The 124,471-nt window shown below is 49.7% G+C and overlaps 3 protein-coding genes across 12 annotated transcripts; all 3 read right to left on the reverse strand.

The window, feature by feature from the left end:
* Window positions 1-2,643: 2,643 nt before the first annotated feature.
* On the reverse strand, window positions 2,644-16,141 carry ANKRD23 (ankyrin repeat domain 23). The gene is made up of 9 exons (XM_053401546.1): window positions 16,018-16,141; window positions 12,642-12,797; window positions 10,842-10,973; window positions 9,722-9,829; window positions 5,642-5,740; window positions 5,036-5,134; window positions 4,826-4,924; window positions 3,995-4,093; window positions 2,644-3,253 (listed from the first exon to the last, which is right to left on the reverse strand). The coding sequence occupies exons 1-9, from the start codon at window positions 16,042-16,044 to the stop codon at window positions 3,149-3,151; spliced, it is 924 nt and encodes a 307-aa protein (XP_053257521.1). The 5' UTR covers window positions 16,045-16,141; the 3' UTR covers window positions 2,644-3,148.
* A 9,683-nt stretch (window positions 16,142-25,824) lies between these two features.
* Window positions 25,825-33,229, reverse strand: ANKRD39 (ankyrin repeat domain 39). 9 transcript variants are annotated; one of them, XM_053401553.1, is made up of 5 exons: window positions 33,146-33,229; window positions 29,223-29,370; window positions 28,412-28,515; window positions 27,440-27,643; window positions 25,825-26,725 (listed from the first exon to the last, which is right to left on the reverse strand). In XM_053401553.1, the coding sequence occupies exons 2-5, from the start codon at window positions 29,323-29,325 to the stop codon at window positions 26,582-26,584; spliced, it is 555 nt and encodes a 184-aa protein (XP_053257528.1). In that variant the 5' UTR covers window positions 29,326-29,370; window positions 33,146-33,229; the 3' UTR covers window positions 25,825-26,581. The 9 variants fall into 9 exon arrangements, with proteins under 9 accessions (XP_053257528.1, XP_053257531.1, XP_053257529.1 ...); XM_053401556.1 differs by having other exon boundaries at window positions 29,223-29,373; window positions 33,146-33,166; XM_053401554.1 differs by lacking the exon at window positions 33,146-33,229 and adding an exon at window positions 31,542-31,632.
* Window positions 33,230-49,447: 16,218 nt separating this feature from the next.
* On the reverse strand, window positions 49,448-109,724 carry SEMA4C (semaphorin 4C). Of its 2 annotated transcripts, none has more exons than XM_053401542.1 (15): window positions 109,620-109,724; window positions 87,874-88,079; window positions 62,606-62,754; window positions 61,912-61,974; window positions 59,578-59,676; window positions 59,357-59,453; window positions 58,944-59,060; window positions 58,201-58,352; window positions 57,511-57,686; window positions 56,087-56,231; window positions 55,582-55,777; window positions 54,639-54,754; window positions 53,839-53,996; window positions 53,295-53,365; window positions 49,448-51,796 (listed from the first exon to the last, which is right to left on the reverse strand). In XM_053401542.1, exons 2-15 carry the CDS (start codon window positions 87,989-87,991, stop codon window positions 50,955-50,957), a joined length of 2,499 nt encoding a protein of 832 aa, XP_053257517.1. In that variant the 5' UTR covers window positions 87,992-88,079; window positions 109,620-109,724; the 3' UTR covers window positions 49,448-50,954. The 2 variants fall into 2 exon arrangements, with proteins under 2 accessions (XP_053257517.1, XP_053257518.1); XM_053401543.1 differs by lacking the exon at window positions 109,620-109,724 and adding an exon at window positions 109,102-109,174.
* Window positions 109,725-124,471: the final 14,747 nt, after the last annotated feature.

A 124,471-nucleotide genomic window follows, 5' to 3' on the forward strand; every position in this document is an offset into this window, starting at 1 on the left:
GGCTGGGGGCCCACATTCCACAGGCTACACCAGAGCAGCCCTTTTCTCTGTCCTCAAGAGATGGTGCTGGGCTCAAATGTGTCCTTGATCTGTGAAAATGGTCTCTGGGAGGAGTTGTAGAAAACTATGCATTGGTGAGTGGCTGGCACGTATGACCAGTCGCCCTTGATCCTCCTCCCCACAGGTATGTGGCTCCCCAGAAGATTCCCCACCCCCGATTGAGGCCATGGGCTGTAGGGTTACCAACAGTGGTTGAGAGGGGGCCCTTTCTTGTTTCAACCTTTGAGGAGAAAGAGTTGATGCCAGCGCATTGGAGAGAGAGAGGATTTCAGGAGCAGCCCTTTCCTAAAACACAAAACTGCGCACAAAGCCAGGGCTTCCAATGATTTATTCTTGTTCAAAGAGGAATCGCATCAGTTTCATATTCCAAAAAAACAAACACAAGCCTTTTGGGTGACTGGGGTTTAGCCGTCCATAGTCAGCCCCACGCAGTCCCTTAAGTAGGGCGTCGTTTGACATGCCAACTGTGGGGGAGACTGTCTTTTCGCAGATTGAAGCGCCAGAAATGTCAAGGTCAACAGCCTTTGAGAAAGTTCCACCACCTGATTGGCAAAGAGAGCCCATCCTCCAGATGGCCACGTGCTGCTGCCCAGAGCTGCTTGAATTTGTCAGAATTTCCCCCCCAAAAAAGTAGAGGCTAGAACATTGTTTTCGACACATTTAGATTCAAGATCAACTTGAGAAGAATTGAGACCTCACATTGGTTTGCAAAGATCCATTCAAGTAATTTCCTCCAATCCCCTCTGCACATTTCTCTGCAGAATGGAAGGGGCATAAAGGTACCCCTGACCGTTAGGTCCAGTTGCGGACGACTCGGGGGTTGCACGATCATCTTGCTCTATAGGCCAAGGGAGCTGGCGTTTCTCCGCAGGCTGTTTAGCTTCCCGCTGGAGCGGTACCTATTTATCTACTTGCACTTGACGTGCTTTCGAACTGCTAGGTTGGCAGGAGCAGGGACCAGCAACGGGAGCTCACCCCATCGTGGGGATTCGAACTGCCGACCTTTCGATCAGCAAGCCCTAGCTCTGTGGTTCAGACCACAGTGCCACCCGCGTCCCACAGAAGGGGCACAGACATGTATTTAAAAGTTCATTCTCCAGAGTCCAGTGTGACCCATGTACCAGACAGCAAGGTCAACAAGCTAGACCATTGTGGTAACCAGACACTGAAGGGCAATGCCCATCCTGGCTCTGGGGCTCTTTCACTGATTACCTTGGAAAAAATCCATCAACAGGTATGTATGTCAGGTATACAGAACGTGAAACCCAGTTCCACGGTGAAGGTCAGTTAGCAGAAAGTCAGGGAGCTGCTCTGCACACTCCAGAAACAACAAAAACAGTAAGGGGATGATGCCAAGAAGAGCTGTGCCAGCAGTGTGCAAACTGTGGAACCTGCAGCACTTGAGATCCATTTTGCATCAGAGAATAAATCCTTTGAGGATCATGTTTTGGTTGGGGGGTCATGGCCTGAACCAGCAGTGCCAAGATCCTGCTTCTCCAACAGACAAGGAATGAGAGGGCCGTGCCTGGAGGCATGTGGCTCCACAGTAGTGGCTGGGAATGGCAAGGAGGAGGCAGCCGCTGGCACCTTTTAAGGGCTGGGAGCAAAGAAGTTCTGCCCGTTGTGGCATGTGCAAAGCCCCACCCTGGGGCGTCTCCCAAGGGAACAGGCACAGGGATGCTTGACAGGAAAGAGCTGGGGTGCTTCCCTCATGCCTCAAAGGGGAAATTAAGGCAGCTGAGAGGATCCTTGTTTCTGCTTTTGGAGGCCAGCAGAGGTTTCGCTCATAACCAGCCGTGGCCCAAGTGTCTCAGGCATGGCTCCCCAGTCTACAAGGAAGTTGCTTCCAGTCCTCACCATTGAACCAGGGAGGGCTGCAACTAAGCTCCAGAGGTGGCCTCCAGGATCTGTGAAAGGCAGAAGCTGTCTGCCTTTTCCTCCAAGGCCTCCTTGGACTCTCAGCCCCAACAGAACTGTTAAGAAGTGAAAGGCACTTGGGAAGGGCAGCCATCACAAGTTCTCTGTCCCCCTATCATGCGGCAGAGTGAGGAGGCCGTCTAGGCAGTAGATGGGGAGGGGGCGCAGTACAAGAGGGGCAGCTCCTGCCCTCCCCAGACGTTCCTTCTGAGCTCCCGGTGGTGATGCTTTCCGGCTGGTGGGGTGGCTGGCTGGCTACTTTGGCTCTTCCCAATGCCTCAGCACACCCTCACCTGCGAGCGCCCTGGCTGGCTGCTCCAGCAGGTGAGTTCAATGCGCTGCGCTGCTTACCCATTGCTGCAGCTAATGCCCTGCAACAGGCCCAGGCAGAGCAGTGGAGCATTGGGAGAAAAGCTGTGTGCTCCATGGCCTGCCCTGCACCCTCTAAGCTTGTGTGCCGCCCATCACCAGCACTGAAGTGAGAGTTGGCTGCCATTAACAACCAGCTTCTGGGAGCAGAATCAGGCTAGTGTGCCATCCTGTCCTTTGCCTAATGTCTGGCAGGGTGGGGGAGAATAGCCCTGCAGCCCCCCTCCTGGGTGTTCCTGTGCAGCATTCCCCTCACCTCCTGCTTGCCCTGCCTGATAGAGCTGCTTTGGGAGTTCCCACCTCCCTGTAATAAAAGCCTGCCTTTTCCTCCACCCTTCTCACTGGCCAGAGAGGACAGCGGGCTTCCCTGTTTCCAAAGAAAGACCATCATTCCACACATGCCCCAGATCACAGCCACAAGGATTCCAAGTGCCATCTCTTGTGCCTTAGTTTCTCCTCGGGTGACAGCCTCCACAGAGAGCCACAAGAGGGAGGGAGTTTGTCGCTCCACCAGGAAGAGCAAGTGGAGACAGGCCCAGCATGGCTGGCTCCCAGCTCACTCCGAGGAGCAGAAAACTGACCCTCAAAGCCTGTTGAGACAAAAGAGGGAGGCCTCGGGAATGACCTCTAAGCCTGAGGGTACCAAATAAGTACCTGGTGCCCCGCTGGCACCAGAGTCATGACGGGGTGGGGGCATATCTGCTGAAGGGCAAGGGGAGTGAGTTGGTCCCCAGCTGGTAGAGGGGTCGGGTGGAATGTCAGCTCACAGAGCCAGCACCCCACCACCCAAGGTCCCCCACTCTCAGCAGCTCCTGAGGGGGCCTCGCTGCCGGTTGGCACAGGCCTGCAGTGTCTCTCGGATGCCCATCTGCCAGTCTTTCACCAGGTCCACTGGAGTCACCGCCTCCTGCCAGAACAAAAAATGGCATCAGTCAGCTCTGCCTGCCTCTCTGCTTCCTGCCTCAAGCTGGAAGGCCAGGAAGAGGCAGAAAGAAGCCTTCCAATCTCTCTGTTGGGGTGGGGGACTGAGACATGCCAGGTGTTGTGGCAGGACTGACCACAGGGCAGCAGGCTGCACCCTGGACAGCTGCAGCTCCCCTGCTCCCCACACTACAGGCTCAGCCTGTTTGGGCTTCTTGACAGATGGGATGGCAGGCTATGGCACAGGCCCACCGCTGGCTGCAGAAGGCAGGCAACGGGGGCTTTTCTCGCCCAAGCAGCCCCCTCCACCCGTCCTCATTGGGCATCAGCTTAGTTCGCCCTCTGCCAGTAAATTTGCCTGGGCTTCCGAGTGCAGGTATGGACACTCATTAAAAAAGCCCTCTATACTGGGAAGTTACATGGTGCTGAGAAGGGTTATAGACTGACCTTTGCCCTGAACTGCTACCTTTCTATGTGAAGGGCCCTTTTATGCAGGAGCATTTAGCATCTGAAGCTATCACCTGCTATGATACAGCCCAGACACAAGTTTACAGACTCAGTGAGCCTACAGTAGACTAGGCCTCAGAGTGGTGTAGAAAGCAAATGGTACATTTGCACCAAGGAACAGTGCCACCAGATCCGCCCAAGCTCTGGGGGCCCAAGGCTCTTCCCTGCTTACTGCCCATTCTGAAAGGGTGGTAAAACCTCTCCGCTGTCCATGCCTCACCTCATTCTGGATGGCCAGGTTTGCCCCGTACATCAGCAGCGTCTTCACAGCCTTGAAGCGTCCCAGCCTGACTGCGTCGTGAAGGGGCGTGTCTCCTTCCTGGGCATGGGGAGGCAGAGTAAGTGCGCCTGGCCTCCTCCACACCAGGGCCAGTTAAGGGCAGATTCTTAGCTTGGCAGAAGAGCTGCTGCTTTGCATGCAAAAGGATCTCTGGGTCAATCTCCAGCTAAAAGGATCCCAGGCTAGGAAAAAGCCCCGCCGGAAGTCTCAAGGACCCACGGAAAATGGCAATGAACAAACTGACCTGGGCTAGAAGGATGAATGCTCCAAGTCAGTAAAAGGAGGGCTGTGTGCAGAGTGTGTCAGATAAAAAATAATCTGTGTCTTGCATATATTATGCAAACAAGCGCAATTGCTTTTATTTTGCATAATTCCTTCTGCGAAAGCAAAGAGCTCACTGTGAGGCAAGGGCCATTTCTGAAAGTGCTTGAGGATTCACCCCAAAGTGCCTGGAAGGAAAGACCATCAGAAGAGTCCTGCAGCTGGATCAGGCCAAAGGCTCCTCTGGTCCAGCATCCCATCCTCAATGGCCATCCAGACACCAAAGAAACCTGAGCAGCCCCTCACTCCTCGCAGGGGCTTCCCAGTATTCAGAGGCGTAGCTCCTCTGGCGGCAGGGAGAGAACTCAGCTGCTGAACTCGGGAGGGTGACTGCTGCCAGCTCGCCTCCCAAAAGCAGCGCAGACTTTCGGGCAGAGCCAGAATGAGGGCTTGGCCACCCCCGCTGCTCCCCACAGCCCAGAGGCAGAGGCCACCCCCTCCATCTTGTACCTTGTCTTGCGCATTGATGTTTGCCCCGCAGGCAATGAGGTGCTCTGCGCAGTCGCTGTGCCCCGTCCGGACGGCCACGTGCAGGGGGGTGCTCCACAGCTGCCAGAGAAAGAGAATCCCTCAGAGCCCACCCCGTTGTCCTGGTGGGGACTCCGTCACGGAGGCAGCGCCCCCCGGATGGGGCAGGCAGCATTGGCTGAGGTGGCTCACCTTGTCCCGTGTGGAGATCTTGGCTCCCCTGCCCATCAAGCGCTTGAGGATCTCCAGGTGCCCCCCACGACAGGCCCAGAGCACAGGGGTCGCGTCCAGCTGCGTCAAAGCAGAGCCCACTCATTACAGGGAGAAGGTTATTTGGGGCACAAGAAAGTCTGGCTGCACAGGAGCGGGGAGGTGGGGAAGGGCAGTCTGGCATAAAGCAGCCTTCGCCAATAGGCGCCTGCCACATTTCGGACTACAAATCCCAGCATCTTCATCATCATGCAGCCGTGCTGGCTGGGGCTCTTGGGAGCTGTGCTCTAAAGCATCTGGAGGGCACCAGGTTGGCAAAGAGAATGGTGGGGTGGGTGTACCCTTCCTACTTTTTGGAAAGGGTCCCAGCCTCTCCCTCCCTGCCTCTCTTTCCCTCTTCAACCACTAGAGCTTCAACAAGGCAGGAGAGCGCATGCCTGTCCTCTGGGCTGGAATCCTGGCCCCGACGACAGCCAACCTGGCTTGCTCCTGCTTTTTAGCGTTTTTAAGCCAGTGAGTGAAGTTAAAGTAGCGATTGATGGGTATGTTTTCTCCAGCAGCAAGTGTCAGGAATCCCTGGGAGCTCACCATGTCTCTTGGCTCCAGCTTGGCCCCAGCTTCCAGCAGCTTGTCCACGATCTCTGCATGGCCCCGCAAGCAGGCCCGGTGCAGGGCTGTACATCTGAACTGCAGGAGGACACACAAAGGAGCACCTTAGTTTGAAGGCTCGGCACCCTGCAGCCTGCCCACCCCTTTCACATCCACCCCTGAGGGTCTTCTGTGATGGATACTTGGCACAGCCCATCAAGCCAAAACAGCATCTCCTGGGGCAAGGGATCTCCTTCCTAGTGCAGAACTGCACATTACTCTAGGATAGCCTTTGCCAGCCTAGTGCCCTCCAGACGGTTTCAGTTACAACTCCCATCAGCCACAGCCAGCACTGGAGAGCACCAGGTTGACAAGGGCTGCTCTAGCAAATGCAGACCTTTGTCAAAGTCATGCGACTTGAGGGACAGGGCAATGGGATGTTTGCAGGGGAGAACGGCTGGGAAGAAGGGCGCTTAAGCTTTCCCCTTCCACTGATTCCCCCTCTCCATGGGTATCTCCACCCTCACTGCCAGGCTTATAGCCCAGCAGAGGAAGCACTTCAGGGTAGGCGGACCTGGAATAAGGATGTGGCAGGGAGGGAATTCTCCTTTGCAGGGGATTTTACCCCTGCAGTGAAACACATTTGCCTACAGAGAAACTGGTGATCAGAGCCACATAGCAGCTTTGACAAGCATTTGTTACTTTGGGGTTGGGGGAAGATAGCTTCATTCACCATAAACCATGACATTTTGAATCCCCTCCAAACCAATGGCAAAGTTTTGTAGTTGTTTTGTAGGTTTTTGATACATCAAACAGAGGTTCATAGTTGATACTGTATATCAATTACTCAGTTTGGGGGGCTACAAAACGTGGGGTTCATGCTACAAAAACCCATGAAACGACTACAAAAGTTCAGCACCTGTATGGAGGGGACCCAAAATCTTGGGGTTCGTAGTGAATGAAGCTGGGGAATACCAAAGGGGAAGTTTTATTTCCACCAGGGGGTTGTCTGCTTCTGGTGCAATGCAGCTTAAAAAGTTGCTGAGCAACTATCTCCATGTGAACATATTGTGCAGGCATAGTCTGCCTCTGACTGCCAGATACCGAGAATCAAAAGTGGGGAAGAGAGGGCTCTTGTGCTCAGATCCTGCTTGCGGGTTTCCCACAGACATCTGGCTGGCCCCTGTGAGAACAGGATGCTGGACTAGAGGGGCCACTGGCCTGATCCTGCAGCAGGCTCTTCACCAAGACGTTAAACGATGGAATCTGTCCCACACAATGTAGTGATGCCACCAACTTGGATGGCTTTACAAGAGGACAGGACAAATTCATGGAGGAAGACAAGGCTCTCCTTGGCTGCTGGCCACAAGGGCTAGCATGACTCTGAATGGCGACTGCTGGCCATCGCACGCAGAGAGACATCTGGCTTGGCCACTAAGAGAACAGGATGCTGGTGGGCCTTTGGCCTGATCCTGCAGCCACGCTCCACTTGCACTCTTGTGGATGTATATTTTTGATACAAGCACCTATCAAAACTGCAGATAGCAAAGGGCCATCTTAGCAACCATTCATCGCGTGAGAGAGAAGCAAGAACCACACTTCTGAGGTGATGCCTGGCACAAAACACCTGGAATTTTAAAACCATCCTTTGGGAATGATGGTTTTCCATTGATGCAGATTTAGACAGATGTAATCAATCAACTCAAACTCATGCATTGAATCAACTAAGATGGCTTTAGTGAGGCAGCTGGTGCTGCCTTTAGGGATGGCTTTAGTGAGGCAATGGTGCATCTGCGGCTGGATCTTGGGGTTGTTGGCACATGGGGGGGGGCAATCAAATGACCATCCCAGAAAGTGGCAGCTGATAGAAGAAGTGACCAAAAGGCCCGACGTTGGTCCCTGAGCTGGCAGGGGTACCCCAGGCCCCTCCAGAACTGGCGCTCATCACCGCAGCAACATCCTTCCTTTCAACTTATTTTTTATAGTTGGGGTGGAAGCCTGAGCTCATGTTGTTATTTTTACTGTAAAATATATTATCCTCTTCTACCAAAATGAGGCTATTCCAAAGTAAATGTGCTTTTGCATCAGGGCAGGAGGAAAAGCAAACTCAATTTTATTCCGGGAGTTTAAGTGAGTTTGGAATGCAAATGCTGAGTCTTTTTGTTTTTCATCATCAGAGCTGGCAAACTGCTTTTTGCTGCTCTTTGGTCTAAAGCATCAGGAATGTGGAAGTGCTTATAATGCAGGCAGGGGGCGAAGGAGGGAAATGCTAATTGTGTGTTTCATAACTGCGCGTCTAAAGGGGGTTCCCCATAAGACCATTCAATCCAACCAAAGAAAACCAAGGCAGCTGCCTCCAGCGGAGAGAATCCTGGGGAGCAATTTGGGGGGGGCCCTGATTCCAGCGAACTTAAGTGGACTTAAGTGAAATGATCTAAAACAACCACACTCCCCAGAGATCTCCTGCAGAGTGAGCGAGAGTTGCGCAATATCAGGTTGGTTCCTTTCAGTGGGGCTTGTGCAAGAGAACGTCCCAGGGGATTGTGCCCTTTAAGGCTGAATAAAAGGGGAGGTGCTTTTTGGCTCTTGACACCAATATATCTTGGGCAAATTTGCCTCTCTCTCCCTGGTTGATGATCTCTGGCGGGCTAGGGTCAAAAGTGAGAGTTGTTTCCTAGTTCTGCTGGATCTCTCAGCGGCCTTTGACACCATCGACCATAACATCCTTCTGGACCGTCTAGAGGGGCTGGGAGCTGGGGGCACTGTTATACGGTGGTTCTGCTCCTTCTTCCTGGGTTGTGTCCAGAAAGTGGTGTTGGGGGATGAGTGTTCAAGATGCCTGGGCTCTCACTTGTGGGGTGCCTCAGGGTTCCGTCCTCTCCCCCATACTTTTTAATATCTATATGAAGCCGCTGGGAGAGATCATCAGGGGGTTGGGGCTGGGTATTCATCAATATGCAGATGATACCCAGCTCTACCTCTCTTTCAAATCAGAACCAGTGAAGGCAGTGAAGGTCCTGTGTGAGTGTCTGGAGGCGGTTGGAGGGTGGATGGCAGCTAACGGATTGAGGTTGAATCCTGACAAGACAGAAGAACTCTTTTTGGGGGATAGAAGGCGGGCGGGTGTGGAGGAGTCCCTGGTCCTGAATGGGGTAACTGTGCCCCTGAAGGACCAGGTGCACAGCCTGGGAGTCATTTTGGACTCACAGCTGTCCATGGAGGCGCAGGTCAATTCTGTGTCCAGGGCAGCTGTCTACCAGCTCCACCTGGTACGCAGGCTGAGACCCTATCTGCCTGCAGACTGTCTCGCCAGAGTGGTGCATGCTCTGTTATCTCCCGCTTGGACTACTGCAATGCGCTCTACGTGGGGCTACTTTTGAAGGTGACCCGGAAACTGCAATTAATCCAGAATGCGGCAGCTAGACTGGTGACTGGGGGCAGCCTCCAAGACCATATAACACCGGTCTTGAAAGACCTACATTTGCTCCCAGTATGTTTCCAAGCACAATTCAAAGTGTTGGTGCTGACCTTGAAAGCCCTGTATACCTGTCCTGTATACCTGAAGGAGCGTCTCCACCCCCATTGTTCAGCCCGGACACTGAGATCCAGTGCCAAGGGCCTTCTGGTGGTTCCCTCATTGCGAGAAGTGAGGTTACAAGGAACCAGACAGAGGGCCTTCTCAGTAGTGGCGCCCACCTTGTGGAACACCCTCCCTTCAGATGTGAAGGAAATAAGCAGCTATCCTATCTTTAAAAGACATCTGAAGGCAGCCCTGTTGAGGGAAGTTTTTAATATTTAACGCTGTGCTGTTTTTAACACTTGATTGGCAGCCGCCCCAAGTGGCTGGGGAAACTCAGCCAGATGGGTGGGGTATAAATAATAAATTATTATTATTATTATTATTATTATTATTATTATTATTATTATTATTTTATTCCTTCGCTAATATCCTCCACCCCAGCTGCCATCCTTGCCTTTGCCGTAGGCTCCCTGGACTGACCCCACCCCCCTTCCCTGTTTCATCATTAGGCAAATTCCGGATGGAAGCAGGAGGCTTGCATTTCTTAGCACCCCCTTTACCTTGTCATGAGCATTGGGGTCCCCTCCATCTGCCAGGTATTTCTCAATGACAGGAATCCGGTTCTCCAGTGCCGCTTGAAGAAACTGCACTGGACCCACAGGCTCTGTCTATAGAGGAGAGGGACAGGAGTCAAACTCTGCTTTTCCACAAGGTGCCTGTCCCCCTTTGAAGAGAGGGGGCACTCAGTCTGCCTTGTCCACCTTCACCCCACCCCAAAACTAAGCAGTACTACTGCTACCTACTACTACTACTAATAATAATAATAGGGTTTTTTCACTGAACAATGTACAAATTCTGTTTAAATAATTAATAATTTTACTACTAATAATTCTACTAATAATTTTACTTATAAAAAGAAAGGTTTAGTTGGTGCCTCAGAGATAACAATATGGCTGTTCCATTGCAAAGTCTGCCGCCAACTTGCTTAGCCCTGAAGGTGGATGGGCAGGGACAGCCCTACCATTAGGCAGAGGGAGGCATCTGCTTCAGGTGCCAATGCTGGTGGGCAGAGCATCCATCTCCCACCATTCCCCTGGGGACCCTGAAGCCAGCCTCTGCTCCCAGGGATGCAGCAGAAGACACTGTCCTGCTGGTGGTGTGGAAGGTGAAACTTGAATTCCGGGTGTGGAATGTGATGGCACCATCTTGCCCTTTGCTTCAGGTAGCAAAATGTCTTGTCCCAGCCCTATAAAGGGGACCTGGGTATATTGAATGAGTTCCTATGAGAGATGCACCAGCCCCCAATTAATTTAGGGCTTGCAAGGGGGCAGCACTTTGAATTGCACCCAAAAATAAATTGGAAGCTGTCTTACGATGGGACCCAGTTGGTAACCTGGGCACCATAGTAGCTCGCAAGTGCTGATCACAGGCAGTCCCACAGGCAGTCTATCTGGGATGCTACCCAAGCATGGATACCTGTGACAAGACCAGGTTTTTCTGAGAAGAGATGCAATTGGTGGTGCACCAACGCAAGAACCTTTGGGGGATGAATGCCTGCCCAGCTAGGTCCAAGCCACAGACTTCCTCTTGCAGGGGAAGCGCAGCCCCCTCCCTCCAAAGCAGTGTGTCAAGGCTACCCCTGTGCTGCAGCACACAGTCTTCTGGCAAAGCCAGACTCACCATCACTTCTGGCTCCCGTTCTTTGGGGCGGACCACTTTCTTCAACCTCTTCTTATTCTTGCGAAGCTTGACAATCGCCTCCAAGTCCTGCAGGCTGTCTAGCTTCAGCCTGGAATTGCTGAGTGTCTCAAGCTGGAAAGGAGACGGGGGAAAGGAGACGTGTGGGCAACCGGCTTCCCCCACAGCACCTGCCGCAGTGGGGGAGGGGAGGCCTGGGACACCCAGTGGGAGAGCTTTGCCGCACCCCCTTGGAAAGCTTCCATTCATTTCAGTGGGGTTTGTGCAGGGCTGCTTTGCAGCAGGGAGGTGTTTGCTTGTCTGCCACAGTTCAAATTATCCTGCCACTCTTCCTGGTGCTCACTGTATTCAGGAGACTGCCCCACATTGCTTCACAGTAAACTGGGGTGGAGAGTGGGATCCAGCCACTGGCCAGGATGCTGACAGCCCTCAACCCGCATGGGCCACTTGGGGTGCAGCCACCCACCTGGCATCCTCTTGACAGGGAACAGCTGCAACTGCTTTTGGGCAGGACCCGGCTCCATGCAGGGGCTCCGACTGAGAGCTCCCGAGTAGAACCAGACCCAGATAGAGACCTGCATTCCGTGCCAAATGTAAAAGGCACCGAACACAAGCCAAGGAGTCATCAGGAGTGCCCTTTCAGGCTCCCAATTGTCTGTTGCTTTCTTGAAAAAAATGTTTTGTTATGAATGTGTTTGCTGCCCTGAACTCCTTTAGGAGGAAAGACAGGATATAAATTCAATCCATCAATAAGTGACGAGACCAGAGATTCACTGAAGACTGGATTAAATTCACAGATTATATGAAAACTATATGTGATGACCAGATAACGTTTGTAAGCTTTCAGGAAGCTCTGTGAGAATGTATGGTAGAAATATTGTTTAAAAAATAAGGTAAATTAGGATATTATTGTAGTGTAATATTAAATTAAGAAATGCGTAGGAAGTGATTAAGACGGAGAATTATCTGACATGTTGGTGGAAGTAAAAAAAAAGATGTTGGTGATAAATTGGATGGTTTGTTTTGTATAGTTTTATATTGGAAAACTAATAAAAAATATATATTAAAAAAAAGAGAGAAACACTGGTGTAGACGAGCCATTGCATTGCTATTCCAGATCTGTATTCATATAGATTGCTCAACCATCCTCTAGAATGTGCTCTAGCCACTTCCTTTTCTGTGGCCTACCTCTCTTTTGTAGGAATCAGCTTTATCACTTTCACTCTCTCCTCCCCAAATATCATTGCCTTTACACTGGTTTACACACATACTCCAAACTGCTATAGGAGGCAGGGCGTGTGTGGTGATCACATTCAGAGAATACAGTGCAGGGAGTATTTAGATCTTTCCCCACATATAGTAGTCCCATAGCATTTCCCCCTCCCCACATTGGAGTCTGGGGGGAAGTGGGGTGGACCTGCCCAGTTGACTACATTGAGTTAGAAATCTGGAAGCAGAGCTGCTCTTCCAATTCCAGCTTCAAGCAGAACTGCCTAGATTTGCTGCTGCTAAATCATCCATGTCTGGAAGCACCTTTGATCTTTCAAGTGCCATGTGATGCCTTGGGAACGCAGGTCAGCCTCTGGCTCAGCTGCGTGAAGAGATCCCAGGTGCACACCTTTGCGTTGTCTGTTTAGCCCATTGACTGCTGGGGGACTAAGAAACAGCTGGCCAGCTGGCTTGCCAGACAAGAGCCTTCTTGTCCACTAGTGCCCCCTTGTGGCTGCGGGGGAGACAGGCCCCTGCCCACCCCCCACGAGCAAGGTGGAACTTCTCACCCACCTTTTTCTTCTTCGCATCTTCTGCCTTCTGCCTTTCCTTGCTGACTGCTTCCCACACGCCTGCCGGGCCTGACCGCCATCTCTCTGGCTCCCTGGCCGCGCTTCCTGCCAGCACTTCAAAACCTCTCCCTTTCTCGTCATGTCGTTCGCCACTTACCTGGCGGGAGAAGGAAAAAGGCAGGAGCATGAGGACTGCCTTGGGCCCCTCCCTCTCTTCCAGCAAAGTGTCTACATCCCTCCTTCTGGCCGCAAATTCTGGTGGTGGGTGTCAACAGCTCAGCTGTGGAGCATCTCTTTGCATGCAGAAGGTGCAGGTTCAATCCCCACCATCACCAGGTAGGGCTGGGAATGTCTCCTGCCTGAAACTCTGGAGACCTGCTGCCTGAAAGCACTGACATCACTGAGCTCACTCACTATAAGGCAGTTTCTTGTGCTGCTGGGATTGTAGCCTCTGTGGTACAGAGGGTTAGAGGGTTGCACTAGGACCTGGGAGACCACACTCAGCTGTGAAACTCACTGGGTCCCCCACCTTGATCTCCTTGTTGGAAGGAGGTGATATAAAGACAGTAATGACAGCAATGAATTCATAAAATGGACCAGGGCAGGAGGGCGGGAAACAGGGTGGGAGGGAGAGGGAGGGCCCCAGGTTTTGCAGGTGTACAAAATAACTTAAGGAGGTCATCTCACAAATGCACCAAAGGTGCACAATCTACCTCAGTTGCATCAGAATCCACAGCAGCCTACCTGGCCCCAGAGCGCCCATTGAAGTTCTTGAGCTGCTCTTAAGCTCCCACCCTGCCTACAGCCAGTTGCTCCCTCAGCCCAGTTTATATGTTTCTGCAAGTGCTGATCCACCTTGCTCTCCCGCCAAGTGGAAAGGGTGCCTGGTGCCAGGGACAAACTTGCAACATTCCCCCCCTCCCTGCCGCCTGCTCCTCCTGGCCCTGATGAAGCAACTTCTATTTATATGGAGATGTATATAAGCAGCAGCCCCTGGCTCAGGAACACACATCATGTGCGGCGAATGCTCCCTCCTCCCGCAAGGGCAAAGTCAGCACTGTCCACCACAGGGCCGACGAGAGACATTTGGGCGCCTGAGGCAGGACATCTCCAGGCTGGAAAATCCCCAGGCACTAGCAGGTGACTGGGAACAGCCGCTGGGCAAACTTCATTCCGATGACCCCCAGGCTCTCATGCCCGTCCCAGTCATTGCAAGAGGGCGATCATTTCCTGACTGCTTGTAGCGCAGCGTGGTCTGCCCACACCCAGCCTCACGCTCTCCCTGGCCAAAGGAAAACGTGCTGCTTGAGATGTCCATACAGAGACAACAGGAGACATGTTGGCAGCGAGGCAGAAAACCCAAACACCTAAGAGCCCTTCAAGTCCAGCATCCTGTTGGAGAACATGCCTTTAGGAAGCCCAAAGGGAAACCAGCAAGAAGCACTGGGGGTCCTGGACTCTGGGAAGCAGAAGAGAGCCAGTGGGGTGGGGTGGAACTGGGCTCAGTCCTGGGAACTCGGGGCTTACATTCAGTCACGAAGCTTACTGGGTGACCCCGGGACCAGACACGGCCTCTCAGCCTCACCTACTTCACAGGGTTGTTGTATTAAACAAGGAGCAGGGAGAACCATGTGTGTCACCTTCAGCTCGGAGGGTGGGGTGGAGTTGGGCTATAAACGTAGCAGATTAATTGTTGAATAAACTCTCCTGGCTTGCAATGGCTTATGCCATCACTAGTACCCACTGATAGCCTCATCCTCCAGGAATTAGTCCATTCCTCTTTTAAAGCCTCCATTATGCTTCCTTTCCAATATATATATTGCAAATACATTTGGTTGCCTGGGATGGAATCCAAAGGGTGTCCCCTCCCCTCCCCCCACCTTCTTCTGGGGTTGGCACTAAAAAGTCTTGCTGCACCTTCCAGGCTCTGCTCCTGCCCTTTCTTGATTCTCCCCTCCCCCACTTTCAGAGGACCCCCCTGAAGCTTGGCAGGGATGACCCCAGAAATAATGAAGGCAGCCTACAGGTTAGAAAACACACCCACACCCTTAAATAGTGTTTCAACATGTGCCACTGAGGCAGCCCCCCCCCCCCGGCTGCGCAGCACCTGAGCATAACATTGCCAGAGTAATGTGATAGCTTCTAGGCCTTGCTGCTGCCACAGGCCAAGCATGAACGGAATGGCTCTTTTCTCCCCAGTTTCAGTCACTCCAGCGCGGTCAGCGGCTCCCTTCCTTCTTAGGTCTCCAGGGAAGAGGGCACCCAGAGGTCTTGGGTGACCTCCATGAGGCAGCAAGCAGAGCTTCAGCTGGACACAGCAGCCAAAATAAGACACCAGCTGCAGCGCCAGGCCTAGCAGGCCTGTTTGTGACATCCTTCCCATCTGCACATATAAGGCAGTTGAAGGAGTTCGTTCACTGTCTCAGCTCATTCAGCAAAGGAACATAGGAGTCTGCCTTCGACCGATCCATCTAGCTCACCATTGCCTGCACTGACTGACAGCAGCATTCGGGGGGGGGTGTCAAGCAGGTTCTCGCCCAGCCCCACACCTGGAGATTCCGTTGGGGACTGAACTAGGGACCTTCCGCATGCAAGGCAGATACTCCACCTCTGAGCCACGACCCGTCCCTTGACAGCAAATTTAATTGTTGTTGTTTCATACAAGAGACTTCCTCAGCCCCACCTGGAGATATGGGGCATTGACCCTAGAGCCTTCAGGTGGGCCACCGTGGAGCTACAGCAGGCACACCCCCATCACCTGCAGGTCGGCAGTATTGTACGGCATTCCTATTGAAATGAGCGCCATTCTAAATTCGCATCTATACAACTAAATGACCATATGGAAATGTTAGGCAAACTGCTGGCCCTTTTGTCTTCTTTGGGGGGCAATGCATAGCTGGCCACCCCAACCCACACCGCCTGACACTTGGAGTGTGACTCCCCCGCCCTGCCCCCGCAGTCTGGAGCAGTCCTGGATCAGAGAACCTTCCCACCCAAATAAGGTCTATGGCAGGTGTGGAAATAAAGCACATTGGAGCCTTTGAGTAGATTTCTAGGTGATGTGCAGTATGCCTGCAAGGGGTTCTAACTAATTGCCTCAACAATTGCAACACTCCAGCTCAGTCCTGGTTCTGGTCACAAATTCCTGGGCTGAGCAGACACTCACAGAGACATCCTGTTCCTTAATTCTCAACGCACACATGCCTGGCACCAGACTGTTTTGCACCAAACTGTGGCTGGTGTACCTCAAGGCTCTCATTAAAAAAACAAGAGTCACAGCCTGCCGTTTGCCCATCTCTGAGCTGAGCGCCCATCCCACTACTCCCAGTTTGCTCTGGATTGCCCTCAGCCCCCCACCCCACCCCTCCATCGCTTACCAACTGCTGAATGCTGAAGATCTCCATGGTCCCCCCTACCTCAGAGCCACAACGCTCACTCCTTGGCCGCCAGGCACAGCAGCTGTTTTTATTCCACCCGGGGGGGGGGGAGGCTGCCTTTGGGCTTTGCTCCAAAGCTCTCCCTCCCCTCCAGCAAACTGGATAATTCAGGTGCCATGTCACGCGGGCTAAAATAACTTCATAGTTTAAAGGTTTCCAGAGCTTGCAATGGGATTCCCAGGTCCAGAGTGGGAAACGTGTGCAATTGTTTGGAATGAGAAGAGCTCCAGATAAATCAGAGCCGTTGGGAGTCCCATGACATTGGGCACAGGCTCTCTACCGCCATGCTACTTGCTCCCAAGGGTGCTGCACTGGCTGCCAATAAGCTACCGGCCCCGCTTCAACGTTGTTGGCCTTGACACACAAAGCCTGGACCAGCTGGAGGCCAAAGTGCCATAGGAAGCTGCCTTAGACCAAGTCAGCCCATTAGCCTATCAAGCTCAGTGTTGCCTACACAGACTGGCAGAGTTTCAGGCAGGGGGCATTCCCAGATCTGCCTGCAGATGCCGAGGGTTGGACCAGAGCAGATGCTCTGCTGCTGTGCTGTGGCCCCTGCCCAGTTGCCGGCAGGGACGCCTTCCCCAGAACTTGCACTCTGGATTCAGGGTTGGTTAAAGAAGCGGGGAGCAGGTGCCCATGTGTACAGGCAGGTGGAGTGAAGCCTGGATCCAAAAAGCTACAGCCCAGACGGCAGCCTCTGCCTCCTGTGGATTTGCAGATAGTTGAGCAGAAGAGATCCTCCCAGAGCAGTTTAACAACCAATCCCTTTTCACAGGGGACTCTGGGAATTGTAGCTCTGCCAGGGGAACAGGGGGTCTCTAACAACTCTCAACACCCTTAACAAAGCACAGCTCCCGGGACTTCCGGGTTAGCGCCATCGACTAATGGCGGATTCCCTCTGAGCTCCGGAGGGAATCGGCTCCGCAGGATTGGGTCTGGCCGCTGCGGCGACGCAGGGACCCTCAAAAATCACAGGCGGTGAAGCCTGTGAACCTGGTGACTCGGCGGGCACCATTTGCGCCCCCCCGACCTGCGAAGGAGCCTTTTTAAAGGCTTCGGAACGGGGGACGGGGTGAGTGGCGCGGTGCTGAGAGTCGACTGCTTCTCCTGCAGAGTGAAGCCGCATTGCCATGGTCGGAGAGCGCTGACTTCTTCTTGTGAACAATTGGATTCTAAAAGTAACAACCCGTGAGTATTACGGAAATTGGAACTGTAAAGAAATTTTTTTTTAAGAATTAGGCACGATCGGGGAAGGTGTAAAAAGGAAGTCTGCCTCCCCGTCTTGTAAACAAGTTAAAGCAAGGACCTGCTAACTAAGGTCGAGAGAACCTCTTTCTTCCTTCTTTGGTAAAAGGCTTTAATTTCATGGTTTGGCAGTATAAGAAATCTTGCTGGAGGATAAAGAGCTAATTTTGGGAGCTGAAGTGCCACCCTCCCAGACCCGGGAGTGTTCCGCGAGAGAGCCTGTTGATGAGGTACTAAAGAGTTTGACAGCTGTCAAATTAGCTGTCAAGACGGAAAAAGAGAACTTTGTTTCTGTTGCTTCTGCTGGTTATATCTGTTACAATTTTGTTACAATTTGCTGAAAACAAGGAAGAACTGATACAAACTAACTGGATTTTTGGATTTGAACTGGAATGAATATTAAGAAACCAAAATCCCTCTAGAGGGGGTTTTGGGACATTACAAGAATGGCTGGAAGGGGGAGAATTCAGGCTGAATTGGACAGAGTCTTTGTTCTCTTAGGAAAGTTACAAGGCCAAATTGATGTTTTGGCTATAAATGTTACAACTCTGGACTCAACTGTAAACAATATCATTGAATCTGATAAGGATTTGAATCAGGAAGTTTATTCAACTGAACAGAAAGAGAAACTTGACAACTTTGAGAATTTGGAGGAGACATATGTTGTCCCTGAAGAAAAGGAAGGAGGAGCTGTAATTCTGCAGATGATGAAGGAGGACTTGAGGTCTGACATGATGGTAATGAAGGAAAATAAGAACTTGATGTGGAAAATCTGGCCTGAATTGGAGATTGAAAAAAGGAGAGATCTCCTTATGTGGAGATCTGAAGACTCCTTATGTGGAGATCTGAAGGATTACAAATTTGCTTAAGGTGGAGGTTGGAGCCTCGGGGACATTTGGACTTGAAAGGAGTAAGAAACAAGATTTGGGCTCCACTTTTAAGTATGGAGGACTGGTTGGAAGAAACATGGATCCTGAAGGGCCAGAGCTTCTCCGAGATTTGGTGTTTAATTTTAAGGACAATCAAAAAAACCGGCGGAGAGGAATTGAGAGAGAATTAAGAGCCTCGGATGTGAGATCTCCAGGCAAATACTAGATTAAGACTGATGGACATTTGTTGGGGACTGAAACCGGGAAAGGGGGGGTTGGAGTTTGGGAATCCAAAGGGTACATAATTATAATGTATTTTGTTTTTATTTTGTTTTTCTAATGTGTATGAAAATTGGGAAATTCGTGGAAGGGAATTTGGGTCGACTTTAGAAAGAATGTTTTAAGAATGTGTATTGATGTATAAGTATTGATGTTTAAGTTTGGATAAGGTAAAATTGGTTTTTTAAAATGAACTAAATTAAATGAAAATAAGGTTAGCAAAAATAAATTGAGGAAATGGATGAAAGAGAAAAAGTAAAATAATAATATGTTAAATTAAGTATAGAAATAGGTTAAAAATTATGGATAAGGATTTACTGAATTAACAATTTGAACTGGAATACAAGAAAGGGAGGTATGAGGAGGTCAGGGAAATATGTTATTGAAAAATAGGTATTGTGAACTTTATGTGTTTTTAATCTTTTTTGCTTTTTCCTTTTTGATTCTTTTTTATTGTATTAAATTTGAAAATCTTAATAAATATATTTTAAAAAAAACAAAAACAAAGCACAGCTCCCATTATTCTTTGAAGGGAAGCAACACCTGTTCACATGTAAGGTGTGGATGTGGTCTATGTCTACAATGTTTGATCATGCGTCATTGTTTTACCATTAAACCTGAGGATTTGGGGTTTTTTTATCGTGTTTGTAAGTTACCTAGGAAGCAGTTTTATATCAGACAAAAAAAAACTGAATGAATTAATAAGCTGGTTCAACAAGAGGGGAAATTTCAGAAGTAAATTACTCTCATGGACTGAATATAAATTACAAAAACACACGAGATCAATAACACTTAAGAGGATTACTGAAGAAATGAAGTAAGACCTTTGAGCAGCTGAAACCAGGCAGGGAAACTTGTGGCTGGTCAGATGCTGCCAGCCCAGCACCACCCAAAGCATCCAGGGAGCACCACGTTGGCGAAGGGTGTCCAAAACTGCCGCTCATTTGTTACTGTGGGCTGCACGGCTTCTCTTTCTACCACCATATTGCTGGGTGGAGAAGCGACGTGGCTGAAAACCTCTGGGGCAGAAGCCATCCTCTGGCTCAATGCACTGGAGCCCCATTCGCCTCTGCCAGCCTCCTTCTGCTGCTGCCAAAGGCTCACAGATAAACTACTGAGGTCTGGTAGAAGGTAGGGAAGGGAAGAGGTTACAGGAATTTGAAAGCCAAGATTCTCTGTGGCTGAAGAGTTCATGTTACAGGTACAGGAGGAGAAGGATGGAAATAGCTGCCAGATAGGATGATATTTAATCTCGTTGAGACGCTATTCCCACTGCCCAAGCGCTCAAGGTTACATAAACACTCCAGGATTCTGCTTCAGGAAGTGCAGCCATTGGGCGTTTTGGGGAGGGGGAGAAGAAAGCTGCTTTTTAATTTGTCAAAAGTTGATGCAAAAGCTAGTTGAGGAAATGCATGAAATCAGAGAGTTGGTTCAATTTTGTGATGGGTGACAGGAGAGAGGATATTTCAAATATAAAAGGCTTCCATTGCTTACATATCTAAAAATATTGATAGGGATGTTGACAAAGATATTTTCCATACGGTAAGATTAATAGGATACCGTGGTAACTGCATTGATTATTGATCAGATGTGTGTGTGTGTGTGTGTGTGTGTGTGTGTGTGTGTGTATCTATAAATCTCTATCTATATAGACACACTCTTGGTAGTGTGATGTGTGAACAGTGTTATTATTTAGTGTTTGGTCACAAGAAATATTTCTTTAAAAGGAAACACTAAGTTGATTCAAAAGTTCAAGTGGGGAGACAGGTGAGCTCATTTCCCTTTGCTGATCTCAGTGGCCAAGGGCACAGCGAGATCCCTCTGCTCGATAAACAGTATCCCGTTACAGGACAGCGCTGGATCAGCCAAGCCAGCAAGAGTTCATTCACCTGCTGCAACCCCCTGATGGGATAAGATGCCATCGCTGGCCAGTCCTGCCCTCTCCCAGCTTCCGTAAGGAGATCCAGTTGGACCTCTTTGTAAAATAATGAATGAGCAATGAAGCTGAAAGCATAAAAGAGAACAGTCCAGCCTCCTTGGCCATTTCATGTTCTGATCTTGCCCTATTTGAAGAGCCAGATTAGATGCAACACAAGAGATAAATGAAACAGCTCCTTCTCCAGCCTGGTGCTCTCCAGATGTCTGGGACTAGAACTCCCATCAGCCACAGCCAGCACACGCTGATGCAGCAGAGCTCCTTTTGCAAACTGATGAGCTGGTACAGTCCAAAAGGGCAAACTTCGCCATTTTGAGTCTGCAGGCTGTAACTCATCTGGAAGGGTGGGGATGTGGTTATAGAATCATAGAATCATAGAGTTGGAAGAGACCACAAGGGCCATCGAGTCCAACCCCCTGCCAAGCAGGAAACACCATCAGAGCACTCCTGACATATGGTTGTCAAGCCTCTGCTTAAAGACCTCCAAAGGAGGAGACTCCACCACACTCCTTGGCAGCAAATTCCACTGTCGAACAGCTCTTACTGTCAGGAAGTTCTTCCTAATGTTTAGGTGGAATCTTCTTTCTTGTAGTTTGGATCCATTGCTCCGTGTCCGCTTCTCTGGAGCAGCAGAAAACAACCTTTCTCCCTCCTCTATGTGACATCCTTTTATACATTTGAACATGGCTATCATATCACCCCTTAACCTCCTCTTCTCCAGGCTAAACATGCCCAGCTCCCTTAGCCGTTCCTCATAAGGCATCGTTTCCAGGCCTTTGACCATTTTGGTTGCCCTCCTCTGGACACGTTCCAGTTTGTCAGTGTCCTTCTTGAACTGTGGTGCCCAGAACTGGACACAGTACTCCAGGTGAGGTCTGACCAGAGCAGAATACAGTGGCACTATTACTTCCCTTGATCTAGATGCTATACTCCTATTGATGCAGCCCAGAATTGCATTGGCTTTTTTAGCTGCCGCGTCACACTGTTGGCTCATGTCTAGTTTGTGGTCAACCAAGACTCCTAGATCCTTTTCACATGTAGTGCTCTCAAGCCAGGTGTCACCCATCTTGTATTTGTGCCTCTCATTTTTTTTGCCCAAGTGCAATACTTTACATTTCTCCCTGTTAAAATTCATCTTGTTTGTTTTGGCCCAGTTCTCTAATCTGTCAAGGTCGTTTTGAAGTGTGATCCTGTCCTCTGGGGTGTTAGCCATGCCTCCCAGTTTGGTGTCATCTGCAAATTTGATCGGGATGCCCTTGAGTCCATCATCCAAGTCGTTGATAAAGATGTTGAATAAGACCGGGCCCTAGACAGAACCCTGTGGCACCCCACTAGTCACTCTTCTCCAGGATGAAGAGGAACCATTGATGAGCACCCTTTGGGTTCGGTCAGTCAGCCAGTTACAAATCCACTGAGTGGCAGCATAGTCAAGATCGCATTTTACCAGCTTCTTTACAAGAATATCATGGGGCACCTTGTCAAATGCCTTGCTGAAATCAAGGTAGGCTACATCCACTGCGTTCCCTTCATCTACCAGGCTTGTAATTCTGTCAAAAAACGAGATCAGGTTAGTCTGACATTACTTATTTTTCAGAAATCCATGCTACTGGTGATCACAGCATTCCTTTCTAGGTGCTCACAGACTGTTTGCTTAATGATCTGCTCCAGAATCTTCCCTGGTATTGATGTCAGACTGACTGGGCGGTAATTATTTGGGTCCTCTCTTTTCCCCTTTTTGAAAATAGGGACAACATTTGCCCTCCTCCAGTCTGCCGGGACTTCGCCTGTTCTCCAGGAATTCTCAAAGATGACTGCCAGTGGTTCTGAAATCACATCTGCCAGTTCTTTTAATACTCTTGGATGCAGTTCATCTGGCCCTGGAGACTTGAATACATCTAGACTAGCCAAGTATTCTTGTACTATCTCCTTATTTATTCTGGGCTGTGTTTCCTCTGCTGAATCATTTGCTCCAAATTCTTCAGGTCGGGCATTGTTTTCTTTATTGGAGAAGACTGAGGCAAAGAAGGCATTGAGGAGTTCAGCCCTTTCTGTGTCCCGTTTGCATTTCACCATCTTCTCCTCTGAGTGACCCCACTGTTTCTTTGTTCTTCCTTTTGCTACGAACATACCCATAAAAGCCTTTTTTGTTGCTTTTAACCTCTCTAGCAAGCCTGAGTTCATTCTGTGCTTTAGCTTTTCTGACTTTGTGTCTACACGTGCTGGCTATTTGTTTGAATTCCTCTTTGGTGGTTTCCCCCCTTTTCCATTTTTTGTACACATCCTTTTTTAATCTTAACTCCGTTAAAAGTTCTTTAGATAGCCACCCTGGCTTCTTTAGGCACCTTCCATGTTTCCGTCTCATTGGTATTGCCTGAAGTTGTGCTTTTACTATCTCCCTCTTAACAAACTCCCAGCCATCATAAACTCCCTTTCCTTTTAGTATTACTGTCCATGGGATCTCACTCAGCACTTCCCTAAGTTTTATGAAGTCGGCTTTCTTAAAGTCGAGAAATTGAGTCCTAGTATGATTGGCTGCTCCTTTTCGCTGTATAGTAAATTTCAGAAGAGCATGATCACTCGCGCCTAATGATCCTTCTACTTCTACCCCACTAACCAGGTCATCAACATTGGTTAGGACCAGATCTAAAATGGCTGTTCCTCTTGTTGCTTCTCCCACTTTCTGGACAATGAAGTTGTCTGCAAGGCCAGTGAGGAATCTGTTTGACCTTATGCTCTTGGCTGAGTTTGACATCCAGCAAATATCTGGGTAATTGAAGTCCCCCATTACTACTATCTCCCTTCCTTTTGGATGCTTGGCCATCTGTTCCAGGAAGGCATCATCTATGTCCTCCGTTTGGCTTGGGGATCTATAGTAAATTCCCACAATGAGGTCACTGTTACTCTTCTCTCCCTTAATTTTGACCCATGCTCTCACTTTGGCTTTGAGGTTCTAAATCTTGGATCTCTTCACAGGTATACACATCCCTGACATATAACGCCACTCCTCCTCCTTTCTTGTCTGGTCTGTTTCTCTGAAATAGATTGTATCCCTCCATTATTACATTCCAATCGTGGGACTTATCCCACCAGGTTTCAGTGATGCCTATTACGTCATATTTAGTTTGCTGTACCAAGAGCTCAAGCTCATCTTGTTTATTTCCCATGCTTTGCGAATTAGTGTACAGACATTGAAGTCCATTAATCATTCCCCCGTGTCTCTTATTTAAGGATTTTTTCCTCCCACCACTAGGTCTGCGTGCTGTTTGCTCCATTCGGTCTATGACATTTGGATGATCATCTTCATCAATTGATAGACTCCTACCTTCAGGAGCACTGTCTCCCTCCCCCACATTAGTCAGTTTAAAGCCCTCCTGATGAGGTTTCTGAGATTTTTGGCAAAAACATTCCTCCCAACCGTTGTGAGGTGCAGCCCATCGCTTGCCAGAAGTCCATCTTCAAGAAACTGCAGTCCGTGATCTAAGAATCCAAACCGTTCCTGTTTACACCATTTGCGAAGCCAGTTGTTCACTTCCACTATTTTTCCCTCTCTCCCTGGGCCACGTCGTTCAACTGGGAGGACAGATGAGATGACAATTTGTGCATTTAATTGCTTCAATTTCCTGTCCAGAGCCTCGTAATCTCTTTTGATCTTCTGGAGGCTATTGCTTGCAGTGTCATTGGTTCCCACATGAACCAAGAGGAAGGGGTATTTGTCAGTGGGTTTTATGATTCCTTGCACTCGTTCAGTTACATCTTGGATCTTAGCCCCGGGGAGACAGCACACTTCCCGAGACATCTTGTCAGGCCCACAGATCACTGCTTCTGTTCCCCTCAGTAGGGAATCCCCTATCACCACTACACGCCTCCTCTTAGGTCTGGTCGGGGTTATTCCGTGAGCTGTCCGTTCCAAGGTCGCCTGCACGTTCCCTGAGGACTGCCTTTGCTGCTCATCTTCATATACCTGATCGACTGTAATGAGGGAGAGATCCTCAAATGGAGTCTGCTCTTCGTCTTCCATGCTAGGGGAAAGGACCTCAAAGCGATTGCGTATTTCTAAACAATCAGAGCGAACCCTGGGCCTCCTACTTCTTTGAGTCACGTTTCTCCATATATCTGGCTCCTGTGTTGGTGAACTAGCCTCCTTCTCAGGGGAGTCCCCTGTCTCCTCCTTGGTGGAGACGGTGTGCTCTGTTGCTTCCAAGAAGAGCTCCAGCTCTCTAATTCTTTGGAGCGTAGCTACACGTTCCTCCAGTTGCTGGACTTTGTCTTTTAAGAGGGCAATCAACATGCAATTGCTGCAGGTAAAGCTGCCTGCAACCTTTGGCAAGATGGCAAACATTGCGCAGGAACCACAGGCGACTGCAGCTGTTCCCTCACCCTCCATCTTGAGAACGTGTCGTTGGGGGTGACTACAGCGGTCTTCCATCATAAAAAGCATGAAGACAGGACAAATAAATCCCCCCAAAAAAACCCTAGGTCTCCCCCAACAAACGTTTGAGACTAGCTCCCCTAAATCTAAAGATGGAGCCCTACAAGCTCTGATAAGCTCCTCCCACAGCTAATCACCTGCCTCAACAGAAACCCCGCCCCCTCTTACCTTTGCACAGGGAGAGCAGCTAATCAGCCACAAGAAACTCACACAAGAAAACCTTTTCTTCCTTCTTCAGCCGCTGCCCTACAAGCTCTGATAAGCTCCTCCCACAGCTAATCACCTACCTCAACAGAAGCCCTGCCCCCTCTGAGCTTTGCACAGGGAGAGCAGCTAATCAGCCACAAGCAACTCACACAAGAAAACCCTTTTTTTTCCTTCTTCAGCCGCTGCCCTACAAGCTCAAGGTTGTTTGTTAAGAGCTGGAATTCATGTTTTGGATAGCCTATGCTTTTCTTTAGGTGTGTACTGTTATTGGGTGTCTCTGATGGAGCTGAATAAGGAATTACATGTGAATAAGCTTCTGGTGAGAAGAAAGTTCTAAAGGGGAAATAAAATGCATACTATTGATCCAGGCTTAGTCATCCTTACTTCCTCCCATTATAAATCAATGGGTTTAAGTGAGCCCTGTTATTTTCTATGAGTCTTCTCTAAGCAGGACTACACTAGCGGCCAAAATTGTGGAAACTTTTTGGAGAAAGTGTATTTCCAAGGTTGGATGGCTCACAACACCACTTTTTTTTGGAGCAATACCATAGAATTATACATCAATGGAAAGACAATTTAGTGAAGAATGTAATGCAACTATGTTTGTTCAATTATCAAAAGTTATAGCCAAATAACCAGAAAAAGAAGTGTTTAGAGAGCCAATCGGGTGCCATCTTGTTTTGCCAATGATGGCTCACAACACCACTTTTTTGGGAGTAATACCATAAAATGATATATCAATGGAAAGAAAGATAATTTAATGAAGAATGTAGTGCAATAACTTTTATGAAGGATTATTTATTACAACATAAATAAGGAGGACATTTGTCAGTATGTTATGTGATTGCTATCAGGTTAGTTGGGTTTTTTTTCTCTTTCATTTAGTGAGCTTGTAAAACATAATAAAATTAAAGAAATGGTGTAAAGAGTTGACTAGTCACCCAGAAGGTGATGTAGAATAGTACTATTAAGTGAAGAAGGGTACAGTTATGAAGAAATTAGAAGAAAAATTGGTGGAAACTTAACCAAAGGTCGAAACAAAATAAAAAATCCCTTCCAGTAGCACCTTAGAGACCAACTAAGTTTGTTATTGGTATGAGCTTTCGTGTGCATGCACCCTTCTTCAGATATTTTCCCAGAGCCCCAAATCCAGGGATAGATGCCGTAAGCCGATTGAAGGAGCTTGATTGAGGAAGCCCACCTGCCTAACACCTGAGCAATGGCCATTCCCAAGATCCAGCTGCTTTTAGGGGTGGGAGTAGCCCTCCCATACCCCACAAACTCTCTTTCAGCAACCACAGGGACCCCAGCATAATCCCAGAGTCACAGCCACAGCCCCCTCTTACTTTGGTGGCTCCAAAATCTAGGCCAGGCCTTGAAGAGGAGCAATTAGAACTGCGAGACTGCTTATACCTCCTACACAGATACAGCTCAAAAGTAGACTTGGTTCACACATGCCTTTGTAATACCAGAGGACATTAGCAGGACGGTGGAAATGCTTGCTTAAGAGAACACCTCGTCTCCTCAACAATCAGCTCCCTACTCCAGAAGCTTCCTCAAGTCCTCGTTCTTGTCAGGAACCAAATCGCAGGCGCGACGCAGGTTCTTGTCCTGCAGGCGTCTCAGGTCAGAGTTGCGCTCCAGGAAGAGGAGGCAGAGGTTTCCGTGTCCATTCTCGGCTGCCTGCAGGGAGGGAGGGAGGGAGGGGTCCTCAGGCAAGCTGAGAGCAAAGGGTTGTCCCTTGTTTATTGCATTTATAGCCCTACCTTCTTTCTTCTAAGGAGCTCAAGGTGGAGTACACAGTTCCCCCGCCTGCACAGTTAATCCCCACAACAACCCCGTGAGGGAGGTCAGGCCGAGAGACAGCGACTGACTCCAAGATCATCCGGTGAGCACCATGGCCAAGTGGGGATTTCAACCCTGATCTCCCAGGTCCTAGTCCAACATGCTCTAAAAACTGTACTACTCTATACCACCTTGGCCTCCCACGGACCAGCCAGACTCACAGGACGGTCCTCACGGGAGGGAGGGGCCAATGAGAGCAAGGGAAGGACATTGCATCCCCTCCCCGCCCCCCCCAAATAAGGAAAGCCCACAGCCCATTAGGAACTGGAGGGGCAGGGACTCTGCCTTCCTCAGGGCTTGTCTGGAATCAGCCCTGGGACTGTGACCCTCCTTGCAGAAGGCTTGCCTGAACAGAGAGACGTGTGGGCGACTTTTGCATGGCCAGAAGGCAGCTGACTGGAGAAAGGGAAGAGTCCCTTGTGTTGCTCTACCCACTCTGGCCCCACCCATACAACCGTGTGACCCTCCTCCAGGCAAAGGTGTCTTGGTGCATCACTACACATTTGCCTACGAATGAATGAAACGGCCAAGGAGCCACTCGGTACGCCACACCTTGTGCAAGCAGGTCTTCCCGTCGTCGTCGGTGGCTGCTGGATCAGCCCCGTAGGTCAGCAGGAGCTCAGCCACCTCCGTGTGCCCACAGTAAGAGGCTCGGTGGAGAGGGGTGGCCCCGCCATGGGTCTGAGCGCTGCAGGCAGCTCCGCTCTCCAGGAGGAATCGGCAGACGTCATAATGGCCATTGCGGCTGGCGTAGTGCTGCAAGGCAGAAAACGAGGCATCTTGGGGTGGTCTGGGCCATTTCAGGCAAGCCACCTTCCCTTGCCCCACACTTGATGTAAGATGTGGGGCAGCCGAAGATGCAGCTGGATTGAAAGGGCCTTGGCAGCCACCTGCAATCATGGGGCTTGCAACATGCCATGCACAAGTGCCTGCAGAGCCCCACTTCTGCCATCCCTGCCCCACACCTCCACGGCCTCCGTGTTGGGCAGGTGTGTGTGGCTTGGCTGAAACAGTCTGGTGGGTCAAATGGGGAGGGACCTGCACAGCACGATGTCTGGGGCTTTGCAAACAGAAAACAGGGGAAGCTGTCTCAACCCCCCTTGCTCAGTACTGCCTGTGCTGACTGGCAGCAGCTTTCCAGGATTCCAGATGGAGGTTTCTCCCAGTCCTACCTGCAGGGGCCAGGGACTGAGCCTGGGGCCTTCTGCATGGAAGGCAGGCGATCTGGCCCTGAGCGACGGCCCTCCCCCCTCAGCTGATCCTCAGCACTTGCAAATAACTGTGCCTTTGCGTGCATGGCTCTGCAGGCAAAAAGAGGTCACCTGACATCACTGTGATGTCACACCAGCATGAATGGAGCCCACATGACAGCAGATGCATCCTCCTTCTCATAAAAGACAGAAGGTGCAGGCACTATGCATTGTTGGGACACCTGGCAGGGGACACTAGTAGCCAACTCTCTTGTATGGTTGCATTCTCATGTATTTTTGAAATCTGACCCCCACAGTAACCTTGGACGCTTACCAAAGCTGTGTATCCAAAAGGATCTGGCTCGCTGGGATTACTGCGGTTTAGGATCTGTTTTTTGACCTTCTCAAGGTCTCCATTCAGAGCAGCACACCAAATCCCTACACATAAATAAATTTCAATTTATCTTTATATTGGCACTAGTCTGTCATTGAGCAGCCCTGTGCCTCATCACCACTCTGCCTTTACCTAACGTAATTTACCTGACTGTGGGTACAACACAAAAAGCTAACACAACAAACTATTTCTCAACTCGTGTCTCTCTGCCCTCAAGTCTTGTTTTAAACCACCACATTTTCCCTCTCTGTCCTTCCCTGTTTGCTCCACTCAAAGCTTTGCCATTGTTTAGAACCACCAGTTTCCCCTCTCAATGTCTTATCATTGCTGTTTTACTCAAACCTCTGCCATTGTTTGAAACTATCACTATTTTCTTCTCAGTGCCCCTCTCTATCTTCCAACCAGCAAGCAAGAGGCATTATCAGGGTTCAAAAATGCATTGCAGCCAAACAAGGGCGTGCAATGCAGGGCCAGTGAAGTATAGCTTGGGGAGACAGGGGGTGGTTGGGAAAGGGGAGGGGCACAGGAAGAGTCTATTTTGCAGGCCAGACAGAGAGGCTCAGACAGCTGCATTTGGCTCCTAGGGCAGAGGCCTTCCCGCCCCTGCTTTGGACCATAATAACTTTTCTTTTTTTCTCTCCTCCAGACAGGATAAGGAGGCAAAGAGAGTTTTAGTTAAAGCTCATCTCCTTATCCCCTTCTCACCCCTCCAAAGACCCACAACAGACTCAATGCCCCAGAGCTTCTGTACCTCTCTCAAAATCCATCTCCTCCAGAGTCTGGTGAACACTTGGCACGGCCACATGGTGGGAGCAACAGGAGCCATCCTTGGAGTGTCCAGGTGACAATGCCATTGTTAGCCCCTTTCAGGTTATTATTTTGGGAAGCAGCTGTAGGTCCTGCTAGAGGAAGAGGAAGGCTGTGACACAAAGCAGAAGAGAAGGCTCCTCTCTCGAGCACAATGTCCAGAAAGAACAATTCAACAATAATGAATGCTGGAACAAGCACAGGCAAAGCTTGGGGAATTGACATTTTCTAACATATAATGCCCAGCAGGTGACGGAGCACAACCTATGCTGGATCTGTCTGAACCATCTCTTAACTTAGCATCCAATTTCTACTGAAAGGAAGCAGGATGAAAGCAATTTTGTTCTGCATCTGCACTGTGTTTTTATTCTGGTCAATTGACCATCTATCCAGGAATGACCAAGGTGAGGTTTAGAGCAGGGATGCCCTCCAGATGTGGTTGGACTCAAACTCCCATCATCACCAACCACTGCTCATGCCAGCAACAGCAGGATATTAAGGCACATCCCAGATGTAGTAAATTCACCACAGCCAAGAGCAAAATGCGCCCTGAAGCTTCTCACAGGGCAAAGCCTTCAGCCATTCTATTTATCAGAGCAGGTTCAGGTTCACCCTGGTATAAGACAGCTTCGCAAAAACTCTTCCCAGAGGGGTTACTGTGTTAGTCTGCCAGAGCAAAACCAGCAAAAAGCCTCATGGCATCTGAACATTTTTTGGCATCTCTGTCTTGAGAGACAATGGGGTGCACCTCCAGGGGTGACGTCAAATCCCTGCATTAGCAGCACTGAAGTGACTTCCCTGGGGTGCCAGCCTGGGCAGTGTGTCTGCAGGTCCTGGGCTGCCCAGACAACAAGACCAACCTCGCTGGTGTGGACCAAAGGAAAGCAGAGCAATATGTTTGGCACCAGCTTGGCTGCAGGAGTTGCCAGGAGGCGGCATAAAAGGCACCATCGAGACTCCAGATTTGTGTAGCATTTACTCCTTAGCCTTTTCATCTCTCGAAGATGTCCCTTAACAGATACACCTTAAGAGATGTTCAGTATAAGGAATGTGTGACTGAGATCAGCACAAATGCCACAAACTTAGTCTGTTTTCACAGTGAATTATAAGCACCTTTGAGCTTCTTTCACATGGTATGTGCCAGAAACTGGGTTAGACAGACCAACAATCTGCTTTGATATAAACTGTTTCGTATGCATCTGGAGGGCCAGAGGTTCCACATCCCTGAATGAAAGGGATCCGACAGTGTGTGGTGGGAGAAAGGTTTCTTTCGCTGAGACTCTAGAGAGCTACTCTCAGTCAGAATTGAGCAGAAATGGGCAGAAGGTAGATCCAGGATCTACTTGTAGGCCTTTGGATGTTGGCAGAAGATTCTCTGTAACTTGAGAATCAGAAACACTGGGTTAACGGTAGCAACAAACAGCCACCCTCCCAATCGAGTCCCCTGTCCAGATGAAGAAGACTTAGGATGAAAGGAAGAGTACGTAGCTTCTTATATGACAGGACTGTCAATGGAAACAAATTCCTGGACCAAGGACATGCTCAGAGGCCCCCCATCCCTAATTCTATGTTGCCCCAACTGAATTATTCTGCATGCAGTTCCTGTTGGGGGTCCCCAGCATCTTAGTTGAAAAAACAACACAGACCCAACCAGCCTTAAGTCTGCACACCCCTTATACTTGTCCATGCAATTAACTTATTTATACAAAATATAATATCGGTTAAAAATGGTAACTGTTAACAATTGCTATAGGCCTTTTTTCTCTTTACACTTCTGGTTTTATTTTTAAGAACTTCTTATGTGTTGCATTTAAATTTCAATAAATAATAATAATAATAATAATGTCTGTGCACCCACGAAGCAGACCAGCCTTTCCCAACCAGGTGTGCTCCAGATATTGGGACTATGCCTCTCCTCAGTCCCAGCAGCAGAGCTGTCTGACGGGAGGAAGATGCCAGAGCCCCGCCGGGCCAGACCCAAGTCCGGCATCGTGTCCTGGGGGCGGCCAGCCAGGGCTCGGACCTTCCTTCCAGCCCCCGGAGCCTCGAGGGATGCTGGGGGCCAGGCGGGGGGGACCCTGCGGCCCCCAGAGGCGGCTCCCCTCCAGCGGGCCTGGCGCGGGGAGTTGTGGCTGGGAGTTGTGGTTCAGGGGCAGCCCCGGGCCGGCGGGTCCTGCCGGGGGACCAGGGCCTCTCCCCCCCCCGGTCACGTGGGCGCCGGCTGCTCTTTAGAAAAGGCATCGGCCGCCATCTTAGCTCTTACCTGCCACGGCCGCCCGTTCCGCCCAATCGGAGAGGAGCTGGGCGGGGAAAGGCAGCCAATGCGGGCGCACGAAGGGAAGAAGACCGGAAGCAGCCCGGGGGCGGGGCGAGGGTTTCCCTGCGCGCAGTAGCGGCGAGCGACCGCTAGAGGGAGCCGGCGACTCGGGAATGGTTGGCGCGCGCGCGGGATGCCGGCGGAGCACCTTGGCAAAGAATGGGAATTACGCTGGGGGTTAATGCGGTGCTTTTTCTGGGGGGATGCGTGCACACAAACATTTGAGAATCTTTGTACTTTTGTCCATTTACTGTATTTATTTTTCCCGATTTGAACTATAAAATGGTGATTTTCTTGAGTCAAAATGAGAGTACCCCTAAACATTTTTTGGAAGAAAAAAAGAAAAAAACACTGGCTTAATGTAAGCCAGGATGGAGCCCTCCTCCAGCCCTTCACTGGCATTGGTCTGCTCCCCGTGTGCTTTCCAGGTTGTTTCTGCATGTGCTTTTTGAGCATGTGCAGAGTGTCTCCTCCACTAAGCCCCCAGAGACCCACAGCCGAGGCTGGACGCCTCCGAAGACTTTTAGTCACGGCAGGAAGATCAGCCAGTCCATTTAGAAACGACACCATTTCACTTGACACTTGCTCTTGCCTTGGTCTCTTGAGGTGGGCTGGCATATGAGGATACAGTGATACCTCGGTCTAAGAACAGTCCTGTTTATGAACAATTCAGTTTACAAACTCCACAAAACCGGAAGTAGTGTCCCGGTTTGCGAACTTTACCTCGGTCTAAGAACGGAATCCAAACGGTGGAAGGGCACTGGCAGCGGGAGGCCTCATTAGGGAAAGCGCTCCTCAGTTTAAGAATGGATTCAGTATAAGAACGGACTTCAGGAACGGATTAAGTTCGTAAACCAAGATACCACTGTACTCTCCCAGAGACAGTTGCTGTTTGCTCAAACCTGGCAATTCACTCTCCCGTCTTCTGTTCCTTTTCTTAAAATGCTTAAATGCTTTCTTCTGTGTTTCCATCACTCCCTGGGTCACTACAGTGTACATAAATGCACATCCATGGAAACATTGAATGCCTGCATCATTCACCATGCGCGGTGAAAGGCGTTTGTTATAAACAGTCTGACTGGTCTTCTAGGGCAGCATCTACCAACCTGGTGCCCTCCAGATGTTCTGGAGGACAAATCCCATCGGTCCAGCCAGCAAGGCTGTTGGCAAAGGCCACTTTGAGACACCTTAAACAAAATAACGCTCCCTTGGTTATTGAGTCACAGGAGGCCAGCTCAGCAGAGAAAAGGGACATAACAGCAAACAGCAGATGTTGCAAAACCCTTCAGCTCTGCATTCTTGAAGAAGGCCTGGGTGGATACAAACGTCTCTCTCTTTTCCTCTGTAAAAACATTTGAAAGGAAGTTGCTGGCTGGCTGTGCCCCAATCAGTCCCGGTACCATGTAGCCTGGGGTTAACGGGGACATGCAATCCAAAACTCCTGGAGGGCAACAGGTTATGGGGAAAGCTGGCCTAGGCCAGTGCTTTGGAAAGTTCTTCGCTTCAGGGAAACTTTTCCACATCTATTTGTCTGCCAAGGTTCTTCTTACCATGAGCCACGGACTGGCAGCACACAGAAGAGGATTATGAGTGAAGTTCTAGGGAGCAGGCCGTCCTTTCATGTGGGATGTCAGCTGGTTATATGGGCAGGTGTTATGTACTGAGTTGAATAGGATCCAAAATGCAGCAGTATGATTGGTCTGCAGGAGCCACCCAACCCAGCTCCAGGTAGAAGTGAATCCACAACCTGATTGGCCTACAGGAGAATTCCGGAATTAGCCAATCACATGCAGCCCATTGTGTAAATAATGTATATAAAGCAGATACTTTGGGGGGACTTTCATTCATTCCTCCTCACCACTATGAGCTGAATAAAGAGCATGAAATCCACTCTTTCAGCAGGGCTGGCCCAATATGTTTGGCACCTGAGGTCAGGGCCGGCCCACCCACAGGGCAAGGTCAGGCAACCACCTCAGGCGGCTTCGCAGACGCAGCAGGTCCCAATGTAGATACTCACTGCCCCCTTGTTCCTGATGTAGATCTTCACTCACCCCTTCTTCCCTGGCAGGGAGGCGAGCACTATTTTGTGGTCTGCCTCAGATGCCAAAATACCTTGGGCCAGCCCTGCCTGAGGCAGCCACAAAATGGCACCACCATCCCACCAAAGAAGGAGGGGTGAGTGAAGATCTACATCAGGAACAAACAAGGAGTGAAGATCTACACTGGGAAGAGGGTCGGGGAATCAAATCCACCTTGTTGTTGTTTTAGTCATTTAGTCGTGTCCGCCTCTTCGTGACCCCCTGGACCAGAGCACGCCAGGCACTCCTGTCTTCCACTGCCTCCCGCAGTTTGGTCAAACTCATGCTGGTAGCTTTGAGAACACTGTCCAACCATCTTGTCCTCTGTCGTCCCCTTCTCCTTGTGCCCTCCATCTTTCCCAACATCAGGGTCTTTTCCAGGGAGTCTTCTCTTCTCATGAGGTGGCCAAAGTACTGGAGCCTCAGCTTCGCGATCTGTTCTTCCAGTGAGCACTCAGGGCTGATTTCCTGAAGAATGGATAAGTTGGATCTTCTGCAGTCTCAAGAGTCTCCTCCAGCACCAGAATTCAAAAGCATCCATTATTTGGTGATCAGCCTTCTTGATGGTCCAGCTCTCACTTCCATACATCACTACTGGATTTAAATGGGAATCAAAGGCCAGCATGCAGGTTGGGGGAAGGGCCCCACTCTGAATTTCACCAGGCGAGAGCAGAGCCAAGGAGACCCCAGAGGGAAGCCCCTGCCGCTTTGTCCCTACAGGTGGGAGGTCAGCAGTGTCTCCTATTCGCTAAGCGGCTGCTGAGGAGCGGAGGGGCCAGATGCAGCCGCCAAGGAGCACACCGCAGCCGTCTCTGTCACCAGGGCAGCAGCCGTGGGCGATGCAGTCCTGGGAGGCTGGATCTGCTGCCCCTGTGGATCCTGCTGCCCAAGGCGGTCGCCTCACCTTGCCTTATGGGTGGGTCAGCGCGGCATATGGGGCTAAGGAATAGCCCCCTGCAGACTGAGAGTGTAAACGGGAGCCATCGTTAAGGTCAAACACAATCTTTCTGCTGGCTTTGCAATGTGAATTGTACCCATGCAGTAGACTAGAAGACGGCTAGCACCCAGCCACCAGCTTCTGAGCTCAGCCTTATTTCGGCAGGAGACCCACCCTTGACCTCAAAGTAGCAGGCGGTGCTGACCAGACGCAGCCTGAAGACCTCTAATTTCAGAGAGTTTGTTTAATTAAAGCTCCAGCGTCTGGTGGTGGAGAGACGCAGGGTGCGCTTCTGCTGCGATCTGGCTCCCTGCTCTGCTAGCAGGTCATGCTCCTCCCCCAGAAAGCCAGAAACCTCTGATTGCAGCTTAGGGCAGAGGTGGTTCGAGGGTCAGGAGACCGGCTGCCTCAAGCACTGCTCAGAGTGCAACAGGAGGCTTATTCCTTCTCCCACGAGGAGGGCAGGTGAGGTAGGTGGCTGGGCACTGTGCCACCTGGCAGCCATCCAGATGCTGATCAAAGCGGGAGGCTACAGGTGCCAGGACAGCTCGGATGTTGTTGGTCCCCTCCCCCCCCAGGATGCCTTGCCCCTGGCACCCAGCCATGGTACCCACACAGAGCCAGATTACTGTGCAAAGCATTGAGGGTATTTGGCTTGCAGCTAGGACTTGTATACAAACAACAGAGGGGATGTGTGGGGTGGATTCTCGACTGCGGTGTTTATGGTGGCTGCCTCACATCTGGGGAAACCTTTTCCTCCAGAGATCTGTCTGAGTCTAAGCCCAAAAATACTTTCTGAAAAGCCTTCCTCTTTGGGCAGTCATCCAAACAGCCAGGATTAAGGTGTGAGGTGGTGACTTTAATTTAAACTCTTATTAAGTGCACTGGCTTGTGCCTTTAGGAACAGGTGAGATAAAAATGGAACTAGCTCAGTCACTAAATAAATGAGGGGAAAGCCAGTATCAGAGACTCAGAAGGCCAGAAAATTCCAGCTTCATCCAGATTTCTCCAATAACGGTGCTCCACAGCTTTGGACCAGGAACAGAGTCAAGCCCTTAGTCCCTCTAGCTCAATATTGTTCACACTGACTAGCAGAGGCTCTCTGATTTCAGAGGGGACACAATCAGGGGGTGCCATGTGGGGCTGAACCTGATGCTCATCCATTTGCCCCTTTTGCTTGGGCTCTGTGTGCTTGTGACTCACAGCTCTGCTGCCACCGTTTCTCTCGTTGGCCCCTAGAGAAACCTCCCTGCAAGTGAATCTCTAGATCCCTTACCATAGCCTATTAAACATTTGAAGGGTCTTATCCTCTCTTCCCTTAATCTTCTTTCCTCTAAGCTGAATTTACCCAATTCCTTCAAATGCTCCTCAGATGTTTTCTTAATTTTAAATCCTCTCTCAACTCTGATGCTCTCCTCAGAACTCACCCCAATTTCTCCATGCCATGGAGTCTTTGACTTTCTGGTGCCATATAACACTCTGAAATTTCATTTGCCCAGATTCTTTCTGCTTCTGCTTCTTTTAATCCACCCACTTGCCTAATTTTATGGTCACTGAGGTTGTGAGCTTCTAAAAGAAGGTTTCCCCACCCACTCCAGTCTCTGTGTTTTAGCATTTAATCAATCATCTGCTGATTATAATAATACTGCAGCATCTGAGCACAAAGTGAGATGATGAAGAGGAGTATTGCGGTCAATTGCTCCTCTTGACTAAATTGCAAAAGACACAAAACATATATTGTTTGGGGAAGCATAATGAATGCATTGTCCAAAGACTGAAAAGAAAACACCACTTTGCGTGCATGGTAGCCAGCTTTGGATTTCAAAACTACTGGAATCAGCTTCCGGGAAGAAAGTGAGCATTCCCAGTGAGGACAGTCTCTGGTGTGTTAAGGCTGGAGCCTGGAAGTATCAGGAACAGAAACATGGAGAAACTGTGAGACTCCAGATTGCTAGCCTGAAACTCCCATTTCCCCTGGAAATGAGTGTCTAACTACATCTGGAGGGACACAGATTCCCTGTTGCTAACCAAGGATAAAGGTGGAATCAGGGCAGAAGCTGATAGGTGGAGCCCAAAGGAATCTAAATGCCACTCTTCCAACCTAAACCAGCCTTTGCTGTAACTTTGTAGAGTTTGGACCACAACCCCCATCATTCCCAGCCAGCAGGGCTGTGCTTCCATCAACCCCAGCACCATACAGCTGTGCTGGCCGGGGCTTATAGGAGTTGTATTCCAAAACATCTGGAGGGCACCAAGTTGGGGAAGGCTGTTTTTGAAAATCAAACTGCGTGGCCCATTATTCTTCCGCCCACTGCAACTGTTCTCAAGTTCTTAAAAGCCTATTAAACATCCTGTTCTAAACCCACAATTTAGTGAATTAATCAATCCATCATATTGATAAATTGACCAAGGCTTTCAGACCTAATTATAAAGCTCTTTTTTAATTCTAGCTTCTTTCCTTCAAAGTGTTTGCTGGCTTTGGGCCATCTGCAGATTGGATAACTACACGCTCCACTTCTTTGCTCAATCCGTGGTTTAAAAAATTTGAACAGCACTTGAGCCAAGATAAAATCCCGAGGAGTATAATTTCATGAACTGAGGGCTTGTCTGCACCAGAGCAAAATGTGGATTTGCAACTGCCTGTCTCCCCAGTAATATAGGGGTGTCCACATGGCATTCTCCTCATTCCTATGTTGTCCTTTATCCCTTTAAATGTGGGTTTTTCCTGATCTTGGTCATTTTGGACTTCCCACATTTAAAGGGGATAAGGCCCAGGACAACACTGGACTGGGGAAGACATAATGTGGACATCCCTACAGTGATGGGGGACAGGGAGCTGCAAACCCACATTTTGTTCCAGTGTGGACAAGCCCTAAAGATTCCACTGAGGCTTCCTCCCAAGTAAGTGCCATCCTATACATGTATACTTAGAAGCATAGGTGCCATTTCTGAGGGGGCCGGGGGCCTAGGCACCCACAAAATTTCCACTGTGGCTGCTTGGTTGGGCGACCCAATGTGTTGCATGTGTGATGTCACATGTGTGATGCCCTGTGATGTCACACATGCAACACATTGGGTCGCCATCTGCATGGGGCCATGGGCAGAGGCCTCCTCCCGAACATGTGTGCTCCCCCGCCCCACCCACGTCACACATAGCCGTCAACCGTCCCTTATTTGGCGGGAAACTCCCTTATCCCAGCGCCGTGTCCCGCTGCTGTCCCGGATTGATGATGTCCCTTAAATTTCCCGGATTTCAAAGGAAGCAGCTCCTCTCCCTCCCTCCCTGCCAGCCAGGGAGGAGGGAGGCTCCAACTGTGTTGCTTGGCTGCCCGCCCCGCCCCCCCTCCGGCCTCCTCTCACCAGCCTCGGCCCCCAGGAGCCCCTCTCTGCCAGGACTGGCGGGAGCCTCGGGCCCTTCCGTTGCCATCCTCCTCGTGGCCGCCGAACTGAGCGTCTCTGCCTGGGGCCTCTCCTCTGCCCACCACCGCTCCCGCTATGCCGTACTGGGCAGCCTGGCATGGCCTATGAATTGCTGAGGAGCCTTGAGAGGAGAGCGAGGGCAACCATAGAGAAAGCAGTTCAGAGAGAGGAAGCAGAGGTGGAGGCGCGGGCAGGTGTTCCAAGGGCTAAGCACAGAGGGGGAAAGCGGAGGAAGGACCGCAAGCACTTTTCCCATAGATTGTAGTGGTAGACTAGCATAGATGGTCTGATCTGCGGGCTTACTTCAGACGCTATTTCCCCACCCCCCTTCCTCCCGCCCCACCTGATGGAACTGAGAGCTGCAGATGGAGCACGAGAGAAAAGATACTGAACTGCAGCAGCATCTTCGTAGCTTGGACTTCGTTTTGCGCGAAAAGGGGTTGCTGCTTGTAGTTATTTAATTGCAGTGTTTCATCAGCTGGTGTCTTGAGCAGCAACCTCTGGAAACTAAGGGCTAAAAACCGGCGCTGCTCTCCCAAATTATCTGGTTCCTTTTAACTTCATATTTCAGCAGCTGGTTGACTAAAATCCCTTATTTTGGCTGCTGATTGATCCCTTATTTTCAAGGCTGCTGGTCCCTTATTTTCAAATCTGTAAGTTGATAGCTATGACGTCACCACTGTGGCGACCAACGCGAGGCCTCCACCAAGGCCCACCGTGGCTGCAGATGCACCCCGGAAGCTGGGCCACACTTCCGGAAGCACGTCCACAGCCACAGTGGGCCCCAACAGAGGCCCCACAGGAGAGGCCGAGGCCCCAGTCGGGTCTCCGCACCAGAGAGGCACAGCTATGGTCGGCGGTGGCAGTGGGCAGAGGCTGAGCAGAGCACACGCGACATCATGACGTCACGTTGAGTGTGCATCGCTGGGCACCCACAACCTGGTGCCCAAGTCACCTGGTGTCAAGCGAAATCTACTTTGTTCACGCTCTGTGATAATATTGTTCTATCAGTTCTGTTTTGAGAAGGTTGTCAGTCATAACTGCCGCCTCTCCAACCACTGCACAGCACTGTCATAGTTCCCCTGCCCCTCTGCCCACTTTGGAGTCCTTCACCCCTACATTTCTGGGGCCGCACCTGGAATTCTGTCACTTAAATCCTAGGCCTAAAAGCAGCCGTTTGCCAACCTGGGTATTTTGGACTAGAACACCCATCAGTCCCCTCCAGATGTTTTCTCCAAGAGGCTCAAGCTGGTGCACATGGTTCCCCCTCCCTCCTCACAACAACCCTGTGAGGTAGGTTAGGCAGACTCTGGGCAGCTGGGGGGGGCAGATCTGGCCTCCTTGAACTCCCAGGCTGTCTCCAGTTGCATCAGGCAGTGTCCTTTGTGGAGGAGGATGGTGGGGGGCTGCGGAGGAGGCGGCGGCGGGAGAACGCTTTCCATTTCACCTCAAGCGGCAAAACGTCCTGGGATGTCCTGCTTCCCACAAACATCAGGGAAATCAAGCCCGGTGTCAGGATGGGGAGAGTTTGTTTCCTTCAAGCTCACATTTCTCTTGCTTGTATAGAAGAGGGTAGCATGGAACTCCTGTCAAGATTGCTTAGTGACGGCTTAATGGGATAGAAAAACTTGAAGGGTGCTCTGCAGCGGCAACGAAGAGGCCACTTTGCGTCCCACGCGCACACCATGGTGTGCCCAGGCGCCCAGCGACACCGATTGTGCAGAGCCTGGAAAGGACCAGCAGCAGGCAGTCTTTGACGACACAACGCAAAAGGAGACGCGCTGGAGTCTGCAGGCCTCTTGAGGAGCGGGAAAAGGCCAGCCTCCTGGCGCATTATCTCTGGCGCCGAAACCCTTGGCAGCCCCTCCAGGGCAACTTCTTAGAAGTTGTCTGTTGTGTGCACAGAGAGAAAGGGAGGGAGAGAAGCACAGGCGTTCCAGGCCAAGCCAACATTTTCTCATTATTACAACATCCTTTCTAGGGCCACATTGCCACCAAACGTTTAAAGCACTATGATACCACTTTAAACAGTCCAGTTATTAAAGAGAGGGAGAGAAAGTTAATCATTTTATAAACCTTTACCACCCCCACCACACACAATTACTACATCCACCCACGCAGAGAGGGAGCTTTTCAACCAATACACTTTAGCCTTTCCTTACAGTTTGCACTGGACTTGAACCCAGTGCCCTCAGCAGCTAATCCTCAGCAACTTTCCTGGCAATTCTAACATTGCTTAATAATCCAGCATGAACTCACTGCCCCAACCCAGCCTGCTTTTTCTCAGGCTGGAGGCTGGAGCCATCCTGGCTGGAGGGGAAAGCCTTGGCTGGGAGGCTAAATCCCCTACGATAATGGGTGCCCCTTGAGGACCTGTGAGGTTGTTCGCCAAACTTTCAACGAGACCAGGGAAAATCAGCCCATGTGGAGATCTGTGCCATAGGGGTCAGGATTCTGAGCAGCAATGCTTCACAGGGACTGCCCAAGACAGAGTGTCTGTGGTTCACAGGAAAAGGCATAAAATGTGCTGTGATTTCTTCCTACATGCCAGGGCATACCCTTCAACATTTCTCCGATGGAAATAGATGTCCTATTTCTTCTTCTTCTTCTTCTTCTTCTTCTTCTTCTTCTTCTTCTTCTTCTTCTTCTTCTTCTTCGTCCTTTTATTATTTATGCCCCACCCATCTGACAGGGTTGCCCCAGCCACTTTGGGTGGCTTCTAACATATATAAAAACATAACAAAACAATAAACATTAACAAAACTTCCCTATGCAGGGCTGTCTTCAGGTGTCTTCTAGCAGTTGTATAGTGCCTTATCTCCTTGGCTCGGGGGTCGCATAACTCCATACCCTCCAACTTACCCTCCGATGAAAATAGAGACATCCTAAGGAAAAGCGAGACATTCCAGGATCAAATGAGAAACAGGGACGCCTTCTGTAAATCCGGGACTGTTCCTGGAGAATGGCGGCACTTGGAGGGTCTGCAAATGGTGCCAGGAAGGTGGGCAGGGACGGCCTGCTTAAATATTTCCATTTATTCTTAAACCTTAAAATGTTCTCCCCCTCCCCACAAACCACTGTCCTACCACACTACCATGGTAGGGGAACTGGCAAAGTGTGATTGATGCACTGCCAGAGAGAGGGCCATGAGTGCTGCCCTCTTGCACACTTACTCTTGTCCTGCCTTCCCCTGGGAGAAAAGATGGAGACTGAACAATTTTCTGCGGTGGCTGCTCTGAGCTTCCTGGCTGTGCTGCCACCATCCCTATCATACTTGCCCTGGAAGGGAGAGGGGTAATGTTCACCCGGCCACCTCCCCCTGCTTCACCCCACAGCTTTGGCCCCCTTTGCTGTTTAGTCATTTAGTTGTGTCCGACTCTTCGTGACCCCATGGACCAGAGCAGGCCAGGCACTCCTGTCTTCCACTGCCTCCCGCAGTTTGGTGGTAGCTTTGAGAACACTGTCCCACCATCTCGTCCTCTGTCGTCCCCTTCTCCTTGTGCCCTCCATCTTTCCCAACACCAGGGTCTTTTCCAGGGAGTCTTCTCTTCTCATGAGGTGGCCAAAGTATTGGAGCCTCAGCTTCAGGATCTGTCCTTCCAGTGAGCACTCAGGGCTGATTTCCTTCAGAATGGAGAGGTTGGATCTTTTTGCAGTCCATGGGACTCTCAAGAGTCTTCTCCAGCACCAGAATTCAAAAGCATCAATTCTTCGGCGATCAGTCTTCTTTATGGTCCAGGTCTTACTTCCATACCACCACTGGGAAAACCATAGCTTTTACTATACAGACCTTTGTCAGCAAGGTGATGTCTCTTGATGCTTAAAAATATGGCCCCCTACCAGCCCTGAAATTCAAAGTGCTGTTTTTATACCTCAAAGCTCTAAGCCTGGAATGGAGAACCTCTTTTCAGCCCAAGGGATGCATCTGCTTCTGGTCAGCCCCCAGTGGGGGTGGGACCAGGAGCAAAAGTGGGTGGGGCAGCAAATGTAAATGTTACCTGTGTACAGCAGCCTGTCGTTTCCATGCACAATCCTCTCCACTTTCCACGCAGGCAAGCAGGAGGCAAGTTCAAGGACACTTTCCAGCCAGAGAAAAATGCTTGTGGAGAGGGGGTGGTGGCCTGGGGAGAGTTTTGTGGGCTTGACAGAGAGGCCCGGGGGACATCATGTGGCCACTCTGGCCCTACATAATTTTGGGCCAGGTAAATGGAAGGACCACCTGTGCCTGGAGGCCCGGCTTGTTCACTCACCTTTAAGGTGCGTCCAGTGGGCAGGCTCTCCGGCCAGGGCCTTCTCTAGGGAACGGCCTCCCAAGTGATGGAAGCCTGGTCGTTTCTGTTCTCAAAGAGACTTTTAAAAGCAGCCTGCTTCATGCGGTTTTTAACCAATCTGGGGCTTGTTTACTGCTGTCTGAACAGTATTATAATGTGTTGCTGTTTTCAGGTGTGGGGTCGAGTTGTTTTGATTTTCATTTTGAAATTTTAATATATCACATTACTGTGGTTTTATGTTTTATGTTATACTTCACCTTTGTCCAGAAGAGCAATTTATAAATATTAAAATAGATTTATTTTTTTAAAAAAATATTTTAAAAGATTAAAATAAAACAATTATTTCCAATTGTTATTACTAGCCAACCTAAGAATGGACATTTTTGGTTTTGTGCTAAAGTCGCAAAGATTGAAACCACTGCTGCCATTATGTCTCCTGCAACTGATCCCTTCCTCCATGGATTTGGACAGCTAGCTTTTGCACATTTCCTTTCTCTCTTCCTCCCTTTACATTTTCATTTTAGCTGTTGTGCACCACCACCACTACTACTACTAGTAGTAACAACAACAACAACATGAATATGCAAATATTCAACTTTAGGGGGGAGGGCCCTCGAGTGAAATGGCTGGTGTAATACGGCAGCACCCACTTTAGCTGTGGGGACAGTTGTGTTGTGGGATTGTAACAGGGATTAGAGCTCTATGGGACCTTCCAGTCTGCGTGGGAGGAGGCTCACACACTAGAAAATTACGGCTGCACAATTAAAGCTGTTCTGGAGCTCTTTCACAATAAACCCATTTCCCAAAATATCTGACTTTTTGCAATAAGGAAAGTGATGGGAAAACACATGCCTGACGCAATGCAGTATCATCTCCCTGCAAACAAATCAGAATACACAAGCAGAGCTGATATCATCTAGCTTCACCTCAAACTTTGTGCAAACAGATCAGGGTGGATGCTTAATAAACATGCATTCTAAAAGAAACACAAATTAACTGCCACATGGAGTCACAGAGTCACCTGCTTCCAGCTAGTTGTAAAAAAAGGGAAAATAAAACAAAAGTCTCAGTATCACTAAACTAGAGGGCCCTAATGTGGAAGAGACTGAAGAGCAGAGAAAGAAGGTGGTGTGTGAACATACTATTTTGGTTTCTAGGGTTCGGGAGTCTGTCACCCCCATTTTCTCAAAGCACAGCAGCCCTTATTTGAAAATACCTCGCTATCCCTCCTGCATTAGACCTACGATCTGCCAATTCTCCACATTTCTTAAGCCTGAAATTCTCATGCTGGGGCTGGACAGTTTGGTGTGGTGGCGTGGATTCTTTCTCCCCCTGTTCCCTCACGGCCATTCAATTAAGATTAATCATCTGGAGGGTGGCCAAGTTAAACTCTGGAGAGGACGGGGCCAGAGCGATCTCTCAGCCATCACTCCAAGGGGCCCACCAGCACAAGTCTGTTCCTGCAGCTTGTGGGAAAGGCTAGGAAGGAGGCCAAATCTGCTTGTGGTACAGTGCTTTTCCCAGCCCCTCTCGCCTTTGTTTGCATCTACAGGGCTGTGTCGGGGCTATTTCTGACGCAGGCTGCTTCATCTGCAGGCCGCCTCCGTCCTCCGCCCAGAGCAAATCTTCACGGCCCCCTGCTGCGCAGCGACACGGCTCATTCTGCAAGGCAGAGGTGAAGGCCGGTAAAGGGGTCATTTCCTGGCTGCACAGAATTGACTTCCCAGGCTTGGGCAGCCTGGTGCCCTCCAGATGTTTTGGACTACCACTCCAGCTGGCTGGGGCTGATGGGAGTTGTAGTCCAGAACATCTGGGGGGCACCAGGCTGCCCAAGGCTGCTGTAAACAGTCAGAATAGGCTGGTTCATCAATACAAGCCACTGGTCATATTTGGAACAAAATCAAAGCTCAAAGGCTTTTTAAACAGTCTGCATATTCCTTCTCCATACGGCCATTTGCTTTGTGCACTGTGAAAGCGAGGGGATCCTAACTCCGCTGCTGTTATCAGGAAGACCAGCTCTGAGGAGCCATTCCTTTGCCTCAGCTTCTCACTCCCGCCTGGCACTAAGGAATGGGCGCCTGCAGCTGAGGGGCCTAAAAACAAGGCTCTAGCAGAGTCTGTGTTGCTGCTCATGCCAGGGCTGGGGAGAAGCAGACATTGAGCCAAAAAGTAGAAAATTGTCCCTGCAATTTGAGGAGAAATGCCTTTGTGAAATGGCCCCTTCCAAAAACGCATTTCTCTGAATGATACAGCTGATTCTTCAGCACATTTAGTTGGGAGTAAACTACTGAGCTCAATGGGGTTTGTTTCTGATTTTTGCATAGGATGCACTGGCAATCTCTGGTTCTGCCCCTTCCCTCTCCCCAAAATGTTTGTATCTGCTTTTGAACAAATTGTATTTGTTTGTTTGTATGTTTGGTTTTTTTGCAAGACAGTCTTATTCAGCATAAGGAAAAAAGAAACCCACATGTAAAAAAATGTTTTTTTCTTGCAGTTCAAGTTTAAAAATAGGATTTTATGAAACAGCACACTGTGACTTTATATTTTTAATAAGCTTGCTTCAGTCATTGTCCTTTTGGAGGAGTATTTAACTGTAGTGCAGCTCTTGAATAAAATGAGTTGCTGGGGGAACGATCTGCCCACTGTGTAAAAGCAAGTGTAAGTTTCTCTCAATGTTCTGCTGCTGCTGACTAAGTGGCAGCCATTTTTTTTCATGGTGCCAGCCATTTTGAATTCCCCCCAATCGAAAAAGCTCCTCGGGACAGGCGTTTTTGTGGGAAGCAAAATGGTGGGTGGAAACGATGATTCCCACCTGACGAAATTCCACCTCCCTCTCAAAATATAGATGAAACAAATCAACTAGTTTCAATGTGTGTGAAGCAGCTGCGAAATGCTCTGTATCAGTTCAGTCCCTCTCTAGTTCACCCTGGGAAGACATCTGACATATTACAATTAAAAACGGGGGGGGGGGGCACAGACAGAATACGTAGATAATCTCATCCTGGTCTGCTGCCCATAGCTTTGACACATGCAGAGACATCTCCCATCACACCCATAAAAAGAGGAGCATGTAGGGCAAAACAGTTTTAGCCCAGTCTTTACTGGTGGGATGTATTTAGAACATGGCAAGGGAGTTGTGTGTCAGCACAAAAGCGAGGGCAGGCAAGGGGAAGCCATCTGTGCTCAAATCCTAATGGGGGAATGTGTGTGTGTGCTTGGGAGCCAGAATGCCTGCGTTCTTTTTCTTGCTCAACTGAAGACAGTGATGAGAAGATGCGGTCTCTCTTTCCTCCGGCAGTTGTTGTTGTTGCTTTCCTTTCGGGGTGGGGTGGGGGTGGGATTGGTTGCTGGGATGGGCCTCAGGCCTACCACATCCCCTGCCAATAATAGTCACTAGCCCTCCCCAACACCACTGGCACCCATGAGTGATGTGCCCCCAAACCTCTGGAGGGGACCAGTTTGGTGTTCAGTTCTCGAAAGAGGGAGCTGGGCCTCACCGGCCATGTGACCCCGAAGTGCACTGCTCTCTTTCCAGATTTGCTTCATGCTCCTGCCTGAAATCCAGCTGTTTCTTTTTAAGTGGACAGGATGGGCATAACACAGGAACTATCAAGGCAACCTAAGGCCATGGGAAAAGACTCTCTGCCAAAGTGCAGACTGGGAAGAGTCAACTGAGCATCACCCATTTCCCATCCTTTGCCTGCAGACATATATAGATGGATGGGGCCTCTTTTATGCATCTGTTTCAAGAGCTCAAACCCTATAAAAAAACACACATCTCCAAACCCATTCCAATGTCACACTGTGACAGCTCTTATCTTATCTGATGGTGTTTCCTGCTTGGCAGGGGGTTGGACTCGATGGCCCTTGTGGTCTCTTCCAACTCTATGATTCTATGATTCTATGGACCTTTTTGTGTCATTTCTATTGGGGCTGCCTCTATTCTTACACAAGTGAATCTTAGAAGACATATGGTTATTATTTATCTGTTAAGCGAGACCTGCAACGAAGTGTTGCAGTGTACCCTGACCTCCTAATAGGAGGGTTCCTGTTCAGGGATTCAGCCTGCCAGCCTTGCTCTCCACCAGGAAACTCCATTTGACCCCACCCAGCCCTCTGCTTTTCTTTTCCAGCTGACTCAGCATTCTGTGGGTGCCGACCATGATCAGACCTTATTGAGCTGAGCTGGTTGAACTTTCTGATGGTAAAAGATGTTTGACAGTGGACTATCTCGGAAGAGGTGGACTCTCCTTCACTGGAGGTTTCTAAATGGAGGCTGGATGGCCTTCTGTCAGGGATCCCTTAGCTGTGATTCCTGCATTGCAGAGGGTTGGACTAGATGACCTTTGGAATTCCTTCTAACTCAACAATTTTATGATTCTGTGTTTTTGTTTCTTTTGAACTTTACGTTTCTCCCAAGCATGCTGTTATCTCTCTCTTCTTTCTAAAGGGCTCTATTTTGAGGACAACGCCATCAGCACTCAGCACCTGAGTGTGCTTTTAGAGAGTTGCCAGGTCTTGAAATAAAAAAAGAGAGAGAGAGCTGGATGGGAGTGGGGCTGAGTCAGGAGGAGGAGCCCAGAAGAGCTCTGGTGATGGAGCCACAGGGTCCGGCTGTTTTGTCAAGGTGCAGAAAAAGAGAGCACAGTGCAAAAGTGATCTATTAGTTTAAGATGAATCGGTGAAAAACTAAGGAATTAACGCAGCCTTGCCCCATACAGTACTAACATAAGTAAGAGCCACACCCTTGCCACAAAGAGCTTACAATCCATTCAGTCATTGCACACTCCCAGTTGCATCTGCCCATGAATGATTCTCAGCTTAGGGGTTTTCCCCCACAAATCATTTTTAAAATCAATAAACAAAAAGGGAAGCAAGTAACCTGCTTATTCCACCCTGGGGAAGTGATCTGGCTGGCCACAATGAAGGCTGCTCTGCTATGGCCAATGAGGCACTGGCCCACCATCCTGCCTGCCTTCTTCGGCCTCATTCACACCCTCCATTTAAAGCCCATGAAACAGGCATGGCTTTCCCCAAAGGATTCTGGGAGCTATAGTTTATTAAGGGTCCTGAGAGTTGTTAGGAGTCTCCTACTCCCCTCCCAGAGTTCTCTGTGAAGAGGGATTGGTTGTAACCACTCTGCAACTCCCGGAGGGGAACAGGGGTCTCCTAACAGCTCTCAGCACCCTTAGCAAACCACAGCTCCCGGAGTTCTGGGGAGGATGGACAGTGTGGCTCTGGAGCCACCTGTCATAGGCTTCCCTGCTGTCCACCCCGCCAGTGCCAACGGGCATCCGTCACTGCTGGATTAGAAAGCAAGGATGCCAAATGCAACACAGGTTTGGTCACTGCCAGGAATCCACACTGCCCTGTGGTACAGATAGCAAATTTTTGATTCTGGAATTAATGGCTCCACGGGTAGCTTGCCTTGATTCATTTAGACAGTAGTGGCGGACAGTTGCATTTTGTGTCCTCGGGTTGGCCTCTGCTATGAACTCGCTATTGTGGTCTGAGCTAAGCAACGATTGTGCCTCATCCTCCACAACTTGACAGTAATACAGATCTTCATTACAGGGGTGTTGCAAGGATCACAAAGCCTTTGACTTTATCTTCATTGCCAATTCTAGCAAAGCCTGTGTAGGTTTAACTTCATTGCTCACAAAGATCCCTCCCTCCCCTCCCCTCTCTTCTCTTCGCTATTCCCCCTCTGTAAAAATGTAGATTTTAAGTTCTTTTGGTGGTGGAGAGCAGTCTATTTTTTGCTGAAGCACCATGTTAATTGATACACACACAAACACTTTGCCTTACTCTTGGCAAAGAAGTTGTAAGTGCTATGAAAATAAGGAACTGAATGCTGAGATGCCAAAATAGGTCACAAGCTGGGGATGCACAGATATCTTGAGATTCCACGTTCCACTCCAGAAGCTTCCTTGCAAATCCTTTTTAAACACCCAATTTCATCTCTTCATTGCAAGGTTATTGTTAGCTGATTGCCTGATCTGCGCCTCATGTGTAGCAGGGGAAAACTATGGATTATTTTCCCAGACTGGAAGCTAGAAGGGAATCAAGGCAGGATAAGTGGGGGAGGAGAAATCTGTTGCAACACACACCATTACTTCCATCCTTAATATATTTATAAATGCGTGTACAAATCAACAGGAGCAGGGAAGGCATTAAATTGGCAGTTGTGACAACAGAGCCCAGAGAGCTGCTTCCTGGGAGCTCTGGTTCTTTCCTCCAGGCTCTCCCACCCCACCCCTCTCCTCCCTGCTCGGCCCTCTGGAGTGCTGGGAACAGAGAAATGCCCTTTTATAGCCCTGCTGTTCTTTTTCCATGAGCTCACAAGCCAAAGGAAAAAGACTGGCAGGCTGTCACAAGGGCAGGCCCCGAAGATCACGGGGAAAGAGACCCAGTTGTCGGGAAAGCTAACGAAAGGACAGCGCGATATCCAGGAGTGGCCTCCACAGGGCAGAAAAAGAAGAGTTTGTCCTGTCTGGGGCAATTCATCATCTGAGATGCATCATAGCCAGGAATAAAAAAATTGCAGAAAACCAACTTTCACCAACCTAGCGCCCTCAAGATGTTTTGAACTACAGGTCTCTTCATTGCAAGAGATACACTGGGGTGTTGTCAAAAATATCTGGAGTTTGGCAAAGGTTAGCATAATCACACAGCAATTTGTCAGGGCTTCGTTTTCGAGAAGAGGCAATCAGAAACCACCCACCACCATATCCCAATATATGGCCCTTATTCAGCCTTCCTCCCAAGAGGACGCCTTTGCCTCTCTCTTCTCTTCCAAATGCAATGTAGAGAGCCAATGAAAACAATAAGTTAGCCATGCCATTTAATGTCCATGGGTCTACTCTTGAGTAGGGCTGGTCCTGGATACACACCACATTCACCTTTTTTTCTCCCAATTTCCTGCTCTCTCCCTCCTTCTCCCATCTAGATTTAGATTGCAGTCTGCTTGGGACATGGACCTCTTCTGTTCTGTAAAATGCAGTGTACACCCAATGAGGTTTTAACAATATTATCACTGCCATCAATTAGTATTAATAACCTATAATGCACACTCTCCTCCTGAGAAGGCATGTTCTGCAATGGAAGAGAAACCCCCACACCCCGATGAACACGGTACTCATCATGTTATTCTTATTCTCCATTTTATTATTAATATAAAAATATTCAGATATTTACATCAAATAAATATATTTCAGTAACAAATAAATTACACGAATTGCCTGGGGGAGGTGGGCAGGGCGAGCAAGAGGCCCTTGTTATCAAGAGGCCCCTCTTATTATTTACACGGGGTTTTTCTTGGATTAAAAAAGGGTAAAAAGAGAGGGGGGGTGAAGTCAGCTGCTGGCAGTGGTGTGAGGCATGCAGGATTAGGGGAAGGGTCTGGCTGTGTTGAGGGCTTGGTTACCAGGCAGGGATACAGCCAGGGGGGTGGGGGTATCTACACTGCATGCTCCTCATTCCCCCAAAAAGAAGGGAGGAAGCTCAGTTTAGTCACAGCAGTCAATTGCTTTGAAGGAAGAGGCATCTCTCTCTCTCTCTCTCTCTCTCTCTCTCTCTCTCTCACACACACACACACACACACACACACAAAGGGGTTCTCTCTTCCTCCAGAAGCAAGTCTTACCACGGGGTAAGTAAAGGTGGTCACCACAGGTGGCAGTTCTGGGGAGGGCGCCAATCAGACTGGGAAGGGTGTGATTTACTGGGGAGATCTCCTGCACAAGCCCCGCTGAATTGAACATAAACCTGAAAGGCTTTAGCAGGATGGGAGATTGCCACTCAAAACTTTCTGCCTTGACCTGACCACAATCCCTTGGGCAAACCCAGATTCTGCGCACCTTCCCTGGCGGTGCCACCCTTGACAAAAGGTGGGTCTTTTCCAGGCAAAGCAGCCTCCAGCTCAGTTATTGCAAGTCTTCCCCAGAACTCAGTTCTTCCCTGCGCCACCTTCCCAACCCCTTTTCGCTCTCACCAAGACATCTAAGCTTGAAGAGGCCCAGCCCCACACATGCAGGCCCCCTTTGTGGCATTACTCCCTGGGGGGGATTTATGCATCTTCATGTTAATCCCCAGTGTTTCCTTCAGAGGCATGGGTGGGGGGCACAGACTCTCAGCTACCCTGGCCCAACTATTGCATTTGGCCGGTTGTTTCCTGGTCAGCACAGCAGAGGGAAGGGGCAAACAGAACAGCATGGACCCAACAGCAGCTGTGTACTGGGAACGAGACTCTGCCCTGCCTTTTGCTGTCCACTCTGCCATCAGCCACAGAGCCATTTTGGGGTGGGGGTGGGAGTGGGCAAGCCTGAATTACTGGGTCTGCCAGTCCAATGGTTAAGTCTCCAGTGAGGTTCAGGCTCACCATCCAAGGCAAAGGAAGAGTTGAACACATCTCCCACAAAGTCCTGGGGATTTCTCAGAAGGAAGCACGGCTGAAAACACTGAATGAGGCAGGAGCAGCCTGTAATGGGGAATTGGCAGTGTATAAAAACCGGGGGCCGAAGCGTCTGAAGGAAGTATTTAAATAGGATGTTCTTTTCTTAAAAAAAGAAGTAGAACCAGCCAGGGGCAGTGATCCCAGCCTAGTTTATGAGGTAGTTGAGTAATAATACACAGGCCCAGTCCATGGCGCTGCTCATACGGACGACTCCTCGGGGTTTGAGTCAGGGAGCGCTTGCCTCTGCTTGAGCTTCCGGCGCAGCTCCTCAGCCAGGTCGCTGTAGTCTGGCCGCTCCTCGGCGCCCAGGTTGAGGCGGATGTAGCCGTTGGAGGAAGAGCCGCGGATGTTGCCCAGGTTGATGCGGTTGGGCGAGTGGAGCGGGGGAGACTGCAGGGGCTGCCCGGGGATGCCGTTGGCGGTGGGAGAGGGCGTGGTGCCTCCGTTCTGGCACACGGCATGGCCGGGGACGATCTTCAGGGACCCGTCAGAGTAGTAGTAGCTGGCTGGGTCCCACAGCTTCTCGTCCGAGTCCGAGGTGGTGCTGGGAATGAAGGTGGGGCTCTTTGCCTCCTTGGGCAGCTCAATGGGGTAGACCAAGGTGCTCTCGATGGCCTTGGAGCCCTTCTCCAGCTCTTCCTTGAGCCTGCGCCGCAGGGACAGCACCACCAACAGAAGCACCAAGCACACGGCGGCCAGAGCAATCACAACCATCCACACCAGGCCCAGGTTCTCCAGAGGGGCTCGCGCTTCCAGAGACATGGCCGGGCCAGAGACCACGGTGACCACATAGCTCTCGGACATCAGCTCATTGCGTTCCTCCAGCTGGACACACCTGTACAGCCCGCTGTGCTTCAGGCTGGTGCCCAAGATGATCAGTGCCTTGAGGTGGGCATCGTACAGGACCGAGTCCCGCTCCTCAGGCAACTCCTGCCCATTGAAGGTCCAGCGAGCCTGGGCCAGGTTGGAGCTTGGGCGGCAAGGCAGGACCAGGTCTGTGCCCACCATCACCGTGATGTTCTTGGGAATTACTTTGGTTCCTGCAGAGAGAAGGAAGAGGGTGAACAAGAGACGGGGGAGGACATCACGCCTAGCTATTCTTCTGCCAACAGACAGGGCTCCTTGCAGTCTACGAAACACAGGATTTTCTTCCTTCCAAAGCAAAAGCACCCTGGGATCCCACAAGCAGAAATGAAAAGACAGCAGAGTCTTTGTATATTGCATTTGTATCCTGTAAGTCCCTCCCAGGAACCAAAAGAGTGGCACACATTTTAAAAATGTCTATCCCACCTGTTTGTCCAAAGAAACACATAATCCCTGACAAACCTCAATATTAGGGTTGCCATATTACAAAAAGCAAAAATAGCAAAGTTGTTGAGCTTTTTAAAAAATGCTTTTGAGGTTTTTTAAAATGAAATTTGCCAAAACATCAACACTTCCAATATGGGTTGCTCTGTGCCTGGGGTTTCCCGGACATTTTGGCTGAATTTCAGTAATTCTGCCCAGACGCTATTTCCGGCAGACAAATCCCAGCTATGTCTGGGAAATTCTGGGTGAATGGCAGCCCTACTCAGTATAGTGTCACAGAATCATAGAACTGCAGAGCTGAAAGGACCACGAGGGGAATTAACCCCTGGCAATGCAGGAACCTTTTTGCCCAATGTGGGGCTCAAACCCAAGACCCAGAGATTAAGTGTCTCATGCTCCACTGACTTGAGCTATATTCAAAGCTATAAATTAACAATAACCAACCCGTTTAACGAATTCCAGCAGCAAAAAAGAAACATAGAACTAATCTAGCAAAAATGTGATATCACAGCACTTTAAATGTACTGTGTGAAAGTGACCTAGTATAGGCCTTCTGATCAGGCAACCTCTTGCCTAATTCTGTTCTCTTGTGCTTCAAATTATGTGCCCACAGGCTCCCACCACCATTTCTAGAAGGATTTGCAGACGGAGGACTCAATGTAATGTGAGTTTTGATCAAGAGGCAATTATGCCTCCTCTTTTTCATGGTCCAGCCACAAGTCCCAGGGCTGCCCTCAGACAAGCAACCAAATCTCCTTGCAGTGAGAGTCCATCCAGGCGCAGCCTGTGAGAGTCCGTTTGTTGCATGATACAGCACACCAGGGAGGGCCCAGGGACAAATTCCTCACTTGGCTATGAAGCTCCCTGGGTTACCCTAGGCCTGCCGCTTTTGCTTAGCCCAACCTACCTCACAAGGTTGCTGTGAGGATAAAAAGGAGGTGTGTGGTGTGGAGACAACTGAGGACATTGCTCCAGAGTTACTGGTGAAAGCTGGAGTGTTTCCTTCACTTGGCATGAGGGATGAGTAAAACTTGATTTTGTGGCATTTCCTATGAAGATGCTAGCTTTGGAGTCGCAACTGAGCATTTGAAACACACAATCACCCTAGTTAAGCTTGTTTTGTCACTGAAGGACCACAATGCTGAAACCACCGGTCCCACGAAGCATATATACGAGGAGTCCACAGAGTAACCACAACACAACACTGCCTGAAAATTGCAGAGGACTGACCTGACTTTGACGTGCGCAGGGGGCTGCACATCCCAGGCTCCACTCCCAAATCCTGGAACAGCAGCGAGGTCCTAAAAGAGCCAAAAGCCAGTTCATCAGAAGATGTTTTGCCACAAAGAGAGAGGGAACAAAGCTAAGGAACGGCATAACAATACCAAGGAAAAGCTGGTGGTCACCTTTGTTTTAAAATTTGTATGTTGTCTGTTTTATTTATTTTTTTGTAAGCCACTTTGAGACATGTGTGAAAAACAGGATATAAATTATTTAAATAAAAGGCAACAGGACCATAAAACCAGAGTTGAGTGTATTCTGCATGCCTGCAAGTTCTTTTTGTGCAGGCACAGAGTTCTGACCCTCAGAAAGTGCAGAAGTTTCTAGGCCTGGTGGTTACAAGGAGGTGGGGAAGCTGCTTAAGAGCAGTCAGAAGAGTAGCTGAACAAGACTCCTGAGAGTTGATGTCTCAAGGCGTACACAGACAACTGCTCTCCACATTTTCCTTCCTTTTCACTCCCTCTTTTGCCACTTTCCAAGATGTGCCTCTTACCCATCATAGGCATCTATGCGAACACAGCGACTCCCATTCCACGTCCAGGCACAGTACGGGTCCTTAGCGAGGATGCAGTCAGAACAGCTGTGATACTTGCTGCAGTCGGCCACAGGAAGCTGGATAACTTGGGAGTTGGAGCCAACAAACAGCACCCTCTGGGGTGAGAGGGAAGAATATCAGTACTGGAGCAGCATCTAGAGTCATACCACTTTGCTCCCACCTTAATCTTCAGATACCACTGAAAAAGTCAGCGCTGCCTCATTCCCTGGGTTGCTCTATTGCATGCTCTTGCTGCAGAGGGACAAACATCTCCTGCCAAATGTGGGATGTTGTGGATCTAAGTTTACATACATTTGTCCAGGTTTCTAGTCCTTATGGTTGCACAGAACCATGCAGGCAGTTTCTGATGAAATCTTAGCAAACCACAAAGTGCACAGTGGCTGACCCCAATCCTGTAGTGCTCAGTTGGCTGCACTGCTCTCATCTCCTGACCAGCACGTCCCACTATTCTCTCACCTCCAAAACACTACAATTCCACCAATCCCTCATCAAAAAGCCCCACTCGCTAACCCTTTGATGTCTGAATCCTGAAAGTAGAATTAGCCAAAGCAAAAGCAAGTGGTCTTAACTTGTAGAATCTGTTTTGAGCAAGGCTTTTTGGGTGGGCCTACACATCAGCACTGCCCTTTATGGGGTGCGATCGGGGACATGCCTTGTGACTCCACAGGGAAAGGACTGTTGCCTGCTGTCACGCCCCCCGTGTTTCCAACCCCAGCCCATGCAGGGACATTTCTTACCTTCTGCAGGGACAACACTAGGCTCTTGACAGGCTGGGCATGCTCAAAGATCTGCAGCTCTTCGATCAGGTGGACACCCGATGGCAAGACCACGGCCTTGTGCAGCCAGCCATTATCTTCAGAAAATTCAAGAGAGGGAGGTCATGGCAATGAAGCATCACAGGAAGGCGCTCTCTGGGCCACCCTCCTCCAGAACAGAGCTGTCCTAGGGACCACTGCCTCTGCCAGTTACCATATCATAGGAACCTAGGAAGCTGCCTTGAGTCTGGCCATCAGGTCCACCTAGCTGACACTGCTGGTCAGCAGCTCTCCGGGATTCCAGGTCAGGAATCTTTCCCAGGCCTTCCTGGAGATGTCAGGGGTTGATCCTGGGACCTTCTGCATGAAGGCAGGTGTCTACCATTAAGCTACAGTCCTTCCTCAGGCCACTCCTTCCAAGAACCGCCCCAGCATCAAAACTGAAATTACGTTGTTCTCATCTGACTCAAGAGCGGGGCTCATGTGGCATTTCCATCCCCCAAACCCAGGAGCAGGTTGCAGCACTAACTCAGTCTATCCGCAGAGGTGCTGCTACTGGACATACAAAGCCAGACCCCCTACACAATCTTCTCTGCCTGGCAGTGGAGTTTCAGTTTGTGAAGCAAGTACACCAGGGATGGGGAGCCTGTGGTTTTCCAGATGTGGCTGGACTCCAACCCCCAACAGCCTCAGCCAACAAGGTCCTTGGCGGGGGGGGGGCTGGGGGCATGAGAGTTGGTAGTCCACCATCTTGAGGGCCACAGGTTCCCTATCCCTGGTCTACTCCGGCAGGCAGCAACACTCCAAGACCTCCTGCAGAGAAGCTTTGCCATCCTTCACTCCAAGACCCTTTTGTTTGATGCGCCAGAGGTTAAACTGGTACCTTCTGCATGCAAAGAGTGCTCTGGGCCTTAGAATCCCATACCTGTGCCAATGTAGAGCAATTCATACGGTTTGCCATCCAAGCCATGAACCCGTTCCACCACCAGCTGGGTGAAGTTGGCCTCCTTCTTGACCAGCAACGGCCGGTTGCCTTGGGGAGGGACCACCTTATCCATCAAGGGGTGCTTCTTTGCAAAGTTGAGCGTGTTGTCAGGCAGCTCCAGGGAGTTGGTGATGCACTGGAAGGAAGGGAAGATGCAGGGCTTAGGTCAGAGCTGAAAATGCTTTCACACAGATTAAGCCTTGGCTCTGCAAAAATGATTTTAATTTGACAAGGCCCAGCCGTGATGGATGCAAAGCAGTCATGAAGAAGAGTGCTTCTGAGGGCGTACAGAAGGAGTTGCCTTCCAGCTCCTATCAACCCCAAGCAGCACAATCAGGAGGGGAGCTGCAGTTCAGCAACAGCTGAAGAGCACCGTGTTGGCTGCTCCGGGTGTGTGGCACACTTTCCTCATGGCTAAATAAGAAGGCACCTGGAAAGTACTTACTGCTCCAGGACGAGGGCTGGGCACTTGGTCCGAGTACCGAACCCACTTCTGAGCTACCTCGCTGTACTCCTTGTAGGGACCGTCAAATACTTTCTGCACCTCTTGAATCTGGTATTGACAGACGGCAGAAACATCCACATCTCCCCTGCAGGAAAGGAAGGGAGGGAGGCAGAAATAAGTTTAGCGATAGAGAGCAACCAAGATTGGGCAGATTTATTTTAAATAGTTACTCCCCCCAAAAAAAAACCCCATAAGAAGTTGCAAACAAAAAAATGGTACTGAACTAGAAATATTTACATATAAAAGAAAATATGTTCTAATGAAAACTACATATATGCTTGATATGACTGCCATAATTAAATCCTAAAATGATATGACAACACAGAAAAACAACCATACACATACATCTTGAAATTTGTTATTCCCCAAATAAACAAAGACCATTTTTCAAAGAACATATTTATTTTCTTGAACAGCTTCCAGAAAAACAAGTTAGAAAAACAAACCAGCCATGTAGTGTCCTATATTTTGCTTAACCAGTAGGTGATTGTGGAGAATTTGTCCCATCCCCCCCCGCCCCGCCCTTTGCTTTACCGATTCTACCAGCAGCCAGTAAATTGAACAATAATTCAAGATCAACTATTTCAACCTCCCCTTTCAGATATCAAGGTTGGGAAGTTTTTATTGCTGTTATATCAGGACAGGCTGAGGGAAAGAACAGGACTCCTGCAATTATTCCCATTTCATTGACTGTGTTATCCAACTATTAGGATGACAGCCTCTCTAACCCTACCCAACCCCACATCTTTCCTTTTGGCATTGGAAGGAAGTCTTTTTTTTGGGGGGGGACACCAGGAACAAAATCCAACATAAATCATGTAGATTAATTTAGGCAATTTATGCTGCTCTTTCCCCCATGTTGCGTGACTAGCACAGGTCCTGCTCACTATGGGCAAATTAGTGTGTGTGCCCAAAAGAGACCTATAACACACTGAAGTCGTACCCGCCTCCCCTGGAAATCTTGTCTGATCACCCCTCCTATTCCCAAGATTTCTATAGGCACGGACCACATGCTTTAAAGGATATGGTTTTACTTCTAATATATAGATTTCTTTTTATATTGTTTTAAGGAAATTTCACTGAATGTCATTTTCAAAAACTGGGTTTTTAAAAATGATTCAGTTGTATCAATAGTCCATCTATCAATACCTAACAAATATTGTTTCTGGCCTTAGGACAAGATGCTTGCTTGTTAAAAAAAAAGTGAAAGCAGAGATTCTCAGGAAGCTGAATTCTGTTCTCACCCTCGTACCTTGTGACATTTTTACACTCCTGCAGCCCTGCCACCCACCCACTCAGCCTTTGCAGAGCAGAGGGCCGTCAGCCCCACAGACAAATCTGAAAGCAGTTCTTTGCTGCCTTACCAGCGTGCTTGGAAGACTCCGAAAAAGCTAGTTTCAGACCAATGGTCCCCACTCAGAGTGTACGTTCCCTGGATCCGATTGAAATGCAGCTGTTGCTCCGGAATAGAGCACAACAGCCGTGCCTTCAGGAACGTCGTCCACCTCTTCTGCAAAGTTCGAGCGCCACCCACGTCCCCCTGCACAGAGATAATTAACATTTAAGGGGGGGGGGAGAGGTCCCTGTCTCATGGAGCTTACAGGCAAAATTTTAAGAGTTGGAGAGGAAGAAGTGAGGCAAAGGTAAAGTATGAAAATCAGCTTCTTGCTGTTTTGTGCATGTTTGTTTTTTATTCTAGAAATGCTGACTTGTTAAAGTTTTTTATTCTTTAGATTTCTCACATTTCATTCCTTTGATGCTATATCAGGTCACTGATGAAGACCTCTGTGTTGTTGGAGAGAGGGTGAAATATACTGCATCAGAATAAGTCCTATTAAGGACCTATTATTGGAGTGTCTGTATATAAGAAAATTGTTTCATTGCAATAAAAGAATTCTGTAGGGTTTTTAAAATACATCCTTCTTTTAACTCTGATTTGGGCTGCTGGAATAGACAAGCCTTGGGCTCTGACCCAGCTGGAGTCTTCTGAGGTGGTTGGAGCCTGCCTTCTGAGCCTGCCATAACTCTCCATCGCCTCTGGAAGTGCCGCCTACCTTGCAGACTCTGGCTACCCGGGCCACAACTTGGTCTATGTCACAGTCGTACTCCACCGCCCGCTCGCTGAAGAAGAAATAGACCTTGTCATCATCCCCTCTGTCGCTGCCTTTGCTCTCCCGGACGAAGGCCGAGCCCACAAAGTGGGGTTCTACAAAAGGAGGAAAGGAAGCAAGATGAACGGCCAGTCCTGAAACCAAACGCATCCTTCCCGATCCCCTCTAAGTCCCCACCAAACACACATGCGCAGATATAATCCTGGCCTACTTTCTTTCAATGACAATTATACCCCTCCTTTCATCCAAGGACCTCTCTCCCCATTTAATCTTCACAACAGCCCTGTGAGATGGGTTAGTCTGAGTGACAGTGACCGGCCCAAGGTAACTCAGTGAGTTTTACACCTGAGTGGGGCCTTGAACTCTGTTCTCCCAGATCTCAGTCCAATGTTTTACCCACTACACCACACGGGCTTTAGAAACGCTTGGTTTCAGGCTCCCCATGCCTAGCACAGACAATATTGAGCTATGTGCAGACTTGAGATCACAAATTCAGAGTACAGAAGCAGAGGGTGCTGGTTTTTCCAAGCTAAGTAAACCAAGGCAAGCAGCATTTGCCACACTTGTGAGCCTCTGCCTGGAACCCACCGTGGAAAACATGCATTTGTAAGGAGGAGCCATGACGCACTCATGCGCACAGAGAGCCCAACTGGAGAACCAGCCCCCTGCTTCCCATCGCATCTCACCATTGAGCCATGTGGGCAGGTGCTCAGTCTTGACAGAATACTGGGGGCCCAGGTTGCGCAGGATCACAGGTTCCGTGCCCAGAAAGTTATAGAGTGTTGCCGAATACAACTCTTCCTCTAAAATGGGTGGAAGAGAAGGGGTTAGCCTGGCCTGAAGAGCCCTGAGGCCCAGGCTGCATTGAGGGGGAGCAGGCAGGGAGCAGGCCGGCCAGCTGTTACTTGCCTGGTTGCCTGTGGAGAGCAAGAACTTGCCTGCAGGCGACCAGGCAAGAAAAGCTTTGCAGAAGTCGGCTCTTCCCCCCACTGCACCCCAAAGTCCTTCTGCAGAATCCTTTTGAATGAGCTTTGTGAAAGAGCCCTTTGGACTTTGCTCCTCAGGCTGAAGAAGGCAGGCAGCCCTGGGTGCCACTTACCCACAATGAGGCCCGTGTGCCCCTTGTCGGGGTCGTAGGGGCACTTCCCCCTTCCGTCTTCAAAGGAGAGCCTGTCCAAGGAGAAGGTGGCCAGATTCTGCAAGGAGGCCAAGAAAGAGAGGGATGTGATGGGACCGAGCCAGTTGGCCCCATTCAGCGCACTCAGCCCACGTGTCCAAGCACAATTCATGGGCAGGTAAGTTGCTCCCTGCCATACTCACAATGTAGGCGCACTTGGGCTGGAAGGCATAAGTACCACAGGCATACATGTGGGAACTGTTGTAACTCTGCAGGAAACGGATGTAGTTGAAGCAGTCAGTCTGAGGAGGAAAAGCAGGTCCTTAGTGAGACTCCAACGGCCACAAACACAGAATACAATCGCAGAGTTGGAAGGGACCACGAGGGTCATCTAGTCCAACCCCCACAATGCAGGGATTTTTTGCTCATCGTGGGGCCCAAACCCGCAACCCTGAGATTTAGAGTCTCATTCTCTGCCAAATGACCTGTCCCAGAGGGTGTGGGTTGTTTTCATTTTGTGGTTGCATTGCTGACACGCAGAAGTCAGCATCTGGAGAATCTTGCTGTTCTTTAAAATCATGTTTCCAGTCCTCAAGGCTCCTCAGAAGCCAAACTTAGCAATCAGAGGTTAGAGCTCCTTCAGAAAAACCACCACAGTGTACCCATGGCACCAATTAAAAGCACAATACAGTGGTACCTCTGGTTACAAACAATTCATTCCGGAGGTCTGTTCTTATGCTGAAACCGTTCTTATCCTGAGGCGTGCTTTCGCTAATGGGGCCTCCCGCTGTGTGATTTCCGTTCACATCCTGGGGCAAAGTTCGCAACCAGGAGCAGCTACTTCTGGGTTAGCGGAGCTCGTAACCTGAAGCGTTCGTAACCAGAGGTACCACTGTAAATGTAACCAAAGCATGCATCTATGTATATTATATGCAAATAATGTGCATGATTCAGCACACAGATACAGCAAAATGGTATCAAATCCTGGCTTAATAAGCCAGCAAATTCAGGAGCCGCCATGAAAACCCTTTCAGGACAAAACAGAAAAGGATAACCCAAACTGGAGACATTGAAAGATGAAAAAGCCATGAATGCTTGGCCGCCACAAGCCACAAACCCTGTGGTAACTTTCCTGACACTCGTTGCTTGCCTTTTTTTCATGTAAGAAATTAATTAACTGATTAATTAGCTGGATCACATCAGCATTTGTTTTCATATCCACACACAAATGGATCCCCAGGGAGGGTGGTGATGTGGTTGTTTTTTTAAATATGGAGCCTGTGCATAAATAGTAGGAAGACCTGCTTAGGAAAAGGCATCTCTGCTTCCCTCTCACACCAAAGGGAACACCTCTCTTCTATGGAGGATGCCTGTCACCTAGAGTTGTGGGTTTTTTTAAAAAAAAAATATTTTACTGTAAGTTAGAAATTCAGCTGCCTGGTTAATTCAGGCCACATTTTATCACTGAGAAAAAGGTTTTAAAACCTACCAAGGGACTCAACATTGAAGCCCCATCAACAATGATCCATAATCAACTGCAACAACAGAAAGAGTGATGGGAGGCTGCTAAAGCTGTGGTCTTAACTGTGACTACTCAGATGCAGGTCACCCTGAATTCAATGGGACTTACTCCCAGGTTAAGTGGGGAGAGGGAGGCAGCCTCGATCTCTGTCTCTCCTGTTGCCCAGTCAGCAAGGAAGCAAGGCTGACTGCCAGATGCACACCTGTCTGGTCCAAAGCCAGCCCAGCTCAGTGAGGATTCACGTTTGTCAGAGAAGTCGGCAGGGGAAGATTTGATGCGCAGAGAGCCCTGGTCTGCTTGCTTAGCAGGAAAGGCAAGAAGCTGAGCCGACTAGAGCGGACCAGTGTTCCCAGGGGCAGGGCAATGGAAAGGGGAAGTATAAAGCAGCCACCCTCTCTGCAGGGTGCCTGGGGGCTCACAGGGAAAGGGCCCGTGCACACACTGATACCAAGATGGTGTAGCATAATGGACAGGACAGTGAGCTATGAATCAGGAAAGCCCTGAGCCAAATCTCACCTCCACCATGAACTCCTTTAGGGACAAGCCGCTCTCCCTCAGCTTCAAAGTGGGTCCTCTCTGAATACTCCCCCGGCGTAACAGGTGGGGAGAGCAGCAAGTTCCTCACTGCAGGTGCCTGACAAGCCATGACAATATTACGCTTGCCTGCCCACCGCTGTCAAGAGACGTTTGGTGGTAGGGACAAAGGCCCATCCTTCTGTGGGAGATCCATGGGGCAAGAGGATCCCCACGGGGTGCAGGTCTCAGACGCCAGCCTCAGTTTTCTTAAGGACAGCTCTTGAAAACAACCCCCGAAAAAGCAATGGGAGACACCTCTCTGTTTCCCTGTCTAGAAGTCTGCAGTGAAGAAAACGTGAACTGGCTCAGATTTGAGTGGCATGTAGGACAGCTGTCCTGCCTGGGGCTGATGGGAGTTGTAGTACAAAGCAGCTGCAGGGCACCAGGTTGGAGGAGGCTGAGTTATGGCCCTGATCCCCAGGGTCATGTCCTGTCTTACCTGATTACTTTTGCCCTTTTGAATACACTCTGCTTTCTTCTCTGCTGGAGCCTCCCAATGGATCTGCAAAGAAGTAGAAATTATTCTTAAGCATCCTATGAAGCCCACCCTATCACAAGGGCTTGGCGTGGTTTATGTTGCCTAAACAGGAAAGTCACACAATCACAGCCACAAACAGCACGATAAAGCATTTTAAAAGGGTGTTTTAGAGTTGGAAAAGAGCAACCAAAACAATCAGGGGGGTGGAGCAACTTCCCTAGGAGTAAAGGCTGCAGCATTTGCAGTTTTCTAGTTTAGACAAAGAGTGGGCAAGAGGTCTGGCTTTCTACAAGACAGCTTGCTATGTAAGGACAGACCAACCCAATGGCTGCCAGTCCTGATAGCTGAACACGGCTGGGAAGCAAGAGCAGCACAGCAAGCGCTCTTGGCCTTCAAATGCCCATTTTGGGGATTCTTGAGCACTGCTAGAACACGGGTCAAAGAACGAGATGGATCTTTGGCACAGCCGTCCCAACCTGATGAGACTGCAACTCCCCTCAGTGCCAACCAGCACAGCCATATGGTGCTGGGCCTGATGGGAGTTGCAGTCCCCAAAACTAGAGGGCACCCAGTTGGGAAAGGCAGATTTGGCAGGCATCTCTGTGATTAATGCATCTGTGTAGCACCTCCCAAGACAGCCCAATCTGCAACTCACCATTTCCTCAAGCTCCATGCTGTTGGTGCGGAGGGCGAAAATGGCTTCTCGAGCCCCCACGTAAAGCAGCCCTTTGGGGTCAGCCAGGGTCAGTGTTGTGTAGTTGAACACCCCCATCTTGGAGAAGCGCTTCGTCACTTCCCTCAGGTCTGCAAGGGAAGAGCAGGCAACGTTAAGGGTCAGTGTGGTGCAGTGGTTAGAGTGCTGAGCTTGGGTCTGGGAGGGAAATCTCCATTCAGGCCCACGAGGGTCACTGGGTGATTCTGGGCCAGGCGCCATCTCTCAGCCTAACCTACCTCGCAGTGTCGTCGTATGAAATGGGGAATGAGTGAAGCATATATACCACCCTGAGCTCCTTGGGGGAAGGTGGGTTATCAATGTAATAAAAACTAAACATCAACAATGTTTTAAAAAGTTAAAAGAGGACAACAGGATTCTTGCTTCTCTGCTAGCAGCAGATCCCGGTCCTGTTTGTGCTTAACAGAGAGGTAGACAGACAGATAGAGAGATATGTCCCAGTGGCTTTTCAGGCAACACCCTCACAAAGCAGGGAACACACAATAGAAGATATAAAGATATAATAGACTCATTAGCAAGAATGCAGAATACTTTCAGACGCTGCTCTGCCACACCCAAGCTAATGAAAATCTCAGTTAAAAGGCAGCACTGAAGAGGCAAGTCCCATACATAGGAGGAAGAATCTTTCTGGAGGAAGAATCCGTAAGAGTGTAACATCCCATGTAGCACAAGGACAGAGCCTTGTGGCGTGATACTTGTTCTGCTAGCAATATGCAAGAGAATGCAGAAACAGGTTGCTGGAAACTAGTTGTATGATCATGTATAATCCAGTTGGGATTCCTGCTTGGGGGGAGTTGCAGTGGGTGACCCTAGGGGTCCCTTCCAACTCTACAATTCTCTACCTTTGCTACACAATGGTATGTGTGATCCACTAGAGAAACTGTTGCATTGGATCCCTGATAGTGTCTGGGTAGACCCATGAAATTAATGGACATCACTAACTTGGGGTTATTAATTTCAGTATGTCTATTCTGTGCATAACTTAGCTGGCAATTTACTGAATTTGCACCAGACAAACTTTTCTGGGTCCCCCTGCCATCAGGGGTGATAGTGACAGGAGGCAGGACCTTTTTGGTGGTGGTGCCTGTTTGTTAGAATGCCTTTTCCAGAGAAAAGCCTGCTGGGTGCCTTCTTTGGCTGTGTACACATTTAAAGCATGTCTTCCTCCCCGCCCCCCAAGCTCTGGAAACTGTTCTTAAATTTGCAGGCTGCTGGGAATTGTAGTTCTGGGGCAAACTCCTGTTTCCATTATCCTGTTTTTTGGGGGGAGGATGCTTTAAATTTATGGTGCACACAGGGGCAAAGTTACAATTAAGGCCTTTGTCTCTGACTTGAACCTTGTAATAATAATAATTTATTTGTTTATTTACTTATTTAATATGCTGCCCTATACACTGGGGTCTCAGGGCGGTTCACAGAATAAAATCAAGATATAAAACCACAAAATACCATAATAAAAATATAAAACAACAACCCAATAGTCCCCTCCCACACAAAAAAAACATTTTAAAAGGGCATAGGATGTAAATCGGATTAACCAAAGGCCTGGTTAAAAAGGAACCTGTTGCGTAAAGGTGTATAATGAAGGTGCCAGGCGAACTTCCTATGGAGAGAGCATTCCACAGACGGGGAGCCACTGCAGAGAAGGCCCCGTTCTCGTGTTGCCATCCTCCGGACCTCTTTCGGAGGAGGCACACGAAGAAGAGCCTCAGAATATGATCTCAGGGTCTGGGTAGGTTCATATGGAAAAAGGTGGTCCTTGAGGTATTGCGGTCCAGAGCCATTTAAGGTTTTATAGGTCAAAACCAGCACTTTGAATTGACCCAGGAAACTAATCAGTGGCCAATGAAGTGGCACCAGGATTGGTGTAATGTGCTCAGACCGTCTTGCTCCAGTGAGCAACCTGACCGCTGAATTCTGCACCAGTTTCCGAACTGTCTTCAGAGGCAGCCCTACGTATAACAAATTGCAGTACAAGAAGAAGAAGAGGAGTTTGGATTTGATATCCCGCCTTTCACTCCCTTTAAGGAGTCTCAAAGCGGCTAACAATCTCCTTTCCCTTCCTCCCCCACAACAAACACTCTGTGAGGTGAGCTGGGCTGAGAGTAATCTAATCTTGAGGTTAGGGACGCGGGTGGCGCTGTGGGTAAAACCTCAGCACCTAGGACTTGCCGATCGCATGGTCGGCGGTTCGAATCCCCGCAGCGGGGTGCGCTCCCATCGTTCGGTCCCAGCGCCTGCCAACCTAGCAGTTCGAAAGCACCTCCGGGTGCAAGTAGATAAATAGGGACCGCTTACCAGCGGGAAGGTAAACGGCGTTCCGTGTGCTGCGCTGGCTTGCCAGATGCAGCTTGTCACGCTGGCCATGTGACCCGGAAGTGTCTCCAGACAGCGCTGGCTCCCGGCCTATAGAGTGAGATGAGCGCACAACCCTAGAGTCTGGCAAGACTGGCCCGTACGGGCAGGGGTACCTTTACCTTTTAATCTTGAGGTTATCAGAGCACTGACAACAGTAGTTAGACTAACCCTGAGCAGATAGGGGCATAGCTGGGCCACCAGCTGAAGCTGATGGAAGGCACTCTGGGCCACTGAGGCCACCTGAGCCTCAAGCTTACAGCAATGAATCCAGGAGAACCCCCAAGCTATGAACCTGCTCCTTCAGAGAAAGTGTAACCCCATCAAGAGCAGGCGATCTCCTAGCCATCCGGTCTAGGGAACCCCCCACTAACAGCGCCTCCATCTTATCTGGATTGAGCTTCACTTTGTTGGCTCTCATCCAGTCCATGACTGAGGCAAGACACTGGTCCAGCACTTCCACTGCCTCACCTGCAAAGGAGAAATAGAGCTGAGTGTCATCAGCATCTGCTGACAATGTACTCCAAACATCCGGATAACCCCACTATGTTAAACAGCATGGGGAATCTGTGCCCCCCCCGCAAGACTGCTGAGACTCCAACTCCTGTTACAGCGATGGAGCTAGCAGTCCTGCATCTGGAGGGCCACAGATTCACCATCTCTGTGAAGTTTAAGAGGCTTCTTGGTGAACAGGGAGCTTCTTTTGTCTGCCAAAAACTTTCATCCAAGTCATTTAATGTCCCATCTGGCATTTGAATATTTTCGTTATTCCTACCCGTTCCAGCTGCTGCAAGTGATTGATTTTAATTGCCATTCTATTTAATGTAGTTCTTTTTACGATTTATGTTCACTGCTGGAATTCCGGTTACAAACTTCTAAGTGGGGATACACATTTCAAAGAAATAAATAGCAATTTTCGTGTTATTTTTGAAGCTAGCAGGTGCAAACACTGTTTCGCTGTGGGGGCGGCACTTGCGCACAAACATCACCGGCCCATCACAAGAAGGGCAGAGATGATATCACTTCCAGGCACATCATTAATCATTCCCCTGCGTGGCTGGGCCATTTTGAGCAGCAAAAACCTCTCTCTCCCCCTCTCTTTCCCTTTGCCAATCTGGTGCCCTCCAGACATTTTGGGTGACAACTCCAATCAGCCCCAGGAACACAGAGGATAGGTGTTGTACTCCAAAACATCTGGAGAACATTAGGTTGGTAAAGGCTGCCCTAGAGGCTGTGCAGTCATATGCACTAGTATCCCAGAGTATAACAAAGGAGCAGTCCTGACCCCTTCCACTGTTTTGAGTTCAGGGAATGCCGCTGTGCAGGGCAAGAACAGTAATCTAACCACCTGCAGTGCAGTAACCACAGAAGCTACCATGGGTTTGCAAGGACCCAAGGATTGCCCACTTTCCCTTTTAGGGTGGCTGCAAGGGCCATCCAGCATCTCCTTTAATCTGAGAGGAATAATTTCACTGCAATTCTCCAAAGGAGATCTAAGCAAAACATTAAGAATGTAAGGTGAGCCTGCTGGATCAGGCCAATGGGCCCTCAAGTCCAGCATCCTGTTCTCAGGGTGGCCAACAAGATGCCTGTGAGAAGCATGCAAGCTGAACAGGAGTGCAGAAGCACTCTGCCCACCCTCTGAGCTTAGCAGGGGCAGCAGCCTCTAACATACGTGTGTGTGTGTGTGTGTGTGTGCGTGAGAGATTTATATATACTGATGTACATGCGCGCGTGTACATACACACACAGTTTTAACTGTTTTTATATAAGTAACTGTTTTTTGTAGCATTGCTTTGAAATACATGAATTAAATAAATCACCACCACCGGATCCCTGGGCGAAGAGCTGACACCTAAGTGGTAAAGGCAAACCATGATTTGCAAGCCAGGAGCCAGTCTGAGGAAACAATAACACCCTCTGCCTCTCCTCCCTCCCTTTCTCAATGTTAAGCATGGTTCATTTGAAACAGCACCCCACAAACCTCGCATTTAGAAAACCACGCTTTCATATGCTGCTGCTGCTTCCGTAAGTCAAGCAACAGGCTACGGATGTCTCCGATTCAAAGGAATTAAAAACACTCTGCAGGACAAGGCAGAATTGCTTAAGGGGGCGGAAGAACCCCTCTGACTTGGCTGCAATGCATGACACAGGCTCCAGGGAGCACAGGTTAACCCTTTCCCTTGATTTCTAAGCCTTGAGTGATGACCAGGTCAAAAGTCTTTAAGTCATCAGAGTGGGAAAAGCAAAAATCTGCATTTGGGGATTAAGGTCTCAGCGCATTCTGTTGCCCAGATGCAGGCCACTCATCCCACAAATGAGGGGAAGACCAGGAGCAGAGGCTCCTGGGAAAGACAGCAGCACAATGGTGGCCCATGAGCAAACTGGCACCGCTCTTTGAGAGGGTAATCCTGCAAGCCTCAGTCACCAGCATGGCCGGGGACATCGCTGAGCTCCACTATGCTAGCACAGGGAAGGTTAATCCTACAAAATCGCTTCCATTCCCCTGCTCACTGATTAGCAAATTAGTCTCTCTATAAGCCACCGGAAGCTACAGAGCCAGAGCTGGGGACTGAAAACAGCTGTTTTCATGGCAAAGCAGAATGAAGCAGCGCCTATTAGATGACTTCTACCAGGAGGCTGGGTGATATCATCGCCCCCTGTGATAAGCCAGATGGGCAAAAGAAAGGGGGACAAGCGTGCTTGCGGTGGAATACTGATGTGGACACACACAAACACACTGACTGACAGGCTTGACAGATCTGGCAAGCAGCCTCAAGCACAGGCAGGCAGCACAGGCTGCAGAGCAGTGTATGCCGCCTGGAGGCACCAGCTTGGGGAAGGCTGGTGTAATTCCCAATCCAAGGTTTGCTCCCAGAAGACACAGCAACGGCTACCAGCTTGGGTGGCTCCAAAAGGAGAATGGAAGATGGGGCTGCCAGTGGCTCATGGCTCTGATGGCTGCTGCTCCATCTCTGAATGAATGGGATGCCTCTGAGTATCTGTGGCTGGGAATCTCAGGTGGGAAGAGGGCAGCTGCACTCAGGTCCTGCTTGTGGCATCCCCACTGGTACTTCTGTCTGACCACTGTGAGAACAGGATGTTGGACTAGATGGGCCTTGGGCCTGATCCAGAAGCCAGGCGCTTCTTCCTGGCATAGTGCTCAGTCTTGGGAGAGAACAAAGAGGTGGCAGAGCTGGGCTGGAGGCAGGACATCTTTCTCTCTCCTTTTTTTAAGCTGACGGTGGTACAACAGTGCCATTATAAGCCACAAGCTATTAGGAGAGCTGGCCAGAGGCTCTACCTTGTAAAGTTTACAAGGTGACCAAGTTCATAAGATCTAGTTAGTCGGGAACAGTGGAGTGGAGTACAAATGACCTGGAAGCAGAGTCTGTCACGGGTCTACTGCATGTCCCCATTGTCCTGGGAGGGCAGCTGCAGGAAAAGTAAGTTTGTCAAAAGGGCTCCCAGTGGGTAGATTTGCAGAGGGGCCCACTGGCACCCCCACACACGCAAGGAAGCAGCTGGAATCCATGGAAAACGTCCCACCTGGAGGAGGCCTCTGCAGCCCCGCTCCTGCCTGCCAGACCTGATCAAAGGACCATTGTCTGGGATATCCAGAGTGTAACCAGAGACAGAGAACCCTTTCCCCAGCCGGCTCAGGCCTTGAGAGCAGCGCTTTGTTCGCCAAAGAGGCAGCCCTCTGTGTGGCGGAGAGCAGATCCCCCAGGGGAGTTTGTAACGCATCAGGATGTGGTTGGCACTCAAGCAGTGCTGGAGGGTGGGGGGAGCCACATGCTGGATCTCCAGGCATTGCTGGCTGCTTGGAGTGAGGAGACGGGGCAGGTGGGGAGAGAAGCCCAGCCAAGCGCTGCACCTGCCTGCTCCAGTCCTGCTAAGTGACTTTGGGCAGACACAACAGTGAAGGAAAGCAGACGGAGGAGGGAAGAGGTAGCAACTGCTGTGCCCACTTGTGACCATACGGGCATGTGGCCTTTGGAGGATCGCCCAAACGGGAATGTGGCCCTTGGGCAGAAGAAGGCTCCGCATCCCTGCTATATATGCAGTTATGCTGTTTCCACGCTAGCCAGAAAGCTGAAACCTGTTGCATGCACAAGACCCAGAAATGGTGGGAAATGATGCTGATGACACTTCGAAGCCACTCAGAAAGTTGAAATTTGGCACATCCAGATGACTGGACAATGAGACATTTCGCACCTAGGTGTCAAAATGCAAGATGTGAACTTCAGCCCAGAGAGGAGCTGACATTTAACCAGAGAGAAAGCAAAGCACCCCGAGGCAAAGGGTTAGGGGCAGGTGTGCTGTTGCTTTGTCCAGCCTGGGTCTGGGAAAGGAACAGTCATCCAAACAAGCAACCAGGTTGCCTGAAGAAGGTGGGCTCTCTCCCCCCCCCCACGGCCAGTGGCTGGATCCAAATGGGGCCCTTCCAAACCACCCCAGGAAACCTGCCTCCACAGTAGCAACTCCTGTCGCTTCTTGGCTCAGCTCCCTCAGCAATCTTTCTGCACAGCGCTCGGCAGCCCCCCTCCCCATTTCCTGGCGCTTCCAAATCCAGCATCTGCAATTTGCCCAGCACCCAAAGACGCTGCAGAGGTCAGGCATCTGGGAGCGATTAGGCCTTGGAGCTGCCACAACACGCCGCCTGATCAAAAGCCCCAAACGCCTGGCTTCAATCAGCCCTTTTCCCTCAGCAGGAGAGGCTGGGAAGGAAGCCCTCCCAACTCCCTGGGAAGAGAAAGCCGAGGGGGGACATGGAAGGTTCTGGAAGCCCCCAAATGGAGATTCTCTCATCATGTGTGCACCTCAAGCACACTCACAATTCTTATCATGCCAGCCACACAAACTGCCACTGGGACAAGTGGAAACTAGCTGGGGATCCTCAAGGAAAGCTGCTCCCCAAATGCCAGGTTTGCCCAGCTCAGAAGCTGTTGTGCAGAAAATCTGCCGGCTTCTTCCAGCCCTTGTTGCAGAGCCCCCTGCTTTCTCCTCCCCCCACAGCAGCGTTCAGCGACTGAATGCGCTGAGCTGTGTCAGGCTGCAGGCGCAGGGCCAAGAAGGAAGCTGCAATGGTGCCATCCTGACTGGCCCACTGCCCTCAAAAGCCCCAGAGCAAGGCAGTATCTGGCTTTTTCATCTAAAGCATGCTTAATTATGCCACCCTAAAAAGGAAAAGGAAAACCCACAGCGTCATTTAACATTTATTTTGAAAACCGTCAGATTGGTTGCATGATCTCTGACAACACCCATGTTGTGTCCTGCTCTTGGTCGCGCCCACAGCAACTGTTTCTGTTGCCCTGCCCTCGTGAGACAACTGCAGGCTAGCTAGCTCCAGCTCTGGATTAGCAAGGAAGAAGCCAGCGTGTCGTAGCCAATGGGGGTTATAGTCATTTGGAGGGCGCCAGGTTGGGAGAGGTTGGCATGTGCAGTTGTGCAGCCAGCGCGGCCTTTCTTTGCTTGGGGCTGCTTGCCAGAGCTACAAATGCTGTTACATATTTCAAATGCAGATCCAGATCCAGATCAGCATTCTGCTCCAAACACTTCCTTTCTTTTGGATCTCCAGCTTATCACAAGGGGGTGTTGAGCTCCAAATGAGATCATCCAGCATCCTAGCAGAAGTGATCTAAGAGGGCCGCTTCATCATTCCTTGCCACAAAACCAGCAGTTTCCAGCCCCCAACTCTGACTGTAAAGAGACTAATTTGCTGGTTGTTTGGGAAAACTGCACTAAGGCCTTCATCTATGGACAGGGACCACCTTGCACGAGAGAAGGGGGCTGGCAGCTATGCAAGCCAAGAACTGCAACCTCAGGCAGGCTTGAGCTGAGCCAGGCTTAGCCCAGAACCCTCCATGCCTTGGGACTGGGCACAGCCCCCGCTGCCCCTTCACTTCGTCCTCACGTTTTTGCCTGACTGGAAAGTGCCTTAGCTCTCTTGATACGGCTTCTCTGGCTGAATGACAGAGGGCCGTGTGTGTTCAGGTAGAAACCAGCCTACTCCACCCACTTTTGCCTCTGGCCCCACCCACCACCGCTGTGTGGCCCCTGAAAAGCTGCCCAGAAAGGAATGCGGCCCTTGGTTGGGCTGAAAGAAGTTCCCCTTCCCTGGAAGAGGAAGCATATCTGAGCATATGCAGAATGCCCTTGCCTTACCACTCAGCATACAAGGTAATGGGCAAGTCTCCCCACAAAGAGAGTTACGTTCCTGGATGTTTCCCATTTTAGAAACAAGAAATATTACTCTCAAAACTAATAGGGAAGACAAGGCAGGGAGAATGTGTGTGGCTCGTTGCCACCTCTTTTCTGTTTCTGTCAGGGCAGGTGCCCTTGGCAGCCTCTGGCCATCCATCGGCCCAGAACTGGGCCATCAACGTACCAAATTTATTCAGCGCAAGGGCCAGAAAAGGCAGGCCTGAATTTGCTTTCCTGGGCCTTGGCTCCAGCTCCTGCTCCACTCAGATTCAATTACAAGAAGACTTCAGAAAAATATCCGAACAAGATAGACAGGCGCTGCCAAAATATACACTGACAGATCCTCAGTGTGTCTAGCCAGGGAATGGAGCTATCATTAAGGCTGGCAGGTGCTGGGGGTGGGGGGTGGGAGAGGACCAAGTCCAAATACCTGGTGGAGCAGATGGCTTGAATAGCGTGCTGGTACCACACAGGATTTGGTACCATTTGTCATATTTGCAGTGCTGCAGAGCAGTAATGCTCTGTGCCTTCCTTCTGTGTTGCTTTCACAGCTGATCACCAATACTGAGTGTGCAGGTCTCTCATGCGAGGTGTTTAAAGCCCTCCGCATTCTCCGGCTTGTTCTAATGCAGGGGCCAGGAGCCTGTTGCCCATGGAGGACCTGCAAGCCAGCAAGAGTCGAAGCAAGCCAGGGGGGGCCTTCTCTGGCTCTCTCTTTCTGACACCCCCTTGTTCTCTCGTTCTAACATCCTCCTCTCCTGATTCTTTCTCTTTTCCCATCCCCTCCATCTCTCCCTCTCACACCCCCTTTCTCTCGCTCTCTTTCTGCTATCTTCTTTCTCCCACACCTCCCCATCCCTGGATCACTTTTACCCAAAGACTGAAATGATCACTTGCATAGGGCTCCCCCCCCCATCCACTTTGGCTTTCTGCTGTTCATTCCCCCTGCTTCCCTTTTCCTCTCCCTCAGCATGAAATCAGGCTGAGAACTGCAAGAGCCCACCTCTGCTGCAATTTGTACAACATTTTTGTAAAGTAGGACAATAGCCTCACTGGCAAGCTGAGGGCTGAGTTGGAATTGCCTAAAGCTACTTAGACTGATTCTTACATTACCTAAAAATATGTGCTTCCGAGTGGTTCCTCTCTAGATTGCTCAGATAACACTGCAGAACCATCTGCACATGTTCATGAGAAAAATGTTCTTCTTGCATCGCACAAACTGTCTGCTAAATGTTCCTGTTTTCTTCCAATGACTGATAACTACACTGAACCTCCAGGCGCAGGGGTAGTATATCACAGCAAAGGCTGTGAGCAAATCACAGAGGAGAGCAGTTGCCTATACGCATGTTCTGCTTGCAAGCTTCCTGGAAGTATCAGTTGGCCATTGTTGGAAGGCAGCCTACTGGGCCAGATGGACTTTTGGCCTGACTGAGCAAGATGCTGGAACCTGGGAGGTCGTGCAGGATGGGCCCATTGCAGGGGGTTGGACTAGATGACCCTTGGGTCCCTTCCATCTCCAAGATCCTATGATTCTATGACTCTGGCACATGCTCTAGGGCACACAGCAAGGTGTGCTGGTCAAAGGCTACTGGGCTGTACCACCGTGAAATGAATATGCCCTGACACACCCCCAGGGCTCCTCCATGCCTGTGCATTCCAGGGGAAGGCCGACAACAGAGGACAGGCATCTCTTGGGGAAGATTTCGTCTGCCATTGCCATCTGCAACCCCCAGATAAGATATTGGGGATCCCCAAGACTCCCCAGAAGGCAATTTAAAGGCTGCTGGCCTACAAGCGCATTCCACAGTTTCCTCTCTGCTAGGAGGAATAGTCCTGTGAGGCAGTCTCAGGGGCTGTTGCTAAGAACAACTGCAGGCTTCCCAAAAGAGAGAGGAAGGGGCTACTTGCGACCAGAGGGGTGATTCCAAAGCCCAGTGTGAGCAACCAGTTCAGACCTCTGGAGAAAGCAAGCCATCCCTCCTCGGGCAGCCTGCTAGGTGGGCAGGAGGAGAGGAAGGGGGCAGAGGATGGGTGGCAAAATGAGAGGGAGGGAGGGCAGAGAGAGAGAGAGAGAGAGAGAGAGAGAGAGAGAAAGGGAGAGGGAGAATGGGGTGGCACACAGAGGAGGGAAGAGAGAGTTATTGGTGCCAGAATGAGAGAAAGGGGTGGCAGAGAGAGAGAGAGAGAGAGAGAGAGAGAGAGAGAGAGAGACGGAGGAAAGGGGGTGGCTGCACCAACTGCTGGCATGCAGCCCCCAACAGATTACTCACATGGAAATGCAGCAAGGAAAAAAGCAGCCACCACCCACTGACCCACATGGCATCAACTCAGCAAAGCTGTCCTGCCAACTCGGGCATTTCAAGCACTGAGCAAGGCCTTTGCAACAGAGCTGGCAGGATGGGTCTCATTCAGCCAAGCACCCCAGCCAGGCAATTACGGAGCCCGGCCCTGTAATCAGTGGCTTTGTCGTGAATCAGCAGAATGTGCTGACACGCACCACTGGAGGGAGAGGGATTAGAGCGGCGTGCCTCCATTTGGAGCCAGGCTGGGTGCCCAGCTCCGCCTTCTGGGTGCCCAGCAGCAAAAGGGGGAGTGGAAGAGGAGGAGGCAGGCAGGCAGGCAGGCGGCTGTGTGTCATCTGTGCACGAGATGGGTGGGAGGTCCGTGGCCCCTCCTTGTACACTTTCACCCCACCTACTCCCATTATAAATGGCTCTAACCTCTCCCTCTGTGTTTGGGGAGACTCCCATCCTCTAAACCAGAGCAGGGAGGGCGCCTGGGGCTGCCACGCCTCTGTTGTCCCTGCCCTGAAAGAACCCTGTGCAGCCCAAAGTCTGGGCTGGTTCGTCGCCCCAAAGAGCCACTGCCGGTCAGTGAAGAGACAATACGAGCCAGAGGGAGGAACTGTCTGACTCGCCCAGGCCCTGTCTGCACCATACAGTTAAAGCACTATGATATCACTTTAAAGAGTCCTGGCCTCCCTCAAAGAATCCTGGGAACTGTAGTTTGTTAAGGGTACTGAGACTTCTATTCCTCTCACAGGTTACAATTCCAGGGGGTTCCTTGGGAAGAGGGATTGACTGTTAAGCCTGTTCTGTAGCCCTGTGAGGGGAACAGGAGGCCTCCTAAATAATGCTCAGTGCAGTCTCTTCACCCTTGGCTGGTGGGCCACGTGGCTGCTGTCCCAGTGCCAAACAGTGGAAAAGCAGTGGAAAGGAATGCGTGACTCAAGGAATATGGGGAGACTCAGGCGAGAGCCGGCTGTGAGGTTCACGTGGACTAGAAACTTGTTCCTTAATGTAAACGAAACCTGGGATTCTCCAAAATAGACCAGATTCTTTGGAGAGAGGAGAAATGCAGCACTTCACAGCATGGCTGCAGTCACAGACTAAGTCATTCACCGTATAAAACAAAAACCTCACAAGCTACCTCTTACGTTTGGACCTAAAATAGACTGGGTTGCCACAAGGGGATAAAGACTATTGCCAGGCGCTGGCCCAAGCCCCCCCCCCCCGCATCCCTATGGCAAAGGGTGACATAAGGGAAGGCAGCATTGCTAGCAGGAAGAAGAGGTCCCCAAGGACTCTGCCTGAGCTGCAAACAGAGCATGAGATCATTATCAGGTGTTTGCAGCAACCGCTGGCAATTGTCTCAGGAGAGCCCAGCAGGTGAGACCACGCACTCTCCAGGTGCCCACAGCTCCCTCTATTAGAGCCAATCCTAGGGCAAACCTCCAGCCCAAAGGTGCCAAAGAAAGAGAGGCAGAGATGCTGGCGCGTTGCCCGACAAGCTGGCAAATCTCAGGAAAACCGTGTTCTGCAGGTTCATCTAGAAGAGGAGGGTGCTCCCCATTTATTGCATCTAATAAAAAGCAAGATTTATTTGACAGGAGGCGAACGCTGTCTGGCAGAACTGTTCAGATTGTTCCAAACCTCCACACTACGCATGCCAGTTAAGCTCTCTGCCCCAACTTGTGAGGCCGTGACGGCAGGCAGGGCACAGGCGCCGGGCAGCACTCAGGGCTCCCCACTGGGGCATCTGGTTGGCCACGGTGGGAAAAGGACTAGAAGGACCTTTGGTCTGATCTGACATCCAGGCTCTTCTCATGTTCTCAACAGCACTGGGAGGTGTAGAAAAGGCCCGAGCCCCTTCCATGACTCCCAGAGCCTTCCTCTTTTAGAAACCATGAGATCTAGAAGCTTGCTTGCAACTTTGGGGAATGAAGTATTCTGGATTGAAGCCAGGTTCTTTTATTCATGACAAGGCTGTGGCCTCATAAAAAGGAAAGGAAAAGGAAGTATGGTGGGGGCACAAACACTCTGAGGACAGAGGAGCCCTGGAGGAGCCCACACACCATGGCACCTTCAGTCTCCTCACCTAGTGACTGTCCCGGACCCCCTGCCCCAAGCCTTCTCAATTTACAACATTTAGAGGTTTCTTTTTGTTTTCGCTTGTTTGGTGATGTTGCAGCCTCTGTCTTTTTGGGGGAGTTGATGCTTGCTTTATTTCTCTGTGTTTTACGTGTGTGTTTTTTTTTTTGGGGGGGGTCATTATAGGTATTTTGCTTGGAAGGTCTTATGAGCATCACTCCCAATAGGCTAGGGAACCCTGAAGCAGCCTATGGCAAGGAGCCTCATCTCTAAGACTCTGCAGTGGGATTCTTTAAAAACATATTAAGAAACATTTAGTGCTTTCGATTGTTCATTAAAATGGAAATAAAACCAGTATTTGTATACTCATACTGTCATACTTGGGACGCGGGTGGCGCTGTGGGTTAAACCACAGAGCCTAGGGCTTGCCGATTGGAAGGTTGGTGGTTTGAATCCCCGCGACGGGGTGAGCTCCCGTTGCTCGGTCCCTGCTCCTGCCAACCTAGCAGTTCAAAAGCACATCAAACTGCAAGTAGATAAATAGGTACCACTCCGGCGGGAAGGTAAACGGAGTTTCCGTGCGCTGCTCTGGTTCGCCAGAAGCGGCTTAGTCATGCTGGCCACATGATCTGGAAGCTGCACGCCAGCTCCCTCGGCCAATAAAGTGAGATGAGCGCCACAACCCCAGAGTCGGTCACGACTGGACCTAATGGTCAGGGGTCCCTTTACCTTTACCTTTACTGTCATACTACAGATGGGAGGGGAAAGACTGAAGATTTAAGATGTGAATTTACTTAAGGCCTTGAGTTCATGGGTTATGGTGAACCAGCAACTTTTGCATTTGAACTCTCAGCTAGTCAGATCAGCTCTACAAGCAGAGAGCAAAAAGTGTTTAAGTGTATAGATATCACAAATCCGTCTGACAAAAGGAGAGGGGGGAATTATTTCCAGCCTTCAGTTGTAGAGCTCCATTAGCCACTTCAGCATGCAATTAAGACCTGCCTCAAGCCTGGTTCACACATGCACATTCACCACTTGATGACCTGCATGTGTGAATGGGACGGTGCAGACATCACATTAAGAAGTTTCAAATCCTTGTCACAGAAGCAGTTGCCACACTCAGCACACAGCATGTAAGAAGCAAATCGAGTGAATAAAATAGAATTATATGCCCTTGTATCTGAAACAGGAGTCATTCTCCACCACTCAGGCAGGGGCGAAACCAAAGCAAAGTAACTCCCATCTTTCGTCTCACAAACACAGCACCAAAGCCTTGAGAGAAAACAAGGTCCAGTGGCACAGTCCTAATTCAACAGACAAGGCGATGCTTCAAAGAAGAAGGCTCCGCTTCCTCTCCCCAGGACCAGGACAGCTTGAATCCTTTGAGAGCCTGATCCTCCCACTATTTATTTGGAAGTAGAGTAACACTATATTTCAATGGGGAGCTCTTACTCACAAGCAAATGAGAGTTAGTCCTGATTTAAATAATTTATTTTTATTCTATGAACTTCTAGCTCACTCTTCATTAAATTTAATCCCTGTGGAGCAGAGTATAATATAACAAACCTAATGCATAAAATATAATAACACCCCCCTCCCCACACTAATATACGGTCATACCTTGGAAGTTGAACAGAATCCGTTCCGGAAGTCCGTTCGACTTCCAAAGTGTTCAAAAATCAAAGCACAGCTTCTAATTGGCTGCAGGAAGCTTCTGCAGCAAATTGGAAGCCGCAGAAGCCCCCCAAAGAACGTTCGAAAACCAGAACAGTCACTTCCGGATTTCGGTCGTTTGGGAGCCAAAACGTTTGAGAAGTAAAGGTAGGACTGTAATCTTCAAACAACAAATCCAGAAGTCCAACAAGGGGAGGCCTATTTCCAATAAGAAGAACCTAGGAAGAGCCCTGCAGAATCCGGTCCAAGGCCCATCTGGCCCATCATCCTGCTCTCACATGGCCAACCAGGTGCCTCTTGGTGAGAGGTGGGCAGTAAGGATGCCCAAACACTCTGCACCCCTTTGAGGCAGCCTGGGCTCCAGAGCGCAAGGATGAGCAAGAGCTTTTTGGAAGGAGCAGAGGAAAAACTCCAGGCCAGACTGGATCAGCTACGAGGACAAGATTCCTACTTCAGCACAGAAAGTGGGGAGGCAACAGCAGCCCCCCCCCCTTGCTACTCACATGCCTTCTTTCTTTTTCAAAGGAAACTCCCATGGGTCATATCCAACTGTGGTTTTGCACTCACAGGAAGAAGCACCCAGCTTCCCCTCCTTCCCCATCCCCTTGTTTACTGTTGCAGAGGGTTCACTCAGGCTCCAGGAGCAGCTCTTCGGAGGGTTGGGTGACTGCAGTAGTGAGGGGGGTTGAGACTGCAAAAAATGGGGGTTCAGCCTTCCAGAACTGCTTTCCACTTAAGCACAGTGGCCACTATAATTACTATACATTTTTATGTAATGCAACAATAAAAGAAGAGATAAATATAAATATTTATGTTATTTATGTTCTCCAAGGAACTTGAGGTGTCACCCATGGCTCTTCCCCTCCTCAGTTAATCCCCACAACTGCCCTGTTAGGTAGGATAGGTTGAGGGGCAGAGAAACAGGCCGAAGGCCAACCAGTGATCTACAGGAACGAGTGGACATTCGAACCCAAGTCCTCGCCTGACACTCTAACCTCTACACCACCCTGGCTCTCATTGGGAATCGCAATTCACCTCTCACCTCCCCATTTTACATATTATTTCACACACAGGCCTAATCAAAATATTAAATTGTTAAGATCTAACCTGGTAGGGCAGGAATATTCAGGTGAGTGTTGCCGAATGATAGGGCAGAGTCCCCAACGAGGGGGAAAAGTGCAAGTGAGGGGAAATAAAACAGGTCTATGCAAAAACTAGCACAGATGAGGTCAAGCTGAGCTAGAAGCTCTCTCTCCAAAGCGCTAGGTCAGGGGTGGCCAAACTTTTTTCAGAGAGGGCTGGATTTGATGAGTGAGGGCCAACCAAAGTTGTTGAGCTTTTTTTAGGATTATAGGGCTTTTGCTGCAGGAAATAAACTGCCACAGGGGCCGGATGATTAAATCGACCAGAGGGCCAAATTAGGCCCCAAAATGGACTTTGTACATGCCTGCGCTAGGTGGTTTTTTTGTTGAGGAAAGGATTATTATTATTATTATTATTATTATTATTATTATTATTAAAAAAGCACCTTCCACTTCTGAAATGAAATACTGTAGACCTGGTCTACCCATCCAGAAGAAAAATGAGTTGGTTGAATCCTGAGGGGCTGGAGGGGGTCATCTTGCAGATATGCAATTAAGTCTGCAAGTGTTCCCTGATCCTGGGGCCCAAATCTGCCATAAAGCTCCCACCCCCAGGCTTCCATATTTAGTTCAGATCTGTTGCATCAACCTAGCCATTATCAAAACATCCCGTTGTTTATTAATCCAATCTGTCTCAATGGTCGGAAGAGACTTCTGATGTTGCACAATAAGCATCTTTGCAGCAGGCAACATAGTTTGGATTTTTTTTTTTTTTATGAAAGTGAGCAGCAGCAACACCATCAACATTGCTTGATGTTTTAACAAAAAGGCTGTGATTTCTACCATTTCCTGATGGACTGGAGCGCAAAACTGCAGTGAAATAAGACAAGTCCAGCCTGTGTGTTTATAAGTGCAGCTTCTCAGGCTTGACCTTTCCAGGTGTTAAACATCAAGATGCCACAGCTTTTCTTTAAGGCTAAGATCCCAGCAATGGTCTTGTCCATATGGCCATTAATGTTTCATATCCACAACTGGGATGGGCAGGCGTGATGACGTGCAGGATCTGCCTACTTTGTTTTTACTGAAAACCCCAAATCCCAGCACCTGGAGTCTGGTGCAAAAGACATGCACTTTGAATTAAATAATTCTGAGCCCAGGGACTTGATTTTGAGCATCAGAACTGGGTGTTCGGAGTCCTTCCACACACAAAATCCACCCCTGGATTTCCACACACAAAATCCACCCCCAACACCCAGCTCTCACCATTTAAACAGTATAATTTGGGGGAGGGGCCACTTTGTTGCTGCTTATACCATTAGAAATCTTGCCAACCTACCGCAAGCCACCCAGAGATCTGGATCCAGATCTATCTTCTGTATGTTCTTCATACAGAATATATTGCTCTAAAAGTGTGTTCCGTTTTTTAAACCAATATATCTTGATTCCTGGGTCAAATCAAGCAAGCTATTGTATGCAACCAAAGGACTGCTCTTAAAAGGCTCTTCTGTCGTGTTTTACTAACTTTCCCAAATGGGTCTTCCTTTCCTAATTTTACTGTGATATGAGCAGTACCTGGGACAGGCTGCAGTTAAGAACTTCAGAAGAGGCTGTGCCAATCGGGTCAGCATCCTGGTCTCACTGTGGCCAAGCAGGCGCCTCCCTGGGGAGCCACAGGCAGGACTTGAGTGTCACAGCCCTCTGGCATTTTGAGGTACACTGCCTCTCATAGAGCACAGTCATCGTGGCTGGTAGCTACTGGCAGCCTTTTCCTCCATTAATGGGTCTAATCCTCTCTTAAAGCCGTCCGAGGAGGTGGCCAACACTGCTTCTTCTGAGAGCGAATTCCATAGTTTAACTATGTGCTATGTCAAGAAGTATTTTTCTTATGTCGGACCTGAATCTGCTAATGTTCAGCAGCATGCAGTTTGGGGGGGGGGAGATAAAGGAGCTCTGTATATACTACTCAGTGACACAGTTATTATTGCATAACCGTTTCTTTGAAGAAGAGCAATGGCTGAAGTTAGGGCAGGGGCATGAATAGAGGAGGAAGAGCTTATGCCCTTGCCTAGGTCTGGCCCACAGTGACCTCTGGAGCCCATGGCATATTATAGCAAAAGAAAGGAGAGAGGAAACAGAACTACCCCACGGTGTGCCTGCGCTCAGTTCTCAATAACACACCTACCAGCTCTCAGTTAATCCTGGTTCAACTCAACAAGGCATATGAAGCTTTATCTGTTCATTAGCTGGGGGAGGAAATATTTTAGAGGCACCAACGAAACCGTGCAGAATGGAAAAGGCCCCCCCCCAAAAAAAACCCTGCTGGGAAAGGAACATACAGATGGCCTGAGGCTAGACCCTTAGCATCCTCGGCGCTGTCAGAAAAGTTCCTGTCCAAGCACACAGTCAACTGCTCAGGCGGATGAACCGTCACAGCCCAGTCCTGCTTCTGCTATTTATTATCTCAATACCTTCCAGAACTGGCCAGCACTACAGCCCCATCACTTCAGAGGAGTCATCAAGCGATTTAGTCCCCTCCTCCCCCACTGTTCCCCTGCCAAGTCCTTCTCCCCACGCTGTCATTTCTGGATGACGAGTCCGCAGCAGATCAAGAGCTCACCACCAGCCCACGAGTGCATCGCCTTACACAATGCCCTATTAATTTCCTCCCAGCTTCCGTTGCTCCAGCCTATGAGGTCACTCAGTATCACCCTTTGGTCGTCTTCCAATCCTCATCTCTGCCAGCCCCTCTTAACTTGGGGTCATCAGTGAATTTTAGAACACCACACCCCCCCCCTGTAAGGAAAAGAAGTGGGGAAAACAAAACGGTCTTAAAGCTGATCTGGGAAGCACATGCTCCTTTACTGTTTGCTGTTTGAATAGAAAACCATCTTTGGAAAAGATGGTAGGAGGAAGGCAAGTGGTGAGCTGCCCTTTTGCATTCTTCTCCCTGCGCTTTTGGGTCTTCTTGCCCCAAAGGAGTTTCTTTAATAGGTTAGTATTATGGTTCTTGTTCATTATTTATTTCTATTATTGATGATGATGATGCCTCAACATCTATACTGATAATGCTTTACAGAGTAAGATAAGCAAAAACAAAAGAGTGGCTCCTGAGCAAGATATTGCAGTCTAAATTTCGCCAAGTGGGGCAGAGCAACGGAAAGAGAGCGGCCAGGGGAACAAGGGATGGGTGTGAGCCAATGCAATTGTGCACGTTGGGTTTCATTTCATCTGGAGGCGAGGACATCAAAGGAGTTAAAATAGGCACTCTGATAATGCCTCTTGCTTGCCTGAATGGAGGGATGTGTCTGTGGGTACAAACCTCCGGCTTCAGCCTGGCTGACACAAAAACCCCAGTACACAAAGCTAGAGTCTCATTCACCCCCTTTTGCCTCCGACTCTCTCTGCCGTTGGCAAGTGGTCCTTGGAAGGTTGCCCATGAAGGAATGTGGACTCAAAAAAGTACCTTCACCCCCCAAAAGTGAACTTTGAAGAGCATAAAGTTTGGTTTGCAAAGAAGGCATGGCACCGAATATCATCTTAAATGGGGTGTATCCTGAGCTGCTTGCTTCCAGCCTTGGTGCAAACACTGATTGACGGGGCCCACAGGGCACTTTCTGACAGCCATTCCCAGCTTCCATCTGCCAGCCAAACAGACTCTGCCGATCCATCAAGCAGGATCAGTGCAGGTCACACAATCCGAATGAATGACAGCACTGCAAAAAAAAAGAAAAAAGAAAGAAACCCACAAAAAACCCACAGAGCCAGGCATGACGGCCTGAAGGCCCATGAGGCTACAACCTTGCTGAAGCTACAGGAGTCAGTACTAGGAGCACAGACTGTCTGAAAACTGTATGGACTCAAGCAGAACCCTTGAATTCTACTGGAGGCGAGGCAGAATTCAATTCATTTATTTACTTAGGTCAGTGGTTTTCAACCCGTGCACCGTGGGCCCCTGGGGTGCCTTGAATGGTGGTCGGGTGCCACGGGCAACACTGGCCTCTGTCCCTCTTTCCTTCCCTCCCTCCTCTGATGCCCTCTCTCATGTCTCTGCCTCCCAAAGGCTTGCACAGCTGTTTGTTGCAGCAGCCCTGGCTACAAGCTCCCCAGGCAAAAGGTGCTTCTAGGGCAGTGTGAGGAGGCACCTCTCTTTGGGGCGGGGGGGGGCAGTTCAGGGACCTGGGGCAGCAGCTGCAGCTGCCCAGAAGACTCCCAAGGAGGGGGGAGAAGAGAGGAGGCTGAGGGAACCCTCCACAAGGGAGGGTGTTTGAAAAGGGGTGAGGGGTTGCTGGCTCTGTAACTGGGCTCCTGAGCCCCACTGGGTGCCGCAGAAAGAATGTAGTTGGTGAAGGGAGCTGTGGACCTAAAAAGGTTGAAAACCTCTGCCTTAGGTGGTTGACACACCACCCTTTGTGCAAGCCACAGGGACACAGCTCTGCAGCAGAGCATCTGCTTTGCACGAAGGTCCCAGGTTCACTCCTGAAGGTCTTCAGGTAGGGCTGGGAGAGTCTCCCGTCTGAGACTCTGGAGGGCTGTTGCCAGTCAGTGTAGGCAATACTGAGCTAGGGGGACCAATGGTCTGACACAGGCAGCTTCCTGTGTTTCCTACACAAGTTGTCCCTCTGCACCCCTGGCAAGGGAAACAGCCACACATGGGGCCCCAGCCACATGGATGGGTCCTTCAGATGCCATCCACAGCCATGTGGGATCATGCCACACAAAAGAGGGTCCCACAGCACTGCAGTTGTGCACAAAGAAGCCTAAGCCATGAGTGTTTCTGTCTGACCCTCTATGGAGTGGCACCAGTCGCAAAATCAGCTGACTTCTCCAAGTCTGGGTTCTTCTTAAAAATGAGCATCCAACTGGATTTCCAATTCAAGCCGCTTCTGCCTCTTGCTGGCCTAACTCCTCCCTATTTTGCATTTAATTAACAGTGTTTGCTTGCCCCAACTCCCCAGCTTAATTAACAGCTCGCTTGCGAGCCTCAGTCAAACCCACATGCAAAGTTCCACCAGATCACAGCACTCCTTGTGGTTTTTAAGGTTTCCTCGTTGTCAACAGTTGGATCAAGGGACGGGCTTCTTGGAGAAGTCTCCATTCTGAGCCAGGGACAAGGAAGTGGCTTTGGACTCCCAGCGCAGCCTGACCTGGCCCTGTGCTTGCTGCAACCTGGTTATCTCCAGGTACTGTGGACTAAAAACCCCAACAGCCCCTGTGTCATATATGGCTGTGCTAGCTGGGGCTGATGGGACTTGTAGTTCAATAGATCTAGTTCAATGCTGGTCATTGACCCTAATAATAAAGATTTGATTTGATTTACAAGCACCTGGAGAGTTGCTAAGGCTGCCTTGGAAGATTTGGTGCCAACAGAAGTCACCAACAGCAAGGAACTTTGCAGAATAGTTGTGAGCCCCACTAGAGAACCAGCAGCCAAAGCGACTTAACATGTTATAGTGCAAGAGATGCAACGGAGGCCCTGCCTGTGTGGCTGAATAAGAAGGAACTTCCAAATGGCCAGGAATCAGAGAGCCTCCTCGCTTCCTTCCAAAGAAAGGATGGGGTGTAACTCAGAGCACCTGCATCACACGCAAAAGGTCCCAGGTTCAATCCTCAGACTCTCCTGGGAGGGCTCTGGTCTGAAACCCTGGGGAGCTGCTGCCAGTCTGTGCAAGCAATACTGTGCTGGGTCGACCACTCATTTCAAGTTGCATAAGGCATGCTCCTGATGGCTGGGGAAGGGCTGCACAGCCCTGGAGTCCAATCTCACGAGTCAGGGAAAGCCTGAGCAAAAAGATGCATCTTCACAAGATGCCTGGAGCCGCTAACAGACGATGCTTCACGTTTGTCACTAAGAAGGCCCAGGTGTACTTTGGGCTGGCTGGTGTACCCACATGGCAGCTGGAAAATGCAACACATGCACCCCTTCAGAAGATGCTGGAAATACATAAATAGAGATGCACCAGCAGGTACATACACATAAACAAGCAGTGGGTTGAACACAGACATCTGACAGGGAACCTATGCACATCAGCTACAATGCAACCCAACAACTGTATTACATTTCATTTATTTACTCATTACATTTATACAGTACCACTGCATCTTACACGCATTTAACTTGCACGATTTCAACTATACGTGGTTGAAGGCCACTGGCTGAAATCCCACAAGCTAAATGCAAGCAAGGCAGAGAGCTTCGAAGCTCTTTTTGCACCAGCTTTTCCTTGGGAAACAAGGTCTGGGATTCTCCCACCAGCTCTCATGGGAATTCAGACAGCCCCACAAGATCTCATGAGAGCATCTCAGGGCCTGTGGGGCCAGCACTCTCCAAGCAAGGCAGGGGGCTTAAAAGTTATTCTGTGCTGGGAAAACTCTCTGCCTTGCTTGTGTGGGAGTGGAGGGAAGCTGTGGGTTGCTCACATGGAAGCAGCTCCAAGGGTTTGGGCACATGCAGAATCCTTGGAAGCAGACCCCCACTTGAGAGGCAATTGTACTGCATCCCCCAGGGCAAGGTTCCAGATCACGCAGGAGCCTCAAGCCTTCAGGAGTGGGACCTGCCAACATATAAGCACAGCCTTCTGAAACAGACTACAAGGCACGCCTTGCAAAATGCAGCAGTTGCTTCTGTGTTCCTCTTGCTCTGGGTCAGAGTCCCCCGTCCCCCCACACTGTGCATGCACAACACCCAACAAGCACAGCCCCCCCCAATCCCTTTGGCGTATGGGCAGGCCCTGTGACGATTAGAGCACAATAACAGCAAGCATAGGCTTGGCAGGCATCTGCCTTCTCCTGGTTCTGGCAAATGGCCCAAAGGACAGAATTCTGGTCAGGCCTGTACAATTCTGGCTGGGTGGAAACTCTAGGCACTCCTCCTCCCCACATGGGCTGCAAGGGAGGGGAGGAGCAGCTCCATCTAATGAAAAGGCTGGGCAACCACACCAACCAGCCAGGTGACTCTGCCAGGTCACCCTGATCCACAGTCCTTGCTTTCATCCACCCCATACGGTTCCCATTCAAGGCCCAAACTGCATTCAAGAAAGACAACCCCCCCCCCCAAAAAAACCTTGACTCTTTTGCACTGTAGCTTTAGCATCTGCTCCAGTCACTTTTTCAAACGTATTCCCACTTCAGCCACCAGGACTAGAAGCTTAGAGGGGAAAGATTCCTGTTGGCAGGGCGGTGCATAAAGTTCCAGTTTTCAAAACAGTAAAAACTAGATTGCTGCTTTTGTAAAGCCACCGACTCTTCCTCCCGAGTCTATTACAATGCTTTATCTCATTTGTTTTTCGCTTTAACTGCTTTGGTAGTAACTTTGTTTTAGTAGTTTGTACTAATAGTTTTACCGTGTTTTTAATTGTCGTAGAGATTTTTTTATATATTCAATGGTATAGAAATGGTCCTTAACAAGTAAACTAAGGCAGAGCCAGGACTCAAATTCAGTCCAAGGTCTGATTCCACCATCTGGGCTGCAGCTTCACGAAGCAACCCCTTACCCAGCCACAGTCTGAAGTTAGAAGGAAATACCACGAGGGTCAAAAGGCTTAGAGGCACAAGTCCCTTAACCAACAACCCTTGAGAACTTCTGCCGAGTCCCTGCCTGCCTTGGAGCCCAGATCACCCAAGGCCCAAGGCGCTGCCCTGCTTTCTTTGGCTTCACCCTAAAAAGAAGGGGGAGGAGGAGGGGGCTGGGGGCAGCCTCAGGGCAGCTGCCAGGGACAGAGATGTCTTGGTGCCCCATTCAGGGAATGCCCTCTCCAGAGCAGCTCACCTGGGGATCAAATGTGGTATTTTTAGGCACAGAATGAAGACCTTTTCTCCCTCCAAGGCCCCTTTCCACAGCACCACCCACATTTGCCTGGAGTTTTTCTACAACTCTTTACATCTTAATCTGTGGGCTGCTCACATATTTACACTGGCTTTTCAAAGTCGTCTTCTCTGTTCCTAATTCTTAGTTACAGGGGTAGCACAGAAATGGTGGTTTGTTTCCAAAAGAAGTGGGGAGATAAGCATTCTATCACAAGGATTTCCACTTGCACAACAGAAACACCCCCACCCCCCGCTCCCCTGTGTGCCCCCTAAACCCGTTCTGGGGTTCCCCCAACCCTCCAGATCAGACCTGGGGAGGGTGCAGGGGTGGGTGGGGAAATCTCTGCCCTGGTGGGATGTGTTAGCTGGATGGCGTCCTAAATATATAAAAATCAGCTCCCCGTGAAGAGCTGCCTGGCTGCGCTTTACACCCGCTTTCGGTCTCTGGGTTCCTTTGCTCTGCCTGTTTGCCTTTGAAATCCTGGCTAGCCTTCAGCCCATCCAAGGCAGTTTGCTGAAGGAAAAGCTCAGAGGAGAAAAGAACAGAAGAATCCAAGCAGACCAGATACCTGGGTGATGCCAGAGGCACCGGTCTCCATCTCCTCTGAAACTAGGCTCAGGGCAAGGAAGAGGCAAGACATTTGGCTCAAAGAGTGGGTGGGGGAAGGGAGGGAACCTCCAAGTTATTAGCTCACATGTCATTAACACTGCCAGCCCACCCTTTTAATGGCGAAAGAGGTGCATTTCCAGTTCACAAAGGGTTTCAGACCCTTTGGAGTCTTCCAAAGAGTGGGTAAGACTTTAGGCCAGAGTAATAGATCTGTAAAGTTAAAATGTGCTATAGAGAAAACTACTGGACACTTTTGCATTGTAGCTTTAGCATCTGTTACAGTCACCTGTTCAGTCTGGTCACCATTACAACCTTGTTTTAAAATATTACTGTTTATAATAATTATAATAATAATAATAATAATTTATTATTTATACCCTGTCCACCTGACTGAGTTTCCCAACCCACTCTGGGCGGCTCAAACAGAATATTATTAATAATAAAGCAATAAAACATCAAACATTTAAAACTTCCCTAAACCCTCAGATGTCCTCTAAAAGTCAGATACAGTGGTACCTCGGGTCACAGACGCTTCAGGTTACAGACGCTTCAGGTTACAGACGCTTTAGGCTACAGATGCTTCACATTACAGACTCCAGTAACCCAGAAATAGTACCTCGGGTTAAGAACTTTGCTTCAAGAAGAGAACAGAAATCGTGTGGCGGCAGCAATGGGAGGCCCCATTAGCTAAAGTGGTACCTCAGGTTAAGAACAGTTTCAGGTTAAGAACGGAACTCCAGAACGAATTAAGTTCTTAACCCGAGATACCACTGTAGTTGTTTATTTCCTTGACATCTGATGGGAGGGCATTTCACAGGACGGGCGCCACTACCAAGAAGGCCCTCTGCTTTTCAGGGGCAGCCACTGCTTTTTAAAATAAACACTATGCATTTTTGATTTCTATAAAGCCACCAATATGCATTTAAAATAGAACAGAAAGGGAGAGGAAAGCCTGTAACCTCACTGCCCACTTAAGGGAGATGTTATCTAGGTCTCTGTTGTGGATATGCAGCACACAGTGGACATCTATCAAGCTTCCATTTTCACCCTGGCATACGGGTTGGGCCAAGAAAGGCGTACTTGACTCACCTTTGTAGGGGACTGTTTTCCGGGGCACCAGGTTCCACCAGTTGCTAACCGAGGAGGCACCCACACTCAGAACTACAGAGGCCAGGAAACACATGCCCAGGGCTGGGCTGGCGGCCATGGTGACCAGGACGCAAGGCTCCCACTTCTCCCGCTGCCGTCCGAGAAGGCTCCTGCTGCGATGCCTTCCTCTCGCTCCGTCAGGGGCCCTGACAACAATGGAAGGAAGGAGGTTAGCCTGGCTAAGGTTACAGCGGCCTCAATTATGAATGAACAGTGTCAGAATCGGATGGTGGGAAAGGAAGGGGGAGGGAAAGAGGATGCAGAGGGGAACAAAGGGGGCATTGAGAGAGTTTCCACTCAGGTACTGCGATGATCGGCTCCTGCTTGAAGGGAAGGAGCACGTGGCAGCCAGGATGAGTCAGGCTGTGAGTAACCGGGGCTCGAAATGGGAGGAAACCCCCCCCCCAGCACATATACATCACCACCCCCTTCATACACTTGTCCAATTCTGAAATTCCACTTCCTGTGTGTCTATATCAATAAAAAGGGTTTCCTGGACATCACAGGACACTGACCTGAAAGAGAGTCATTGCGAAATATACCCCAGAGCATTAAAAAAGGTAACCACTAATGTGCCCATTAAGGCTGTGATGCTGATAATGGTTTCTGATCTGAGGTGTACCAAGACTCTCAGCCTTGGGAGCAGAGTTCAAGCTAGGGAATTCAGACAGAAGAACAGCAGGTTATGAATGCATTTCCTAGGCTGGAGGCAGACGAGAAGACCTTCTTTTTAAAGGCAGCAGGGGGGGGAGGGAGGGGAGATTTGACCTGTGAAGGCTCCTTCAAGCCACCACTTCCAGCTGGTGAATGTCAATGTGCAAGCAATGTGTGCTCTTCTGTGTTTTTTGGTGCAGTTTGGGCAGCTGCTTCTTTTGCAGAGTTGGAGAAGTTTTGCTTCTTAGGGTGATTGGCTTTGGACCACAACTCCTATTATTCCCATGTGGAGGCTATCAGGCTGGTTGTCAAACACCTGCTTTTTACACACACAGACACACACACACACGCGCCACCTCCTCTTCTCAAATTGTCTTTAGAAGAGGCCAGCCCCCACCACAAAACTATTTAGCAGAGTCAAGAGTGAGGTGAATACACACACACCACAAGCCATGATCTTTTTCCAAGTGCCCAGAGTGTTTCTGGAGAATTTGGGGAAACTGAACTACTGTAGTGGCAGAGTATGAATTAGCTCCTCATCAGTTCATTTACCCATAATTAATTCCCCAATATGTCTTACTCCGAATCAATTCCATTCCCCCCGTGCATTCCCCCAAGTTATATTAAACCATTTCATACACCCCACGATTCATATCCCACTCAATAACCCACTCATGTCACCCTATTCCTAAATTCTCCAGAAGCAGCCTGGGCCCTTGGGGAAATAAATGCTGTGGCCCGTGTGGTGGTTAGAGTGCTGGACCAGGGCCTGGGGAGCGGGTTCAAATCCCACCCAGCCACGCCACCCTGAGCCAACCATCTCTCAGCACAACCTCCCTCCCAGGGTTGTGAAGATAGAATAAAGAGAAGGAGTATGAAAGGTGAGATATAAATGTATACTAATAATTCAGCAGTTTTGATTGTCGTCCTAAGACATAAAAATATTTGTAATGTTTCTCAAGAAAGAAAACCTAACTGCTATAATAATTTGCTGGTTTAATTTCACCAGCCAACCAACCACAGCGCTTGCTAAGGGTTCCCTCGGGTCAAATGGCTGGTGGGCTTGTTGTGCTGCCTGCAGGCCCAGCTTGGCCGGATTATGTGTTGTGCTAACAGCCTCCTTGCTACATTTTGCTCTTGGGTTTGATAACCACAGCTGGAATGGGATTGGCACCTCAGAGAAAAACCACCCAACGGTGCAGAACAACACTGGCTTAATTTGATAGAACAAGTTCCTCATCGCTTTCTTTCCAACTTGTTCGCCATTAACCTTGGGAAGAAAAAGAGTAGCAAGGCATTTTTCCCATATTTAAACTGGTCTTCTCTACAGTAGGATTAGGCAGAACAAGGTAGATACATAGAATCATAGAGTTGGCCGAATCAACCAAATCCTTTTTGATCTGCCATGTGCTCAAACCCAGGGAAATCTTTTTCTGGCTTCAAACACAGAAACGAGATTCTGGGGGGAAACACCCAAAAAAACCCTGACACAATTTTTGAAGGAGCAACCTGTCTCTTGCTGTGCAAGCCCAGAATACCTGGCTCAATTTGCACAGATAGCACCTCTTCAAGAAAATGTCACTTTCAAACTCCTGTTCTGCAGAAACAGGCATTCACTTCTCCCAAGGAGAGCACAGCACAACTTCCTGCCACACACCTGTGGGTGAATCACATCCAAGCGCAACAGAGCAACAGCTGCTGCTTAATTTGTATTGATCAAGGGTTCCTTTCAGAATCTGGCTAGACAGATCAACAGCCTGACTCAGTTAAACGCAGCTTCCTATGTCCTAAGTTGTTCTGAGTCTTTCCCATTTCTCCACCTGAAGCCCATGAGCATGTGCAGAATGCACTTAAACCCCATCACTTCTGAATCTAACTGACATTCAGGGGCAGGGCTAGCCCACACGCTTGAGCCAATGCATTTGTCTACATCTGGAATACAGCCTCTGAATAGCCAATAGATAGACCAATCCAACAGCAGCAGCCTGAGATCCTCTAAATCTTACCTGGCTTGAGATTTGTAGACAAGATCTTCAAGGGCATCAAGAATGCGCTCTCCCCCCCCCCTTTGCAGAATTATGTTTCCCAGGTTGGTTAACCATGACAGTCTGAAAACGGTTAAAGCACACAAGTGCAGACAGGGACTCAGATGCCCCTCTCTGCGCAGCCCTCCAAATCAGACGCTGAGCACCCAGCAAAGCACAGTGGAAGACTTGGGAGAGGAGGGGAGGATGGAGAATTACAAACAAGCGTGAACACTCACATTCCCAACAGGAAGGAGAGAATGGAGAGACCAGGCTGAGAACCAGCCAACCAAGTAATTGTATACTATTTCATTTCAGGACTTTATAAATCCAGAAAATTGTTCTGAACAAGACAGCTAATTTCAGCTCTCCCCAGTCCAATCCCAAAACTCTAGGCCAGCCTTTGCCAACTTGGTGCCCTCCAGAGGTTGTTGGGAGGGACAGGTGGGAATTGCAGTCTAACAAACTCTGGAGGGCATCAGGTTGGCAACACCCCAAACTTGATTAGGGGGAGTGCCATAGTTCTGTGGTAGGTAATCAATACTTCAAGGACTGCCTCCCCCCATATGAACCGACCTGGACCCTGCGATCATCATCTGAGAGCCTTCTTGGTGCCCCTCCTCCATGAGAGGTCCAGAGGGTGGCAGCACAAGAACGGGCCTTTTCTGCGGTGGCTCCCTGCTTGTGGAATGCTCTCCCCAGGGAGGCTTGTCTGGCTCCTTCATTATATATCTGTAAGTGCCAGGCAAAAACATTCCTCTTCTCCCAGATCTGAAACCTTGGAAAGTCACTGCCAGCAAGTGTAGATGATACTGAGCTAGGTAAGACTGATGGAATAAGACAGCTTCCTAAATTTTGCCTCCAACTTGAGATGCTGGGTTTAATCCTCCTTGCCAGCCACCAGAGCTTAGTTCTGAGCCAAGGCAGACCACAACTTAAGACTTCCACTGCCACAAAGCTCCCGATGTGCAACTGCTGCACCGGCTGTGGTTTTACCCAATGGTGAGGGAAAGGCACTCTGCACAGGTTCATAGTCTTGGGGGGCTTCAAATCCCCACCCAGCCACAAACTTGAGTGGCAGCATGCAAGTGACTCAGTTTCAATTCCCCATGTGCAATCTGAGAAAAGGCTTCTGGGGCTAATAAGTGCCCCTCCACGCACATATTAAATCCTGCCGGCAGCAGGCAATCCACACAAAAAGGCAGCAGCAAGACTAAATGGATACCAACATTGCCTGGAGGATAGGTCTATCAGTAGCAAAGAGGACAACACAAAACCTCCATGTATAGAGGAAGTATACCTCCAAATATCAGGCGTTGTGGAGAAAGAGCAGAGAAACCACATTGTTAAAAGTAGGGAATTGGTTCCTACAAAAGAGGACGTGGACAAATTCATGAAGAAGGCGGCTATCCACAACCACTAGCGATTGTCGCCAGCGTTCAAAACCTGTCAGGTGCCGGGCGCATTTTGCACCTGACTATTGGCCACTTGCGACCAAGTGAAGATGCCCAGGTGCCAGGGTGGCAGGTGACGTCTCCACCACCTGGAGGTGCCTGCCTGGGGATCTTGTCTGTTTTCACACACTAGCAACACATCCTTTAGAATTCTATTTGTGATATTTTATCTGCACAATCAGAAAGAAATTCAGGAACAAAAAAGTTGTATTGAAAAATACGACTTTGAGCAGTCTGGCCCCAAAGTGGAAACTAGACATTCAATTTTGGCAACTGTAACCCTGGTTTAAGGAGCCATTCGGCGCCTGGCTTATGTATCTGTCTCTTGGGCTCAGGTCCTGCTTGCAGGTCTCCCAGAGGCACCTGGTGGTCAGCCATTGTGAGAAGAGGGGGCTGGACTGGATGGGCCACTGGCCCGAACCAGGAGCCAGGCCCCTTCCCACAAAACATCTTCGCCTTCACAAACCTTGCCTGTGAGCTTCCTAGAGCTGGCGAGCTGCTTACAGAATATTGGATTAGATGGCTGTCGTCTGACACCGTGATTTGTATATTTGCGTGCTGCTCCCACTACGCACATGTGCTCACACACATGCGCACATGTGCTGGAGGAGAAAATGAGTCCTTGCTCTCCTCGTCCCCAGTAATGTGATTTGCTGGCTGCCCCCTCTCCTCCCAAGGGCAGAGTTTCATGCCACACTTCCCAAACCGGCTTCCTTCCAAGGCGGCAGGAGTCAGGGGGCTACCTGTCTGTTGGCTCTGCTTGTTCGCAAGCCAGTTTGCCTTCTCTTCAAATTATTCCAGACAGGGAAGCAGCAAAGTCAACTCCCCACACGACCCTCCGGTCAGCAGGACTCACACAGCAAGACTCTGCAGAGTGTGCCAGTTAAAACATAGTAGAAAACTGCCCCCGAGAGCCCACCCACAATCCGAGGCCCGTCCCTCCCCTCCCCCCATCAGGCACACAAAGCCAATTAGGACGTCGTGGTTTTTTAATATCATCAAAGCGCCCTGCCAAGGCTCCCAACAGCCGCAGCCGTTCGGCCTGCATCATTATGCCCACTTAACAGATCAGAAGCCGGGGATGAGTAACAGCCCATGCGGTGGCTAGAACCAGTTTTCACGGCACTCCACCTCCTAGGGCTAATTTAAAATTAAAGTAACTATATATACCTACAGAGCAAAGCAAGGTATTTGAACCTAGAAAACCTGGGATCCACTTTGCGCTTGGTCATGTGCAGACACAAGCCACTCAGGCACCAGGGTAATTTGGGGGTATTTGTGGCTCACCTGACAGCACTGTTGTCGGAAGGATAAATGTAAAGAAGAGGGCCCATTAAAATGTTCTGTCAGTCATTCCCTAGGCAAGGTTGGCAAAGTCACTCCTGCCCCCCAGCCTCAGGGGCGCAGTCTGTAAAAGGGGAAGACTGCAGACCTAAAAACACTGCTTAGCATCTCCACACCTGTGCCACCCGTGTTCAGAATTGCTTCACAAACATTTACCTCACTAATCCTCAAAACAACCCTTTAAGGTAGGTCCACAGACAGCGAAGAGCAAAGACTGGGAGCCAGTTGTCTGAGGCCCCTTTTAAGCAGAGCCTGGCTGGCCGTCTGACAGGCACCGCAGGGGGTCCCTTCCAACTCTACAAATCTATGATTCTTGGTAAGTTCATGGCAGACCCACCCAGAGGGCACTATTGACTGAAAAGTATATCAACGGCCAAAAATAAAGTAGCAAAATAAGTCCGTTTTGAATGATCTGCTTCCTTCAGCCATCCTGCTACATTTCTGTATATGGTTGGTATCCAACTAATTTCTACAATGAAATTAATGAGTAAGTTGTGTCAATTAACATCAATGGGTCTCCTCTGAGGAGGACCAGCATGGGATGCAACCCTTTGCCTGACTTTTTAGTCATTATCTACGAAGTGCTGCATCTATGCCTACAAAGCCACCAACTAACAAAAGTGAAAATGCTGCCGTTTCCCTGGTCTTTGGGGGGCAGAGCCAAGTGTGGGTCTCAGCTGGGGGCAGGCTGGGTCAGGGCCCAATAGCTTTCAGAAGGCTGTGGGGGCAAAGGCCAGTGCAAAATCTGCCTTTTCACCTCAAGCGTACAGCTGAACAAGAAAAGAAAAATATCACCGATTTTTTGACCACCAGGGCCACGGGTGGCATGCTGCACGAACCACTATTTAGATGAATAGAGGATCTAAACTAGGTTTCCACCCAGTTTTATTATCCACTAACTGTGTGGAGGGGGGTGGAATGGGGGAAGCAAAATAGCCTGCACTGGCTCTATTTTAAAAGAAAGAAACAGCAATGTTCTCCGAGATCCAGGCCAAGAGCCACGGCCCTCCACACCAGAAAACTCTGCCAGGACTTAGAAATGCAGCCCAGCCAACTGACCACAAATCCTTCCATCCAACTCTCCCCAAAGAAGCCTCCCCCCTTGGTCAAATACCCTTTCTTGTGGCTTTCCTGTGCTTTTAACCACTTCCTGTCTTCCGAATGAGGCCAGCGCTGAGTCAGCTGCGTGTAGGAACCAGGGGGGAGAGAATGAAACAATTAACAGTTCCAAAAAAGCAGCAGTGTTTTCCTTTTCCAGCTGAGTCGGAACTGCAGCCACACCTTCCTCTGCCCCTGGGAGCTAAGTCCGCCTCACTACCAAGAATGCAGATGGATCACGTCTTCTGCAATCTCTGGCAAAGGCAGCCTTGCCTGGCCAAACTCACGCCTCCCCCCCCCCCCATCAGCTCTGGGAAGGATGCAAGGCGCTGTGAAAGGCGGCATGGGAGGGAAGGAGAGAAGGGAAGACTCCCGATCCTCAATCCAACCAAAAGCTGGCTACTAGTTCACAGAAGAGAGAAAGGCACTCTGTACATGTTCAGAGGCTACCACTTCATGCCAGCAGAGTCTCAAAGCCAGGATTCCTGTGTTCCTTTTTTATCTTCAGGGAAAAGCTGCAGTGCAGGTTGACAAAAGTGAAGTATCAACTAGGAAGGAACCTTATCGGGAACAGAAACAACACAGAACACAGAACGCTGTCTTACATGTTCCATCTAGCTCAGCACGGTCTACACTGACTGGCAGCGGCTCTACAGGATTTCAGGCAGGAGTCTCTGCCAACCCTACCTGGAGATGCCAGGACTGAACCTGGGACCTTCTGCTTGGAAGGCAGGTGTTGTGCCACTGAGCTATGGCCCTTTCCCAGCATAGACACAGCTGCCCTGAAGGTCTGGCCCAACCACTGGCCAGAGGGAAGCAGGTGCCTCTGGCTGCAGCTGTGGGAGGCAGGAAGCAGCAGCAAAGGCTTTGGTGCTCCATGCACAACACATACACCCATCGCTACTGGTCACGGTGGCTGTGCCCTACCTCCCCTGTCGGAGGCAGGGCGTCTCTGAAGGCCGCTCCTGGCATCCCATGTGGGCAGAGTGCTGTTGTGCTCAGGTCCTGCTTTTCAGGCTTCCCACAGGCATACGGCTGGCCGCTGTGAGCACAGAGTGCTGAACTAGGTGGGCCAGAGGCCTGACCCAGCAAGAAATCTGTCCCCCAAGTATGCCTGCTGCTCTTGCGTGTCGCAGAGGAGCCTGTTCTGTTGTCTGTGTTGAAGCAAGAGATTGCCAGGACAGAGCACCCTCTTATGGCTTACAAACACTCGCTCAAAACATCCAGTTGAGCATGCAACGGCAGGGGCAGCCATCGCCAATGGCTTTCCGGTTCACATGCCACTGGGCCAACCTGGCACCTTCAGCCCAAGATGGCTAGGAATAGCCAGAAGCCGGGGAGTGAGTGACCTACGGAAAACTTGACTTATCCCGGGGTGGGGGTGGGGGCCAGAAGAGACATCCCACTTGCTGGCAGCTGAAACAACCATTCAGATGCCAGGCTACACCAATGGTCTCCACTAGGCCATTGCCAAGTTCTATTTCAGAAATTCCCAAGAAGACAGGAGGAGGCTGCAGAGGCGGGTAATGGATCGGTAAACAACACACCCATCATGCGTCACAATCCCCAAATAAGCATTGATGTGGGACGAGGGAAGGTACCCCCCCCCAACACACACACACACAGAGCAGAAAAGCATGGGGAAAGATGAGGTAAGTCAAGACAGGAAGAAATGTGGACTTCTTTATCCTGGACGACATCAAGGACCACCTAATGACACAGAAGCAGAGTTCTAATGTTGACTGTTGTGGGACTGAGGGGGACATCAAGATGCTCATGGTTGCTGGCTGGTCTTTCTGGGGCATCCTCCACAGGTGAATCTTCATTAACTCAACCCAATCGCCTTGCCCTACTCTCGCTGCATTTCCCTGGTACTTTAGCAACCCTAGCTTGAAAACAAAAGGCACTGTAGCACCTTAAAGACTACCAAACGTATTATTATGGGGCATACCTTCTTGGAGCAGAATCCACTTCCTCTCCAAAAGCAGCATTCTGGCACAGTTCCTGTTCCTTTCAAATGGGTTTGCATAGGAGAAGTTCCTGATTAGAGTGTGCCTGCGCCTTAACTGTGGAGTGGACAGAATAGAAAATCCACTTTGATTTTCCTGCTCAGACCCCCGAATACCTGGGGTGGAGAGCAGGTTCACTCCAAGGCGCCACAAAGCAGAGGTTGCCAATGTGACGCATGGGAGGACGGCAGCTCCCACCAGTTCCTGTCAGCACAGCCAATGGGCAGGAATGATGGAGTTGCAGACCACAAGATTTGAGGACATGGCATTGGCTACGCCTGGCTCCATCCCAGATTGGGGAAAACAAGTCAAAACGGGTCCATTATCTTCCTTTGGGGTTGGAGGGCAATTCCTTTTTTGAACTAGCTGCTGTATTCTCCACTGAACATAAAAAAGAATCAGATGTTGTAGATCACTGAGACGGATTGTCACAACCAGAGAGACCCGCTGTGCCTGCAGGGACCTAGACATGGTGAATTCTGTGTAGTGACGCTCACATGAGAACCTGGATGAAAGCCAAGGCCTTTCAGGTCTCCAGCACCCCATTTCCCAGAGTGGGCAACTAGGTGCCCCTTAGAAACCCACCACCAGGCTGTGAGTGCAGCAGTTGTCTCCTCCGGCTGGCATTCCTAAGGATGCTGTCTCTCCTGGAGGTAAGATACAGCCATCAAGACAGTGGGCACTGATAGCTTCATGCTGTGTGAATTTGCCTAAGTAGGTGGTGATCACTATATCTTACAGCAGCAAATTCCCAGTTTACATGCATGAAGCAGTGCTTCCTTTCCTCTGTCCTGGAATCTCCCAGCATTTCAGCTTCATTGCAGGATTCTTGATTCTAGTGTTATGAAAGGGGGGGTGAGGGGGGTTCACTTTCTCCATGCATCCTTTGATAAGCCTCTGTTATCCTCCACATGCCCAGACATCTTTTTTCTACACTAACCCCCCCCCCATTGTTGCGATATATCCTTTGACAATCATCGCCACCCTTTTCAGAGATGTGTTATCTAGAAGTGTACAACGTGGCCCTTTGAGGCTCTATCTGAGGCAATTGGGTTTGTGCCGCAGCCACACCCTCTCCCCCTAGAACATCTTTTCTCAAACTTGGGTCCCCCAGTTGTTGTTGGACTGATCATCCCTAGCTAGCAGGACTAGCTGCTGCCCAAGACCACCCCTGCTTTGCACCATCCTGGAGGGTTCTTGCCTGGCTGGACCTCTGACCATGCCCCCCACTTGCCAGGGCAGAGAAGAAACAGCAGGGGATGGGGGTCTAGACACTAGCCCACAGTATAAAGCTAAAATTCACTTGTTGCTACACCTACTTTTGCCTTTGGTCCCCCCCCACTGGGATGCGGCCCCCGGAAGGCAATGTGGCCCTCCGGCTGAAAAGGGTTATCCACCCCTGCTACAAGGGCATTCCTCTATTGGCAGCTTTGTTTTTATCCTTCTCGGCCTGAGGGATACCTCTGATTCCTGGGACTGGTTCAGATTTGACTCTTCCATCATTTACAGATTGCAGCACTAACTGAGAGACATCACACATCTTGGCACCCTGGGCTTGAGCTCACATCTCCAGGGCAAGTCAAGTGGGACTCAAGTGCAGAGTGTGCAAAGGGTGAACTGGCTGCAGAGCACACAACCCCCATTCCCAGAAGCACCTCTGAGATGCAGGGTCAGGGCGAGTTACGCAGCATTTGGAAAGCCCTGGACAAGACCATTTTTAGAATTCAGCAGGCCTGAGGATGGTGGGAGTCACAGCTGCTATTGTTCTTCATTAAGGGAAACAGGAAGAGCCCTCCCTCCTCCCAAGGTCCCCAAAGGAGGCAGAGTTCATGGCAGAAAGAAGCATATAAATGGATCTCCGGAAAGGGAACAAGGAACAGGGTCAGTGGACTGTGGGAACCGAAGGCTATTACACCAGGAAGCCCACCACCAAGCACAGTCCAAGCAGAGCAGGATCTCGGCCGTCACCATCAACGGTGGGAGAAGCATGTAAAGGAAGGGTTTTGGAGTCAGCCCAGAGGCCATGTGGCCCCTCCAGGCCCCTGGCATTCTCCCTGGACCCCACCTCTTGCCAGCCCTGCTCTCTGCTCTCCTAGAGCGCTTCCTTCCTTCCGTGCTGGAACTGCATCACCCAACTAGGATGGTGCTTTTTGCACAGATGTCCCCTTCAGTACAGAAATAAAGGTGACACCCATTGCTCCACCCCCTTTTGCCTCTGGCCCTGCCCACCACTGGGAAGTGGCCCCTAGAAGGTTGGCCAGGAGGGAATGCGGCCCTCAGACTGAAGGTTCCTCAAACCTGGTCCTACTTAACTTCATGAAGGAATCAGGGGAAACTGTGGAGTAATAAAATAAGCACCCTGAACACGTACAGAATGCATTTCTCAGGGATTCCAGGATAGCACAGCAATGCTTCAGGTCAAAGGCTGCAACCTCAAGACATGCTGCAGCCCCCAGGCCTCTTTTTGCAGATTAGCCTCTCTCTCCTGCCCCACCACCCTGCAAACTACACTTGAAATCATTTTATACAACCTTCCTCACCCCTGAATTCATGTGGATTTGGATGTGCTAGGCTACTATAAATTTATGCAAATTTAAAAATAGCTCACTGCTTAATATTAGCAGATGCCTGAAAAAACAGACTTCAGTTATAAAAAAAGCATATGTGAAAATTGGAATAAAGGGGGCAGGAAGATTCCAGCACTCAACAGCTTCTCCTCCAGGCCTTTTTCATAAAGATTCAGCTCCCTGGGGCACAGGAGAAAACACTCAACTTGGGGTTCATCTGTGCTCAGTCATAAGAAACTTTAAAATGTGAAGAGAGATTCCAGTGTGAAAATGCTGGATTAGAATTTATCAAGAAGTTTGACTCTATCTGCGCAGGGGTTTCCTTTTCCACTCCAGCTCTTAAATAACACAGCAAATCCAGAATGATTATGTTGTATCACCAATTAACGCTTCCACGAATGATCCACTGGGCTTATATTGCATACATTTTAGCATTAACTGAATGGTCACAAACTCAGCATTTTGCATTCTCTTCCCATTTCTCCCCACAGGTCACCTCCCCTTCCCATCTGAAAAATGTATAATCTGTCTGCCACCTGAGAGGTCTATGCAGCTGATGTTGTGGATGCTGCAATCCACAAAAGTATACCCTATAATACAGGGATGAGCAGGCGAGCAGGCTTCTCTTTGTTGTTGTTTTTTAACTCCCCCAAATCCACCAATTAGAGCCTGGTACAAAATATGTGTGCTTAGAATTAAATAATTTGGAGTCCAGGAATTAGTTCTGGGTACCAGAACTGGCTGAGTTTTGTTGCTGCTACTATTAAACAAACTGAGAGTCAGAAATGCTTCTGATCTCCTTCAAATCACCCAGAAATCTGCCTTGCCCATCCCCGACATAATACACATCTTAATCTTGAAGGTCCCACAAGACCCTGATGGGTTCACTGCAACAGACAACTGCGGCTATTTGTATATTTGGTTAGGCTGTCTTGGGTGGCTTGCAAGTTGGGGGCTGCGGAACTCAAACTGGAACTACTCCCTCCCCCAAGTGCTGCTGGCCAGAGGCAGGTTGAATTGGCTGGTCAGACTCCTGCCAAACCCTTCTAATTCCTGCACTGCGAGCGAAGGAGAAACCCACTCTGGTACCATGGGGTGTCTGAAAGTCAGTGGCAGCAGGAAACCCCACCCTCTGCACAAAAGCCAGATCTGTAGATCACTGCTGGATCTCAGGAGAATGGCAGCAACCTTGGCAAGTGTTGAGCAGGTGCTTACAACCAGATCAGAAATAGACCAAGATAAGCAACAAATGTGGAAAAGTCTGTTTAGTGCACACCTTTGGAACCCAGCAACACACCCTGCCCCGCAATTCCCCCCCCCCCGGTTTATGCATCTGGGATCAGCCAAACCATGCATGCCAACAAGAAAGCTACTGGACTGAATGGGGGTGACCCCCCCCCCAACCGGAATATAGGGAACTGCTTTAGGCCAAGTCAGATTCTTTGTCCAGTGTGGTGTAGTGGTTAAGAGCGGTAGTCACATAATCTGGGGAACCGGGTTCGCATCTCCGCTCCTCCACATGCAGCTGCTGGGTGACCTTGGGCTAGTCACACTTCTTTGAAGTCTCTCAGCCCCACTCACCTCACAGAGTGTTTGTTGTGGGGGAGGAAGGGAAAGGAGATTGTTAGCCGCTTTGAGACTCCTGAAGGGGAGTGAAAGGCGGGATATCAAATCCAAACTCTTCTTCTTACACCAACTGGCAGCAGCTCTCCAAGATTTTGGAAAAGGGTTGCAGCTCACACCTTCTGCATGCTCTGCCCCTTCCCCAGATGGTGCATCAGGAACGAAGTGTGCCAATCAGTTTATACCATAACACATCCTTTGCCAGCCTAGTGCACTCGAGATGTTTTGGACCCCAGCTCCCAATGAGCGGAAGTTGCCATCCAAAACATCTGGAAGACTCCAGGGTGGCAAAGACTGCTATCCCCATCAGCCAGCACTGCTGTGCCCCCATCAAAACCTCTCTCAAAGCACTTCAACACATTTTGAAGGTTTTTGTTCTGTTTTTCACAATCATGCAGTACTGTATTTTATGAAATAAAATTAACAAACTCTGGCAGGGAGGGGGAAGATCATCTGACTCCAGCCAGACACCCTAGATGCCACTTGCAAATTTGTCTTCATCCGCTAACAAGCAGCACATTCCAACCTGCCACCCCCCCTCGCCCCCCTGTCAATCGCTGAAGAGCCAAGCGGCAAGAAATCCACCATTGCCCACAGGCCTGCATGAGCAGCTTCAAAGGGGTCAGAGGATGCTTTTGATAGGGGGCTGATTATGTTGGCAAAAGGTGGCAGGAACATTCCTATTAATGCTGAAGTGTCCATCAGACTCCAGGGGCGGCAGTGAGATCCTGACTAGAGAAACCACCAGGCCACTTACTAATGCAAATACACACAGGTAGCTCTCAATTATACACCAGTGAGGACTACTTTCCAATGCAAATATATTCAGCTGCTACGGTTAGATAGCGGCTTACATCTCAAAACAGTTGCAGTTGCCTAAGTGAGCCAACAGGCTGGAGAAATTTGCATTAGTGCAGAAGGTAACACCAGGCGTTCACTCCCCACAGGGGAGAATTTAAAGGCCTTTCCACTTTGGCTGAAAGGAGATCTGTGCCATTCCACCGTTACTTCACCAGCTGATGCCAACTCAGTAGGAAGGAGCCAATTTTTACCTATGGCTATATCAAAGAACCACCAAAGCTACCTGAGACTGCAGAGCTGAAGCGAGACACACTTTGGCCTCTGCCATGGAACCAAGTCTCCCTATCTCCCAGGAAGAACATTCTGCAAAGGGAAGGTCAACCTGGCCCCATCCATCATCTAATGAAGGCACAGCTGCTCCAGTGCTCGCTTTCTTCTTCCTCCCTCCCCAATCCTTTTTCCTTTCGTGCCATGTCAGTTACATGAAGCATCATTTGTTAACTGTTTCCTGTGTCTTGTGAACAAACATTTTTCTCTTGACCCATAAGATTTATTTATTTATTTTTACATTTACCTTTCCTCCAAGGAGCTCAAGACTGGACTCTCCCCCCGCCCCCGCGAAATTCTGTTTGTACCTGTATCTTGCTTTAAAATATTAAGCAGTTTAGAAATGCTTCTAAATAAATAAATAAATTGTGAGCCTATCAGATGGCAGGGGCCATCTTATTTTTCAGTATGTGAACAGCGCTTAGAAAATGTACCCATAGTTAAACTATGGCATCTGCTTCTACAAGATGTGGTGAATTTTAAATGTTTTAAATATGAATTTAAAAGGATATTAGGCAATGGTCACTAACCATAATGGCCATATAATCTCTCCAAGATCAGAGGCAGGGGGTCTCTGATTGCCACTCACAAGCAAGAGAGGGCCACTGCCCTCATGTTTTCCTCATGGGCTTTCTGGAGAAAAAACCATGGACACCCCCTTGAGCTCCTCCAGGGAAAAGTTGCAACAGAAATGCAATAAATGTTTTAAATAAATCTGGCAGATCACTGTAGGAAGCAGAATGCTGGTCTTGGTAAGTCATGTCTGGGGAACCTGGGACCTCAGGTGCTGCAGAACTACATCTCCCATCATCCCTGGCCACAAGCCATGCTGCCTGGGGCTGAGGGGAGATGCAGGTCAGCAGCATCTGAAGGGCCAGAAGTAGCCACACCTGAAACAGACCTTTGCTCAGACCCATCAGGAACTGGATCCTTTAAACTAGAGATATTGCGTGAATATACATTCCCACGGAGTTATCACAGATCTTCCCAGTTTTGGATGCTGTGAAGAAAAGAGCCATCAAAGTCAGCAGAGCAGTTGCACAACTCCCAACTAAAAGAGGCTCCGGAATAGCCAGTGAGTCAAAAGGGGAAGAGGACAAAATTAAGCCCCAAGAGAGAAGGCAGAAGAGCAAGACTGTGGAAGCACGTTTATTGGGTTCTGAATAAAAATGATTCAGCCCAGTCCACCTGAAATGGCTACTTCAGGGTGGATTTTGGGGTGCCAATAAAGGCAGCAATTAGGAACACAAACAGATCTGGCCACCATGGACCATCTCCCAGGATGTTCCATTCATTCCACCGGGGCTTCCAGGGGATTGTCTCCCATAAGTCGAGGGGCAGCGGTTCTTTTTATCTTAGACTACCACACAGATGGGGACCCTGTGGCTCTCCAGATGTTGTTCAATTGTAGCCCCTATCACCCCTAAGCACACTAGTTGCTGATGGGAACTGGAAGACCAGCAACTCCTGGAGGGCCCCAGTCCCCCATCAGTGCTGTACTACATGGTGGGTCAGTCTTAGGCAAGAAGACAAAGGGAACTCCTCATCCAAGGAGCTAAAATTTAGGCAGAAGGAAGGAACAAAGCAGGCTGGCCCAGTCTAAATTGCTCCAGCAAGGAAATCAGGATGCTTTCTGTGGTGGGAAAAACACATCCAAGCTGAATGCCTGTAAGATGCCAATCAGTCCTGTCCCTCCACGAAGGAGTTTCACACCTTGGCAAGACAGACTAGGAATAAAAACAAAATCATTGGTGTCATCCTTGGTGGCTAAGAGGCAGAGATTCACACCAAGAAGTCTGCAGTTCTAATCTCTTACACTCTGCCACTAAATGGCATTAGTTCTCTCACCCTCAGTCTTGCATCTGCAAAATGGGGATAACAGCACTGGCCAACCTTTTAGGGCTCATGTCAAGGTTGCTGATTAGCATTATATAATATAGAAGCATTGTGCACATATGAAGCTTAGAGCTATTGTCCATCAAGCTCAGTATTGTCCACAGACTGGCAACAGCTCTCCAGGGTTTCAGCTGGAAGACAATTCCCAGCCCTGGCTTCAGATGTTCTGCATGCAAGGCAGATACTGTGCCCCTGAGCCACAGCCCTTGCAGTCCCCTCAGTTTCACCCTGGTGGCCGTGGGTCTCTCAGCTTGCAATGAACAATGGTGCAGAGCACCCGCTGCGGCACATGGGTGGGTGGGCTTAGTCCAGGGCCTCTTCTTTAAGGCAGACTAAACAGGAACATGAGTGACAAACTGTAGGGGTCCATTAAAGGATCCTTTCCCAAAATGCAGCGCTCTTTTTCTAGAAAAAGAGGTGCTGGAACTCACCATGAACACCTCCCTTGTTCTTTTATAATGGCAATGGTGCCCCCACCTGAGAGGTGCCAGAACTGAGTTCTAGCAAGTTCTGGCTGAAGAAAAGCCCTGCTAGGCAGCACCTGCACCTACAAACCTCCAGTCTCCCCACCCATCATGAAAATGAGCAAAGAACCACGTGGAGGGAGGCCGCTTGTGAAATGGAACAGGCCCCAGACTGGGAGAGTGAACTACTTGGAGGTCCCAACAGCCTGGCTTTTTATATCAAGGACTGGGCCTGGGCAGGACCCCGGACAACTAACTACATTTCCACAGGCGATTCATCATAGCAGCCTTTCCGGTTGTTTTGGACTACAGTTCCCCTCAGCCTCAGCCAGCACAGCTGCATTACAGCTTGACTCACTTGCTTTGACCCCCTGATGTTATTTCCCATGTAGCATGCCTGTTCCTGAAGGGCAGGTAATAAATAGAAAAAGTAATAGGCTTTAGACAGACCAAACCTATTGAAATTAATGGACTGAACAGAGTAAGTAATGTGTGTTAATTTTAAACGGGCCTACTCTGTGTAGGACTAAGACTGGATACACCTTTGGGTATGCACAGCTCTACATCTGTGGGGCCTCAAAATGAGTCCGCCTTTGGGTTAAGGAGGTCTAACTGGGGGGTGTCTTGTTTCATGCCCAAATCTACCCTCCCCAGCAAGCATTTGCCCACTACTGCCCTGATGACATTTGCCACCAGCTCCAAATGCTGAAGCCACCCAGCAGCAGAAATCAGAGGCAATCCCTGAGGAAATGCTGTGTTGGCAGCAGGCAGGAGAAAGCAGGCAAAAGGAGGAGAGGAAACAAGAGAGAAAACAAAAGATGCAGTTTGCCGCCTCCTGCCCTGGCTGGGAAGATCTTGGTTGGCACAAAAAGCTAACACCAGTGTCGCGTGTGTTTAAATTAGTACCCCTCTGAAAGCCACTTCAGTCGTCTGGAAGCCATGAAGCCAGCTCCACCCCAGAGGCGAAAGCCACAGAGATAAAAGAGCCGTCAAGAGATCAAGGAGGAGGATCTGTGGCTCTGAGCCATTTAGTAACTAGCTTTACTACCGCCTCCTCTCACCCCTCCCCCACAAAGCCCAAAATCCTTCTGAGTTGAAGATTCCCAGATCCTGCCTACAGAACAGAAAATAGAAGGGGGGGGAGACCACTCCCCTCATTTGGGAAGATGAGGAGGAGGAGGGCATGAGGGTGCCCCCTGCTGGAAAGGAATACATGGTCATCCCAGTGGCCCCCAATTCTGTAAGAGAGAGAGGGATTTGACAATATGGATCCGCTCCCTTTTGTGTGTCCAAGCAGAAGGCATAGCTCAGGTGAAAGCAGCCTTCCACAGCCAGGTGCCTCTCCAGATGTTTTGGACTATAATTCTCATCAGCTGTGCTGGCTGGGGCTGAGGGAAGTTGTCGTCCAAAGCATCTGTAGGGCACCAGGTCAGGAAAGGCTGGGGAAGGATGCGCCCCTCCTTAGCACCCAATTTGCTTTTTCCAGCAGAGGAAAACTCACCTGGGGTTCATCTCATTCAAGTCCTAAGCAGTCTACATCTTGCAAAACACTTGTAGAGGTAGAACAGTTTCGTGAAAGACCAACATCCTCAGTTTAGCATCAACACGGTGTTGACAGGGGGTTAACATGGGAGGCTGTCATTAGCCCCCTACCCAGAGTCATGTAACTATCAGAACCCTACTAAGATGATCTAAACGAATCCTTACAGTAATCCTGTGAGGAAGGCTCCCTCAAATAAAGTGAGTCTAGAAAGGGAAGAAAATTGGGGAACCTGAGTAGCAGAAGAGAAAGCAGGAATAAATAAGCAAAGACTGCCCACATTTCCTTTGCTAACTTACTTTGCAGATGCTGCTACTCCTGTGCTAATTAAGGAGGGACAATTACTCCTCGCCTCCACACCAAAAATCAGCTCACAGATTAGAAACCTCAGCCAGAGTGGATTGAGAAGGAAAACTGACACCCAGGCTGGCATACACACAACAAACAGGTTCTGAGCAAAAGCTATTAGTCCAAGAACAGCCCAGCTAAATGGAACGGAGTCCCATGGAGAAGCCCAGCCAACTATTTCCACCTCTGCAGACTCACAAGCAGGGCTGGACAGGTGAGGGGGGGGCTTTCTTTTAGTTTTCCCCCAGAGGTACCTTGCCTCTGAACATGGTGGATCCATTTGGTTATCATGCCCCAGAGCTGCTGGCAGACACCCCCCCCTTCTCCACAAATGCGCCTGGTCCTTCTTGCTAGAGTCCATCACCACATCCTGTGGCAGCGAATTCCATAAGCTCATAACTTCACATGGAAATAAGTCCTTCCTTTTTCTCAACCTTGAACCTACCAACAATTTCAAAGGCTGACACACACACAGAGCAAATTATATCTGGCTTAATGAGGCATTGAGAAGGGGGATCCTTCTCTGCTGGTGTTGAAAGCACAGTTTACAGTGCAAGGAATCCACATCAAGTGTTTCCATCAAATACATCACCACACTCCATCCCTCTGTGATTCTATGGCATGCAGAGTTGCTTACTTCCCAACTGTCCAGCGGTCCTATGCCCTGCTAAAGCAGCTGTTCTGCACCTTCACTGGCAGGTATTAGCTGGCCATCACACTTACCCCCATGCCCAGAAAAGCATTCCCTGCTGCTTCTGCAAGGGGCTTTTTGTTCGCTTTTCCTGGTCAGCCGGCAACCCTATTCTGTGTGGCTATGGGATGTGTGGGTGTGGAGAAACGGCAAGGGAGACTGCGGCTATCTGGCCAGTTCTGAACTGGAGAGTTTATTTAAAATAAAAAACTACACTGAACGGCCGTTGCCTCCCATGCTTTGTACTGATGTGAACAAGCCCCAGGGATCTATTTGCGTTTTTCAAATTACTTAAGAGAAAAAAGAGGGAGGAGAGAGAAAAGAACATTAAAAGCAGGAGGGGGAAGAGACTATAGAGGCTGAAAAGAAAAGCAGCCCAGATGGTGTTGTGTACACATACACAGAAGGGACTTTTTTGTGTTGCTCTGTTTGAAAAGTGGGGAGGCCGCCCCAGACATGCAGGGTTCAAATGTTTGCTGACAAGAGAGACATCAGTATTTCATCTTCTTTTTCCTTTTCCTTTTCCCCCCTTTCCTTTTTTGGGAAGAGCCTGTCTGTGGGGGAGGGCAACAGACCCAAAAACTGCAGCAGGAGGAATAAATATTAAATTAAGATTGTGAGATATATATTAGTGGTGAAGGAAAGGAATAGGAAAGGTTGAGTAGTGCTACCACTAGCCAAATATCTGCTAGAATAATTTTCAGGATTCTCTGCCTGGGCCGGGCAGAAGCAAGAAGCCAGAGCAGCTGGCTTAGGGACAACCCTCCCCCCTCCACACACCTGGGGGAGGACTGCCAAGGCGGCGCATGCTGCAATCCTACCCAAGAGTCAAGGCTTCCCCTTACCTGGAAGCAAGCCCCACTGAATTTAACAGGATTTGCTCCCAGGGAAGCACCAATGGGATCGGGCTGCGAGCCCAAGAGTGCAGAGGATGAGCGCATGCCTCGCTTGGAAGGCCGGGAACTTGCCTCTAAGTAACTATGCAGGAGGCAGTGGAGGACAGGAGGGCCTGGTGCTCTGGCCCAGGGGGTCACGGAGAGGCGGACACCACTAAACGATTAAACAACAACAACTATGCAGGCACGAGGGTCGGGCTACCAAATGATGCAGGGGGGGCGGGGGGGGGCGGGAATGCCCCGGGCAGGAGCGGGCGGGGGGGAGAGATCTCGTAACGCGCTCCTCCAAAAGTCACCAGAAGAAACTTGATCCGGAGCAAACACAGCCACACGCCCCAACCCCGGGGGGGGGGGGGAGTTGCGAAGGAAGGCGAGAGGCGAACAGAAAACTTTCCACAGCTGTTTTTTTCTTTGGCTTAAAAAGAAAACAGGCCCACAAGAGGGAAGCAAGCCTAAAACAACATTTTAAACCTGCGTTAGCACGAGAAAGAAGAAAGGAAAACGAAGCCCTTGTGAGAAATTGAGGTGGGGCAGAGGTGCTCCGCAAAAGCTCTTGAGAAGAGCGATCCAGCGCATATTTCCCTGGGAACTGTTGCAGCCAGCGGGACTTACTCCTCAATGAACGTGCAACAGGATCGCGCCCACGTTCCAGATAACACTTGGTCGTTTGCAAAAAAAATATGGGGGGGGGGCAGCAACAAATAGGCAGATCATCTCTCTCTCTCTCTCTCTCTCCCTCTCTCTCTCTCTCACACACACACACACATATACACACATAGCAACACCCCCAACCCTCTCCGGAGAGAAAGGCGCTGGCCAAGCCCATCCTTGGCCAATGCGCGATCTACTGGATCCCAGGAGAAAGCGACGGAAGGAAGGACGGGCGGGGGGTACATCGTCACACTCTGAGCCCGTTTCCAAAAGGGAATCTTCTTTCTCTCCTCCACCCCCCTCCGCCCAGACAAATAAATTAATTTCACGCCAGAAGCGCTTCTCTGCAATGTTGATGTTATGGTGGGGAAATCAGAGGATGGGAGGATCTGAAGCGAAGGAGAAGGCGAGGGGGGCCCCGCGCGTGCACACGGCATTGTAGGCAAAGGGGGTGGCCTTATCTGACGGGGGTCTCCCCAAGGAAACTCTCTGTTGGCCGGGCTGGGCGTTCGCCAGGCAGACCCCCCTCCGCCGCCGCCGCCACGCAACACGCCGTTTTGGCCCCGGGGAGGAGAGGTGGGGGCGCTTTCTTTTCGGCTTCCTTTCTCTCGCCTGCGCGCAGCGTCCGCCCCTCGAGCGACCCCTTCCCTGGACCCCGCCCGGCAAGGTAAACCGAGGCAGACCCGGCGGCGAGACAATAGCGGCGGCGGCGGCCCGAGAAGAGCCAAGCGCGCCAAAGGCGGGGAAGACCCGCGGACTCCTGGGGCGCCTCGGCGCTCACCTCTCCGGCAGCCAGCCCCGCGCGCCGTCCTCTTGCGGCTCCGCCAGATGGGAAAGGCGTAGATCCACAGTCGGCGCCCCGGCTTCTCCCGCACCCCGCGCCGAGGGGACGGCCACCCCAGAACTTCGGGCGACCCTCCGGCCGCTCCTAAGCCGGCGCTGCTCCGGCTGCTCCTCCCGCTCGGCTGCTGCTGCCCCTGCTCGGCTGGCGCGGGAGTGTTTTCCTGGCTCCCTCGCTCGCTCCCGCCTTCCTTCGCTCCCTTTTGCTTTCACTCTCCTCCTTCCTTGACGTCAGGGCCGGGGCGGGAGTCGGGAGCGGGGGGCGGCGAGGGCGCGCGCTCTCTCCCCCCACCCCTCGCCCTCCTCGCTCCCGCGGGACGGGGTCGCTCGGCCGCCGCCCTCCCCAGGCGCCGGGCTCCCCGGAGCGCGCCCCTCCGCGGCCGAGGAAGGCGCCCTGGGGAGGCCCTCGGGCCCCTTCCCCCTCCAGCCCCGCAGCCCCCCGGCCCGGGACGGGTCTACCTGGGTGCTTACAACTCGCGGAGCCACCATTCCGCGCTCACTCGCCGCGAAACAAAGCCGAGCCTATTATGCTCCGCGTCCAGGCGCCGGGGAAGGATTCACACGGATTATTCAAGCGCATTCGCGCCTGTTGAGCGCTGCCCTCTGCCGGGCAGAGATGCTTTCTGGATGTTACCTTCCTATTCCCTACACGGCGGGGAGGAGTTTCCTTCCCTTCCCCGCGAATTCGTTTTACTGGCTGAGTTTCCTTCCAGCAGGAGCGGGTTTCAGATGCAGGATTAAGGCCACAAGCCCGTTTAAGGGGTGCACGTGTGAAATGGCTCTAGGGGCCAAATGCTGTGCCGGCTAATGGTCCTGGCAGGTGCTGGAAGTTGGCGGGTCGAGGGGCTCACAAGCAATTGCCACTTTTAAATGCTTTTTCTTATGGATATAGGCAGTGCTTTTTTCTGGGGGGATGCAGGGGGATGCTTACCCCTAAACATTTTGTGAATCTTTGTACTTTTGTCCATTTACTGTAATTATTTTTCCCCATTTGAAATGGGTGGTTTTCTTGAGTCAAAATGAGAGTACCCCTAAACATTTTTTTAAGAAAAAAACACACTGGATATAGGAAGCATACACAACCTTCACAAATGTGCAATATATAAACAATAATAAAGCATAGTAAAAACGTAATTTGGGAGGAGGAGGGAGCACCACCCCACTTGCCTTCCCATCACAATGACATTGCCTTCTCCGCAACCCAGCAAAAGAGATCAGGCCAGTGGTCACATCACCCCAAAGACCTGAGCACGCAGTTTGCTCCAATAAGACTGGGGGTGGTTGAGGTCTTTCCAGCCTCTGCCTCCTGGGCTGTGTTCACACCAGTGGCGTAGCGTGGGGGGTGCCGGCCGCACCGGGCGCAACATCTGGGGGTTAGGGTTAGGGGGTGCAAATCCACGGGTTAGGGGGCGCAAATCCACGGGTTAGGGGGCACAAATTACTTGCCTTGCCCTGGGTGCTGACAACCCACGCTACGCCACTGGTTCACACGCCCATTTGTTCTGCATCCGGTGGTTTGGTTTGTGAAGCCACGTGGACACAAGAACGTAAGCCACTATTCACATCTATCTGGGAGTTTCTCAAGAAATAATGTGCCTTGATGTGTGTGTGCCCCCCAGCCCCTGCAAGCTTTGATCCAACTGAACAGTTGAGACAGATGAAGACATCCATGCCCACTCAGATGACTGATGCAAGTGCAATTAGAAACAGGGATTTAAGACGGGTGATGTGGGTACTTAAAAACACCAGAAGAGCCCATCTAGTCCAGCATCCTGTTTTTGCAGTGGCCAGCCACAAGCCCATGAGAAGCCAGCAAGCAAGACCAGGCACAAGAGCCCTTGCCTCTCCTGGTGTTCAGAAGCATTGCTGCCTCTAACTGCGGAGGCAGAGCAGAGCCATTGTAGCCAGGAGTCATTGCTAGCCCTCTCCTCCATGAACTTGTCTCATCCTCTCCTGAAGCCATCCAAGTTGGTGGCTGTTGCTGCCTCCAGTGGGAATGAGTTCCACGGTTGGCCTTGGGTACTTGGCTTGAAGGAAGGCGCCCATGAGATTCCTCCTGACTCTGGCTCTATGAACTTTGGTGGTGTGGGATCTGATGAGGGGGGAACCTCCTCAGTCACCTGCTGATCACAAGCATCAGACTCACAGCCAGCTCCTTTGCTGGTGAAACTGCAACCTCTGTCTCAGTTTCCCGATCACTGCTGGGCCAAGACCCTCTTCCCCATCACTTTTCTATCCCTCCTGAAGGCCAGTCAGGATTTCATGTGGCTCAGAGGCTGCTCTCTTAGGCAATATAAAGACAACAATAACAATGCACTTTAAATTATTCAAAGTTCTTTGGTAATCCTATAACAACTCTGTAAAGTAGGTCTGTATAAATATCGCCAGATTGCAAGTGGGAGAGGGCATGGCAAGAGAGTTGGCTTAAGCAAGGTCCCTGTCCTAGTAACTTTTGAATTGAGCACAGGTAACTTTTGAATTGGGTTTCTTGGCACTGAGTTGGCACTTGGCTGACTGACCGAACCCAAAGGGTGCTCATCAATGGTTCCTCTTCATCCTGGAGAAGAGTGACTAGTGGGGTGCCACAGGGTTCTGTCTTGGGCCCGGTCTTATTCAACATCTTTATCAACGACTTGGATGATGGACTCAAGGGCATCCTGATCAAATTTGCAGATGACACCAAACTGGGAGGGGTGGCTAACACCCCAGAGGACAGGATCACACTTCAAAACGACCTTGACAGATTAGAGAACTGGGCCAAAACAAACAAGATGAATTTTAACAGGGAGAAATGTAAAGTATTGCACTTGGGCAAAAAAATGAGAGGCACAAATACAAGATGGGTGACACCTGGCTTGAGAGCAGTACATGTGAAAGGGATCTAGGAGTCTTGGTTGACCACAAACTTGACATGAGCCAACAGTGTGACGCGGCAGCTAAAAAAGCCAATGCAATTCTGGGCTGTATCAATAGGAGTATATAGCATCTAGATCAAGGGAAGTAATAGTGCCACTGTATTCTGCTCTGGTCAGACCTCACCTGGAGTACTGTGTCCAGTTCTGGGCGCCACAGTTCAAGAAGGACATTGACAAACTGGAACGTGTCCAGAGGAGGGCGACCAAAATGGTCAAAGGCCTGGAAACGATGCCTTATGAGGAACGGCTAAGGGAGATAGGCATGTTTAGCCTGGAGAAGAGTGGGTTAAGGGGTGATATGATAGCCATGTTCAAATATATAAAAGGATGTCACATAGAGGAGGGAGAAAGGTTGTTTTCTGCTGCTCCAGAGAAGCGGACACGGAGCAATGGTTCCAAACTACATGAAAGAAGATTCCACCTAAACATTAGGAAGAACTTCCTGACAGTAAGAGCTGTTTGACAGTGGAATTTGCTGCCAAGGAGTGTGGTGGAGTCTCCTCCTTTGGAGGTCTTTAAGCAGAGGCTTGACAACCATATGTCAGGAGTGCTCTGATGGTGTTTCCTGCTTGGCAGGGGGTTGGACTCGATGGCCCTTGTGGTCTCTTCCAACTCTATGATTCTATGATTCTATGAATGAATGGCACTGGATGCAGGCAGTGAGCTGGAGCCAAATGAATAGTGTAATGAGTCCTGCTAGTGCCATGGTACCCTTGTCCCCTAATTGGCTCTGACACGGTAAGGAGAACCCCCCCCCCAAACAGCATGTTGGGGTGAGGAGAGGGGAGATTGTTCCATCAAAAGGGGTTTGTGAGAGGTTTTACTTGTCCTGATGTGCACACATATCTTTTGTCCCAGTGTCACATCTGACCAAAAAGGTATTGCAGGTGTTTCAGAGCATGGTGCTGATAATGCCAAGGTTGCAGCTTCAATCCCTGTATGGGACAGCTGCATATTCCTGCATTGCAGGGGGTTAGACTAGATTATCCTCTGGGTCCCTTCCAACTCTATAATTCTATGATTATAATTCTATGATTATGACTAGAGGCAAAAAATGGGGTGACTATACGCACCACAAACAGCAGTCCCTTGTTCATCTGCTCTCTAACATGAATTGGTTTTATCCTACACAGAGTAGACCCATTGAAATTAATATACAGTTAGGTTAGTAAAAGTAGGTTGGATATGATCCACTGCCTCTGGATCAGTCCTTTCCAACCTGGTGCCTTCCATATGGTTTTTGGACTACAACTTCCATCAATTCCTTGCCAGCATGGTCAATTGTCAACAGCGATGGGGATTGTAGTCCAAAAACCTGGCAGCACCAGGTTGAGGTTAGGCCACCGAAGAGGCACAGCCAAGCAGAAAAGACTTCTAGGAATCATCTCACAAGTCACCTGTTGTAGCTTATTGATACCCCCACAAATATTCTGAACTCAGGCATAAAGAGCAGCATATAAACAGTCCTAATAAATGATTGCAATTAACAAGCAAACACCTGAAGCTGGGAGGTCCTACTGGTGTTCTGCAGGACAGGTGGGCTGAACCAACTTCACCAACAGAGCACCTGAAGGGATTTTCCACCAGGGATGCTGGGGTGCCAATAGATGGCTTCTTCCTGAATTCTTCCTGAACAACAATTTTTTTTTGTTTTTTGTTTTTTTGTGGTAGTGGGGGGACCTTCCTAGAGAAAGCAGTTGGGTAGGGAAGGTTGGTTCTTGCCCATCTCTGGCACAGGGCTATTTGTTTTGTCTGGGTGCCCTTATATTTAATGGCTTCATTGAACATGTTGTGGCCCTATGGCAGACTCCCCAGCCTAGTACTTTCTAAATCTATTGGACTCCCAACAGCACCAACTTGCCTGGCTGCATTTCCATCAGCACCAGCTTCCTAGAGCTACACTGGGGGGAGCTGATGGAAGCTGTAGCCCAACCACCTGGAGGGCACCAGGTTGTGTTTCTCTGCTGATTCTGTTTTATCCCTTTATTGGAAACCGCATTGGAATCAGCATACAAGTTGCCTAAATAGATAAGCTGATGACTCCTGTTTCCCTGCACCTGGGCTTTCACCATCCATGCAATCCTGTTATCTCTGCCTTCCTGTCATTTGCGCTGTGCTCTTGCACAACACCCATTTGCCTCCAGATCAAAGGGGCTTGCGTGGGACACAGGAAGCTGCCTCCTCCATATGGGCTATTGTCCATTTAGCTCACTGCGGATGGGGGGGGGGCTTTTTCAGCCTGAGAGAAGCATGGCAGTGGGGGCAAGGCCAGAGGCAGAGGAGAAGGAGAGAAAGGGATGTGGCTCTTACCTTTGTGCAGGAGGCTGCACCCCAGCTGTGCAAAAGTCTGAGTCTTCCAGAGGCACACCTCCATCCAGGGGAGCAAGAGGCCTTAATATCACGGTTATATGACACATTCCTCTCATGGGAGGGCCAAGGAGAGGGCTGGAAACCCAGAAGTGCTCCCCAGAGTCTCCAGCCGTGACTGGTCCTCTCTCTCACCTGCTCCTTGATCCTTTATCAACAGATGTCAGGGACTGAACCTGAGACCTTCTGCATGCAAAAAAGGTGCTCCACGATGGGGCTCGCAAACTGGCATGTAATAATTCTGCGTGCGGACTTGCATTTGGATCTTCCACACCAAAACTATTTGGAGCTGCCCAGCAGACATTGCAGTGAATGGGGAAAGCAGCAGCACTTTCCAGCAAACACAGTGACGCACCTTGTCTTCATCCCTGGAAAGGTGATCACGCAAGCAATGCTCCAGCTGTTGCATCTGCCTGGCGGAGTTTAAAGTTGCAACCGAAGTGACTCAAGTGACGGTCAGCAAAAAGGAGCACCAGAAAGACTTGGTTTACGAGTGCAAGAAACTTGGTGTGAAGAGGCCTGTAAGGGGGGGGAGGAGGAGAGTTGCATGGCATTCTTAGAAGACTGGCCCCAGGATATCCTCTCTGGGGCTGCAATAAAATATGTGAGGAGGGGGCCCTAAGGCAAAAGAAACAATTTGCCCCACTAATGAATATGCAGCACAATAATTGCTTCCGAGCCAGCCTAATTAAAACCATTCTTCTTGCCCAACTCCTATTTCTTTTATTCATTCATTTTATTACATTTCTGTCCTGCCTTTTTGCCAAGGAGCCTACAGTTGGTGCGCACAGTTCTCTGCCTCCCCCTTCTCTCCTCACAACAACCTTCCAGGATAGGTTAGTCTGAGAGATGGTGACTGAGAGATCACCTGGTGAGCATCATGGCCAAGCTGGCCTTTGAACCCTGGGTGATCCCTCACTACACCACACTGGCTTTCAAATGAGTTTGTGTCGGAGAAGGACATCTTGATGGATTGGGTCCCCCCTCGGGGTGGGGGTGGGATTCTACCTCACGGAAAGGGCTTCAGAAAGATAGGAGATGGCTTTAAAAGAGGGTTAGACAAAGTGGTGCAGGCTGCCAAAGGCCATTGGCCAGGATGGCTGCGTTCTTCTGTGCAATATGCCTCTGCAGAGCAGCCGCCGGGAATTGCAAGTGGGAAGAGTCCTGCTTGTGGCTTCCCACTGTGTCTGCTTGGCCATTGTCAGAACAAGATGCTGGACCAGATGCACCTTCTGCCTGACCCAGCAGGGCCTCCTGATGTTCTTACGTTCATCTCTTGAGGATACTGTAGTTCTCAATTTCCTGCATTAATCTTTCAGTTGACCTGGATGGTGAACAAGGCTCCCTTCTCCCAGCTGCATCTGTCTCCCAGTTTGCACCTAAAACCTGCCACCTCTGGTGTGTGCACTGTAACTGCTTATCCCAATCTGGTGCCCTTCAGGTGTTTTCAGCTGCACCTCCCCTCGGCCCCAGCCAGCACAGCTGTGCTGATGCTGAAGCTGATGGGAGCATGGCTGTGGTGTCTGGGGATGGCGAGAGGGAGCTGTAGTCTGAAGGGCACGAGATTTAGGAAGGCTGCATTGCAGCCTTAAACTGGTTTAATCAGAGTTGGAAGGGACCCAAGGGTCATCTAGTCCAACCCCCTGCAATGCATAATTGTTCTTTTCCCAGGACAGGGGAACCTGAGTGTTGTAGTTCTCTGAAAGAGGATTATGAATTCTCAATAAAAAATGGTCAGCACTCTCACCGAACTACAATTCCCAGAATGCTTTAGGAGAAGATGTGACAGCCATCTCTGCTGCTGCCTTTTCCAAGCATCCGGAGCCATTTCCATTTCACAGTATGACTAGCATCAGAACCAGGCGGTGGTCTCAGTGTGTGTGAATGGTCGCAGTTCAGCGGTAGAGCATCTGTCTTGCAGGCAGAAGCTCCCAGGTTCAATCCCCAGTATCTCTGGGTAGGGCTAAGAGAGACACCGCTGCTTGACAGTCGCTGCCAGTCAGTGTAGACAATACTAAGCTAGATGGAGCAATGGTCTGACTTGGTATATGGCAGATTCCTATGTTCCTGTGTGCACAGTGGGCAGAAATGCCCTGTCATTTCATCTTTAAGGATTCACTGCTGTGCCGCAAGCAGAAAAACATGCAAAGCAAATCCTCCTACACCTGCCCATCCACTGGGGAAGCATCACCTCTTGAACGTCTGCCTGTCTTGTGGCTGATAAAGGGCCAGAAACAAATGATGTCGACCTTAATCCACCCTTGTTCTCCTTCTCCTGGCCTCTATTTCTTAGGGTACGCAGCACACAAGCAGAAGTCTAGAGCTGGCGTAGGACAAGCCCTGCGGCAATCATGAACGCCTCAGGGTACTCCACTTTTCCTTTGTCAGATGTGGTTTCCTTCCTTTCTTCTCTAACAACCCTGCTGGCTGCTTGTTCTTCAGGGTCTCTCCTTGAGACTCCCTTATGTGACAGAGAGGAGTTTTCCACAAAAGGAACTGGGCTTTCGGCAGCTTTGGGGAAGGCGTGCAGCTCAGCGGTCACAGAACATCTGCTTTGCATGCAGGACGTCCTGGATTCAGCCCCCAGCACTTGGGACAGTCTTCCTGCCCGAGGTGCCAGGAGAGCCACTACCACGCAGTGCAGACCATAATGAGCTAGAGATCGATCAGTGGCCTGGCTCCATTGGAGGCAGATTCCTACGCTGTTCCACTCTTGTTCCTACCATATTGGGAGAAAACAAGTTGTCCCTGCTGCAGATCGCTGAGCTTTAGTCCCTGAAGCAGTTGTGCAGGGAAGGGGGCAGAGGACAGTGCGCATGCTGTTGATGGTGATGGGAGTGTAATTGCAACAGCTGGAAAAGGCAGCCACCAGGCAGCACCGCCTGTCTTCTTCAGCTCCAGCATCCTTTTAAGAGAAGGCAGGCAGGATTCTGCATCTATATAGCACCTTGCATTAGAGAGTCCCGGGTGAGTGCTACGTCAGCGTCGCACTGAATTAGAGTCAGGAAAGCAATATTCTGGAGAGGCAAGGGGAGCAGGGGACAGAGGGAGGCTGCTGTGCCAGGCCTGGTGGCAGACCTGTGGCAAACCACTCTGGCAGCCTGGTGCCCTCTGGGGGTTTTGGACTATGACTCCCATCAACTCCAGCTAAGCATAGTTGTAATTGGTGATCCCCAAAGCTCCAGTTGCTGCTGGGAAGTTGTCCTGCAGCACAAGCCTTTCTGAGGTTCGCAGGAGCTGTGCAAGAGTGTGGCAGAAGGAACAGGGAGGTGTGTGTCCAGCCGTGGCCACCAGGCCTGGTCAAGCCTCTGGATGGGACATCCGGAGGGGAGGCATTTCCTGTCACAGAGAATAAGACACACCGCCTCATTCCCTGCTGGCTGCCTGCAAGTCAAGTAGCCGCTAAAGGCCCAGCTGCAGAGGGTGGCTCAAAAGTCAGAAAACCAGCCATGGAGGAGTGGGAGGAGGAGGCAGCGCTGAGAACCAGGGAACATCCTGGGCAAATTAATGTGACAGAGTTGGTGAAGTGCTGGCACCACAAGCTTCTTTCACCTCCAAGAGTGTGCTTCAGGGGCTACTTCACCAGCCTGGAGCTCACCTAATATTTTGGGCTACAAGTCCCATCCCAACAGGGCTGGTAGGAGTTGTGGTTCAAAACATTTGGGGGGCAAAGTGAGCTGGTGGTGTTGGGGAGCTGCCAAGGATGTCCCTCCATGCCCATCTGCTGGAGTCTGTGCTGCTGGCCTGTGTGAGGACCTAAGAGGAGGGAGGCCCCCTGTCCATGGACTGCTGTCCCTGCAAGGCCTCCTGGCGCTGACTTTGCCATCTTCCCAGTGTCAAGTCACGATGTTCTTCTTCTTGGAAACATCTGCTGGGATGGTTATTTTGCACATTTTAGCTGATTATCCCTGATGTTTTGTCTGCTAGGATAATGTGGCTATGGTATCGTGGTACTCCTTAGACTGTTTTATATTATTGTTTAATTTTTGTACATTTTAATCTGCTGCAAGATGAGTTTCTTTTGAAATAGATGTTTAAGTCATTTAATAAACAAAGTGAAACTTTAATAAACTCTGGATGCTGCCTGATACCAGCCTGCCAGATGGGTATCATCCTTCTAGTCCACGACTGGGCTCTGAATGGGCCTTTTGCATCACCTGCTACTCTGAAATCCTTTTTAATTAGAGATGTGAGGAAGTTGACACGGGACCTTCTGCATGCAAGGAATGAGCATTGTCACCTTGCTCCCTGCACCCTCCTTTGTTGGTCTGTGTCTGGGGAAGCACATTGGCTCAAGCCTCCCACATTAAAAAAAAATTTTTTTTTAGCCCAAACTGTCTTGGCTGACTCCTGGGATGTCAGCAGCTTTCTTTGCCCTAAGTATACCCACCTCTCAATTCCAGGAAGCCATCAACATCAAAGCTTGCTCAGTTTGTGGGGCCAAGGAGGCACCTCCCAAATCATGCACTCTTTTGAGATTCAGATTGCTCTGAAGCACCCAGAGGCACCAGAATCCATCAGCACAAGCCAATCTCAACTGCATCCAGGAGCAACTGTGCCTCGGGCATTGCTCTCTATGTGCATTTGTAAATAACCATGCCAAGCTTCCTTTCTTCGAACCTGCATTAGGGTTATACATTTGCTTCTGGAAATGGAGCTTATTTCTGGCCACAAAGGCCTTAATATTCTGCTTCTCCAGCTGAGCAGGACAGTGCTCTTGCCCAGAGGAACGGTAATAAGCAAATCCTGACCATCTATCCCACCCTCTTAACTCCTTCCTCGTTCCTCTGAATTCCCCAACCTGGTAACCTCCAGATGCTTTAGACTACAGCTCTCATCAGACCCAACACCATCTGTCCATATTTGTTGGAGCTGTGGATTAAAACAACTGGAGGTTCCTAGGCTGGGGAAGGCTGCTGTCAGGTGTTTCTTAACTCCAACCATAGGAAAGCTGGTTCCTAATAGGTATGCAAGTCCCAAAAGAACTTGCTTCCCAATGCACATTGTGCAGGGTCTGGATGCAAGGCTATTAGGATGGGAAACTGGCTGGTCTGACTGGGGAAGGACCATAGCTCAGCGGCAGAGGATCTGCCTTGCGTGCAGAAGCTCCCAAGTTCGATTCCCAATGGCATCTCCAGGTGGGGCTGGGAGAGGCTCCCTGCCTGAAATCCTGAAGAGCTGCTGCCAGGCAGTGTTGACAATACTGAGCAAGACAGCCCAGAGGCCTGACTCACTCTGAGGGCTCATGCATCCATGGACACAGCCAGTGTTAATCTGAGGCTCTAGTCTGGGTTCACATTTGCACAGGAGCAAATTCCCCCTGGATTTTGCCTCATGCTGTTTATGGGGAGGGTGGTGCCCCATAACCCTTTGCCCAATCCCTTTGCCTGGGAGTTTCCCCTCTACCACACAGGCCCCTTTTGAACAGCCCTGCTGCCTCAGCATTTCCCTTGTCTCTGTTGCAGATGATCACCCAGCTTTGCCTGTGTAAACAGAGGCTTCCTCTCCCCTCGCCGGGGTGCCTGGCAGTGTGTAATCTTGGCCTTGGCGGTGGTGACTGGGGCTGGAGTTCACTGACGCAGATCTGGGCTATTGCAGGATATGGAGAGTGTCTGGTTATGACAGCACCTCTCCTCTGAAAGACGTATCTTTACTTGCTGGCCTGTCATCATCCATCGTCATCCCATGAGAATTAGGATCAGGAGTTAAGTACTGAGGATCCAGCACGTCAGACAGGGATGGCAAGTGTTGATGTTCCACAGCTAACCTTTGACAAATTAAAAATTAAGGTCATTGATTCATATGGCACACACTGGAGAGTTCTCCAAGAACTCAGATGTGAAATTGTTGATCTCCTGGGTGGGGGGAATATGCAGCTTGTCACTAAGGATGGTGAAAGCTCCACATAAACTGTAAAGAGATCCAAACAGGATTTCTCCAGAGTCTCACTGAATAGAGAACAAAAAGTCAAATGAGGTTCAGGGAAAGGAAACCTAAAGTGTTGCACACAAACAGGGCAAAGAAATCTCTATGCACACCTTCTGGACTGGCAGTGGCTAATCAGGAAGGGGATCTTGCTCTTGAGGCTAGCACAGAGGGAGGCCAGGGCTGGCTCAGCTGTTGGGAAGAGTGAGGCAGCTAGCTCTGTCTGGCAGCAGCAGTTGGGAGGCAAGCAGCAGCAACAGCAAAGGTTTATGAGCTGTGTCCAGTGTCCACCATGCACACATCATGGGTACTAGCCACAATAGCTATACTCTATGTCAGTGTGCCAAGCTAAATTGAAAGGAATAGGAGCAAGGCAAGAGGAAAAGTTTGCAACTCTCTAACAGCCAATGGAGCAGCACTTGAGTTCCTTTCACATGGAGCATTACGTTTTATGGATGTGTCAGTCACAAGTGGAGCAGATGGATGAGCCTCAGTATGGGGTGGGAGAGACCAGGGCAGACGATTAACACACCCACACCCTTTTGCTACACTCCTCATGGGGAGGAAAACAGCCAGCAGATCAATCCCATCCCAATCTGCTTCCTAATCTACGCTCTCCTTCCTTTTCATCCAAAGGGAAATTAATTAATCAGGCCTGCATCTGTTCCACACCCACCCTCTCTGAACAATGCAAGCGCTCGGGTCTCTCTGCCTAACCCACCCACACAGACAGTTTCCCGCTGCGCAGATCTCCAAACAGGAACTCATCCATCACAAGCTCAGGACCTCGTGTGGAACTTCGAAGCTTGCACTCCCACAATCATTCACAACTTCTCTCTCCATCCATCTGGTGCCTGCTGGAACCCCAGTCCTCTTCCATTCACACGCAGCACGCAATGGTTCCCAGCTTCTCCTCCTATTTCTTAATCAGCTATTAAGCTGATTCTATTTCTTCAGTGCTTTAGGGTGCAAACTAACATGCTGAAATTAGGCATATGAAACATTGCCCATCATTTATCACCATGTGTGGGAACATAAAGGTTTTTTATAGAACAACTATTTTAATTCATTTTTCAGAAACCAACACAACACAAATGGGGAGTGCAGAGGCCAGTTCCAGCGAAGAGTTTACATCTGGCATGGAAAGATTTCCATGAGAACCTGCCTGCCTGAATCTATGTTGCTTAGTGGCTGAATCAGATATAAAATTTGACCAAACTACATAAAATTTCTCTGTGTTCTGACTTCTCCTTGTGCACAAAGTTGCCAAGTCAGTTTGTCCATGAGCACAAAACTCCACAGTTGTTGGTGCAAAGTTATTGTCAGACTAGCACCACACTTCTCCAAACATTTGCGGTCGTAAGCCTTGCAGCAATCGTCAGATGGGTTATCAGATCTTCAGGAACCAAATCCTAATTTTCAAGGTTAAAAATGAGGAGAAGAGCTATTTTGGGGTTTGGGTCTTTTTAAGGGGGGGGGATTGGCAGCCAGCCAGCCATACTGATTCTCAGCCATTTTTTGGTGCCCCCCCCCATCCGCCCTGCTCCCAACAGTCAGTCAGCATTCCACAGCCACTGAGGATGTTCATTCCTTACTGGGCGGCCTTAGGAGGTTATTCATTTAATTAAAACATTTGTGTCCCACACTTCAGCCAGAAAGGTTCTCAGAGCAGCTTCCATACAATCTGTTAAAACAAGGCAGTCTTTGCCCGCAGGGTTACAATCTAGAAAACACAACACATAAGGGAAAAGGGACAAGGAAGGAAGGTGGGGGTGGGACAAATGCAGGCACCAATTTTTAAACAGCAGTTCTTATAATGTGCAGCTTGAATGGAAGCAGTTCAGGGGCAGCCCGTTCTTGATGGAGCTGCTCTTCCAGCAAAGCTGGTGGAATGTGCCCTGCTTCCCATGTCTCTCCTAAGGCAGCCTGACGGAACCCCTTTGGTGTCCCCCATCTCACCCAAGGGCTATTCATTTATTCAGACACTTCTGCAAACTTCAGGAATTCACCAAGCCGGCTCGTGCCTCCTTGTTGTGCTTTGATAATGCTCTTCTGGCCTTATAAGCATTGGCACTCATTCCTGTACAACATAAATAGAGGGAATAATCAACAGTACTTTTTAAAAGAGAGAGATCGAGAGAGATCCCACTTTATAATTTAGAAAGAATTCTAGCTGGCTTATGATAAAAATAAATAGCAACATGCTACTGACAACATAAAAACATTATTATTATTATTATTATTATTATTATTATTATTATTATTTCTATAAATTATCTGTGGGTCTTCCATAAAGGTTTTTAATGAAGGGATGGAATAAACATTTTCTAAACAATGTGATCATTAATTTGCTAAGTAGAGGTGTGTGTGTGTTTAAGCAACAGAATTGCATTTATTAAATACTAAATGTCTAGGCTTTTTTTTTAAAGGTCTTAGCCTAGCACTTAAAAGTCACTGGGTTATACACTACTTAACTCAAGAGTAGACCCATTGAAATTAATGACCATGGCTACCTTAGGTCCATTAATCTCAATGGGTCTACTCTGACTAAATGTTAGTTGGTTGTAACCCATTCAAGCGAGGAGATCCTCTCTGCAGACTATGGGGGGTAGTCAACAAAGCTTTACTCAGAGTAGATGCATTAAAATGAACATGACTAAGTTAATTTCGATTGGTCTACTACTGCAGTAAAACTCCGCTGACCCCCACCCTGTGGGTGTTGCTGCTGCAGGGAAGGTTCTCTGAAGGGGCCCCTGAAGGCGGCAGGGGAAGGGGCTCCGGAGGCCACCTTTAGATCCTGAATTCCCCCCCCCCCAGCTGGATGACAAATAACAATGAATTAGCATGTAGGCACCCAAACATTTTAGTCCCCAAAGCACTTCTTCACGCATCATCCCTGGATGTTGCTGGACTCCAACTCCCATCAGCTCCAGTCACCATGCCCAATAGTTAAGGGTGCTGGGAGTTAGAGGCTCAGCAGCATCAAAAGGGACACAGGTACCCCCATCCCTGACTTGCAACAACCCTGTAAGGTGGGCCAGGCTGAGAAAGAGTTAACTTTAACAATCTAAGTTAGCAGGAGCCTTTTGTGCATGTTAGCACTGACATCTGTCAACATGTGCAGATCCACTAATGGTTAAAGGTAGGAGAGCAGCAGGCAGTTAAAAAATTGGCATCCTGATCGATTGAGATGAGATGCAAACTGGGACCTCAGTGTCTCACACTCTCAGGGAAAGCTTCGCCTGTGTTACTGTTTCCTCCAGTTAAGCTGTCCTTAGCACCTGGGAGCAGGGCAGAGGCATGGGAGGGGCGATGGCTAATAGTAAAGATGGAAATGCCAACCTTCTGAATTCTGGAAGAAATAACAGGTACTGTCGGAGTCAGCCGTTACAAATGGCGCTTGTTTAGCATAAAATAAAGACACAGAGAGCCAGCAATATTTCCATGGACGGAGGGCAGCTCATTCAGACTTCTTCTCCTTCTCCGGTCACTTTTACTATCCTTTGTTCTGTCCAGCCGCATGGCCGTTTGCCAATCTCATGTTACCTCGTCCGGTCAAGCTTTTATTGCACCCATGCCATATAAGGTCATTACATTCCAATACCTTGTAAAGCTCAGAGTGCTGGACACGAGGTCCAGAGGTACCCTGCAGTATTTACAAACCTCTGCCATGGCTTTATGACTCCTACAAGTTGCTCAGTCTAATCTGAGCTCCCGGTTCACCTCTGCTCCCTGTGCTGTTCACGGTGGATCACATCATAAATGCGCTTCTTTTCTCTCTCCACTAGATACTTCCAGGGCGCCTGGGGCTGCTCAGGTTAGTCACATGTTACTGCTCCTTTTCTAAGAGTAATTTGCAATCCCATCTGAGCCCCATGGGCCAGACCTCGCTCTCCCTCGAAGGAGCTGCTGACCCTTCCTTGGCTGGGGCTATAATTAGCCAAGCCCAGAAGTGGTGCAAAAACCTGCAATTGGAGAGAGCCCTCAGGTGGGATCACACCTGAGCCAGAACAAGGGCAAAGGAGGTGGTTTGAAAAAGGGCTCCTTATAACTGGGGTGAATCACCAAATTATTTTAATACTATGTAACCTGATCCTGGCTGTT

The sequence above is a fragment of the Podarcis raffonei genome, chromosome 8, assembly GCF_027172205.1.
Source record: "Podarcis raffonei isolate rPodRaf1 chromosome 8, rPodRaf1.pri, whole genome shotgun sequence".
NCBI classification, from domain to species: domain Eukaryota; kingdom Metazoa; phylum Chordata; class Lepidosauria; order Squamata; family Lacertidae; genus Podarcis; species Podarcis raffonei.

Excerpts from the sequence above, each read along its gene's own strand:
- SEMA4C (XM_053401542.1), bottom strand. The coding sequence starts at position 87,991 with ATGGCCGCCAGCCCAGCCCTGGGCATGTGTTTCCTGGCCTCTGTAGTT. Across the intron at positions 59,454-59,577 it reads AGCCCAAGTGCGCCTACATT|AATCTGGCCACCTTCTCCTT; the intron begins GTGAGTATGGCA and ends GCCTCCTTGCAG. Across the intron at positions 59,061-59,356 it reads GCACACGGGCCTCATTGTGG|AGGAAGAGTTGTATTCGGCA; the intron begins GTAAGTGGCACC and ends CACCCATTTTAG.
- ANKRD39 (XM_053401553.1), bottom strand. The coding sequence starts at position 29,325 with ATGGCATTGTCACCTGGACACTCCAAGGATGGCTCCTGTTGCTCCCAC. Across the intron at positions 27,644-28,411 it reads CTTTTGGATACACAGCTTTG|CACTACGCCAGCCGCAATGG; the intron begins GTAAGCGTCCAA and ends TCTGCCTTGCAG. Across the intron at positions 26,726-27,439 it reads GGAAGACCTGCTTGCACAAG|GCAGCCGAGAATGGACACGG; the intron begins GTGTGGCGTACC and ends CCCTCCCTGCAG.
- ANKRD23 (XM_053401546.1), bottom strand. The coding sequence starts at position 16,044 with ATGGAGATCTTCAGCATTCAGCAGTTG. Across the intron at positions 5,741-9,721 it reads ACCCCAATGCTCATGACAAG|TTCAGATGTACAGCCCTGCA; the intron begins GTAAAGGGGGTG and ends GTCCTCCTGCAG. Across the intron at positions 5,135-5,641 it reads AGCTGGAGCCAAGAGACATG|CTGGACGCGACCCCTGTGCT; the intron begins GTGAGCTCCCAG and ends GCTTTGACGCAG.